The sequence below is a fragment of the Chrysemys picta genome, chromosome 5 (genome assembly GCF_011386835.1).
Source record: "Chrysemys picta bellii isolate R12L10 chromosome 5, ASM1138683v2, whole genome shotgun sequence".
NCBI lineage: Eukaryota > Metazoa > Chordata > Testudines > Emydidae > Chrysemys > Chrysemys picta.
The window spans coordinates 141,555,183-141,681,663 of record NC_088795.1 but is presented as its reverse complement, the minus strand read 5'-3'; the positions used below and the strand labels follow the sequence as shown (position 1 = coordinate 141,681,663).

At 53.6% G+C, this 126,481-nt stretch overlaps 4 protein-coding genes across 6 annotated transcripts; 2 read left to right on the top strand and 2 right to left on the bottom strand.

Moving 5' to 3' along the window:
• Nucleotides 1-6,717: 6,717 nt before the first annotated feature.
• LOC135983839 (C-type lectin domain family 4 member F-like) lies at nt 6,718-21,879 on the top strand. The gene is made up of 7 exons (XM_065597388.1): nt 6,718-6,839; nt 9,393-9,509; nt 15,756-15,863; nt 16,998-17,132; nt 17,925-18,076; nt 19,810-19,928; nt 21,425-21,879. Exons 1-7 carry the CDS (start codon nt 6,779-6,781, stop codon nt 21,585-21,587), a joined length of 855 nt encoding a protein of 284 aa, XP_065453460.1. The 5' UTR covers nt 6,718-6,778; the 3' UTR covers nt 21,588-21,879.
• A 5,743-nt stretch (nt 21,880-27,622) lies between these two features.
• On the bottom strand, nt 27,623-31,184 carry AP5S1 (adaptor related protein complex 5 subunit sigma 1). Of its 3 annotated transcripts, none has more exons than XM_065597389.1 (3): nt 31,046-31,184; nt 30,175-30,370; nt 27,623-28,649 (listed from the first exon to the last, which is right to left on the bottom strand). In XM_065597389.1, the coding sequence occupies exons 2-3, from the start codon at nt 30,357-30,359 to the stop codon at nt 27,989-27,991; spliced, it is 846 nt and encodes a 281-aa protein (XP_065453461.1). In that variant the 5' UTR covers nt 30,360-30,370; nt 31,046-31,184; the 3' UTR covers nt 27,623-27,988. The 3 variants fall into 3 exon arrangements, with proteins under 3 accessions (XP_065453461.1, XP_065453462.1, XP_065453463.1); XM_065597390.1 differs by having other exon boundaries at nt 27,623-28,415; XM_065597391.1 differs by lacking the exon at nt 31,046-31,184 and adding an exon at nt 30,710-30,849 and having other exon boundaries at nt 27,623-28,415.
• Nucleotides 31,185-41,790: 10,606 nt separating this feature from the next.
• CDC25B (cell division cycle 25B) lies at nt 41,791-67,259 on the bottom strand. Its single transcript, XM_005291448.4, has 16 exons — nt 66,580-67,259; nt 62,944-63,071; nt 61,120-61,171; nt 56,241-56,282; nt 55,362-55,398; nt 54,576-54,686; nt 53,880-53,999; nt 53,121-53,258; nt 52,494-52,568; nt 51,142-51,318; nt 49,786-49,881; nt 49,084-49,146; nt 48,473-48,571; nt 47,816-47,949; nt 46,904-47,015; nt 41,791-46,010 (listed from the first exon to the last, which is right to left on the bottom strand). Exons 1-16 carry the CDS (start codon nt 66,762-66,764, stop codon nt 45,870-45,872), a joined length of 1,710 nt encoding a protein of 569 aa, XP_005291505.3. The 5' UTR covers nt 66,765-67,259; the 3' UTR covers nt 41,791-45,869.
• Nucleotides 67,260-108,203: 40,944 nt separating this feature from the next.
• On the top strand, nt 108,204-120,993 carry SPEF1 (sperm flagellar 1). The gene is made up of 7 exons (XM_065597387.1): nt 108,204-108,440; nt 110,383-110,494; nt 111,703-111,859; nt 114,776-114,824; nt 116,084-116,150; nt 118,099-118,210; nt 120,308-120,993. The coding sequence occupies exons 1-7, from the start codon at nt 108,209-108,211 to the stop codon at nt 120,413-120,415; spliced, it is 837 nt and encodes a 278-aa protein (XP_065453459.1). The 5' UTR covers nt 108,204-108,208; the 3' UTR covers nt 120,416-120,993.
• The last annotated feature ends 5,488 nt before the right edge of the window (nt 120,994-126,481 follow it).

Below are 126,481 nucleotides of genomic sequence, written 5' to 3'. Positions count from 1 at the left end.
CCCCACACCCAATTCTCTGGGATGATCACTTCACCCCTCCCCCCACCACGTGGCTAACAGCGGGGAACATTTCTGTTCAACAGAGCAGGAACGGGCACCTCTGAACGTCCCCTTAATAAAATCGCCCCATTTCAACCAGGTGACCGTGAATGATATCACTCTCCTGAGGATAACAAAGAGCGATAAGGAATGGATGTTGTCTGCATGCCAGCAAACACCAGGACCATAGGCTACAATGCTTTGTTATGCAATGATTCCAGACTACATGCTACTGGCCTGGCGTGGTAAAGTGTCCTACCATGGCGGACGGGATAAGACAGCCCTCCCCAGAAACCTTTTGCAAAGGCTTTGGGAGTACATGAAGGAGAGCTTTCTGGAAATGTCCCTGGAGGATTTCCGCTCCATCCCCATACACGTTAACAAACTTTTCCAGTAGCTGTACTGGCCGCAATTGCCAAGGCAAATTAATCATTAATCATTAAACACGCTTGCTTTTAAACCATGTGTAATATTTACAAAGGTACACTCACCAGAGGTCCCCTGTGTGCCCTCAGGGTCTTGGATGACTTCAGGGGTTACTGGTTCCAGGTCCAGGGTGACAAACTTATCCTGGCTGTTGGGGAAACCGGTTTCTCCGCTTCCTTGCTGCTGTGAGCTATCTACATTACCTCCATCCTCATCTTCCTCGTTCCCCGAACCCTCTTCCCTGTGTGTTTCTCCAGTGAGGGAGTCATAGTACACGGTTGGGGTAGTGGTGGCTGCACCCCCTAGAATGGCATGCAGCTCCGCATAGAAGCGGCAAGTTTGGGGCTCTGCCCCGGACCTTCCATTTGCTTCTCTGGCTTTGTGGTAGGCTTGCTGTAGCTCCTTAATTTTCACGCGGCACTGCTGTGCGTCCCTGTTATGGCCTCTGTCCTTCATGGCCTTGGAGACCTTTTCTAATACTTTGCCATTTCTTTTACTGCTACGGAGTTCAGCTAGCACTAATTCATCTCCCCATATGGCGAGCAGATCCCGTACCTCCTGTTCGGTCCATGCTGGAGCTCTTTTGCGATCCTGGGACTCCATCACGGTTACCTGTGCTGATGACCTCTGCGTGGTCACCAGTGCTCTCCACGCTGGGCAAACAGGAAATGAAATTCAAACGTTCGCAGGGCTTTTCCTGTCTACCTGGTCAGTGCATCTGAGTTGAGAGTGCTGTCCAGAGCGGTCACAATGAAGCACTGTGGGATACCTCCCGGAGGCCAATAACATCGAATTCCGTCCACACTACCCCAATTCCGACCCGCAAAGGCCGATTTTATCGCTAATCCCCTCATCGGAGGTGGTGTAAAGAAACCAGTTTAAAGGGCCCTTTAAGTCGAAAGAAAGGGCTTCGTCGTGTGAACGTGTCCAGGCTTAATTCGATTTAACTCTGCTAAAGTCGACCTAAACTCGTAGTGTAGACCAGGCCTAAGATATAGTCTCCTAACACCCCCTCCATTAGTCTATGGAACGTAGCAGGTGCATTACACAAGCCGAATGGCATACGTGTCCATTCAAACAGCCCAAATGGAGTCGTCACTGCTGGCTTTTCCCAGTCTCATTCTTCCACTGCAACCTGGAAATAACCAGAAGTTAAATCGAGGGTTGAAAACACTCTTGCACTTCCTAATGCATCCAGTGACTCTTCCACCCGGGGTAGCGGGTAGGCATCCTTGTGCGTTACCTCATTCAGTTTCCTGTAGTCACAGCAAAATCGCACCCCACCATCTTTTTTTATTACAATCACTGCGGGTGATGCCCACGGACTGTGGCTTTCTTTAAGGACACCTTGAGTCACTAGGTCCAGAATGTGTTTTTTTACCTCCTGGAACACTCGTGGTGAGATCCGCCGGTGTCTCTGTTTTATCGGGACAGCATCTCCAGTGGCTATTTGGTGTGTCACTGTGGTGGTGTAACCAAAGTCCCGCTCATCCCTGGAAAAGACCTCTTGATGTTTCTCCAGTAGTGCCCGCAAACGGCCAACCTGTGTAGGGGTTAGCTGTTGCAGGTCCACTTGGACTGGAATGGGTAGCTCTCCATCATGTGCCGCTTGCGATGTGATAACCTGTGTGCCTTTTTTTACTTCTTCACCCGCAGCTCATCCCCATTTTCTTCCAAGGCCACCCCCACTGGGGGCACCACTCCTTCAGGACGGTGTACCTCTGCCACCCTGGTTCGGGGGCACCACTTTATGGCCTTCTTACTTGAGTTTAACAGCCTGACTGGCACTTTTCCTTTGCTGGCATTAGCAAGTACATTTGCAACCAGGAGCCCATTAGGTAGACTGGCCCCAGGTGTTGGCTCGACAAGCACTCTGTATCCGTCAAAGTAGCTTGGCACCCGGCAGCGTCCATCAATAATCTTCTCACTCCAGGGAGGTATAACCACCTTCTGTCTCCCTGCCACCTTAACATAGCCAATTTGTCCCGTTGGACCCAGGAAACGTCCATGTCTCTCCACTTGGGCTAGTACCCACTTCAGTGTAGCGTCCTTCCTAGGCTGCTCATGACGGTTCATCTCCTGGGTTCCTTCTCCTACCACCAGTAATTCTTTCAGTTCTCTTATAATATTCATCCTGAGAATTCCCAGTACTCTGTTCTCTATTAAAGTCTTTCCTGAAGCTGTGTCCTTTAGGATAAAGATGCATTTCCCAGGGATTGTTCGACCCATGTACCCTACATCAGCTTCAAGACACCCCACCACAGGGATGGCAAGTCCATTAGCTGCCGTTAGCTGTACAAATCGGGTATTATGCATGGTCAGATCTCTCTCTTTTAAGTAGTTTCGGAAATATGATTCAGAAATAGTGGTGACTTCTGAGCCAGTGTCTATCAAACAGCGGGTTCTCACCCCTGCTATGGTTATATCCACTGTCAAGCAGTCCCCGAAAGCTCGGCCACAGAAGTCGTTGAATACACTAACATCATCAGGGTCCTTTTCCTCGCTGCTGACACGCTGCCCTTTTCCTAGGGACAGCCGTAGAAACCCTTCAGTCCCCACTTGGCCTTCTGATGGTTGGCTGCTGGCTCCTGGTGCCTCCTGAATTTCAGGCGCCTGGGACTCCAGTCTCCTTCTCAGTGTACAATCTCAGCTAGTATGTCCCGGCCTTTCGCAAGTGTAACAAATGTATCTTCCCAGCTCATCCTTCAGTGGAGATCTTCGGGATCCTGGGGCCCTTGGATATCTTGGCATATTAGTGGGGGGGTTTCCTTTCATTACCTCAGTCATCACTTTCAGCATCTCCCCCTGCTGGACCACCAGTTTTTGGACAGCTTCACTTAAGCTTTCCAATGTTAGCTGTGTTTGGGGCAGGGCTTTTTCCCCAGCAGCTGCATTCACAAGGCTGCCACTTCGTGTACTGGGGTTAGTCTTGGCCGTCTCTGCCACAGGAACTTCCTCTTCTTCTGACCACATAATAGCAGCCTGCATGAGTTCATGGAACTTCTTACTGGGCTCTTCCTTAAACCTCCTTTTCATTTCACGGCAGAGGGAGTCGTCGCGGAGCCCCAGCACCAACTGTTCTTTCAGAACCGTATCTGGGTCTGGAACTCGTTGAGAATCTCGCCGCTCCACTCTGCTCATTTTCTCCTGGAGGTCATATGCATATGCCCGGATAGTTTCACCGGGCTCCTGCTTTCTCTCAAAGAACTCCTTTAGTCGGGTTCCAATAGGTACCTTGTCTCCATACACTTCCAGGAGGAGTTCAAATAACTTTAGCACATCTTTCTTGTCTGCCACTGCCATGAACTTTACTGTGGCCTTGGCCTGGCCCTTGAGGTGCTCCTCTATGAAGTCTACATGATCTTCTTCAGGTACTCTTAGCACACGCAGAGCTGCCTTCACAGACTTGACCCACTCCTCTACTGTAATGTCTCCTGGTCTTGTCAGGAAGCCACCAAACTCTGTGACCTTCCGCTCCTGTGGGACATAAATAGTAGGGGGGTTCTTAGCTTCTGCTCCCTGTTGGTCTATCACTGCCTTAGCCAGTGATAAGGCTTCTCTCTGTTCTGTTCTAGCTTGCTGTAATGCCTCAGCTTGGTTTGATAATCTGCGCTGAAGTTCAGCAAACTGGGCCGTAGTTCTTCAATTCCAGCCATGGTAGGATGCTCAACCAGCCCCGGACAGTGCAACTAGAATTCAACCAGTAAACCAATGGGGTGGACCCTGTGGATAGGATCCTGTTCGTGACGCCAATTATGTAAGCGGGGGAATAGTCCCGCTATTGTGGGGAACTTTCCTGGCTTCTGCACTACCCCAGTGAAGTGGGCTAGCAAAACTATCTGAGTCCTCGCTCCCACTCCCTGTACCCAGAGGCCTCCCTGCCCTTGCGGGCTCCCCTTCCACTCTCCTGTCTGGCAGAGTCCTCGTAACCCCAACAAGGCTGGGCCCAGGATTCCTGGGGGGCTCAACCCCAACCCTGCTGTGGTCACCTAGGACAGGGGCTAGGGTGTCCCCACTCCGGGGTACTCTCTCTGACCCACTGATTATTCCATACAATTTAAAGCAAATACAAGTTGTTTAATTAACAATTAATCTAAAGAAAAAAACACGGGAAAATGGGAGAGGTTAAAGGAAAACCCATCACCCGGCTCTGTGGCCGGGAACATCACAAACAGTGTCTCTGGAACGTCAGGGCACTTCGCTGTCTGTTCCTTATAGGTCCCAGGCTCCTTCTCAGGCCCTGGCTGTGCTGGAGGGATGCTGTGGGTTGGACACTTGCAATGGTGGTGATCGCACACCTCCGGGCTTTGAGTGGTGGGACCCTTCGTCCCAGCGTTACCCCCCGTCAGGTTACGGTCCGTCCCCCCAGTCTGGCCTGCAAGGGCCCTTGTCTGGGGGTGTCTTTCTGTGCTGGGCCCTTTGCCCAGGGTCCCCCCTTGGCTGGCCCCACTTGCTCACCACACCTGGCTCTGTGGCTGCAGCTCTGCTCCCAGCACCAGATCTGCTCTCCCTGGGCCGCGTCTCTGGCTCTGTGGCTGCAGCTCTGGCCCCTTTGGATCTGGCCCGGTTCTGCTCTCCAGCTCAGCTTGGGCCCCTGCTCTCTCCTTAGCTCGGCCCCACTCAGTCTGACCCAGGCCATTCCAGCTCACACGGAGAACGGGACCCACCCTGGCCTCCTGTCTCACTGATTAGCTGCTCGCCCTGTCAATCAGGCTGACCTGGAGCATTGGCCTCTCGCCATTGTTCCTGGGGACTGTCAGTCTCAGGGTCCTGATTTGCCCTCGACCCCTCCCCTTTTAGTGCTGGGAGCTAGCAACACCCTCACTGAGTGTTAGTACGGGGGCAACAGTCCCCTTACATACAGCACCGCAGATTGAGATTAAATCTCAGGACAAACTTCCTCACTGTAAGAGCAGTAGGACAATGGAACAGATGCCTAGGGGGGTCGTGGAAGCTCCTTCACTGGAGGGTTTCAAAGGCTAGCCGACTGTCTGGGATGGTTTAGAGACAGCAAACCTGGCATCTTGGTACGGCTTAGACTAGATAACCTGTGCGGCTCCTTCTAACTCGATGGTTCTATGATTCTATGAGTTAACGTCCCTCTTCTGCACTGACGACAAGGCCTTAAGGGTTGGCTCCTGGCCCTCACAGCAGGTAGCTCCAGCCAGGCCTTTCCCTCTGGCTGGGATGGGGGAAGGTGCTCCCTGACGCTTCCCTGACGCTGGATCCCCACAGCACTTGGTCCCACATGGATCAGTCACCAAGCCCCTGGACTGTCTCTAGCTCCCATGTTTGTAACCTTTCCCCCTGAGCTCTGACCGGCTCAGCTCTCGGTGAGTGTGTGGAACCTGCAGGGCTGCTTGTCCTGCCTGGAAACTTCCTGTATAGCCCCAGAGATGGCTACTGAGGCCGTGTCTCCGCTACAACGTTATGTCGGCGTTCAGCCACCAACGTTTGTGTATCGCTGGACATGTGTCCACTTGGCTGCTTGTACCAGTGCTGCTCATACTCACCAGGAGTGCTTGTGTAACACACTAACTTTTGATTCCACACGTGCCCCCTCTCGTCCCATGTTACCGCCGGAGCAGTGAGCAGGTTCTGTCTCTTTGGACAGCAGATCTCCCCCTGGCTGGTCACACACAGGAAAAGATGCGGATTTGGACAGTCGTGGATGCCCATAGGATAGGGCCGGCCTTCGGGGCGGGCGATGTGGCGGAGGCGGGGAGAGGGCACAGGCTTCCCCAGGCCCAGCCCCTCCACTGCATGACCTCCAAAACCCAACCGCACACGCATTTACGCTTTCGCCAGAACCCCACCCACAAGAGGGGGCCATAAAAGGCTGGGCACAGGGGGCTGCAACAATGTGAATAGTGGGGTGCTGAGAGCCACTGAACCGAACTGTAACCCTGCATGGGATGGAAACCGCTTCCAGCCAGGGGGAGTGGCAGCCCCCCTAGATCCAGCACCTATGGCCATGCGCTGCTGACAGAGCGCTGTCTTCCTCTTCCTCCCCCACCTCCTTCCCCCATCGAACTGTCTCTCCCCTTCACTCCTCCCCCTCTATCCTCATCCAACCATCTCTGCCCTCCCCCTTCTTCCCCATCCAACCACCTCTCCCTTCCCCTCCACTCCCTCCCCCTTGCCCTACTTCCTCCATCCAACCGTCTCTGCCCTCCCCTCCACCCCATCCTTCCTCCCTGACCTCCCTGCCCCTCCCCCAGAGATGCTGTCAGACAGAGGCTGTAACCAGCAGGCTGCTGAAAGGACCCACAGGCTAGTGATCAGGGGCTCGGCTCAGCGCGAAGGCAGGAGAATGGCGAGGGACAATATCTATGAGAACATGCCGATGACGGAAGCTGCTCCCCAGCCCAAAGGTAAGCATAAGATGCTGCACCAGACCCTGGACTCCCGCTGGTCTCTCCTTGGCTTTGCGGTCTCTGCAGAGCGTTCTGGGCAGCGATCGCTTGATCCACTGACCACGTCCCCAGAGCTCAGCCTGGTGCTGTCTAGACAGCCCCACGGGCAGTGGGCGAGGGTGCTCGGTCAGTGCTCCCCAGTGCAATCTCTCTCCTGCCAGTCCCCAACGGGAGAAGGTCACAGGGGGGAGAGATGGGAGTCCCTGCACAGCATCCCAGCCTCCTGCTGGCCAGCGCAGTGCCATGGGCTGGCCATAAAAGCCATCCAGGGTCCCCCTCCCCAGCTCACTGCCACCATCAGCCTCTCCCAGGAGGAGATCACCAGGGTCTAATCCTCACAGCCCCCATCTCTGGGGACCAGTTCCCTCTCATCCCCCCATTTCACAGTGACACCGCCTTTCCTTACCCTCTGCCCCTTCCCGGCCCGAGCAAATGCTTCTAACCATGAGCAGGGGTAGGGAGATGCTAGCTTGGGGTGCGGGGGAGGGAACCTGTTCCTCCAAGGATAAGGAGCAAATGGAGCTGGAAATGCTGAGATAAGGACCAGGCTGTTTTCCTAAAGCTCCCAGCACAAGGGGCCCCTGTCAATGCTTTGGCTGGGTGACCGGGCAACAAAATGGCAGATGAAATTCAATGTTGATAAATGCAAAGTAATGCACATTGGAAAACATAATCCCAAGTATACCTATAACATGATGGTATCTGAATTAGCTGTTTCCACTCAAGAGAGGGATCTTGGAGTCATTGTGGAGAGTTCTCTGAAAACATCCACTCAATGTGCAGCGGCGTCAAAAAGGTGAAGAGAATGTTGGGAATCATTAAGAAAGGGACAGATAGTAAGACAGAAAATATCATATTCCCTCTATATAAATCCATGGTACACCCACACCTTGAATACTGCGTGCAGATGTGGTCGCCCCATCTCAAAAACGATATATTGGAATTGGAAAAGGTTCAGAAAAGGGCAACAAAAATGATTAGGGGTATGGAACGGCTGCCATATGAGGAGAGATTAATAAGACTGGGACTTTTCAGCTTGGAAAAGAGACAAGTAAGGGGGGATATGACTGAGGTGTATAAAATCATGACTGGTGTGGAGAACGTAAATAAGGAGGTGTTATTTACTCCTTCTCATAACACAAGAACTAGGGGTCACCAAGTGAAATTAATAGGCAGCAGGTTTAAAACAAACAAAAGGAAGTATTTCTTCACACAAAGCACAGTCTGTCTGTAGAACTCCTTGTCAGAGGATGTTGTGAAGGCCAAGACTATAACAGAGTTCAAAAAAGACTCAGATAAGTTCAGGCCAATAGGTCCATCAATGGCTATTAGCCAGGATGGACAGGGATGGTGTCCCTAGCTTCTTTGCCAGAAGCTGGGAATGGGCGACAGAGGATGGATCACTTGATGATTCCCTGTTCTCTTCATTCCCTCTGGAGCACTCATTGGCCACTGTTGGTAGACAGGATAGTGGACTGGATGGACCATTGGTCTGACCAACTCTGGCCGTTCTTATGTTAGGTTGGGCAGGTGTCAACTGAACAAAGGCCTTCTCCGGGGGTTTGTTTATCCCCTTTGGTTTCAGTGCAATCCAGATGCTGTGTGCCAGCTGTTCTGGTTTCAAACACATGAAAGATGCCCAGGAAGGGTCAGGAGACAGGCAGGGAGACGGGGCTGATGAATGTGGAGGGTGCGGGTGAGGATGTGAGGTTCAGTAGGCAGCTGCAGCTATGCACCGAGCTCAGCTAGACTCTCTGCAGCGACAAAGGAAAACACAAGGAAATGTAGCCGCCGTGGGTGACAGAGAAGCTCCTCCCAGAATCTGTTTCAGTAAAGGCTGAGAACTGTAAACTCAGTACATTAGAGACAGGCAGCTTCACCCTTTGGTTAGCGTGAGAGAAACCACTTCTGCAATATAAGGGGATTATCTGTGCATCTGAATGTTGTCTGCTGGTTCCAGGAAACACACCCCATGGGTGAGCTGCGCTAGCTAATGGCTGAGGCCCAGATCAGACAGGGAGGGGGTGCTTATGGGTATGGGTTATTAGACAGGGATGCTGTAGAAAGGCCCTTCTGAGCACACTGCTGCTGTCAGCCCCACTTTTCTCTTGCAAAGAATCATTTTCCCCTCATTTCACTGCCTCATTGTTTTGATATTTCATAAGTTGGTTCAGGTTCCTTTTCTCATTTAAAAATACTCCTTTGGGCATGAACTTCACAAGCCCTAAACTTCCCTCTCAAGAAATGCTGAGGCAGGGGAAAGTCCTGCTCCCAGATCTCTCTCACAGGACGCCTGCCTGGCACTAGAGTCACTCCTGATTTAGGGAGGGTCACTTTCCACGTTGGAGTTCAGGTCGGTTCTGACCTTATTTGGCCTGTTCTGCTGTTGCTGTTAACCACAGTCAGGGAATAGGAGGCTGAGCAGGTATTGGATTTGGGGGATGGAGTTTCCTCGGTCAGTGGCATTTGAGCTGTAACTTTCCATGGATACGTTTCTTCTTCTCCTTCAAGGAAATCCTCCCAAGACATCGGTCCCTTGGCGGCCCAGGGCGGGGGGCATCGTCACTGCTGTCCTTCTCCTCCTGAGTCTGGCCCTGGCCACGTCCCTCCTGGCTGTGACACTTCTATGTAAGTTCAACTGCAGCTCCAAGCCCAACGTTTGCCAACTTCCATACAGGCCAGCTGGGTTGAATGGGGGGGGGGGGGTACCCCCACATTTCAACAGAATATCGACCGTGTTTCCAGTCTGTCCCTCCAAATAAATCTCCTACTCCAGGGAGTTCGAATGGAGTTGTAAGATCTTGCCCTGCTGGTTTGATACTAGCACAAACTTTCTAAGTCTAACGATGGTCCAGCACTGGCACAGGTCACCTAGGGAGGCTGTGGAATCCCCATCACGGGAGGTTTTTAAGGACAGGTTAGACACCCACCTGTCAGGGATGGTCTGGGTGAACTTCATCCTGCCTGAGCATCACCTCAGTGACTTCAGATCACACGTGGCAGCCCCACGTGCTCAACCTGCGCTCTGAGGGTCACGCTGGGTCCTTTCCTGACCACCTATCACCAGCGTGAGCCTCAGCCCCAGGTGTGCTCATGGCACAATGGAAATGCCCTACGGAGAGACCGGACGGCCCAGTGGTTCGGGCGCTTGTCTGGGGGCTCAGACTGCTGGGTTTAATTCCCTGCTCTGCCAAAGAGTCCCTGCCCTGGAGCCAGCAAACAGAGCTGAAAACAGGGAGTTGGAGTGGAGAGCTCTTGGAGGAGAGGGGAGACAAGCCCCTGTTCCTTAGGGGCAGTGAGTGGCACAGACGACTGATGCCTCCCCATGCTGGGGGGCCACAATCTAAAGGGGAGGACACATGACCGCCCCACGTGTCTCCTCTGCCCAGCAACCCCTGCGCCGAGCCCAGGGCCACCATGCAGTCCCCGCCCCACCAGAGTTACCTGCAGGGGGCTCTGTCCTTCTCCCGCTGCACCTCCCCTGTCCCCCAGCACATTCGGCCGCTCTCCCTGGCAGCCGGGCCGGGGCGAGGAGCAGGAGGGAGCCACGTCTCATGCAGCTGAAGCCGGTCGCTCCAGGTCACTGCTCTGTGCAGGGCAGCAGCTGCCTGAGAGAGTCTGGCTGGGGGCGCGGCGCTGGGTCACCCCCACCAGGGCCTGGCTGCTGGGGACAGGGGCCGAGCGAGCCGGAAACGTGCCGGGGGGAGATGGGACTCCAGCTTACTCGACCCCTGTCCCTGGTAGCCTGGCCTGGACGGGGTAGCCCCCGCCACCTCCCCAACCAGGCTCTCTCAGGCAGCCGCTGCGCTGCACAGAGCAGAGACCCTGAGCGGCCGACATGAGAAGTGGCTGGTCCTGTCCCTTCCAATTCCTGCCCGGGCCCGGCTGCCAGGGACGCGGCCAATCATGCCGGGGGTCAGCCACAGTGGGAGAAGGACAGAGCCCCTCTTCCTCTGCCCCCCTCCCGGCCCGACATGCCAAGCAGAAATCTGGGGGGGGGCACTTCACCCTGCAACACACCCCCTATGCGTCGCCTCTGGCGAGTGGGTTCTTGAGAGTTTGCTTGCTGGTTTGTTGTGTTCAGTTTGCAGAGGCTGGTATGGGCAGGGCGCTGAGACATGCAGAGCCTGTGATCACATCAGATCAGGGGCGGGGCTTCCCTGGTTAGGGGGCCTATAAAGGCAACCGGCCAGTGGCAAAGAAGCCAGCAAACAACTGGAATAAGGGGACTTAGCGTGCGCCATTGTAAGGAGAGTTTGGGGGAGGGGCGTTGGCGTTCTGTTTTTGTGTTGTGTGGAGTTTTCTTTCTCCTTGACAGGCGCTTAGGTGGGAAGGGTGTGACAGACACAGAGGCAGCAGTGGTAGTGACACAAGCAATGGAAGAGACAGTGAAGATGACCAGATGTGGAAGCTGCGGGATGATCCTGGAGCAGGTACCTGAAAAAAGCTTGTTTGTATAAAGTGCCGCCTGAGAGAGCTGATGGAAGAGAAGAGCCGAGGTTTGGAGATGCAGATGGAAACTATGGTTGAGTTTTGAAGGGGATTCGAGCAGATGATGGAGGGAAGACGAGAGGAGGCTGAAGGGAAAACTCAAGACTGGCAGATCCAAGCTGGACTGGAGAACATGGAGGGGAGACTGCTGGGTGAATAAAGTGGCCAGTGAAAACATTATTATGAGAACCGGGCAGAGGAAAAGACCAGTTAGTGAAGGAGAAGTATAGTTCAGGAATAGGTTTGCTGAGTTGGAAAGTGAAGAATGCTTGCAGCAGGGAGTAGCCGAAGGTGGGAGGGCCAGGAAGAAGAGAAGAGCAGTTAGTCCTACAAGAAGAGGGGAAGAGTCAATGTACATACCCAGAGTTCGGAGCCCCAGGAGGACAGAGGAGGACTTGCAGTAGATAGCAAGGGAGAACAAAAGACAAGAGGACTTGCATGCAGAAGGAACAGGAGGAAGGCTGGAGAATGGCACCAACACCAGGAAGAGGCAGGTCTACGTGATTGGTGACTCCTTATTAATGTAACCCTTCTGCCAGGCTGAGTTGATAGCAGCAAGGGCCGGGTTCAGTACCTAGGGGTCCTCTCCCAACAACATAAGACAAAACCAGCTCAAGCCCCCCACCCAGTGACCTGGGAAAATTCTTACACACACCCCTGGGCGCCTCAAATAGGAAATACTTCCCCTCTCGCAAGCACAGTCCCGGTGTAGCAGAAAATGTTTAATAACATTAGGTAAACAACATCAGCATTAAATTGGGGAAACAGCACAACTAGGGTTCATAAACCAAACCATGAGCAAAGACCCACCCCAGCAAATTGGGCCGTGTCCTTTCCCTTTGGTTCTTGAGTCCAGCAACCCAAAAATCACCCAAAGTCCCAAAAGTCCAACAACCCAAAAGTCTCTGTCGCTGGTCAGTGCAGCCCCAAAGTTCAAAAGTTTATCTGCAGAGTTTTACCTCCCAGCCTGGGTGGAAATGGAGGGGTGGGGAAAGGGGGGGCGTGGAGTGTTAAGGGGCACCTTACATGGTCCGAGGCCGACTGCCCCGCCTCTCCGTGGGGTTCTGCTGCAGCCTTCACCACAAGCCGCTCCGCTCCTCCAGCCGTCCCATAAGCCGCTCCAGCCATCCCCGCAAACTGCTCAGCTCCACTCCGCCCCGCTCGCCATTCCATGGGCCGCTCCAACCGTCCCACAAACTGCTCTGCTCTGCCAGCCGCTCCGCTCCACCGGCCATCCCACAAACTCCTCCACTCTACCAGCCACTTAACAATATAGCTTCAGACTCCCCCAGTAGTTAACTCAGCAGTCAGTGATCTCAGCTCTTAGTAACTTTAATTCTTCAGTGATTTCAACTTGTAGTAGGGGAGCCCCAGTGCTGGTGCACCACTGGCCCAAAGTGAATTCAGCTTAGCAGCCTGCAACCAGACTCCTAATGGAATCAGAATTAGCTCTGACACCCAACAGTAAAGAGAGAGAAGGAAATACAACTGGTGTTTCAAACTTGCAAAAGGATCCACACCACCAGGTGCAAATACCTGCCCCCCACCTCACTCACTTCACTGGGTTTTGGAATCCATGTCCCTTGTCTAGCAAGTGCTACATAGTTGATGGTGAGACCCTCTGTCATAAAACAGTTTCATTGTCCTTGGTTCACATAATCAGGGTAACAACACTTTATTCTTCCTGCCCAGGAATGGACTGGGTTGAAGAACTCAAGGATCTGAAAGTGGGGGAGGCTTGGAATTACTTTAAGTCAAAGTTGCAGAAGCTCCCTGAAGCCTGCATCCCAAGCAAGGGGAAAAACTTCCTAGGGACGGCTTGCGGACCAGGCTGGATAAACGAGCGTCTCACACAGGTGATTAAGAGAAAGCAGAAATCCTACAAGGAATGGAAGATGGGAGGGATCAGCAAGGAAAGCTACCTCTTGGAGATCAGAAAGTGCAGGGAAAAGTGACAACTGCCAAGAGCCAAGCAGAGCTGGACCTTGCAAAGGGAATTAAAATGAACAGTAAATGGTTCTATAGCCATATAAACAAAAAGGGACTGCCAAAGATGGAGGATGTGTTGGAGACTGAAGATAATCTAGGCATGGGCAAATGACTAAGCAAATACTTTGCCTCCATTTTTAATAAATGGAATGAGGAGTTTAGGGGTAGTGGCAGGCTGGCTAATGGGAACGAGGATAGAATGAGGTGGAAGTCAAACTCGAACAGCTTAATAGAACCAAACTGGGGGGTCTCGATAACCTCCATCCAAGAATATTAAAGGAACTGGCACGTGAAATGGAAAGCCCACCAGCAAGAACTTTTTAGTGAATCCATAAACTCAGGGGTCAGACCCAGTGACTGGAGAATTGCTAATGGAGTTCCTATTTTTTAGAAACAGGAACAAAGTGATCCGGAAAACTACAGACCTTTTAGTTTGACCTCAATTGTATGTTAAGTCTTTGAACTAATTAGGAAGGAGAAAGTAGTTAGGGGCATAGATGTTAACGGTAAATGGGATAAAATACAACACAGTTTTACAAAAGATCGATCATGCCAGACCAACCTTCTCTTTCTTTGAGAAGATAACTGATTTTTTAGACAAAGGAAATGCAGTAGATCTCATCTATCTGGATTTCAGGGCATTTGATACAGTTCCACATGGGAAATTATTAGTCAACTTGGAGAAGATGGGGATTAATATTGCTGTTAATCCCTACGTGCATGACCATGACATTTGCACTACTGAATTTCATCCCATTTCTACTACTCCAGGTTTCAAGGTCATCCAGCTCTACTCGTATGATATTCCGGTCCTCCTCTATGCTGGCAATACCTCCCAACTCTGTGTCATCTGCAGATTTCATTAGTGCACTCCCCCTTTTTGTGCCAAGGTCGTTAATGAAAATGTTAAATAAGATTTATCCCAAGGCCGATCCCTGAGGAACTCCACTAGTAACTTCCCTCCAGCCTGACAGTTCACCTTTGAGCATGACCCGTTGTAGTCTCCCATTTAACTTGGTCTTGATCAACCTTTCAATGGGGTCGGGAAGGAATTTTCCCCAAAATCAGACTGGCAGAGACCCTGGGGTTTTTTTACCATCCTCTGACAGCCCGGGGCACGGGTCACTTGCAGATTTCAACTAGTGTCAATGCTGGATTCTCTGTAACTTGAAGTATTTAGATCATGATTTGAGGACTTCAGTAACTCAGCCAGAGGTTATGGGCCTATTACAGAAGTGGGTGGGTGAGGTTCTGTGGCCTGCAGGAGGTCAGATTATGATCATGATGGGCCCTTCTGGCTGTAAGGTCTATGAGACCTGTCTCTGCCTCAGTTCTCCACCTGTAAAACGGGGAGAGGAGATTTCCCTACTTCACAGGGGTGTCGTGCGACATTAAATAATATATTAAAGCCTGTGAGGTGCTCAGATACTGCAGTGAAAGGAGCCAGAGACGTACGGTGGATCGCGGGAAAGGTTCCGCAGACACCACTTAGATCAAGTCTGTTGATGATGCACAAGCTGGAAGAGAAGCTGCTCCCTGGGGCATCGTGTTGGCCCTGCAGCACTAAGGGGAGTGAAGGCTGATTTTTAGGGACAGATGCTCTGCATGTGTCAATCGAAGTAGCTCCTCTGAAGTCTGATTGACACCATCTGAGCAGCTGGCCAGTAGTCCTGCAAGCCCAGATCCTCAGGGCATTTGGGCTCCTGGTTTCCATTGGAATCACTGGGAGTTTGGGGCCTGAACACCTCTAAGGGTCTGGACCTACAGTTAGGGACAGGCCCCTGAGACACACCAGGAGCAGAGCTGTCAGGATGGTTAATAAGCACTTGGATGGCCACAGGGCCCAGAAGCTGCACCCAGGTCCTGCTTTCCATAGTGCTAGGGGCTGCACAAACACTCAGGAAAATGAGGTCATAGAATCACAGAACCATCGGGTGAGAAGGGACCGCAAGGGAATCCAGTCTAACCCCTGCCAAGATGCAGGATTTGGTGTGTCTGACCCATCCCAGACCGACGGCTCCAGCCTCCTTTTGAAAACCTCCAGTGAAGGAGCTTCCACAACCCCCCGAGGCGTCTGGTCCATCGTCCTGCTGGTCTCACAGGAAGGAAGCTTTTCCTGAGATTTAATCTCAATCTGCTCTGCTGGAGTTTGTAGCTCCCTGCTCCAAAGAGCTGACACCCTATGTTAAGACGGTGTAACATACACCAGGAGAGAACCCCAAATGGGGCCCTGGCTTTGCCTGTGTCTCTCCTCGGGAGGGAAGGTTTCCAAGATTAAAATAAAAGAAGTCATAGAGAATTGGTTCGCACTCGGAGCATATTCCTTCTCCGGGCCTGGCTGGTCTCCAGCCGCAGTTCAGTTCAGTCGCTGACCTGCAGACATGTGATTTCTAGATCTCCGGGCACAGAGCAAGCTGCAAGCGATTGAAGAAGCGGTGCAGAAGCTCCAAGTCTCTCTGCAGCCTGACAACCCCTCGGACGCCTCAGCAAAGGGATCGGACAGTAAGTCACAGGACGAGGGTCTTAGGCATCAGGGTCGGCTCCCCTCCCTTGGCCTAGAAGCTGAGCACTCTCCGGCCTATAGGGATGGTGGGTGCCTGGCATCCTCCTACTCCCCTCCATAGACGTCCCTGCCAGGTGGTCCCGGCCCCCATCTAATGAGCTGCTGCTCTGCCCATTCCTCTGCCAACGGAGGCTCTGTTCCCAGGGACGGGCGGCTGCTCCAGCTTCCCTCCTAGCTCCCTTCCTGGCAGTGGCAGGCTGGCTGCATCCGCCCCACGCTCCTAAGCAGGGTGACTAGTGGTCACATCTTCTGTCCTTTCCCTGTTGCTCCCTTCGCTCCAGAGTTTTCACCATGGCCCTGTATTGTCAGGATTGCATTCGCGGGACAGACGGATGCAGCTCATTAGACATACGGGGGCGAGTTCAGACCCTGGTGTAAGCAGGACGTCAGTGGAGCTGCACTCGTGGGTCTCAATTCCCCCCAGGCCCTGAGCCCCTCCTATGCTGCTCCAATAATTTGGGTAACAGCCACAGTCCCATTGCTGGAGGCAGAGCGCCCCCTTGTGGCCACGTCTCACAACGCTCTGTCTGTCTGGCACCTGGCTGCACATACAAACTGGTCCATGGATCAGGCTATTAAGCGTCCAATCAGAAGATGGGCCTGAACTAAACCCCGGCACGGAACACGCCGGAAAGCTGTGCTGTTCAAAATCCCAGCCTGGAGCCCAGGGCCATGGCTCGGGTCTAGGGATGTTCTTGCAGCCCCAGCTCTGCCCCATGCTGCAGGTGACCCACTCACAGCTCACAAGGTGGGAGCGATTGGGAAGAGGAGGCTGGGGAGATTGGGGGGACAGGGTTAGAATTCAGGAGAGCTGGGGTCACTTCCCAGCTCCGCTGCAAACTTCCTGTGTGATGTTGGGCACATCTCCCTGCACCTCAGTTCCCCAGCAGAAAAATCATCCTTTATTTCTCCCACCTAGAGTCGATTTTGACTGTGAGCTGTTGAGAGCAGGGACTGTCCCCTCCTGTCCGTACAGCGCCTGGCACAGAGGGGTCTGCAGGTGCTGCTCTACCACACGTGCTGATAATCAAGTGTTCTGCATCTCCACTGAAGTCGCTGTGACTTTCTTCTAGGTCTGCAGCTATTGGATGAAGCACAGGCAGGAGTCCGGATGCTGAAAGCCCAGCTGGGTAATGTCAGTGCAATGTGTGGAGAAATCCAGATTCGTTTGGACGGTGCAGCGCGAGCAGCAGTGCAAGGTCGCTGCTGTAAGTACTAGAAGCAGTGCTGGCTGGTGTCGTTTCTCCTGGTGCTGAGGATAAACGGAGGATTTCAGGCTCCAAGGCTGACAGCGCAGCGCCTTTCACCAGCACCGAGTTCTCTTACATTAAACATCACCGGTGGCTGCACCTGGGCCCACACCGTGGTGATCAGTGTGGAGTTAAATTACACCCTGGGCCTCGTTAGCCTAATGGGAGCACCCAGCTACCAGCTCTTCTTAGATGCTCCAAACCCGTCAGCTCCCAGGCAAAAAGTGATACTGGCATTTCAGCGTATGGGGCGTTACTTTCAGAACCATCACTGAGCCAGCGCCCCCGGCAGGGTGTTGGGGGAGGTGCCAAAGTGGAAAACACCCGAGACCTTCACCACTTAAGATCACTGAAAATTGTTGATACAGAACCAGGGGCTGTTCCACCTTGGGCAGCTACATTCCCCCTCCTGAATTCCCCCTGCCAGCTCAGCTGAACAGTGAGTCTCCCCTTTCCCATTACAGCCGTGCTGCTCTGTACTGGGACCAGGGCCCATGCTCCAGCCCCGATGCAGCTGCATTTCAGTGCTGGGGGAGTGACGCCGTGGTGTCTGCTTTCTGCAGCGCTCTTTGGGATCCATCATATAGCCACAGAAGTTACTTATTGTGATGCTGAAGAATCAGGATTCAGAAGTTCCCTAAGCTTGGGGCAGCTGAAGGGCAGGGGAAATGCAGCACTAGAAACCCTGATCTCCCTGCGTGTGTCCCTGTGACTTTAGCCCGGGCGTCTCACCTCAGTCTCTGCTCCTAGGTGACGTGCTGACAGTATTCCCAGGGAGCTGGAGGTTTTACGGTGGGAACCTCTATTACTTTTCAAAAAGAAAACAGTCGTGGGACGAGGCCGAGAAGTTCTGTGTGTCTTGGAACTTACACCTGACCTCTGTCTCCTCCCAGGCAGAACAGGTGAGTGCAGGAACCTCCTAGGGGCTTGGACAATGGGTCAGTGCCTTGTGTCATACCAGAAGGAGGTGGAAGGGGGCAGCTGAGGTTCCAATTCTGCGATGTGCCTTGTGGCAAACTATCGGAAAGGATGTGAAGCCTTAGTACCAGACTCAGGGGATTCACCCATCAGTTTAAAAGCAGAGATGGGCAGAGGAACAGTGCCAGGATCTGGGGTGCCGGGGGAGGGGGATTTGGGGTCAGGCTCATTTCTGATTTTCCCTACTTCCAATGTAGCATTTCCTGCAAACCCAATGACCGTTCCCAGGGAGGACCCGCTTTGATCCCTCTGTCACGGACGCACAGGCTGTGCCCACTCTTGGCCCCGTGCGGTCCGTGGGGGGTGCCCCTTTCAGTGACACAGCCCTTCTCGGGGGTCCACTCTCTCTCGGGGTCAGGCCCCTCCACCTCCTGGAGCCACACCTCTCTGAGCCTTAGCACGTCTATCTCGGCTGTGGAACCCCTCAGGGAGTCCCCTCGCTCTGGACCCCCCGACCTCCACCCCCGAATGGGTTGATGCAACCCTGTTCTCTAGCCCTGAGCGACTCTCAGCCAGCGTAAAACAGGAGGGTTTGTTGAGCATTAAACTCAGCACAGGAAACTCCCAGGGCCTCAGGCCTGGCCTCCCTCAGCCCAGCACATCCCAGTCTCTCTGCACCCAGGTGGGCTCTGCCTGCTCCCCCTCTCCAGCCCAGAGCCCCCCTGCTTCCAGCTGGGCATCTGAGATCACCGGCCCCAAGCCCTGCCTCTGTCCATTGTCTTCTCTCCAGGTAAACAGGGTCGTAAACTAGGGCCTCCTCTCCTCGCTTCAGTCCTCTGGCTGGAACCGGCTGGTTAAGTCACTGGGTCCTCACTCTGCAGCCCATTGTCTGCCCACTGGCCAGAACCGGCTGCAACTCCTGAGCTGGGTCTCCGGGTCGGGGTCTCAGGTCACCGGTCTCTGGGGTATCCATCTTCCAGGCCATTGGCCGGGGTCCCAAGTTCCCTCTCCGATCCTCTGTAACAACAAACTCCCTCTCCCCTCACCTCGTTAAACCAGTAACACCCAGGGAAACTGAGTCCCACCCCCTCCGCATGCAAACCACTGGAACCCCACCGAAAACAAGAAAAAAAACAAGAAAATCCCCCACTCTGTCACACCCTCTCCCCAGGCCTGAGCTCCTGCTGGACAATCTAGAAGCCTGTATCTGGAGGGCTTGTGTGCGAGGGGCCATGCATCTCTCAGAGAATCCTCTCTCCCCACATGCCCACTGTAGCCCTCACCCCGGCCTCTGGGGCACTATCGGAGGAGGAAAATCCCACCCTCTGGCAGGGCTAGACTTTGCACCCAGTTCTCTGCTCCGAGCTTTGTCTCCTCCAAGGGCAGGGCGCTGGTGTGAACTCTGAGGTGCCGTCAGTCACTGCCGCAGCCCAGCTCTGAGGGGCTGTGGGGGAAGTGTTCTGAGACAGGTCGCTGCTGGTAGCCCCAGGCAGATACAGATGCAGACACAGAGATGCTCCAGGACTCCCTCAGGGTCCCCCAGCTAGTCACTGTCAGTGTTGGGGGCAGGACACAATGTCTCCCGCTGCCCAGTGCCCAGCTCCCACCACCAGACGCCCTTTCCTCTCCCCCCAAATCTGTTCAACCCAGGCAGCTGCGGCTGCATCCTGCAGCCTCTCTTGGGTGACCTGGACATGCTGCAAACTGTGTTGTGCAGGAGTTTCTCTCCAACGAGACCAAGGGAGAAGATCACTGGATTGGACTCACCGACCTGGGGACAGAAGGCCGATGGCGCTGGGTGGATGGCACAGAATACAGAGCAGACACAAGTAGCGGGTGAGTAAAGCTTGAGAGAAGTGATTATTTATTACACGTTCGGTCACAAGCTCTTTCAGGCAGTGTCTGTACGGCCCCTTGTGTCTATGCAGCACCCGGCACAGCGGGCCCGATCCTGAGGGAGGCCCCTGGGCGCTGCCACAACAGCAATGAATCCTCTCAGGAATTTCTGCTAATGCCCCTTTGCTCAGAGCAGGAGCCTAAACACGGAGCGTGTGTTCAGTGCCACTGAGACCAAGGGCCAGAGCCTCCCCTGGGGTAACTCAGCATTGACTTGAATGAACCACAGGGATTTACACCAGCTGAGGATCTGGCCCCAAGTCAACTCAGTACAGCCAGGTGAGTCTGGAGTGAGCGGCAGGTTCACGCTCTCCTTGGGATTGCACTGCGCTCTCCCCTCTGTCAGGCTGGGGAAGGGGAGGCTGTGGGGCTGGGGGCATGGCTGGAGCCAGCTGCAGTCGGTGCAGTGACCTCAGTGGGCTGTGGACGGAGCCCATAAGCAGGGCCATGAGAAGTTAATGACTGACCCCCGCTGCCCTCTCTTCCCGTTCCTGCGTTCCCATCTCGGGGGTGCCTGGGACGTGCTGTGCCACGTGCTTTGGTTCTGGGCACTGAGATCGGAGTTGCTGCTGTCAGCATTTGGAGCCAAAGACTGACTTGGGCTCTTTGCTGGCCTGTCAGGCGCAGGGCAGTTGCTACCCCCAGCCGTCAGAAGCCCTTCGTTACCATGGCCACAAGAGCTGTAGAGAACTCTGAGGGGTGGCTGGGGGGTGGATCGATTCACCGCGTCATTGCTGGGTGTCTTGGTCCCCTGCCAACCACAGAGTCCACAGAGCAGAAATACAAGGGAGGGAGAGGAATTATTCCAGCTTAGTACTAATGTGGACACGAGAACGAATGGATATAAACTGGCCGTGGGGAAGTTTAGGCTTGAAATTAGACGAAGGTTTCTGACCTTCAGAGGGGTGAAATATTGGAACAGCCTTCCGAGGGAAACAGTGGGGGCGAAGGACTTGTCTGGTTTTAAGATTAAGTTAGATAAGTTTATGGAGGGAATGGTTTAATGGAAAAACATGATTTTAGCCAAGGAATACTGAGGCATGGCAGGTAAATAGTATAATGGTTAACAAGGGTAAGGCTGGAGACTCTTGCCCGCATGCTCGGGGTTCTACTGATCGCCATATTTGGGGTCAGGAAGGAATTTTCCTCCAGGGTAGATTGGCAGAGGCCCTGGAGGTTTTTCGCCTTCCTCCGCAGCATGGGGCAGGGATCGCCAGCAGGAGGGTTCTCTGCCAATTGAAGTCACTAAGCCACAGGATTTGGGGACTTCAACAGCAGAGCCAAGGGAAAGGGTTGGGACGGCTTTGTGGCCTGCAGCATGCAGGGGGTCAGACCAGATGATCATAATGGTCCCTTCTGACCTTAAAGTCTATGAGTCTATGAGCTCAGGAATTGGCTGTGGTTCTCCCCTGAGACATTAACACTCTGATCCGTAGGTTCTGGGAGGAGAATCAGCCAGACAACTGGCATCAGGGGACAGGAGGCAGAGAAGACTGTGTTCAGATCCGCCCAAGGAAGCTGAATACGTGGAATGATGCCAACTGCACTCAGCTTTCTAGGTGGATTTGTAAGCAGGCCCATGGACCGGCTGGGCTGTGATATGCAGGTCCCAGCACCTCAGAAAGTGGCTTAATTTCCAAGCTATGGAGCATGTTTCCCAGACACCTGCCGATGAGGAGCCCTGTGCACTGGAGGGGGCCGCATGGGATGTGCATTGCAGGAACACTTTGTCTTGGTGTGATATTTCTGGCTGTAGCAGAGAGAGCTGCCCTTACGCTGCTCAGCCTGGCTGGCTTTGTAATTTGTTTGTTTCCAGGTCTGTCACTGAATAAAGTCCTTGTTTAATGGAGTTATTGTTTCATAATCACCCAATAAATAATGATTTGCTTGACTTGAATTTCTAATTTTTGCACCTTTGGATCAGATGTTATGATGATGTCAGAACCATCTATATATACATTACAAAGTCCAATTGTATCTGGTAAGCAAGGAATGTCACAAAATATGTTTGGGCCACAGAGGAGGGGCCACAGGCTCAACTGGGAGACAGCTGTTTGAATTCTCCTATCTCTGTGCCGCTGTGCCACGTATCAAAACGTGTCTGTCCCTTCCAACCCAACAGGAGCAGTCCCTCCCCAATCTGGTGTTTTTCTGCATCTCAGGCTGCTCTTCCTTCAAAGACATGTAATATTTATTCCCAAGGGCATTTAGTACTGGGAGAAAGATGACAGCCCTGAGGATTGATGTCTACAGCAGGTAGCTCTGCCGATGGACCTCTACCAACATCCCCCCTCCTCACTGGAGATGGGGCAGTTCCATCTCTGTGACCCATCCAGTTCTTAACCAATAAGCTACCAATAATGGTGGTTTGGGGGCACCTCTCTACCGGGACCACAAGATTCTTTCCACAGAAGATGATGAACAGCAACCAGCTGGCAGCAACCTTCAGCCATTACCTGCTGGAGTGGATTTAAATTGTTGACCTAACTGCAGGGCCGGTGCATCCACTAGGCAAACTAGGCAGTCGCCTAGGGCACCAAGATTTGAGGGCACCAAAAAGCGGTGCCCAAAATGTCTGAGATGCTCACCCAGCACCGGCTCAATGTGTAACCCTCTTTGATCTGCTCCGGCCGGCCGGGAAGTGATGTAATTCCTCCTCCAACCACCGGGGGCGCTGCGCTGGCTGTTCCCCAGGGCCCCGCCCCTGCTCAGCCCCACACTCACTCCCCTGAGCTCTGCAGCAGGGCCGGGGCTGCACTCACCCGCGGGGGAAAGTGCAGAGACCCAGCCCCAGCCGCGCTGCCGGGGAGTGCTGGGGGGCAGTTCTCCCCTGCCCCCCAAGCCAGCTCCGACCCCCTGGAGGCCTGCCCCCCCCCAAAAGCCGTCCCCCCCACAGAGACCTGGGGCACACCCCCCTCATGGGGGGGCTGCCTAGGGCCCCAGAATATCTAGGGACGGCCCTGGTACCCGCCACCTTGCCCGCAGCCAGCCCCGCACCCCTACCTCCAGCCAGCCCCTGTAACACCCCCTCCCCGAAGCCAGCCAGCCCCACACCCCCTGTCTCCAGCCAACCCCACACCCCATCTCCAACCAGCTCCACATCCCCCATGCCCTGCCCAAAGCCAGCCAGCCCCACACACCCGTCTCCAGCCAGCCCCTGCCGCACCCCCATGCCCGAAGCCAGCCAGCCCCACACCCCGTCTCCAGCCAACCTCACACCCCATCTCCAACCAGCTCTGCATCCCCCGTGCCCTGCCCGAAGCCAGCCAGCCCCACACACCCCTGTCTCCAGCCAACCCCTGCTGCACCCCCCTGCCCCAAGGCAGCCAGCCCCACACCCTGTCAGGTTATTCATTTATTGTCATTAAATATGTAGTCTAAATAATGAAATTAATAAATTATCAAGCCGAATATGTATTAAATATAATGAACAATGCAGTATTATGCAGTATTCATTTTTTAAAGTTTATAATAAGTGATGCTCTGGGGTCGGGGGGGGGGGGAGGCGCAAGGTGGAAGTTTCGCCTAGGGCGCAAAATATTCTTGCACCGGCCCTGCCTAGATGTGAAATGCTCTAGGCAGTTACCACTTGCCCAAGGCAACCTGGCCCTGGGTGAGTCGCCCTGTTATTGGTAATGCGTGTTACATAGATTCCAAGGCTAGAAGGGACCATTGTGATCATCTAGTCTGTCCTCCTGTATAACAACAGCCAGAGACTGTCACCCAGTGACCCATCCATAGAGCCCATAGCTTGTGGTTGAGCTACAGGACGGATTCTAAAGAGCCATCCAATCTTGATTTAAAGATGTCAAGAGATGGAGAATCCACCACATTGCTCAGTAAGTTGTTCCAATGGTTAATTGTTTCTCCATATTCAGCATTAACTAAGCTCTGAGATGACAGACAGGGGGTCAGAGTCTTTAAAATACTCACATATTTTTGCTATTGTGTCCATATGAAAGTAAAACAGAACAGCGAGTGAAGTAGACAGCACAGGTACCAAAAACTGCCCAATAAACAAAGAATTGCCCATTTCAGACACCTTTGAAAGGAAAAAAAGTTATTCTAAATTGGGCTGACCCTCATCCCAGCTATGCCCAACCAGCCCAGAACCTGCCCCAATAGCCAGAAGGCCATTAAAAGCATCCCCACGATTTTTGGAAGGGACAATGTCATGACACACTCCTTAAGGCTGCAACCCTCAGGCCAGGCTGCAATTAGATGGGGAAAGAATCCTGAGCTGGGTTTATACGCTGGGGGTCGGATTCTGGTCTCTCAGACACAGGAGTAACTCAAGACAATAGAATGAGACTGGTGTGAGAATAGAACCCGGCCCTTGCTTTTCAAAGTAATAGCCCAGTGCCAAAGCCAGCACGACTGTGTCTTGACAGCAGAGTGAGTGTTCAGCAACCCTTGGAAATTCTTCTTCCTTGAGGATGTGCTGAGAGCTGCAGCGGTAACTGCTTTCCTTTGGGACATGGGAGGGGCTAGTTTCCTTAAAGGGCCAGGAATTAGATTGGAAATTGGTTGTATTTGGAGTCAGGTGACCATATTTCCCGGATAAAAGAATGTTATTGTCTCAGTGGAGAATCAAAGCCACTTTCTGAGCTGGGTTCTGCTGCGCAGACTCTGTTGTGAGCAGGGGACCAAGATCCGCAGAAACAATGTGGCAAAACCTTCTGCCCCTTTATCTGCCCATTGCAGAGCTCGCTGGGATGAAATTCAATAGTGCACATGCAAGGTGCACTTAGGGACTAACAACAACATTAATCCCCATCTTCTCCAATTTGACTCATAATTCCCCAAGTGGAACTGTATCAAATGCCACTGAAATCCAGATAGATGAGATCTGCTGCATTGACTTTATCTAAAAAATCAGTTATCGTCTCAAAGAAAGAGATCAGGTTGGTCTGGCACGATCTACCTTTTGTAAAACCGTGTTGTATTTTATCCCAATCACTGTTTACCTCTATGTGCCTAACTACTTTCCCTTTCCAAATTTGTTCTAAAACTATGCATCCAATTGAGGTCAGACTAACAGGCCTGTAGTTTCCTGGGTCACTTTTTCCCCTTTCTTAAAAAAGGTAGGATGTTAACAATTCTCCAGTCACAGGACACAACCCCTGCATTTATGGATTCATTAAAAATCCTTGCTATTGGGCTTGCAGTTGGAAGTTCCTCTAATAGTCTTGGATGGGGATTATTTGGACCCACTGATTAGGACCCACTGATTAGGTCCCATTAAGCTGTTTGAGTTTGACTTCCACCTCAAAGGTGGTAATTTCTACTTCCATATCCCCATTTCCATTAGCCACCCTGCCACTACCCCGAAACTCATTTCCCTTATTAAAATCTGAAGCAAAGTATTAGTTTAGGAGTTGGGCCATGCCTAGATTATCTTTAATGTCCACCTCATCCTCCGTGTTTGGCAGTCCCACTGCTTCCTTCCTTGTTTCCTTTTTGTTTATGTGGCTATAGAACCATTTACTGTTGCTTTTAATTCCGTTTCCAAGGTCCAACTGTGCTTGGCTATTGACAGTTCACTTTATCCCTGCACTTTCTGATCTCCAACAGGTAGCTTTCCTTGGTGATCCATCCCATCTTTCATTCCTTGTAGGATTTCTGCTTTCTCTTAATCACCTATGTGAGACGCTTGTTCATCCAGCCTGGTCTGCAACCCTTCTCTAGGAAGTTTTTCCCCTTGCTTGGGGTGCAGGCTTCAGGGAGCTTCTGCAACTTTGACTGAAAAGTAATTCCAAGCCTCCCCCACTTTCAGATCCTTGAGTTCTTCAGCCCAGTCCATTCCCCTCGTTCATTGCCTTAATATTTTAAAGTTTCCCATTTTGAAATCAAGGCCCCTAGTTGCAGACCTACTTTTGTTTATCCTTCCATTTAGTTGAAAATGAATTAGCTCATGATCATGCAAACCAATGTTGTCCCCTACAACCAGTTCTTCTCCGGAGGTCCTCCCTACTCACCAACACTCAGTCTAAAATGGCATCACCTCTTGTTGATTTGGTGACTATTTGGTAAAGAAATCTGTCAGCTCTCACAGCCAGGAAAGTGTGGGCCCTACCTATTGCATCACCTTTACTTTTATTTCTGTCTTTCCTGAACAGCAGTTATCCTTCAGTACTTGTACTCCAGTCCTGCCTACTATTCCACCATGTTCCTGTTATCCCTGTAACATCTGGTTTCACTTCCTGCACCAGTAGATCTAGTTCCTCCATTTTGTTCCCCAGACTTCTTACATTGGTGTACAGACATCTTAATTGTTTCTGCTCGGCTTCGCCCAGATTCCTCACCCGATTAGGTACAGTCACTTTATCACTTTATCGCCCCCGTGACTGTTAGTGTCGTTGCTATGGGCACATTCTTTCCTCTTGTTGGTCCTTCTCCTACCTTCTGCTGTTCCTTTCTCCACTGCTGTATCCGCTCTTACTTGATTTTCCTCCCACTCAATGTTAAAGTCAGGGCTGGAGATTACATAAGCATCTCCCATCTCCCCTGAATTCCTTCTTTAAAGCTCTTTTAATCGGTTGTGCCACCCTCCATCCCAGAATCTATTTCCTTCCCTACCCAGCCGGAGTCCGTCCCATGAGAACAGACCTCTGTCCATGAACGCCTCCCAGTGATCGAACATCCCAGAGATCCTTATAGCTCCACGGCCTGAGCCGTGCATTGATCATCATCGTCTTGTCCCACCGTCGCTCTCCCCCTCTGGGGACAGGTGTGTTGTCAGGGCAGAGAAGACAGAGGCACCAGCTCTTCACCTGCTGTAAATTGGTGCAGCAGCTTTGCTCCAGTGGAGGATTTGGCCCACTTTAAAATGGTGTAAAGCAGCGTGTCTCATAAAAACGACAGATCCCTGGCTGACAGGCCTCTCCAGCCCATTGTAGTCAATGGGTCAACGTCTGTGGGGATCATTCCTTCCTAGCCATGAGTGACCGGTGCACAGCGGCTGGTACGCGGTGGGTCCTGGCCAGAGGAGAGGAGGACCACACAGCTCGGAGCCTCCCACATCAGGAGTGGATTTCGAAGCCATGACTGAACCTCTCCAAGAACTGGTTTAAAGCTGTGGGAATGGATACAATGGTGACAGGTTCACCAATTCCTCCGCCACCCGCCCCTGGTGATGAGAGGGAGACCCCGTTGCCCATCTGCAATGGCCCAGTGGCCCATTTCCTGCCTTCTACCCCGCCCACCCCCCTCCCCCAGATCTGCAGCTCCACTAAGGCCAGAGGCCTCCGCAGCCACCTTAGTGCTGGCCAAGATGGCCGCCGATCTGCCCAGGCGGGAGGAAATGGATGAGGAGGTGCTCAGGGATCATGAGGCCTTTTTCTGAGTCCCAGTCTGCCCTGAGCACCTCTGGGCAGCATCCACTGCTCCCTCCCCATCCTCTCAGAGCAGTGAGCGTTGTTTGGGGTGCTCTGTCAGGCGTCCTACCTTGGCTGACCTCACTCCTAGCCCCGCTCTACATTTGCCCCAAGACATCCCCCACTGCCCTTTGGAGGAGGTGGCTATTGATCCCGAGGGTGGAGCTCCACCCATCCGCCAAAGATCCAAGAGGCCGGCTCCTCGCCCCAGCCCTCAACTCACACTGAGGAGGAAACAGGGCACCCTTGAGCAGTGGATGGCGCAGGCGGGTTTCTCCCAGCCAAGCGAAGTTTATTGAGAATAGGAACTGACCAATCGTTTCAAGCGGGTGACAAGTGCTGATTCCCCAACCGCACACACATCTCCCCCTTCCTCTAACGGCGGCCACCGCCTCCGCTGTGGGACAGGAGATTTCGGTGGGAGTAGGCAGCCAGAGGGACGTGCTGCATGGCCAGAACGATGAGAATAAAACCTAGTAGGGCCACAACTACCAACCTTGATGTGTCTCCTTTAAACGACAGTGCACCCCCCGCCCCCCCCCAACGTTCATGCTGCCTGCCGACTGACCCAGGCAGAGGGTTTGCCCAGCAGATGCACAGATGGCACACTCCACTAAGAGCCTTCTACTTGGCCAGACAGGCACCCAGCTCCTTTTCTAGTCCCTGGACAAACTGATCATTCAGGAAGAGCAACTGCCCATGGGGCAGAAACTTGCTCAAGATGATCTCGGTCTTGTCTGCCTTGAGGACCACGTCGCTGCCCTGGTTCAGCAACTTCAGATGCTCCAGGAGATACTTTACCACCAGCCGCAGGGTGTTCTCGGCCAGCGTCAGGTTCTCCTGGGGGTCGCACACCAGAGCGAAGCCCAGAGACAGGACCCCCAGCCAGAGCACCGTCTTGTTCTCACAGAAGGGATCCCCGGGAGGGAGGCGGAACACCCCGGATGGGGCATCCTGGAGGGAAATGGGCTCGTCGGGCAGCTGGATAGGGAAGTCAGAGGCAGGGCGCCCTGACGCCTGGTGCAGCAGTTTACATGCTGAATCCACCTGCCTGGGAAAGGCCAGAAACAGAGGGAGAGACAGAATTACAGTCATTTTATAAACGGATGCGATTAAGAAAAGGAAACAGGACCTGAACATCTCTGGAAGGTCTGCCTGACAGCAAGATGACGCAGGCTGCAGATCAGGGGTAGGCAACCTATGGCATGCGTGCCGCCTTCGGCACGCGAGCTGATTTTCAGTGGCACTCACACTGCCCGGGTCCTGGCCACCAGTCCGGGGGGCTCTGCATTTTAATTTAATTTGAAATGAAGCTTCTTAAACATTTTTAAAACCTTATTTACTTTACCTACAACAATAGTTTAGTTATATATTATAAACTTATAGAAAGAGACCTTCTAAAAATGTTAACAAGTATTACTGGCACACGAAACCTTAAATTAGAGTGAATAAATGAAAACTCGGTACACCATTTCTGAAAGGTTACCGACCTCTGCTGCAGATTCATCCCCCAAGGGGAACATGTGAGAGCCCCATTGCTTGGGAAGTTTAAAACCAGACAAAACAAAGCCCTGCAGAACAAGCCTGCTCTGGGGCACGGTGGGCTGGAAGGGACGTACCAAGCCTTTCCCTCTGGGATGAAGCCCAGAGAACAGCTGGGGTATTTTACTTTATAAAGAGCTCCCTGGGACGTTCACATTCGCTCCTCTCCCCAGTGGGGGATAAGGGACCCAAAGCGTGCCCTGTTCTAGACTCTAAGGGTACGTCTACCCTACCAAAAAAGCCCCCGGGCAGCAAGTCTCAGAAGCCGGGTGAGCTGACTCAGGCTCACGGGGCTCACGCTACGAGGCTATAAACAGTAGCTCAGACATTCGGGCTGGGCTGGAGCCAGGGCTCTAAGACATAAGAATGGCCAGACTGGGTCAGACCAAAGGTCCATCCAGCCCCGGATCCTGGCTGCCGACAGTGGCCAAAGCCAGGTGCCCCAGAGGGAATGAATAGAACAGGGCAATTAGTGAGTGATCCATCCCCTGTCACCCAGTCCCAGCCTCTGGCAAACAGAGGCTAGGGACACGCAGAGCATGGGGTTGCATCCCTGATAATCTTGGCTAATAGCCATTGGTGGACCCATCCTCCATGAACTTTTGAACCCAGTTATACTTTTGGCCTTCACATCATCCCCTGGCACGGGTGACTGTGCGTTGTGTGAAGAAATACTTCCTTTGGTTTGTTTTAAATCTACTGCCTAGTAATTTCATTGGCTGACCCCTGATTCTTGTGTTATGAGGAATAACACTTCCTTATTCACTTTCTCCACACCAGTCATGATTGTATAGACCTCAGTCATATCCCCCCCAATTAGTCATCTCTTTCCAAGCTGAACAGTCCCAGTGTTTTTCACTTCTCCTCATACAGAAGCCGTTCCATGCCCCTAATAATTTTTGTTGCCCTTTCCTGTACCTTTTCCAATTCTAATACATCTATTTTGAGATGGGACGACCAGAACTGCACACAGTATTCAAGGCATGGGCATACCATGGATTTATATAGAGGCATATGATATTTTGTCTTATTCTCTATCCCTTTCCTAATGGTTCCTAACTTTCCTCTCTGCTCACCCGAAGGTCTCCACTGCTATTTTCAGCCTGGTAGCATGAGCCCAATTCAACTGTCCTGGGCTCGGAGTCTTGCTGCCGCAGTTCCTTTCTCTCTGCAGTGTAGATGTACCCTTAGATTCTAAAACACTAACTCCACCCCCCTGTGCTGGGCCCTGCAGCACAGTCACATTCAGATGGGGGTGAATCTTTTACCTGGCCACAGCCAAAATCTGCTCCTTCCTGCCCAGTCTCTCCTTCTCGAGATCATGCGGCCCGGGCTGCTCCGGGGACTGGTCCGGCCTCTCAGAGCCAAAGACCCTGGAATACAGCACCCGGCAGAGCCCGGCCTCTTCCCCGGGCCGAGGGTGCAGCGTATGGATGAGGAACGCGTGAACCATGGTGCTGCATCCTAAGGAAGGACACGCAAGCGGTGAGCGATCATCACAGGGTATCGGAGCGTGCGGCTCAGGGGTGCCAGGGCCCCTCTGCGCCCAGCTGGGCGGGGGGTTCCCCTCTTCCCAAAGCTTTGGAAGAGCAGGAAGAGGGGGGGAAAGGAGAGGCACCATCCACCCCACGCCCGGCTCTCCCCGCTGCCCAGAGGCTGAGACAGCCTCGCCTCTCGCTCCCCACCCCCCCCAGAGCAGGGCACTTGGGGTGGCGTCCGCGCCCCATCCCCGGGAGGGGCAGTTGAGGCTGGGAAGGAAGATGTGGCACGACAGCCCCCTGCGGCCACGCGTGACAGGCTCACGTGGGACGGGGACGGCGTGGGGTCGCCAGAGACGCACGTGGTGGCGACCCGACTGCCCTGCAGGACGTGGTGGGAGCACGACATGGCCCAGCGGGGCCAGGGTGGACCCAGGCCCGGGGCGCGTGGAGCACGGGGGGGAGAGGGGAGGGCTGAGAGTCAGGGGCGGGGGGAGACCCCGGGACCCGGGCGGCTCCGCGGGGCACCGCAGACTCGAGGACCCAGGAGCGCGCGGGCCGCACGGGCGCGCGACGACGTGAGTCCGGGCCCGCCCTGGTGCCTGCTGGGAAATGGAGTCCGGTGGCGGCGCGGGGCCCGGAGCCCCCCGCCCGCACTCACCACCGCTCTCCTTGCGCACGGCGCAGGCCCCGCCGGGGCAGGAACCTAGAGCCGCTGAGCGGGGCGGGGCCTGGGGAAACCAGACGGGAGAGCCCTCCGGGGATTGGCTACCGCCGGCAAAGGGGCGAGCAGAGCTCTGCGGGGATTGGCTATCACTGGGAGGGGCGGGGAAGAGCTCTGCGGGGATTGGCTACCGCCGGCAAAGCGGGGGCAGAGCCCTGTGGTGATTGCCTATCGCGGTCAGGGGGCAGGACAGAGCTCTGCGATGATTGGCTATCGCTGGGAGGGCCGGGGGAAAAGCCCTCCGGGAATTGGCTACCGCCTGCAAAGGGGCGGGCCAGAGCTCTGCGGGGATTGGATATCACGAGGAGGGGCGGGGAAGAGCCCTGCGGTAATTGGCTATCGGGGGGGCGGGGCCAGCTGACAGCACAGCCCGTGGCTGGATGCCTTGGGGGCGGGGCGAGGGGCGGGGACTGAGCTGCCCGAGGGCAGTGCGGGGTTGGTGGAGCCGAAGGGGCTGGTCTCAGGTGGGGGCACCGGGCTCCGCAGCCGGGGGTGTCGCTGCAGGTCCCGCGCGCCCGCTTCGGCTCCGGTTTCACCCCGGCTGGCTCCGGTTAATCCGGAGTGAAACCGGATTAAGCCCCTCCCCCCGAGAAGCGCGCGGGGTCTGGCGCCGCTTTGAACTCGGGGTCCCCGGCGGGCCACGGGTGTCTGTGTCCCTCCACGCGTGCGCGTGACCGAGAGCCCCACCCGCTCGCCAGGTGTGACTCCCCCCCGTCACCCAGCGCCGCCCCTGCCGGGCTCACGCCGTGTGGACAGGACCGCCCGACAGCGCCTGCTGCTCCCGACGGGTGGCCCGTCCCTGGACACGCCCGGAGATGGGCCTGAACAAGGGCCTGGGAATAGGCCCCATGGTCACAGAGCACCCCACCGGCCAGCTGCCTCCGGCGGGTACCGGGGGGTGGCCCTGTTGGTCGGCGCCAGGAGTGGAGCGTGCCGGGGAAGAGGTGCCCTGACTTCGTGGGGCCGTGGCTGGGGGGTGCCTCAATCGGGAGCTGTGGGGAGAAACGCAGCCAGAGTACGCGGTTGTGAAGGAGCCGGAAAGGGGGGACAGCCCCCTGACGCACCCTAACAGAGGTGTGCCAGGGTTCCCCTCGCCCCGCAAAAGCCACCGTTTGGGAACCGTGCCAGGTACACCACCGGACTCAGGCCTCCGGGAGCAGCTGCCAATGGATGTACCCGGCGGGCCGTGGAAGCAGAGTGGAGTACCCGCCGTCCTGCTTGTTTCCGTATACGCCCGATTTGGTGTCACGCACGTGCTGTGGGGCTGGAACAAGGTGTAAATTACAGCAACTCGCCTCCGAATTCAGCCCCAGGTTTCCAGTTTCCACACTGACCACAGTATGGCTGTCAACCTACCCTGGCCAGGTGGCCTTAGCTCAGGGGTGAGCAAACTACAGCCCGTGGGCCAGATCCGGCCCCTCAGGGCTTTGGATCCAGCCCGCGGGATTGCCACCCCAATGGTGCTGCGGGCCCCGCACAGCTCCCGGAAGTGCCCGGCACCGTGGCCCCTGGGGAGAGGTGGGGGGGCAGAGAGTTCCACGCGCTGCCCTCGCCTGCAGGCACCGCCCCCCGCAGTTCCCATTGGCCGGGAATAGGGAACTACAGCCAATGGGAGCTTTGGGGGAGGTATCCGCAGGTGAGGGCAGCGTGCGGAGCCCTCTGCCCCCTCTCCCCCCAGGGGCCGCAGGGATCTGGTGCCGGAGCGGCACGGGGCCAGGGCAGGCAGGGAGCCGGCCTTAGCCCCACTGCGCGCCGCTGCCATCCTGGAGCCACTCCAAGTAAGCGGCCCCGGGCCGGAGCCTGCACCCGGAATCCCTCCTGCACCCCAACCCCCTTCCCTAAGCCCCCTCGTACACCTCACACCCTTCCTCCACCCTAACCCCTTGCCCTGAGCCCCTTCCTGCACACCGCACCCCCTCCCACACCCCAACCCCCTGCTCCAGCCCTACATTCATGACCTGGATGCAATTTCCCCACGCAGATGTTGCCCTCGGGCCCAAAAGTTTGCCCACCCCTGCCTTAGCTGAACCCAGGCATGCTTCCTGCCTGAGAGCTCTTCTAGTCAGCCAGCAGAGGGAGCTCCAATGTAAAGTTTGAATGTAAAGATATTGCTGCTGAGTGATGATGGGGGAATCTTAAGACAACTGGGAGAAGTGGCCAGAAAGTCCTGGGGTCTGTCTGAAGCTCCCCGCCTTTGAGGAGATGGGGCTTTCTGACCAGATTCCCAAGGTCTCTTGCTTTCTGCTGCGTTGGAGAAACCAGGCCTTTCTCTCTGTATTTCAGTCTGTATTGTTTTGCAAGGTTTCAGCCGAGGATCTCCAAACACTTCATAGTCATCCAGGAATTAAGCCTCCTGTTCCCCTCAGAGCCTTTTTATCCTCGTGTTGCAGATAGGAAAAGTGAGGCACACAGGGAGAGCCTTGCCAAAGATTGCACAGAGCCAGGGATAAAACCAGGCATTCCTGACTCCCAGCCCTCTGCGTTAACCACTAGAGAGTGTGTGTCCACAGAAACCCTGCTCAGTGATCCTGGCTACATCTCTGCACTCATCCCGCCAGCCCTGGGAACTAGATAACAAGCTGTTACTGACCCAAGCTAACAGAATTCCTCCTTTAGCTCTTGGGTACATTCTGTGCAGTGCAAAGAACACGTGTCCTGCCTGTACCTTAATGAGGGTCAATAAAACCAGTCAATACCCAATATACTAATTAATTCTTTTGCTCCCAGAGGAGACAGGGTGATGTAACAGAAGACTCAGGATGTCCCTTCCCGTCCTATATCCCCACAAGAGGAGAAAGGTCAGGAGGAAGTGCAAATTACCAAAACATCCCCAGTTTGTAAAATTTGGCACAACTTTGTGGCTCGGTGTGAGAGTTTGTGTCAGTTTTTCCCTTATTGAACGCAGTTTGCTAGTCCTACAGAAACACGCCGAGAGCAGGGCTGTTCCTGGTGTAACACTGATATCAGGGGGCTTGTACCAGAGAGTCGTTTAACCCAGCCCCATGCCATAGGCACAGGACTGATTCCCCCAGCTGCCCCCACATCAGTAGCCTGGTCATATCCCTGAAATGCACTATGTCTGGGTGTGATCAGAAATAGACACCAAACACAACACAGCACAGTGGGCCTGAACAATCCACCCACACAATCACCGCAGTATTTGAATTTCGAGACTCTCCCTAGCCAGTGCTACTGGGTGGCCCATTCCAGCCCAGCAGCCAAGGCCCGCCCTTCCGCAGCCCCAAGGCAGGGATGGGGTTTTAACTCCTTTGTTCCTTGGCTAGTGCTGCCTTTGGCTGAGGGTGTTGGGCCGCAGAGCCTGTCGCCTCTGGAATGCAGCCTGGATTGGCGGCAGCTGATCCCCTCTCTTGACTGGTTGGTGGCCTGCCTGACATGAGTTGGGTGGGTCTCAGCCTAGTCCCTTAGCTGGCGGGGGTTTGCATCCAAAAAAACCCCCCAGCAGCATAGCAAGGGCCACTCTATTGGCAGCCTCAGTAGAGGGCAAGGCCAGAATGCGCCCTGGAAACTGAGCCGAGCTGCCCTCCAGCTTAAGGCTGGGTCACTGTGCGCTTGGCTTGCCCTGCTGCTGCCTGTTGTGTGGGAAATCTGAGGACTTCAGTTTCCAGGGCTGCTAGCTGGCACTTTTCACCAGCACTAAATACATTCACTTTAAAACTCCCTAGTGAACTAGGCTTGTGTTGGGAATTAGTGGAGATGGATCAAAACCATCATAGGGGCTGGCTACCCTCCGGGGACTTGACCGGTGCAGCTACGGCGCCCTCGCTACGCCGGCATAACCCCGAAGCGTAGACACAGCTGGTTTCCCGATGGAAAGCGACACTGCTGCCCCAGGCAAGGTAGCTGGCGCCACGGAAGCATTCTTCTGTTGACCTAGCTGTGTCTCCACTTGGGGGTTGTCTGCACAGCCATGTTTTCCGAAGATAATGAAGCTGCCCCTCTCGGCCAGTGGGCTTGTCTGCTCTTGAATGCTAATTCCGGTGAAGGCAGGGTGTGAATGTAAAGCAGAATAGCTATTCCAGAGTAACTCTGTGTAGACAGGGTTCAGAGCAGTAGCCGTGTTAGTCTGTATCCGCAAAAAGAACAGGAGTACTTGTGGCACCTTAGAGACTAATGAATTTATTGTAGCATAAGCTTTCGTGGGCTACAGCCCACTTCATCGGATGCATGTAGTGGAAAATACTGAAGGAAGATGTGTATATACACAGGGAACATGAAACAATGGGTGTTACCACACATTATAAGGAGAATGATCAGTTAAGTGAGCTGTTGTCAGCAGGAGAGAAAAATAACTGTTTGTGGTGGTAATGAAAATGGCCCATTTCCAACACTTGACAAGGAAATATAAGGAACTGTAGGGGGGGAAAGATAAGCATGGGGAAAAGTTTTACTTTGTGTAATGGCCCGTCCACTCCCAGTCTTTATTCAAACCTAATTTAATGGTGTCCAATTTGCAAATTAATTCCAATTCAGCAGTATCTCGTTGGAGTCTATTTTTGAAGGGGTTTTTTTGGTGTGTTGTGACTTTTAGGTCTGTAATCGAGTGGCCAGGGAGGTTGAAGTGTTCTCTGACTGGTTTTTGAATGTTATAATTCTTGACGTCTCATTTGTGTCCATTTATTCTTTTACGTAGAGACTCTCCGGTTTGTCTGTGTAGACAAGCCCTAGGAGCCTGGCTGTACTGGGGTCTTTGGCACCAGGATAGCTGCATCAGTGCAACCCCCCAGTGCATTCGCATTGCAGTGCAGCTGGCAACTGCATCCAGGTCATTACACCACTACACATTTCCTAGTCTACATAAAGCCTTAATTCTTCCTTCCTCCGGGCTCGCCCCTTGTATCCTCCTTCTCATGGCTAGCCTGTAAGCGCTCCTGGGCACAGATCTCCTCATTTTTGTGGCTTGCGCAGCACTTTGCGCAATACTAATAGTGATAACAGCAATTCCACAGTGGAAAGCAAACCCCTCAATAGTAAATGTAGCCTGCCTTGTCAGCCTTAATGGTTCCTGTCCTGAATGCCCAAAGGAAGCATTTGCAGTCAATACCATGGTGGATAAATCGTTTGTCACAGGCATCAGGGAGGGGCGGGGGAATCAGACACGCAGCATAAAGTCTGCAGAAGTGAGATTTTGGGTGACATGGGAGGGTAGAACCCCAACAGTCTGGACCCTCCATGGTCACCTCCTTCCCCAAAAGTGATTTGTGTGTGTGTGTATTATTCTAAACTGTGTAGTGTTGCTGTGGGCTGTTAAACAGCTGTTGCATTTCACCCCAGAGGAGGCTGCATTTCAGTAACGGTTGATGTGATTAAGGTACCTTAAGAGGCTGGCCCGGCTACAGCTTCTGTACTGAGTGTTCGTGAGATTTTCCAAATGGTAAAGCGTGGGATACAACCAGCTGACAGCTGTGACAGACGTATACAATACCTGAGCCTAATACTGGAGTTCTTACTCCTTGAAACACTGGGGAAAATCCAGCAGATTTGAAGGAAGCTTATGTTGTGCCAGTATTTAAAGATTACACAGGATGTCTGGGGTAATTATAGGCCTGTTAGTCTGACATGGATCCTGGGCAAGCTAATGGAGCGGCTGCTATGGGATTCGATTAATAAAGCACATCATTAGAAGGTGTTATAATAAGCCACAGTAATGGACACTTTAACAATCGATCCACCATTCACTGAAACAGCTATTAATCCTTTGTTAGCCCTTTGGATAAGGCGAGATCAATAAAAAGCAACATGAATATTTTTGAAAAATCGGGGTGTTTTTATACGCCATCAAGAAGGGCACAGCCCCACTGGAGCCCTCCGTTCAGCCATTGTCTTTAAGGTGACGTTACAAAGAATAGTAGGATTTGAGCTACGTTCATCAGCATGTTCCGGCTGCTTTGGGCCGGGCCAGCAAAACAGCTGGAGCAGCCCAGTGAATCTAGCCCAAGTTCTTCTTGCAAAATTAAATCTTCCCCCCCAGCTTCCCATCGCCCTCCATAAATTCTAGAGCTTGGGTTTTAAAAAGCAATCCACGCCCTGAGAAAAGCCTGTGCCGTTTTGGTCATTCTTTGCCTTTGCATCCGCTCCGGCATGGGACGCGTGCATAGCCGGACAGTGCAAACACGTGCAGGAGAACTCAAGGTGGGTGGGGGATGGGCTTGTCGTGGAATGTGATTCGTAATTTTAAACAGCACACAGCTCCGGCTGCCCAGAGGAAACCCGGAGGGGGCGTGGCTGGGAGCAAAGGGGGCGGAGCAGTCACGGGGCCCGGCCATGTGAAATCGACATTCCCTTCTCTGGGCCAAGTGGGATAATAGAATTCAGCAACACGGTGACTCACACTCAGAAATAGTTGGCAGCCAGTCGGTTCCACGACTCCTGCGGTGCCATGGGAGAGACAGAGCACGCGGCCTCCTGCCTTGGCAGCGTTCGCATGGAGAGGGGCCGCGCACATGGGAGGCCCCAGTGACCAAGCTGGATGGCCACGCTCTGTCCGTGCCCGGAGGGGAAGGGCTGCTGCTTTTTGAATGTCAACAGCTGCCTCTGTGACATCCCCAAAAGAAATGCCCTCGGCTGAGACCTTCATGGGGGGTGGGGAGCAGATTATCCCCTACCTAATAATAAAATATGGAGATATACCTATCTCATAGAGCTGGAAGGGACCTTGAAAGGTCATCAAGTCCAGCCCCCGCCTTCACTAGCAGGACCAAGTACTGATTTTGCCCCAGATCCCTAAGTGCCCCCCCCCTCAAAGATTGAACTCCCAACCCTGGGTTTAGCAGGCCAATGCTCAAACCACTGAGCTATCCTTCCCCAAGAGCAGGGTCCCTGCTCCTTCCTCTGCAGAATCTGGTGCAGGCCCCCGTCAGAGACAGGATGCGAGATTGGACGGACCACGGGGCTGGTCCAGCCTGGCACTGCCTATGTTGCTAGGTGAGCACAGTCCATGGTAATACCCTCCCCTCCCAGGGGTGGGGGCGGACTCAGGGGCTGGGGGTCTCTAAGTAGCTGATGGATGCGCTGGGTGAGGGGCTGCACCTGAGAAGCGGCAAAGATGGTTACGGCCTGCAAGCCCGTACGGGTGAGAGTCAATGAGGTCACCTCGGAACTAAAGGGATGCTACCTTAGCGTCTCCCTGGGCAGCTCCTGGAGACCTAGCTCGCCCTCTCAGACCCACCAACAGTGCTTTACCCATAGGAGGAAGAGGTGCAGGATCAGACCCAGCAAGCGCTAGGCTCACCAGAAAATCCTGAGGTAGGTGGGTGGGTGGATAAAGCACGACACAGTCCCATCCCTGCGCTGCATAAAGTCAGACGCCCGCCCGCCTGCCATCTCACTTCCATTGAAATCAATGGCCAAACGCCCACTGGGGCAGGCCTGGCCGCTCAGTACCACAGACGGGCCAGGCCAGAGACCCAACTTCCTGAGTCTCATCTCAAAGCACTGCCTGGTAGTTAAAACATCAGCTCCCTTGTTCCCTGGGGCAGGAATGTTCCCTGGGACACACATCCGCCTGTGGAATGTGTGAGGAGAGGGAGGGTGTGTGTACACAACTATCACACCTCGCAGCACTTCACAAACATCAAAGAGGGAGCCAACCTGGCCCAGCAGGGCTAACGGGGACAGACCCCGGCCTTCCCCCGGAGCCAGGCTGGACCTGCCGGGCTAACAGGGATAGACCCTGGCTCCCTCCCCAAAGCTAGGCTGGCCATGCAGGGGGACCATGAGCAAAAAGTGGGGCTCATTCCTTTCAGGCTGAGCGCACAGGTGAGTCGATTATGTTAAGAGCAGAATCTGTGAGGTAGAAAATAATTTTACCCCCATTTTATGGATGGGAAACTGAGGCACAGAACGAGTAAGTGACGTGCCCAGGGTCACGCACAGGGAGGCTGTCGCCGAGCCGGGAACTGACAGCAGATCTCCTGCGTTCCAGGCCTGTGTGTAATCACAGCCAGTCTTCCTTTAGCAGAAGGGTGACGTGGGATGGCAGGAAGCCAAGGTGGAGGGAGGAGACAAAGGGCGGTTAGGAAGTACTGGCATGGCAGGCAATGACCCGGGGCTGTTAGGCCAGGGAACACACTCTGGACAGTTAGAAACCCAGCTCAGGTGGCACTAAGACCCGTGCTAGCTCTGGGGCTGACAGAGGTGTTTGCATGTTAAAGACAAACTTGCCGAAATCCACTTGTGGCTCATGGTTGCCGCGTGCGGATTCCACGTCACGCTGCGACCTGCTGCAAGGAGGCCCAGAGTCCAGGCTGGGTGGGCGGCGGAGGAGAAATCGCAGTGGGGCAGGTTTACATGATCCCTGCAGCATGGGCCAACGTGGTGCCCTGGGTTCTGTTCCTGGCTCTGCCGGGTGCCCTTGGGTAGGTCACGTCCCCTCGCTCCTCTAGAATGGGGGCTAGTGACATTCCCCACCCTGGCGAAGGACTTGCAGATCTGCGATGGAGCGCTAAGCTGTGTTATCTAGAACACACACACACACACACACACGCGACACTCTCATCGGCCCTATTACAACCAACACCAGTGAGAGGTGCCTGTTAGCACAACAGCCACGCTGGGTGTGAGTCCATCTGCCCTGCTGCCTTTTCGTCCCAGTGGAAAATCCCCAGAGAACGACGCCCTCCTGAGCTCCACTGCCCAGAACGCTCGGCGGAAGGAGGCCAGGCCAAACCCATGGCAGAGGTATAGCCAGGGCACCCATCTCAATGGCATTGTCCTGAACCAATCACAGAAATGGGCCAGCTCTGCACGAACTGCTGAGCAGGTACAGCGGGGACAGCTCTCAAAGCCCTCTTTGAGAACAGGATTAAGGGGGGCAGCCACTGAACTGTTTAACGGGGTTTGCCACTGCGTGCCTCAGTTTCCCCATCTCAGCGCTGCGGGGGGAAGGGAGCGCTCGGCGATGGTTTGCAAAAGCGATCCAAGATGCTCAGGAGAGCGCTGTAGACGGACCCAGGGTTCCAATCTTTCCCGTTATAGGTGTGAACGTTTACTCCAACCCGGTGCTGCAATGCAGCCACCTCTGGGGCAAAGCACAGCCGTCCCGCTAGCAGCCACGCAGCCGCATTGAGAATTGGCGAACAGGAAACCCAGCATGTTTTCTCATCCCCATTTCTGAGCCTCCCGCCTTGCCGAGCCCCGGCCGGAAACGCCACACACCAGAAGCGCTGACCTACATGGGGCTCTGCCAGGGCTATTTTAACCTCGGCTGCCACGTGAGCAGCCTGCGAAGTGCTTGCCAGGCCAGCCCCTCCCATGCATGTGCCGGCGCGCTCAAGTGGGCAGCAGGGTGGAGCTTTCCCAGACATTAGCACGTTGCTTCCAAAATGGGCCCAGGGGAGTGGAGAGAGTGTTTCGTTTTTCTCACCACTCTGAGGAAGCCAAAACCATACACGTGATGGGTGGGGCTGGTTCATCGAGCCACGTGAAATCTTGGCTCATCTGGCTACGGACGTAAGAGACACAAGCCGAGATGCAAGGGGGCCAGGGAATTTACAAGTAGTTGGCTTGGTGCTGTGATTTAAAACTTTTCAAAAAGATTACTCGAGAGCTGGGATTTAACGTCGCTGCCTCCACATTAGAGCTAGGCAGGAATTCCCCCCGCCCCCTTATATCCTTTAAACATTACAGACCAGGAATCCAAGCGTCTCGGAGTCTGTATGAAGACAGGGAGAGTCACTAAGTCAGGGTGGATGCGAATCAGGCCTTAAATAGCCCGGACGTTTGAGATCACACCTGTGCTTTTAGTTCCATCTGCACTGGATGCCGAGGCCCTTACAGCAGCAGGTTTCAGATTTCCCGCATCCCCCCTCACCCCACACTGAGGCCCAGCTCAAAGCCCAGGCACTATCTCAACACCTTGCGGTGGCCCTGGCACTACGATGAATCTGCACCCAGCTGTACAAATGTCATTACCTGGGGGAGACCTTCCTACTGCCTCTTGGGCCCGCTGAGCTCAGATGGGTTTGCACCTGCCGCCTGGGCCATTGCATGTACAAAGGGAGCGGAGTTACAACCCCAGCTTGCAATCCATGCAGGTGCACCTAGCCGCATCCTTTGCAAATTCCCCTTAAAGGAATGGCCCAGGGCCCCACTATCCTTGCCCAGAATTCCCTTCCTTGGGGGCCCTGCCCATCCCAGAAATTGTAGTGGGGAAGTGCTGGGTGGAGCTTGGAAAGTATGTTGGAACCTTTTACGGTCTCTGTCTGCCTCCCTGCAGAGTTGCAGGATTGCCAGGAATTCACTTGACACTGCAGGAGAGGCTGCTACACCTCCCTAGACCATAAAGCGCCCTGGAGCACTGCAGAAATAAAGGGCAGCCTGAAGGTTCATGCAATTGTTTGCACTGGGTGTGGGAAAGTGGATGTGAAGTGCTACCAGTTCAGAACAGCAGGGCCTTACCCAAGGCTAGTCTGTGCCCATGCAGCAGGGCTCTATTGTAAGGTTGCTCTGGGTGTGGCTACATCAGTGCAGGTTTGCACCTGTGCAGATGATTTCACAAGAGTTCGTACATGTGGAGCCAGATTCTCCTGGTATAAAGCCAGCAAAGTCAATGGACTTACATGGATTGAAGAACAAACTCAGGGAACCTGACCCGCTAAGCCTCTTCCCTGGGTAGTGGATACAGTTAAAGCTCAAAGATGCTGGAGACACTGACCCCCGAGGAGTACCTTTGACCCAGACGTTTATTTTTCTCTTGGTTACACATCACTGCATTGGAAACGGGAGATATCTCCTCTCCCCGGGCATAGAAAAATAAGTCATGAAGGGGTGTCAATCTTTTAACACAAATGTACAGACAAAGAAAACAAAAGCAATCACACAGCTCACAATACACAACATCCTGCAATCACCTTCAGTCCAATGAGTCTCCTGTACAACACGGGTAGCATGCACCTGATCGGTCGGGGCAGAGCACCCCTCTGTTAAAGGCAGGACATCTCCACTGGAGGGTAGATTAGGAAACACCAAGCTGCCTTGCACCTCATGGTGTCATTCACACCAGTGTAAATGCAGATCGGGTAGCGTTTCCATAGTGCGGGCCAGATCGGTTTCAAGCTCGAGTCAATGGCATTGCTTCATACTTGCACTGGAAGATGCGGGATCCGAATCCAGCCCACTGGGTCATTTAAGCCTCCATAGGGGGTTTTATTCTTGTTGCAGCCACGAGAGACTGATTTGATCATTTGTACAAATCGACACTGGAAATTTTAGGGTCATAAATATACATGAAAGATAACCCTGGAAACCCTCCCCGCACACTACATAAAAAAATCGCTTAACATATTTGGAAATAGCATTATTAAAATACAAAATCTGTTAAATAATTAAAAACAAACAACACACACACCCCTGGCGTCAGATGCAATCGAAGAGTTAATGTTCCCAATGATTCAGAACTCGGAGCGGTGCAGGAGGCACGGCCTGATCTCGCCTCACCTTTCCCAGGACACCATCCTCCCTCTGACTCCAAGGCAGTCACTGCCGATTTACGCCGGAGCACGCAGAGCATTGGGCCCTTACGCAGGCACAGAGCTGCAGCTGGTCTTGCTCTTTGGGGGCAAATTCGGTTTAAGTGCTTTTCCCACGATGCTGCAGACTGAGCCACGGTGTGGGCATCCCAGTGCTTCTAGTTTCTTGCTCTTAAGTTAGATTCAATACTGAGGACGCGCCAGAGGGACCAACCCAGCCCTAGCTGCCCCAGGATGATCACAACACGGGATTGAAGAGTTTCTCCCAGGTGGTTTTAGTTCATGGCTATTCGGAGAGGCTGTAAGATTCTCCATTTCACAGCCTGTTTTTCATTGGGCCAATTCACACTAGTTATTACTGGTATCAGAGGGGTAGCCGTGTTAGTCTGAATCTGTAAAAAGCAACAGAGGGTCCTGTGGCACCTTTGAGACTAACAGAAGTATTGGGAGCATAAGCTTTCGTGGGTAAGAACCTCACTTCTTCCGACTTGCATCTGAAGAAGTGAGGCTCTTACCCACGAAAGCTTATGCTCCCAATACTTCTGTTAGTCTCAAAGGTGCCACAGGACCCTCTGTTGCTAGTTATTACTGATTAGATACACCCGTGGGATAGCCCCGATGTCAGGTTCCTACTGGTTCAATGCAATTACACTCACGGAGCATCGCAATGGTGAATCTGGCCCCACACTTCCACTGGTCACAGAGAACACAAGCCCACAAAAGATACATTTGCACGACAAGCTCCCTGGACAGTGTTTTTACCCCTCGCCCACTGATGCAAAGATGGGTCAGTATTTGTGGAAGGCGGTCAGATACTACAGTGATGGGCAGCAGTGTCAAATCCTACAACACAGAGATGGGGAAACTGAGGCAGCAAGAGGTTAAAGCCCTAATTTAGATCTAAATTTACCCTGATGCAAATGTGGATTGACCCCACTGGAGTCAATGGAGCTAAACTGGGTTTTTATACCTGTAATTAAAAGGAGACTCAGGCCCAGAGCCTAACCCAGGAACAAAACCAAGGTGGCCCTGGCTTCCCCAGGCTTGGCTCTAACCACCAGACTCCGCTGCCTCCCTGAACTCAGCAGTGTGATGTAGAGGGAGGCTGTAGAGCATCCCCACCTGCCCTATGGGGAAGATAAGGTGGCGGGTTTAGGCTAACCAAGGCCCTCTGAAGCGAGCAATTTTGCAGCCTAGCAGGACCGCCGCTGTCCAGAGGTTTGATGCTTCGCTACCCTCTGATCTAGGCACCTCATGGGATTTGCTTTCAGTCAGGTCACAAATCCTGCACAGCAGCATTGCCTCAGGCAGAAGTTGGTGTTTCCACCTTGTGCCACAAACAGGCTCTCTAGGTGTGACCTTGCAGGAGTTAAGGGAACTGTTTCTGACCTCAAGAGCAGATAAAATACGAGCTGGCTCCAGCTGAGTCCAAGCCATTCTGCCCACCCCCAACTGGTTTTATCCGTTTCCTAAATCCTCCACTCTGAATAGGACGAGAGGAATCGAACGCTCTTCTGGTCACCATCCCAGGGCCAGGGCTTGGAAAGGCACCGTGAGCATCTGGTGCCGATCTCTACTTTTTTCAGTCTTGCAAAGTCAGATAATTCACCTTCCAAGTCACATCGCTCTGATTACCATCTTGCTTCTCCATTTTCGAGCCCTGCCTCTGTCTCCCCCCCAACACCCCCATATTAGTCACTTCACAAAACAAGTTACTGCCCAGAAGAGGGGGGGGGGGGCTTTTAAATGAGGGTCACGAACAGACTGGATGTCAGGGTGCAGTGGGGTAGCCATGACAGAGTGGCTATATTAAGATCACTCCACGAGGCCCGTGCACATCTTAATGCGCTGGTTTGTTTTGCTGGGGGGGAGCCTCCACCCACTTAGCCTGTTCCTGTCATCGTGAGGTCTGAGCCACTCCCAGCAAGGTCGCTAGCCCCCGTCCGTCGCGCTCCACTTAAATGGATGCCAAGGACGTTAACAGCCAGGCTTATTCACGGCTAGAGTCAGAGGCGAATGCTTTAGGGGACGCCAGGGCTCTATAGTGCTGGGTTGTCGCTGTAGCTGTTGGAGACGGTGGCTGCTGACATGGGGGCAGGGGGGAGTGAGCTGGCAATCGGCAGGGGACAGTTCTAAGATCTGCCAGTGGCAGAGCCAAGGGGATCTGGAAGATTTGTCACTGGGAGCTGGAAATTCCCCACCCGCCTCCCCTCCAAGCCCAAGCGCGTGTGGAGCCGGCTTGAGAGGGAGCTGGATATGGGCCTTTGGTTCCGGCCCTGACGACTAGAAGAGATGGGATTTGAAAAGGTACTGGGGCTCCTCTGTCTAGCAGAGCTTTTTTCAGCACTGAATGTGGCAAATCCTGGAGCTTTTCCCCAGTCCCTGAGGCCTGTCTTTTTAGCCTCCTCACCCTGCTCCCGGAGCATTCCCGCTCTTGGCCATGATTTCAATAACGCATGTAAGATTAAAAGGACAAACAACATCCCTTGCTAAGACAGCAATCCACGCTGCACCCAAGGGCCAGGAGGCCCTAGAAGGCTGAACTGGGCAGAAATGAAGATCTCAGTCAAGCACGGCCTTCCCCCGAGTCAGCTTCAGATTGCATTTGATTTGTTTAACCTTTCAAGAGACTGAAGGCACAACAGCTTGTGGACACACATCCACACCCAGAACAGCTTGCAGGGGGGCATGATGCAACACTCACACCTCTTGCAGCAATTGGTGGATGCTCGATGGTGTCCTGGTTTTCACCTCCTCAAGGCAATGCAGATGCCACTGCAGACGCTGAAAGATGATCCCACCAATCAGGTCAGAGAACAGCCGCCATTTGAAACACGCAGACTTGGACAGCTTCAACCCGACCCTTCCATGGTACCTGAAATATCCAGCCTCGCTTCCATGTCCAGTGCAACCACCCATTCATGGAGGATCTGGGTCAACCTCAGAGCTACAAATCCTACCCCCGGCAGGAGTTTCACAGCATGGAGACGGCAACGAGCCCAGGGGATTCGGAAGCCCTTGAGCGCCACCCAGTTCTGTTGTTACGGGAGGTATGTGCGGTTACGGGAGGTATGTGCGTGTGTTACTCTGTCCCAGGGCTTCCTGGCCAAGGAGTAGATGGATCTCCAACCGTGTCCAAAGAACTGGCTCAGCAGAACGGTTCTCACCTCGGGAACCAGCCCCAGCCTTGCGTCAAGGTGGGTCAAGTCTCTCTTCAATGCATGTGGCAGTTGCCCTGTGGCCCCCCCACCCCGCCCCAGCGTCCCCAGGCCCCTTTAGAAGTTCTTGAGGCGGCTGTATAGCTCCCGCTTGCTCTTCTCTCCTGCCCACGTGCGGCTCTTCTGGCGGAACTTCCGCAGGTCCTCCTTGAAGTCCTCGTGATGCATGGGACGATAGTCCCGGGGTTCGCAATGTGCCTGGGGACAGATGCACAGGGCTCGTGTTAACAGACTGGCCAACCACCCGCAGGGTGACCCCAAGCAGGGGCTGAGCCCCTTCCCACCCACAACTCCGCTACAGTCAAGAGTCCCTTGGAACAGTTTACCTGCTAAGGAGCAGGCAGACGTACGGCAGTGTTTAAAACCGGTGACGATGCCAGGAGGCCAGATATCTCCCCAAGCCCCTTTCTCGATTGCCAGGGGGCCCAAGCTACTGCAGCCAGACTGCTCTTGGCCCTGTCCTCACTCCCCTTCACAGGCTAATCAACTACCCTCAGAAACGCGGGTTCCTTTGCTGGCTTCCTGCAGCCACCTGGAAATCACCCTCTTTGGTTTTTAAACTTGCCCTGGACTCGGTCACCACCTGCCCCGCTCACAAGGCCTCTTCTTCAACCACCACCTCACACCCCGTAATGCCCCAGTTCCTGGGGAGGGGAAATGCGGCAGCTCTCGTGTCTCCAGCTCCCCCAGTCTCTGTACAAGGAGTCACTTGCCTTCTCCAAGTCTCACTTTAAGACCCGTCCCGCTCTCCAGGTCCCCTTATTCCGCGGCACTCAGCCGCAGGCTCTGCACTGGCTCAAAGTCTGGAGGTTTTAAACAGACCCTGGAACCTCTTGCTTCCCGGATACCGGCTGTCCCCATTCCAGAGGGTGAATGTGCCAGGGCAGGGAAGGTATTTTGGTGCACGCTATCGCCACCTGGCATCTGCCAACCTCGGAGAAGGTAGCACAAGCCCTAGTCTCTCACACACACACACACACAGAGCTATGCTTTCCGTAGCACCAGTGGGTGCCCCCAGCAGACGAGGGCAGTGCTTCTGGGATGGACAGACACACACACTTCACTGACGGGAAGACTCCGCCATGACTTACTTGGTACTGCGGAAAGAAGTCTTTGTATCCTCCTTTCAAGATGTACAGTTCGGGATAGTGCAGGTTGGGGTACTCATTGCGTGCCCGATCTTTTTCCCTGACAAACCGGCACCTTCAAGACACAGATGCATGAGGTTAAAGATCATCTGACCCGGTTTAATTTTGCGCACACAAGGGTATGTGCTGAATACCACTGGGCCATGGAATGACTGGGCCAGATCCTTGGGGGGAGGGATAGCTCAGTGGTTTGAGCATTGGTCTGTTAAATCCAGGGTTGTGAGTTCAATCCTTGAGGGGGCTACTTAAGGATCTGGGGCAAAATCAGTATTTGGTCCTGCTAGTGAAGGCAGGGGGCTGGACTCGATGACCTTTCAAGGTCCCTTCCAGTTCTAGGAGATAATCTTAGAGTTGGGATTCCCCCAAGCCATGACTGGTCAAGAGCTCAGATTCTTTCAGTTCTCTCCCAACAAGACAGGCTAGTCCATTCAGACAGCAAGCGCTTACGGGACCACAAACCAGACAGAGCGAACCAGACAGAGCGAGCCAATGGACAACCAAGTCCTCCAGAAGCCTAGATCCAGGAGGCAATTCTCTATCATTTAGTCTTGTAGGTCGATCTGTCAACACACAAGTTTCTTGGGGCCCCAACGGCTCAGGGATGGATGAGCCGCTTTGTACCCATCCCAACATCTTGGGATCTGTAATTTGGTGGGATGGCATCACTATGCCAGGGATTGTTCAGACAAGTCCTGACTGGTACAGTCAAACTGGGTCCTTAAACAACCCCCTGCAGCCACATCGTTTCAAGCTCTTTTAAGTACACCAGTGTCTAAACAGAGCCCCGCTCCCGTGGCCGGTAGACACGGGGGTTGGGAGGACATGTAGCACCCATGCAGCTTGTGGCCCACTTACATTCTGGGACCCCTCTCCGAAGAAAATTCACAGTGGAATATCACGATCACCCTCTTCTGCACGTCCAACGGAACGATGGGGTTCCTCAGCAGGAAGTCCTCGATGTCCTGCTCCAGCGGCAGGTTCACAGCCCCCTAGAGGAAAAGGGCATTTCCCGGTCAGAGGCGGCAGGAAAGACCCTCCCCTTTCCCACTGACCCAGAGAAGAAGCAGGAGGTGTAAAACCCTACAGGACCACTGAGGTCTAAGAAATCGCGAGGGCTGAAGGGCCCAATTCCCCACGCCACTGCTCATCACTCAGCCTGTGCAATGGGTGAACAATGCTGCACAACCGGCACTTCCCCTCCCCCACCCTTTGCCAAGGGCAGTGTTCACATCCACCATTGTTATCTGCCCCTGGCATCGCTGTCCAGTGCCCACAAACCACCTGTACCCCCAGTCCAGTGAAGGGAATTCGCAGGAGCTCAGCATCGTGAAGAGAATCAGCCCATTGTTTGGGTGCCTAGAGTTTGGCACCCGTGTTTCAGCGATTTTGCTTGAAGGACTGACCCCGGGTCACGGAGGAGAGCGGAACTCCCCAGCACTGGCTCCTGGGCTCACCACTAGGCCATGCTGCCTCTCAAGGTTAAACAGAGAGAAACAAGCCGGCGGTTCTGACCTTGATGTGACCCCCTTCATATTCGTAGGGATACCGGCAGTCCACGATCACACAGTTCTCAATGAGGCTGTTGAAGTGGCCGTTCAGCACGGCCACCATCTGCAGCGGAGAGAAGAAACGGGCGCGGTCACTTGACGCGGGACTGTGCCGTTCCACTAGCACACACGAGCCCCTGCTCCCCCGGGGCCTGGCCCTACTGCCACCGCTTGGGCTAAACAGCTGAGCTGCAGAATCAGGCCCAAGCCCACGGTGGTCACAGTGAGGGCTGCAGAGTGTCACGGCGAAGTCACAGAGCAAATTTAGTAGAAGTCATGGGTATAATGGCTGCTCGTTGCAAATGAGGGGGCACCAGCCAGCCCCGGCGCCAGTACCCTAATCCCAGCCTGTTGAGGAGGGGAGGGAGGGCCGGAAAGCAGGACACAGTGGAGCAGGGCTTGTCGCCCATCTGTCCCACGCCCCAGGGGCTCCCCTCCACACTGGGGAGGGGACCCACTCCGAGCCTTCCTGCAGGAAGTAAGTCAGCCAAAACAAGAACTCGCAGTGTCTGGAACTTTTTACGGCACTGTGATAAACCCGCAGCCCTAGTCACGATCAATCAGTCACCTCCTTACCATTTCTGGGGAGATGTATTTCAAGTCCTGATGTCTCCCTTCCACAGTCTGTAGAAGATAAGCCTACAACAAAGGGGCAGTTAGCGACCCAAGTTAAGCTCTTTCCTCCTGGGATTTAGCCAGAGCTGGGGTGATGGTTTTTAGAGCATTTCCCAGCATTATTAACTATAAAGTTCTGATCTAAGGTATTAAGGGGCACTATCAATTCAAGTTTCCATTTTTAGAAGAGTTTTATTAAAACTCATTAAGACCAAAAGAAATCATTCCTTTACCACGCCGAGGCAGACAGCTGTTTCAAACCAAAGGTTCATCTGTGGGTTTGAAATCCCAAAATGGGACCAATTCTGCCCTCTCTCCTGTTGCAATTGTACAATTGGGGTGGAGCTGGCACCATTTTGATCTGGTAGCTTTTATAACGTTGGCATGGGTGTAAAGGAAGGGGCAAGACGGGAGAATCCACCGCCCTTGTCTTGTCTGTAAAACGCCAGGCACGACTCACAAACAGGCATTTCTTTCCATTTGGACAATGACGACATTTCACGTCAGCATCTAGTCTGTCTCATGGCCCATGCAAGGGCAGGCGGCTACTGGGTTTCCGACACAGCCTAGGTAGGGAAGGTTTCAATAACTTTTGGGAGTGGGGGAGGGAGGTTCATTTTGGTCGATTTAGTACAAAGGGATTTTCCTTCTTTCTCCCAATACCTTTGAGAAGTCCCCGATGAGTTCTCGGTGATCGTTATCCAAGATGTTCTCGATCTCATCATGGCAGAAGGACCTGGAGCGCAACAGCCTTGATTTCTAGGAGGAAACCGAGACTGGGTGTCAAATCAACATGGAGAGCCTTCTACAAGAACTCAGCCAGCAGTTCTGGGCGGAGGAACCCCGGGGTGGAGGGCCTGGCCTGGGCTAGGCAGGAGGTCAGACAAGACAATCAGAATACTCCCGCAGGTTGCAAGGCCAGAAGGGACCATTGTGACCATCTAGTCTGACCTCCTGCCTAGCCCAGGCCAGAGACCTGCCCCACTGTAATCCCTAGAGCCGAGCTTTTAGACAAACAGCCCATCTTGATTCAAAAATTGTCAGGGATGGAAAATCCACCACAACCCTGGGTAAATTGTTCCATGTGGCCCTAAAGACTGGGAAATCAGGTTGAAGAGATACAACGGTCACAGACGTTTATGCTCCCAACACAGATACATGGATCACCACCAATCCTTGCCAGATTTTGCAGCTATATGGTTAATTCAGTTTGGTCTATCCTGGTTTTAATCACATGGGGGTGCCAGAATCTAAAGAAGCAAGAAGCCTGCAGCCTTCAACTCATGTGATCAGCCCCATAGAAGTCAGTGGGTCTGGATCGCTCCCTTCCAGTGCCTTGAATATTGTGTAGTTCCTTCGACTCATGCACCACGAGCGAGACACAGGGACGGCAGCAGGAGCACAGGGTTCTGATACAGGAGCATCTCACAGCCGCTTCGCGGGGGTGCCAGGGAGGACACCCGGCAGCCAGGTATTGACAGCCACTCGTCTCGGCTGTAGCTCTTAGAGTCACCCGCTCTGTTTTCCTAGCTGCTCCTTGTTGCTGTCTGCGGGCGACAGGCCGGCGCGCACGCAGGCTATGCGGAGGTTGGAGATTTCAGCTGGGTTACAGCAGAGAATCGCTTGCTCCTCCCAGGACGGCAGGAGGAGGGAAAAATGAAGAAAAACCAATTTGGGAGGAGCAGGACATGGGAAAACACCCCCCATTTAAGGGGGCAGCACCCCTCGATTTCTGAAGCGCTGGGGCCCATGCTCCAGTGCTGGGGGAGAAGGACGTACGACATGGCGGGGCTAGCCAAGAGGCTTCCCCCTACCACCCACTGATTTCCAGATGGCTGGCTGGGCCATTCCAGATGCCTACAGTACAGCCCTAGCTGCTGAAGGCTTTGTGGGGAAGGGAGGTCTCGAAGCATACCCCAGTATGTCTAGTAGACAGCCCTCCCTGGGCTGGGAGGTTCTGGAGCCAGGGAATGGAGAGGGAGATCTCCCTGGCCCCAAGTCCTTCTCTGTATCACCTACCGGCTCCTCCGCCTTCTCCTCGATCGGGGTGCCAGCTACGCTCTTCCGCCTCTTGGTTTTGACCGGAGTGTCTTTGTCCTGCGGCCTGTCCAGCCGCTTCAGGATGGGCCGGATCACGCTGCTGGGCATGGAGGGGGACCTGAAGAGCTGGCGACATTTGCTGTGTCTCACCGACCTCTGCACGGACGAGAGCGAGCCGTGGTTACAGCCTCATTCTGGCCCCTTGCTCGCCCATGGGCACGGAGCAGCCGTTTGCCATGGCCTGGGAGGGGCAGGTCTTGTCTGCCCCATTTCACATTCATGGGGGTGGCAGTTTGACCCAAACACGCCGATTTTGGCTTCATGCACGGTTTAGGAGACGCCAAAAGGCCACCGGCCCAATTCTGCTCCCAGCCATACCCATGCAGGGGAGAGACTCTGATTTGGTGTCAGTGGGGCTCAGGCAGGAGACTGAGGTGCAGAACCCGGCCCCCCACCACTTGGCCCTGTGCTCCATGCACACCAATCGCCTTTACAGAGCGGCCTCCCACCGGGTCGGGGGTGTGTGTGAGGGGTGGGGGCTCCTAACCTAGCTCTCAGCACAGATACCCCCCGCCCTCTCCGCAAACACAACAGTAGCCTGAGAGATCTCAGTCCAGGGGTGGCCAACCTGAGCCTGAGAAGGAGCCAGAATTTACCAATCAACATTGCCAAAGAGCCACAGTAATACATCAGCAGCCCCCCCTCCCCCCCATCAGTTCACCCTCCCTCTCCGCACCTCCCGATCAGCTGTTTCGTGGCGTGCAGGAGGCTCTGGGGGGGGGGAGGGGGAGGAGCAAGGGTACAGCAGGCTCAGGGAAGGGGGCGGGAAGGGGTGGAGTGGAGGCAGGGCCTGTGGCAGAGACAGGGGTTGAGCAGTGAGCTCCCCCCGGCACAGTGGAAAGTTGGCGCCTGTAGCTCCAGCCCCGGAGTCGGTGCCTAGACAAGGAGCCGCATGTTAACCTCTGAAGAGCCGCGTGTGGCTCCGGAGCCACAGATTGGCCACCCCTGCCTTAGACTCCAACATGTCACTATGGTCAGTGTCTCGCACGCACACACACCCTCCTGGTCACCATTCCCATCTGGCCAGGCTAGTAGTGACCTCAGGTCACGCCATCCGGTGGCCATGGGGGAGAGGAAGGTGCCAGGAGTCACAATCCTGTTGCCTGTGGTGAGGCGTCCTCAGACTGACCCCAGCACGTCAGCAGAGCGCACCCGGGGGCCCCTTCAGAACGAGGGGAGCACAGTCTCCAGGCTGGCTCGCCTGGCACCTTTCACCCCCTGCCAGCTCTTTGGAAGGAGAGGCCCCAACCCTGTGCCAGGCTCCCACATACCAGATCAGCGCCTTCCTTTTTCACCAGTGGGGCAGTCAGCAGGTTCTCCATCCCCGGCGGCACGTCCGCGTCGTTCTGAGGAGGAGGCAGCGGGATCACAGAGAGAGAAAGCGAGCGCATGAGGCAATGGATTCCCACCAGCCCCATCCCATCCTCCCCTCTTGGCAGGGAGCACGAGACAGGAGCTGGCAAATGACAAGCTACTGAGGGGTTGCAGGAGCCAGACAGACCCTGGGGTTCTCTCTGGCTCTCAGCAGGGGCCGGAGGGTTTCCCGAAAACCTGCTCTCCGCAGATCGTTAGCTATATCTGCCCCATTAACATTCCTTTGCGATTCTAGAGTTAGAGACCACCCAGCTATAGGGGAGGGACTGGCAGGTCATCCAGATGGAGTGTGGTGGATCTTCAGACAGCCCCTGCCCAAGGGAGGCCAGGCAGGAGCGAGGGGCTGGGTGGTACGAGTGAGCCAGGGGGATGGGGCTGTGCTCCATTTTGGAGCAGGATGGGACCACAGGCTGAGGCTTAGCTCCCGAAGCCAGAGCTCCCCAAGGTACGATCCAGCGGCCCGCGGGAGCAGCCGGGGCGCAGGATGTTAGGGGGCCGTGAGGGATGATCCGCGCACGCTGTACCTTCAGCTCCTCCTCGTCCAGGATCTCCATAAACCCATCGTCCTCTTCGTCGGTCACGAAGGAGGTGAGGGAGGAGCGGCGTAGGAACACTGGGCTCTCGGCTTCCACCCCCATGTTCTCCTTCTCGGGGGTGCCACACTGGGGAGCACACAGCGAAGGGGGAGGGGTTAGCGCGCGCCTGGGGGCCGCAGACTGAGCGGGAGCCGTCTGGCCGTGGGACCTGCCGTGACGCTGGGCTCGGAGGGAGGCCTCCTCTGACAAAGGAGGCGTGCGACTGGGGGACCAGCCACCAGGAAGTGCAAAGCCAAAGCGTGAGACGTGGACCCAAAGTCTCGGCCACCTGCAGCAATTGGGGATCCCAAAGCATGAAGCTAGCTTGCTGTCCGCTGGAGCAAGGGACGGATCCTGGCCTGGTACCTCCTTCACCTCCCGTCCCAGACGGTCACTATTAGACATGGACTGTACCCTGCCCCAGAAGCAGCTGCATTTCAGCCAGGGGTAGTTCCTGTATTTACACATCTCCACCCCGGTCCATACGGCAGCACGGGTGTTATGGAGATGATGGGGATTAATCCGAAGAGGGACCCTGCATCAGCTTCACAGGTGCAGGCAACACCACATTAACAGCAGGTGTTAGTGCAGCTGGTATCACTGGAGGTGATGCCTCCCTTTGCTATGCTCCAGGCCTCCCCATTACGGCCAGGCACACCCCCACCCGCCCTATCCCGCCCCCATCCCCCACCCCAGGCCTGCGCTCACCAGGAGGTCCGGGGCGGAGTTTGGTCTCTGTGCAAAAGGGTCCTTCTCGCTGCTCCCATCGAAGGGGTGAAGTCGGCTGTGATTGGTGGGCCTCAACGGGATCTTAAATACAAACCCTGCCTGCAAAGGCAAAAGGCCTGAACGTTACCCGACCGGGGACGCACTCCACGGGCATTTCGCCAGCCCTTCTGGGCCACCCGCTCTCGGAGTGCTCGCCAATCACGCGCCATCCGAGCAGGACACAGCCCTGGCTTGAGTGGGCATGACTCAGTCGCCAACGCTGAAGGGCTTGTGCCACGGACACTGACTCTCCCCGGGTGATGGTTCGCCGAGCACAGAGGCTATACGAGCCCAGGGCTAAGTCCCACCTGCCTGAGACCAGCCCTTTTCTGGGCTCACGAGATGGGAGGGTCAGGCTGATCAGAAAGGGGCTGCCGCTGGAGGGCTGAAGGGGGTGGAGCTAAGAGGCTTGGGATGAAACTGAGCAGAGAATTCAGGCTGAGTATCTGGGACCATCTCCAGAAGGCGAGACCCCTTCATACTTCAGCCGGAACTAGATGGGACGTGGCCCCAAGGAACGGGCTGTAAGGGACAAGCCCACCCTGCTCCTTCCTTCAGTGGCGGGGCTGGGACAGCGCTTGGAATCTGCTCCCCCATCACATCCCCTGCCTGTCCCTTCTCTGCCTCCCGACTCACATTCTCCTTGTTCTCTTTCCGGCGCGAGGGCCGTTCGCGTGTCTCCAGGCTGCTGAACTCCTGGGCGTTGGAAATGTTTTTCAGGGCAGGACTGGTGCCCAGGAGCCTCTCCTGGAAGGGAGGAGGGAGAGATCATCAAACCTTCTGCCACACAGGCTCCCGGCACCACTCAGGCCACAGGGCCCGACCCCAGAAGCTGAGACTGGCCGACAGGGGATGGATCACTCGGTAATTGCCTTGTTCTGTTCATTCCCTCTGGGGCACCTGGCATTGGCCACTGTCAAAAGCCAGAATACTGGGCTTGATGGACCATTGCTTTGCCCCAGTCTGGCCATTCTTATGGTCTCTCCAGGGGCCCTAGTTCTGACACAGGTTTGCCGTCAGTGGGTCACCTATTTCCCCACCTCAACACAGCCCCTGGGGGCTCTTTCTACCCCCACCCAAGCACGTGACTGGGGACTGACCCATTGTGTGTGCTAGATGCTGCTCCCTTCAGAGCCCATCACGGCCGCTTCTAGCCCAGAGACAGGAAAAGGGGGGTAGGGGAAGTAGCAATGCGCTCACCCCCTAAGGGATGAGCTGCACCCCCCAAACCCTGAATCCCTCCCCTCTGTCATGGGCCAGCAGCCGTGGGCTCCTCCCAGGTCAGATCTCCTTGGCCAGCACGGCAGCCAGACAGCACCAGTCACCCTGGGCAGCAGGTCAGAAGCTGTCGCCCTTGGGTTTCCCCGAAGCCGGCGCTTCCGGCCGTGCAGTCAGATCCGCAGAGGGGAGACGGGGACTCACCGGCAGGGAGTGGATCCTCCGGACAGGGAATCTTTTGCTAAAAAGAAAAAAGCAGGAAAAGGTGTTGGGTGGTGGTCAGCGAGGTGGCGGAGCAGACCTTCTGCAGACCTCTGCCAGAGGCTGTGTCCTGAACCCGCCCAGGCCCCAAAAGCCACCAAGAGACCCTGCAAGAGCTGACCGGTGCAGGCAACCCCCCAGCTAACCAGCTCTCACAAGTGACCCTCCCATAACTCACAAGTGAGGGCAGGGGAAGCAAATTTCTGTGGCAGGAGGGGCAGCGGTCGGGAGAAATATACATAGATGGTTTGATCCTCTGATGCACGAATGAAGGCTGCTTGACACCAATCCAGCAGCGTAAGGGCTCTCAGAACAGAACGGGATTCCCGTCACACTCAGTTTTTCCCGTGAGGGGCGTGGTGGAAAGTGGCCTTAGCATCAATGAGAACCAGACTCCGTCCTGACGGCACTGCCTTTGTGCGCGCAGCTCCGCTCCCCTGCCCACTCAGCGGTCTGGACACGGCATTAAGGCCTTTCCCTTTAGCGATCAACGCTCTGAACACGGCAAGCTGGGAGAAAAGCTCCCGAGCGGGCAAACAGCCGCTGCCTTCTGCCACGCAGGCAGGACAGCAATGGATGTGGGCTGGACGTCGGCGGCTGGATGCTGCCAGAGGTTTGTTAGGGACCCGATCAACCCTGCCGCAAGCGGGAAATCAAATCCGAACGGCCTGATCCGCACGGAGGAGCTGGGCTCGTCCCTTCCCCTGGGCTCAACATGCACGTAGGGGTGCAGCACAGCGAGGAGAGATTGCGGAGGATAAACATCAGGCTTTACACATTTTTACCATGAGGAGGGGGGAAAAGAAAGGTCAGTGCACTTACCCTTTGACAACTCTTCCCGATTCCAGAATTGCTTTCTCGAAGCTGCAGGAAGAGAGGGAGGAGAGCCAGGTGTTATGTTCATGGTCAGGCAAGGAAAGGGCCTGCGTCTGAGCCAAATTACAGTGCTCCTGACTGCCCAGGGAGAGGTTAAGGAGGGGTTTTAACTCCCGGGCCCAATTCCGCCACCCTTCCTCACACTGCGCCGCTCACGCCACAAGCAGGAGCCCGGGGAACAGTGCCGTACTCCACGCGCCCCGTGACTAAGCCATCTGGCCCAACAGGGCTTCCCAGCTGGTGAAAGGAGAGGGGACGGTGCGGCTCCGGTCATGCCGGACAGCTCCAAAAAGCAACCGAGAAGCGATCTGGTCCATGGGTCAGAACTCCCTGCTTCCCTTCATCCCCTCTAACGCCTCCTGCCCCACAATCCAGCCAGGGAAGCTGCGTAACAGAAGGATGGTGACGGGTTTAGAGTACGGCACAGGCCGGATGCCTGGGTTCCAGTCCCAGCGCTGCTCGAGGTCATAACAGCCCAGGTTGTTGAATGGCTATTGATTTCGGGCGTCTCTGAATCTGGGCCTGCGGGGTGCTGTGCACCCACTGACTTCAGACGGAGTTGGGGGGGGGGAAATCAGGCATCCCAAAGACTGTTTTTTTCCCCATATAAATATGCAAAAATTCAGGCCTAAGCGGTCACAAGTTGCACATCCTAAAAACAGAAGCCCGCAGAATTTGAGGCCACTTTCCGCATTGTGCCTGTCAGCCTGCAAGATTGTAAAGCCCCAGCAGACAGACGAGGGCCCTGGCCACATGTGGGGTTAAGCCATGTTTGAATACAGCTGATGTCAGCCAGGTTTCAACCCTTGTGGGGGCAGGTCCTTAAAGGGACGCTGGCTCCCTGCGTGCACGAGCCGTGTCGGGCCACTTGAGTTAAGGAGCCCGGATTAATGAAACGCCCTCTGAACAACCGGGTGGGCTTGGAAAAAAACAATCCAAGAAGCCGCCGTGGCGGCTGCTGACCTAGTTCGGATTCACATGAAGTTAAATCAAAGCTGGGCTGGGTGGGGCGCAGGCGGGGGGGGGCTCTCTGAAGCCAGCCGGGGACAAAGCTCTCCCAGAAAGGAAGCCAATAAAAGCGCCTTTTGTGAGCCGGGTAGCTCCGGATAGCGGGGGCATTTCTATAGCAACGGGCCTGAAGCGGCTGCTTTCCACCTGTATGTAAATGGGCGCCATGGTGGGAGGGGAGCGTCTGTCAGATCAAGGCCCCAGGCCTGACCTGAGCAGCTGCTCGGGAGGGGTGAAGTGTGGCGGCACAATGGGAGAGGGCTGCCACTCAGCATGTGGGGGAGGGGGGCCCCCCCATGCCAATGTGCCCAGCCCCAATTCATTCAGGACAGGAGGAGGGGGTCTGCAACCTTTGGACTCTCTCCCTTGTGGAATTCAATCCTCCAGCCTGCCTAGCAACCCCTGGATCACCTGGTAACCCAGGGGGCTCCCGCTGGAAAGGAACTCGTTAGCCAGCTTAGGGAGTGCAGGCATGTGGGCAGAGCCGGCCCACAAACCATCTGTTCACCTCCACCCCAAGTTACACATTCTCCAGCACATCTGTCAGGGCGGGGGGGGGGGGGCGGGGGGGGACTCCTCCCAAACCGTCAGAGCAGGTGTGAGGGGGAAAGGGTAAGTGAGGGATCGCGGGAGGAGAGCCAGATGCAGCCGCCTTTTTTTAAAATGTCAGATGTCAATCAAAATAGACAATAGAGCTTCCAAGGGCCCGGGAGGGTCCCCAATCACCCGGCTCGGCTCTGCCTGACTCGCCCGGGTCCTGCAGCGTGTGCAGCTGTTGACGCCAGTGTGAAGCAGTTTCAGAGTGAAACACTTGGAGTAAACCCCCCATCCCCAGATCTAACATCTGCACGCAGCATCTCGCGCTCACTGCCGGATCTCCAGTTGTTGGACCATGGGTACTGTGCTAGCTCATTGGTTATGGTGTGGCTATATATAGTGTAGGTTTTATAGTAAAAATTAAGGTATTAAAATAAATAAATAGAATAGTAAATACTAGTATTAGCCATTTGGATCTAGACTGTTCTCAGTGGTAGCAGATGACAGAACAAGGAGTAATGGTCTCAAGTTGCAGTGGGGGAGGTTTAGGTTGGATATTAGGAAACACTATTTCACTGGGAGGGTGGTGAAGCACTGGAATGGGTTCCCTAGGGAGGTGGTGGAATCTCCTTCCTTAGAGGTTTTTAAGGCCTGGCTTCACAAAGCCCTGGCTGGGATGATTTAGTTGGGGTTGTTCCTGCTTTGAGCAGGGGGTTGGACTAGATACCTCCTGAGGTCCCTTCTAACCCTGATATTCTATAACTATGATTTTCTTTTTATGCCTTGTAAGTAACAAACAGGATTTTGTCTGTGTCTATGTTAATTAAATTAGAAAAATTTCAGAGGCCCAGACTCCAATGTGGGAAAGGACAGTTACAAAATTTAGTAAGGTCTAATTTATGATGCCTTTTTTGTTTAACATAAAACACTGCTATGTGTTACGTTTTGAAGGTCTTTGCAAAGAACTGTTTGTGTGAATGAGGAATGTATCCATCAGGGAAAAATAAGGTGTAAAGGCCATTTTTGAAGCCAGATGGGCAAAAAAAATTAAAATAAAAAAAGTAAAAAAAACTGAAAAGACTCAAAAACACCAATGCACATCCATGGCTGAGGAGGGGCAGACTGATGACCCCAAGATAAAAAACTAGCACCCTTAAAACATAAAATTACTAATTAAATCAAAACCAAACAAAATAATCCTCTCAAAAATATTTTAAGCCATCAAAAAACAACACCAATTAAAAAATAACCAATCAAACTAACACAGCAAAATCCATAAACTTAAAAAAAACACACTATAAAAACAAAATGCTTTGCCATAAAACTTTGGCTTTATCTTGCCACTACTCCAAAAGCATCAAATCGCAACCAACAAAGCCCGGCTCCCCTCTGCAACCAATCTGGCTGGCCACGAAATTAATCCAAACTTCAAACTAATCACTATAAACATCATCTAGCAAAACTATGTGCATAATGTATGTGTATATACATAGAACTAAAAAGCATATGCTAATTGCTATATTCTCAATACATGCGGCATGTTGCCTTTTCCCTTGTGTGCTCTGTTTACGCCTAACGCAGTGGCCCCGTTCAGAACGGCCTCCATCCACAACAGGAATCCTGAGCCATTCAAGAGGAGGGACTTTCAAGAGCAAATGCAGAACTACCCGAATCTTCTGCGGCTCCCCACCCCCAAGACAATTGTTAACAGGAACTCAGGCAGCCACACGCAGCAGCAAACTGCAGTGTGTGAGAAAGGGCAGACCACAGTGACCACCATACCTCCTTGATCTGGCTGGAGTGACGGGTTTAAGATCCCCTCCCACTTTTACTGCCTTCACACCTGAAGGTAACTGGGGAGGAATTTTGGAGATGCGGTCCAGGACTCTGGATGTCACCAAGGAGAGCAGTTACTCCACATTTACACCCGTGTAACCAGAATCTGGCCCAGCGACGGTACCATAAAACACCTACGTGAGTGCTCTCTTCGATTTCCTGTGTGCAATCGATTCCGCCTCCGAGTTCTGTTTGAAGCAGAGCCCGACTCAGACTGTTGGGGGAGTTGCACAAGGGATGAACTTGGCCCGTGATCTTTCTACAGCTAGCTAGTTTCTGAACTCCAAGAAAGATTTCAGACTCCGACAGCCACAGCCCAGAGGGCCTAATTGCTCAATACCTTAATCCCAGTATTAAACTGATGCAACTCCAGTGAAGTAACAGAAGACAATCCAGCACAGAGATCTTTAAACTCAACTTGAAAACAAAAGCTTATGTCCAGAACGGAATAACTAACACCGATTTCCAGGCTCAAATCTCAAAGGGACTAGAAAGAACCCTCTGCCCACATACATCTATTGAAAGCCCGAGCTCCAGGTTCATAAGTGCCCGGGAGCCCCTGGGGTCCGCTCTATACTACAGACCAATATCGGTATATCTATATCACTCAGGGATGTGAAAAATCCACCCCCCTGAGCAATGTAGTTACACCGACCTAACCCCCCCTTGTAGACAGCGCTATGTGGATCGGAGAGCTTCTCCCACCAACACAGTTACCGCCTCTCGAGGAGGTGGGTTAACTACGCTCTCCCATCGGCGTAGAGTGTCTTCATTACAGTGCTACAACAGCCCAGCTGTGCCAATGCAGCGTTTTAAACCGCAGGTGCCAGATGGCTTTGGAGAGATGCCAGTCGTCCCCTTACGGACTTGCCGCGGCCTCGTCTGTGCATGGATACCCTGGCCACCAGCTATCAGCACCAAGAGAGTTTGCAGCAAGGCCTGGGAATGCAGCATCAGAAGTGAAGACAACACCAGTTCTGTCTGCGGGTATGTCTACACTAGGAACACTAACAGTGGTGCAGCTGCACTGCGGTCGCACAGACACTTTCTTCAGCACCAGGAGGGTTCTTCCATCGCTGTGGTTAATCCACCTCTCGGAGAGGCAGTAGCTAGGTTGATGTCCATTCCTTCCTCCTCCCCCCCCCCAAAAAATGGATTACGCTGACATGTGAACAATCGTTGGAAAAGTAGATCCAATTACAACTTCACTTTATACTGGATGACAGGAGTCCCCCACTACTGAAATGCAGCCATCTCTGGGGTGGAGCACAGAAGCTGTTGAACAGCACTCAGCAACACTTCACACTACAGTTGGGACAGGAATTGATAGAGGGGGGGAATACAGGGAGGCAGAATGGAATGACTTCAAAACAGGGTTTGCAAAGAGTGCTCTGACTTGGGATCCAACAGGCCAAGTGATGAGGAAAAGGAGACATTAACTTACACTTCTTCAAAGGGTTCTGGGTCCAGCTGTCCAGGGGAATCCAGCCCAACTCCTGTGCAAATGAAACACCCATGGGTAAGTCCCTAGGGAAGCAGAGGTGGGGGCCCAGCAGCAGCGAAACCTCGGCTTCCTTCACATACATTTCATCTCTTGGGGAGAGGTGAATGACAGCAGGGTGAAGGCAGATGCTACCAAGTCTGCCGACTTCTCCACCAAGCTGCCCGCAAGCCAAGCCGAGATGGATTTAAAGTTCATTGCAATTAGGGGAAACAAGAGCACTAGCCCTTGCCATTCTTTCAAAGGCTTAATTAAGCCTCCCCCCGGTTAATTAGTCAACTGTCATCTCCATTTTATAGACAGGGGAAGCGACCTGCCCACAGCCACACAGCAAGTCAGTGGCAAGCTGAGAACAGAACTCCGGAGTCCTATCTCCCAGTCCCCATGGCTGCAGCCACAAGACCCACTCCCTCCCAGAAACACCAATTGAACCCCGGAGTCCTGATGCCCTGTGCTCTGTAGCAGTCAGGGAATAAGAGTCTTGTTCCATACGGCTGCTTCTCTCTCTCGCTTTTCCCAGTGTACAGAACGAAGGCTTCCTAGATTCCAACCTCTGCCCGCCCCAAACTCCCCCGCGGGCCAAGGGGGCTGGACTGCAGCTCCGCCCAGAGCCCACAGTGCAGGAGGTGCCAGGAGCTGCTGCCTTCTCCCAGAGGGATTGATTTAATCACACACCCCTCCACCACATCAATGGGTTCCCTTATCTGGAGATGGCCAATAACTTAAAGGCAAGTCAGCCTCATTTCTCCCCGCCACACCGCTCCAGCGGCAAGCAGCATTCCAGATAGATGGCTTAAACGCAGCTGGGACCTTAGAGCAGATTTCAACCCAGGGGGCAGGTCACTCAACCCAGATCATTTTTAGTGATAATAGTGTAAACAAAACCCAGCCCAGGGGGCCATTAACTGTCCATCCGTATTCCATGCATTGGAATTCAATCAGGCAAGGATTGGATTCCTAGCACCCTTTCCCCTCCACTCAGAGCATCCCTGGCTTCCCGCGCTGGCTGGGGACCTGGGACCCTAGCAATGCTCTGGACCTTAGGAAGCGTTACCTAGGGCAGTGGTGGAATCACCTTCCTTAGACGTTTTTAAGGTCAGGCTTGACAAAGCCCTGGCTGGGATGATTTAGTTGGGGGTTGGTCCTGCTTTGAGCCGGGGGGGTTGGACTAGATGACCTCCTGAGGTCCCTTCCATCCCTGATAGTCTATGATTCTATGACGCTACCGACGGGAAATGAAGGCTCTCCCCATAGGGGGACGAGAGGGCCAAATGGAAGAGTGTCTCTTTAGCGAAGTTCCCCCCACGACGGGGACAGCAAAGGCCGAGCCCAGACACAGCCGGGATCTGTTTAAACGGGAGGGAATTTAGTTCACGTGGAAGTGAGCGGCAGACAGCACAGACCAGAGGCAGGCAATGTGTATGCATGCTTCAACCCGGACCCGCAGCCCCCTGCGGTGCCAGTCCTGGGCCTCCCCCACACACAGCTGGGCCCAGGCCCCTCGGTTCCAGTTGCTATTCCACTCCTGGAACAGTTAAGGCTCCTCACACCGGTTCTGCCGCACGGTACCCCGCTCCACGCTATTCCAGGCCTTGACATGCAGCACTGCAAACTGCATGGTGGGTAAGTGGTACAAAGACATGGGAGACCTCCCCCTACACTCTCCAAACGAGAATTGCACTTGGAGACCTGGCCCTGCCCCAGCGTCCAGGGACTAAAGCCAAAGGAGCGGCCCCACCCCCATCCCCGCTCCACGGCAGCACTGACCTGAATCCAAAGACTCGGACCACCCGGAGTCCTGCGACGACTCAGACGAGACCGAGTCCTGCGACAGCGAAGACCATTCGCTCTTGAAGCCGATCTGCAGCTTCTTCCTCTTTGGGGTGTCATATGGACTGGAAGGGGGGGGCAGAGAACAATTACTCAGAAGCCAGCAGGCAAGCCAAGCAAGAGGCATGGTGACCCACCTAGGCGGAGGCGGGGGGACAGCGGTTCGGCAAGGCACCAAGGTTCAGGACTCCTGGGTTTCTCTTATGCTAACCCCGCCACAGACCCACTGGATCTTCGGCGAGTCTCTCGTGCCTACGTTTTCTTAGGTGTTCACTGATTTTGGGTGCCCAACGTGAGACACTCAGTGCTTGGTTTTCAGGAGGTGCCCAACCCGAGACAGATTTAAGGCACCCAAAGTCAGTGGCGACTTTTGAAAATTTTGGACCCCAGCCCCACTCATTGGTAAAATGGGCATAACGCTATCACCAGCCGTCCTGGGATCCGAGAAGGCTGGGTCCCTTACATCTGCGGAGCCCTGAGATCCGCAGAGGGAGGCGGTGGAGGAGGGGGAGCTAGCTAGCTTGAAAGAATCCTTAGCTATGAGCCAGAGATAATGGTGTTTAGCTCCGTTCCTCCAGGGACCTCCCAGTGTTTTACAATCCCGGGGCAGGCTCCTTATCGCCACTTACAGATATGGGAAGCCGAGGGGGCAGAGAGGAAGTGATTTGCTCAAAGTCAGAGATGGACTCTGGGGCAGCGCGTCCATCTCCAGAGGATTAAAACAACAAGGCATAGCCTCAGTTGCATAAACTGGATGTCAAAGACGTCCATGGAGCTGGACGCTGCTTTATACCCCCCGAAGGGTCTAGTCCAAAATTTTTCCAGCACCTGTCACCTGGAAATGCCTGACCTGGACCTGACCAGTTATCCAGAAGCCCATAAGCAATACTGCCAGCGGCTTCAACAGGGCCAGGATCTCATCCCTTCATTCCCCAAACATTCCCCACCCCCTGGGAGGGAAAAAAATTCTGCTACATGGAGCAGGATCCCCGACACCCGCCCGCCCGCTCTATGGAGAAGGGCCAAAGGTTGCTCTCGGTTATGTGGCTGTACGTCCCTACCCGCTGCACACATGGAACCCAGCACAGAGAATTCAGGTCACTCATCGATTTGGGGACGGAGCTTGCACGGTCTGCCAGTGAAACCACGGGGAACTTTGCACCGATGCCTTTGGGGAGAGCAGGATCGGGCCCCTTAGCATTGCCCTGTGCAGTCAAGACTGCAGCTGATGGTAACAGAATACTCTCCGTCCCCCCATGAGCCCTCTTGGAAGGGAAGCAAACAGGAAAAATGAAACTAGGCCAGGCACAGCTCACAGAAAGCCTGCCACTTCCTGCCCAGAGTCATTCTGAACTGGCTGTTCCTACCCAGAGCCCACATGAGCAGCTATTCTGCAGCAAGGAACATAAGCAGCTCTGTTCCCCCCGCACTTGGGCCTTGAACTAAGGCATGGAAATAACATTCATCACCCCGCATGTAACTTCCCCGGCTCTGGCTTCAAAGCCAGCTTGGAAAAAAATCTGTTCCCTGAGGCCCAAATCCTGAAAGGTATTGCCTCAGTACAGGGTGCAAGGGAGATTTCACACTGCCCCTGAGCTCAGAAAAAGCAGGGCCTAGGGTGCGTCACCGCAGGGCTGCGATGGTTGGTTATTTATGCCGGGCTCTTAAAATAGTTCTCCGCAGCGAGAGAACTGGGACACTGAGCAAGAGAAGAGAAGATTGGCTGTTTTTCTAAATCAGGGGTTCTCAAACTGGGGGTCAGGACCCCTCAAGGGGTTGCAAGGTTATTACATGGGGGGCCGCGAGCTGTCAGCCTCCACCCCAAACCCTGCTTTGCCTCCAGCATTTATAATGGTGTTAAATATATAAAAAAAGTGTTTTTAATGTATAAGGGGGGTTGCACTCAGAGACTTGCTGTGTGAAAGGGGTGACCAGTACAAAAGTCTGAGAACCCCTGTTCTAAATGGTTTGCTCTGGGAATTATCGCCGGCCTGGGGAATGCAGAGGGTCAGACTAGATAGTCACAATGCTCCCTTATGAATCGGGACATCACTAATGGGGCTCGATTGTGAGTGCACCCTGGTGTAAGTCCAGACCTGTGCGTGCACTGGCACAGCTGGGCACTGCCATCCCCGGCTCGGCCCTCAGACACACCAGGGCAGCTTCACTTCTTCAGGAGCAGGGTCAGAATCAGGCCTGCTTAGTTAACTTCCCAGCCACGCTCTTCCCAGCTGAGCCGCATGGCGATTTGCCCTTCCCCCAGGGCAGGTAGGGCTGACAGCCCAGCCGTGCACTCTGTTCTGGAACCCTCTCTTTGGGGGTGGGGAAGGGGAACACATGCACCAACTAAGCCCTGGGGCCTGCCCCGCTGGGGACCAGGGCCAGTGGCTGCTCTTGGGGTGGAGGGAATATTTTGCAGTTTGGGGTTTTGATCCTGCACCCTCTGCATGGGTTATATGAAATACAGGAGGCAACCCCAGCCCCGCACTCCCCAATACGTTATAGACCCCCCCCCCCCCAATGCCACAGATCCAGCAGCCAGGTCATCTTCCTTCTCACACCAACATAGTCTGCATGTGATACACACACACCGTACATGGAATGCACTCATATCATACACACACTGACAAAGAGTACATGCAATCCACCCCTTCCCCCCACACCACATACAATGCACCCCATCACCCACGCAGAATGAATGCAACGCACCCCACACACACAGTACATGCAATCCACCCCTTCCCCCCCACTGCACACAATGCACCCACATCACCCACGCAGAATGAATGCAATGCACCCCCCCCACACACACACAGTACATGCAATCCACCCCTTCCCCCCCACTGCACACAATGCACCCACACCGAATGAATGCAACGCACCCCCCCACACACAGTATATGCAATCTACCCCTTCCCCCCACACCGCATACAATGCACCCACATCACCCACGCAGAATGAATGCAACGCACCCCCCCCACACACACAGTACATGCAATCCACCCCTTCCCCCACCACTGCACACAATGCACCCACATCATCCACACCGAATGAATGCAACGCACCCCCCCCACACACACACACAGTACATACAATCTACCCCTTCCCCCCCCACTGCACACAATGCACCCACACACATAGCGCATGCCATGCACCGGTACACACACACACACACTGCATGCAACACACACACAGAATGAATGCAACGCAGCGCCCCCCAGTACATGCAATCCTCTCCTTCCCCTCCTCCGCACACAATGCACCCACCTCACCCCCACACACCGGGCAGGCAGTGCCCCGACACACACACACACCCCGCATGGCAGGCAGTGCCCCGACACACACACACACACACCCCGCATGGCAGGCAGTGCCCCGACACACACACACACACACACCCCGCATGGCAGGCAGTGCCCCGACACACACACACACACACACACCCCGCATGGCAGGCAGTGCCCCGACACACACACACACACACACACCCCGCATGGCAGGCAGTGCCCCGACACACACACACACACACCCCGCATGGCAGGCAGTGCCCCGACACGCCGCAGCGACACTCACCTTCCCAGCCCGGCCAGGTTGTTCAGATTGAGGGCCAGGTTGGTGACCGGAGACAGGACCCCGGGCGCCGGCGGCAAGAGGCCGCTGCCCCCCCGGGGGAAGGCGCAGGGGAGCCGGGACGGTCGCACCGCCGCGCTCCGGCTCCGGGCAGGGCTGGAGCCGCCCGGCATGTCCTGACCGTCCATGCGGAGCGGAGCGGGGCTGTTACGGGGACCCGGGAGAGCGGCTCGGCTCAGCGCTGCGGGACGGGGCGTGCGGGGCCGGGCGCTGCGGGACGGGGCGTGCGGGGCCGGGCGCTGCGGGACGGGGCAGGACTCGGGGCGCTGAGCCGGGCCCCCCGCGTGTCGCTCTCTCCGGCTCCGCCTGGCCCGAGTCAGCGCGCCCCAGCGCCGGGCCCCGTATTTATATTCGAAAAATAACACGGGCGGGCGGCGAGCGGCCAGCCAATAGCACGGGCCGCCCGGCAGAGCCAGCCCCGCCAGCCGGGGGGGGACCGCCAGCCCCAGCCGGGGAGGGGTCAGGCTGCGGCGGTGCCGGGAAAGCGGCTCGCTGGAGCAGGAGGGGTTGCAGCCCGCGGAGCTGGGGGGCGCCACCTCGCCTCATCCCAGGGGTCCCCCCATCTTTGCTCCCCCAATCCGAGCCCTCTCCTACCGCCGGCGGCGGGGATCGAACCAGCAAAAGACCCGATCCCCCCCCAGCTCCTTTATCCTAAGTACGAAGCCCCCTGCCGCTCCGGCCCCAGCGAGGTGAATTTCCGCAGGCAGAGACACCGAGCCAGCCCCCCCGTCCGGGGGTTGACAAGGACTCGTGTGGACAGACATGGTCGCAGGGCGTTTTATTTAAATGGTGCAATCCCAGGGGAGGCTGCTTGGCATTAAACCCTCTCTGTCCACACACACCCCTTCCCGCAAGGTTTGCAGCTTCATCCTAAGGCGCTCGGAGGTGGGGGGGAGCGGGGCAGTTTCTTGGGGTGCGTGGGCCCCACCGGGGCTGGGAGAAGCTGACAGTGAAACTGGCTCCGAGCAAAAGTGAAAGCGGCAGGGCCTGTTTTCATTGCAAAGGCTGAGACATGTTGGGAAGCTTCCTGTGGGGACCGGTTTCATGGTGCGAGGGATGGGGCCTGAGGGGACGTCTTAGCCCCTGATCCTGCCAGCAGGTCCAGGCTGCCGGAGCCCCCACCGCCTGCAGGGAGCAGCTGACAGGCTCTGGGCCTGAAATGTTACCGTTCACCCCATTGCTAACGTAGCAGCCTCAATCCCCCTCCTCCATCCTGCCCCCACCCCTCCCCATTTGCAGGGTGACGGGGTTGGGTGGCTGCTAATCTGTGGCCCAACTTTGCAGCTCCCGGCGCCGGCCTACTTGGGCTTGCCAAGGAGAGCATCTGCTGGGCCCAGGCCCCCTCTTTCCCGCCCTCCCCAAAGCCACATCTCAGGGCTTGTGGGACGCAGAGGGTCTTGCCTGGGGCCTGCACACCAGGGTGAATTTAGCACAAGGGCACCATTCCGAGCCACCCAGCCAACACTCCACGGAGCCAGGCTCCTGGCTGGATCCGAGGAGGCCAGTTGGGTCAGGCAGGTCAAGGGAAAATTAGGGGAGTGTCCATGGGCTCCGTGACCGTGCAGAGTCGGCGGCCAGACCCCCGCGCGGTGGCTGAGAAAGCCGGTTATTTATTTTCTCGAGCAAAAAATGAACCAGGAAGTTGTGCAGTGGAGGCCTAGCCCTGCCCCCATTGAAATCAATGGGGGTTTTGCTGTGGATACCCGCCAGGATTAAGAACTCATACGCCAGCGCACCGTCCGTTAACTCTTTGGAGACTGCAGCCCCTCAGTGCAGAATGAGCCCCTAAGTATTCGGGGACAGACTACGGCTAGAAGAGCTATTCTGAAGGTAACAGCAGATGCAAACAGCTAAAGGAAGCAAGGTTAAAGGTGACATTTCAAAGCATGAGGCCTTCCCAGGGTTCCTACATGCGCAGAGAAAGGGGAATTCTGCTCCTTGGTTGTATTCTGGTTTTCTTCCTTTTTTTCTTCTGTTCAATCCAAAGCTCACAAAGGTCCCAACGTTTTCTTTATCTTTTTGTCTCCACGCATAAAACCTAACTATTAAACCACTGCAATTTTCAGACTCAGACCTGCTAAGGTGAATTTCCACACAGCCATAAACAAAGCCAGGATATATTCTAGCATAGTTTGAAGGATTTATTCCATAGATTCCCTGGGGAAACGGTGAGATCCCTCCCCCTCCCCACCCACCCAAAGGCAATTCCCTTGTAATGCATCTGAAAACACTTATAAATGGCATACAGACATTATTTGTGACTTTCCTTAGTCGTTTGTTTAAAAACTGCTTTTTTATTTCACCCAGTCTTGTTAAAAAGCAAAACTCCCTCACACCACATCCCTGAGAATGATCTCCCCCCTAAAAAAAGAACAGGAGTACTTGTGGCTAGACTTAGAGACTAACAAATTTATTAGAGCATAAGCTTTCGTGGACTACAGCCCACTTCTTCGGATGCGTGGAATAAATATTGAGGAGATATATATACACACATACAGAGAGCGTACTTCTCAGGCTCCTAGTTTAAGGAGATTAGATAGATAGATAGATAGATAGATAGATAGATAGATAGATAGATAGATGGGGTGTACGGGGATAGATAGATAGATAGATAGATAGATAGATAGATAGATGAGGTGTATGGGGATAGATAGATAGATAGATAGATAGATAGATAGATAGATAGAGGGGGTTTATGGGGATAGATAGATAGTTGGGGTGTACAGGGATAGATAGATAGATAGATAGATAGAGGGGGTATATGTAGATAGATTAGATTAGATAGATACAGGGGTGTATGGAAATAGATGAGATAGATAGATACAGGGGGTGTACGGGGATAGATCGATTAGATTAGCTATTTGTATGATGTAGCACATAGGAGCCCCAGTCATGGATTAGGATTGTGCTAGGTGCTGTACAAACCCAGAACAAATTATTACAGATTGGAAGCTCCTCAAGGCAGGGACCATTTTTTGTCCTAGGTTTGTACAGCAGCTAGCGCCATGGGTGGGGCTCCTCCCACACTGCTGCACCAGTAATCCTATTAGAAGTCAAGAGAATATTTGCATTGTTCAGAGTTGTTCTTTTCGCCTTGTGGAATGGTCTATCCAGCCCCTGCTGGGTTAGCACTTCACATTAGGTGGATGTTTCCGCTGAGACCAATTAGCAGTGAGGGAGTTAACAAGGCTGACACTGAAATGGTCATTTTTGCCCCAACACCCCATTGAACTGAATGGGTCGGTTCACACCTTCTCCCTAGAGATATTGTGTTGGGCTTTCTCCCCACCTGCACTCACCGGCTGGCCTTACCTTCACAAGCAGACAGGGCTGCCCTTTGGTTCTGTGTTTGTCCGGTGGGGTCCTGGTTCCTCGGCACTGTGGTAATACAAATAATAAATCCTAACAACATCTGTGTGTGTTTTTACCGTGACAGCGTGGATTGTGGGAAACACTAGATAGCCAGGACTGCTGTGGACACCCTGAAGCCACATTCTCATGTGGAAGTTCCAGGAATCCCCATTCATCTTCCTGTGTTACGCTCCTGCAGTTCCAGCCCTTCCTCATCTGACCCGCCCCCAGGATCCCCCCAATCCAGCCTCCCCCGTCTGTGTCCTAGCCGTCTCCCCTGCCTGTAACACCCAGCTCCTTCACACTCGGATTAGCCTCAAAGCAGCCATGTTGGGGGGCTCCCGTGATGATGGCACGCTAAGAACATGGCTGTGCCATGCTCTGGACACAGGCCCAGTTCGAGAACGTGGTTAAGGTTGTAGCACGTTGTGGCTGGACCTTTGGACATGGGTCCTTTCGTAGTCAAGGACGTTGAGGCCAGCAGGGACTGTTACAAGCATCCAGTCTGACCGCCTACGTAGCACAGGGCAGAGACCCATGCCCAGAGATTCCAGCGTCCAGCCCCATCACCTGTGTTGGAGCGAGAGAGTGTGGAGACTCCGCCACACCCCGGGCAATCTCCAGTAAAGTTACCCTCCTTGGTTAAAATTGCCTCTCGTTTCTAGTTTGCATTGTAATCTGGCACGTCCGCTCCGGCCCGGAACGAGCGATGGGTTCAACCCTCCACAACCTCAGAGCGTCCCAGATCATGCCAGGGCCATCTCCACCCTGCCTCCCAGGTCCCTAGGGGCTCTCCCCACAGCCCCATCCCACGCAAACTCCCCGAGCAGTTGGACAGGCGCAGCCTGGCATCGCTGCAGGCTTGGGGGGTGCAGGGGATCGTGCGGTGGAAGGCAATGGGCCCCACCCACAGGATCAGGAGTTATCAGGGAGCAGGCCTGCGAGTGGGCATTTGCCCCCCTTTCACTCACCCCCAGCCTGGGCCGGCTGAATTTTGCACCCAGAGGGCCTTGCCCGTCCCAGGGTTATCCATTCAGCTGTGCATAGCACAGCAGAGAAGGCAATGGTGGAGGGCAGGAGGCCGATTGTGGCCTAGGATGAGTTACTTACAGCTGAAAAACACCTCTAATTTAAACTGAGCGTTCTGGGCCAAATTCACCCCGGCGTAAGGGCCGTTGTATTCTGGGGAGTTGCACCAGCCACAGACTGAGGTCGCAGGGGCCTAAATTGTTTCATAAGTCTGTTTCACGGTGGTTTCTTAAACAGGAAATCTACAAATCTACTCTGTGTTATTTCAGGAAGGGCTCTAGGGAGGAAGTGTACTTTTGTGGCTAGGGCAGAGAGGGGCTGGGAGTCAGGACTCCTGGGTTCTAATGCCAGTTCTGGGGGTGGGGTCTAGTGGCCACAGAGGGGGGGGAGGGCTAGGAATCAGGACTCCTGGGTTCTAATCCCAGTTCTGGAAGGGGAGTGGGGTCTAGTGGATTAGTGTAGCGGGGATTCAACACGGATTGGGAGTCCGGAGACTTGGAGTCTATTCCTGGCTCTGCCACTGATCTGCTGAGTCACTTCCTCTCTCTGTACCTCAGTTTCCCCTTCTGGGACTGATGATGTTGATTCACTTCACAGAACAAATTCATGGATGTGCGAGAAGTGCTTTGAGAGCCTCAGCTGGAGCGGGGAGGGGCGGAGTACTACGCTGGGTCATATCCTCCCCTGGTGCGACGACTCCATCCACTTCGGCAGAGTCCCAGCAAGTGTGCGCTTCACCCAGGAGCTACTGCTGCCAACTGCCAGGGCCCAGACGTGCCAGGCTGCCCTTTAAACCCCATCAGCTCTCCCATTTATCCCATGCTAAGCAAGGAGGGCTGGTCCGCTTTGGTGATTGTTAGTGGAGAGCTTTGTCTACACAAGGCTTTTTTGCCAGAATCCCAATCTTGGCTACCCTTGAACACCAATGGTGGGAGTGCTAGTGTAGACAGATCTCTGGCACCCACTGGAGTTGTAGGACAGAGTCTATAGGTCTGATTCTCCTTTTAGTTATGCCAATTTTATAGCATTGCAATTCCAGTGGAGTTACTTCTGATTGACATTAGGGTCAATCAATTAGGGGACCATCAGTCCCAGAGAATCTAAGGGAAGTGTGATCTACCCCCCCCCCTTCACATCAGTTGGGGCGTTGACTCTGAAACATAATGATGACCATTTGAATGTCAACATGTACTTTTTCGCCAGTGACGACTTTGGCAGAAACATCCAGCTAATGGTCGTAGATTCTAAAGCTAGAACGGAGCACTGCGGTTGTCTAGTCCAACCTGCATCACACAGGCCAGAGAATCCTTCCCGGAGCTGGATTAAAGCCTATCTGTTAGAAAGATATCCAATCTCGTTTTAAAGACCCCAAAGCAATGGTGAGTGCACCAACGCCCCTGATAAGCTGTTCCAGTGTTTAATCGCCCCTCGCTGCTAGGAAATTGCATCTTATTTCAAGGCTGAATTTGTTTAACTTTAGCTTCCAGCCATTGGATCTTGTTAGGCCTTTGTCAACACGATTGCAAAGCCCCTCCGCTATCAGATCTCTTGTCCACGTGCAAGTCCATATACCCAGGGATCAAATCACCTCTCAACCGCTCTTCCGTAAACCGAATAGGTGGAGTCCCTCCACCACTGCATGGCTTCTTTTCCAGCCCCGTGATCATTTCTACAGCTCTCCTTTTGAACTCTCTCCCCATCCTTCTTCAAGTCTGAACACCAGGACTGGACGCTGTATTCTAGTAGTGGTCTTACCAGCGCAGTGTACAGAGACAAGGTCTCTTCCCTACTTTCTACTTACTATACGTTTGAGGATCACGTTAGCTCTTTTAGCCAGAGCAAGCATCACACTGAAATCACTCGTGCCGAGCTCAGGTACTGCGCTATACCCCAGAGCGTTTGGATTCCTTTGAAAGGAGACGCCACAGCGGGGCAGGGGAGAAAGGAGGCTGCACATTTTAAATGCAGTTAATGTAATGTTCTCTCCAATGCCTGATTTCAGTTATTTGTTTGTCCTCCTCAAAACAGGAATCTTGGGAGAGGGTGTGGGGGAAGGTAATCTTGATTAGGGAAAGCATGGTGAAGGCAAATTCTAGTCTTCAAAAGACAAAACTAGGGTGAAAACACCCCTCATCATTCAAAGTTAGTAGCAATATGCTCAAGTGGTTGTTAGCGTTCTCAGCTGAATTTGCTTTAAAACATGTGTGAATTTGCTTTAAAACATGTCAGATTTTTAAAAGAAAGCCCCATTGAACAATTTACTGTGGGTAGTCTGGGTGCGTGTGACAAAGTGGGAGTGTGTGTGGATGTAATATGGTGCACACGGCCACAACACTGCTGGTATTTTTCCAGTGCTTCCGCTCCTTTGGGATTCAGCTCTAGCCAGAGTTTGTCTCATCGGCAGCTCTCGGGATTTCGTCGTGACTCCCATGATATCTGGATGTTTTTTCTGAATCATTTTCCAAAGGCTTGTCCTGGTTTTCTTAAATCCCCAGCTCCTGGAGTCATGGGGTTAACCAAGTCTCAGCTTTTACTTTTTAAAATGTAACTTTCTGGAGTCATGGCTGCAAATAAAAGCTCGAAAACACGACCAGTCCCACCCCGACCCCAAAGGCTCAAAAACCCGCAGGCAAATAAAATGATCCAATATTTATTTTTGTAAAAAATCTGATTTTGTGGGGTCCTTGCTCATGATTTTTGAGCCTTTGACACTGGCAATACTGTATATATTGTATATGACAGTAATGCCTAGGGGCTTTGTCCGTACTGAGCCCCAGCGTGCTGGGTGCTGTATAAACATATAGGACATGAAGTGCTTATAGTCTAAAAGAAGATAAACAGTAGTCTGCAATTGTGCCTGATTTGTTGTTTCACGCCACTTCCCCTTTGATGGGTGGGTTTATCTGTTCCAGCTGCTGGGGGAACTCAGGCACCTCGCACTCTGCCTCAGTTTCCCCAGCTGTAAAATGGGGAACATGCTGCTGACCCATCCCCCAGGGCGAATCTGGGGACTGATTAATTAACATGTGTGAAGTGCTTTGATGGCAAGTGCTATAGAAAGGCTGAAGATTATTTTTCTAATGAAGGAGCTCAGAAGACAGATGGCCTTTCTACATGGTTTGTCCAACTGGAAAGTTTTCACACCATCCCCCTGAATTTATCTTTGCTCAAATGCGCCTGCAGATTGAATCTGGAGGGATAATAGCTGCATTTTGCAACCAGTTTTCAGGAAGTTCCTCATAAACTGGAGGCAGTTGCCCAGTGAATGAACACTTAAGAAATGTCAAAAGAACAGGAGTACTTGTGGCACCTTAGAGACTAACAAATTTATTAGAGCATAAGCTTTCATGGACTACAGCCCACTTCTTCGGATGCATACAGACTAAGAAATGTCATTATCACAAATCAAGGGCTGCCCAGTTGTGACTTGAAGAGAATTGGGCTGATCCCTGGTCCAAGGCTCCCAGGGCAGAGTGATCTAATTATGACTGTTATGCAGAGCTGGGGTGTTTGCAGTGTCCAGACAGAGAACTAGATCAACTGCCTACTGAAATCAATTGAAAGCCTCCCATTGACTTCCGGGAGGTTTGGATGGGGCGCAGAGGGCATGTCTGTGCTGCAGCTCGCAGGGGTGATTCCCAGCATGGGTAGACAGACTGACACTAGCTCAGCTAGCGTTAGTGTGCTAACAACAGTGTGGACACTGTGGCCTGGGCCGCGGTTCGGGCTAGCCACCAGAGTCCAAGTCTGCCTGACCCCCGGACATTTCTATAACCTCTGACAAGGCTCAGCAACCTATGCACCCTGACTTAGGCCTTGTCTACACGGGGTTACGCCGATTTCAGCTATCAGTGTAGACAGGGAAAGCCACTATTGGCACTGATGGTGCTTAGTCCTTCTTGAAATGGGGGTAACCTGTCCTGCAGGTGTGCAAATAGCGGCTTTGCCTGTCTGCATTGATAACTGATATCTGGGCAATGTAGGACAAGGTCCTACAAACTAGGAGTGAGTCCTCATTCCATTTTTACCCAGTCCTTATCAGACAAAACTCCAGGCCATTCCTGCACTTGGAGAGCTTCGCTGGAATATCCCCCGATTGCTACCACCAGTTCAACTCCACCCATGGCAGCAACAGCGATGGGAGTGCCAGGATAGACGGTGGCTGCTGGTGTTTGAACCACTGTATCGCATAGACCTAGTCCGAGTGGGGTTAAACGGCATGGTGCTTGAAACAGCGGTGGCCACCCGGAGACCTGTCTACACGAGGGCTCACACAATTGCAGTCACCAATGGAGCTGAACTTGGTGGTAGCCGTGGTTGGACTTTGGGGGTCAAAAAGCCTAGTGTAGACACCTCTCCTCCCCATAGGGTCAGAGCCTGTAGTACACAGGCAAACTCTCTTATAGGCAGTATAGCCTAGTGGATAGGGCACTGAACCTAGGCCACAGGAGACTATGCTTTCAGGGCCTATTCTCACCATCCCTATCATCCCTCATTCGCTGTCAAGCTGTGTATCCTCACCTCTGATCGGCCTCCATCACCCACTTGTAAAATGTCCAGACAAGCCCCTTCATGCTTCCTCACACATGCCCCATGGTGCTTGGGAGGAGCTCCCGGTAAACATCCCCAACACTAATCGTCCCCCTCCAAATCCCTCCTTACAACTCTCCTTTGCCGCCACGCCAGCGAAAACACTGGCCCCGGTTAGGCTGCGGCTGTGCTGAGATCCCAGCTGATCGTGCTGAGTTGTATTGTCTCCCGGTTTCCTCGCACTCCCCTGTCTGCCTGTCTCCATCTGTCGCCTCTTGTCTTGTACTTAGCTTGTCAGCTGCTGGGGGGCAGCGCGGTGGGACACGCCCCCGTGCCTGACAGCCAGCTGCCCAAGGAGCATCCTCGCACTCCAGCCGTGGCAATTTGGCGCCCCCGCAGAGCGTGCTGTGTCTGGAGAAGGGGAGCTTGAGACGGTGCAGCTGGCCACAGAGTTGGAGAGAAGTTTGCGCAGGAAGAGAGGCTGCCAGAGAGCCCAGCCCAGCCCACTCGCCTTCCCTCCCTTGCGTAGGGCAGACGTACACCGCAGCCCTGAGCGGGGCTCGGGACCTCGGCTCGGTCAGTGCCCTGCAACTGGACTTGAGGTGTGGCCCCAGGGGCTGGAGGTAACTAGACTGGGAAAAGACCGGGGTGAACCCAGCTCTCTCAGGGAACATTGAGTGTGCCCAGGACTGGGGTTTCCAGAGGGGATCCAGGGGCAAGGGACATAAAGAGATGAGAGCCAGGTGACCCCAGGCAGGGACTGTCTTTTTATTCTGTTTGTACAGCGCCTAGCACAATGGGGCCTGGGCCATGACCAAGGCTCATAGGTGCTACTGTAATACAAATACATTATAGCAATTAACAATAACAATAAATTATAACTGGCTCACTGGGTGGCCTTGTGCAAGTCGCTTCCCCTCCCAGTGCCTCAGTTTTCTCATCTGTAAAATGGGGCTAATGATACTGACCCACCCCCGTAAGGTACGTTGAGATCTACTGATGGAAATCGCTATATAAGAGCTAGGTGTTATTAATTATTATTGTATTGAATGAGTAAGGACTGAGCTAAAAACGGAGTCTGTATCCATCCATCCACACCCCGCTATCTATCTCTACCGTGTCCGCTGCCGTGGCGTCTGAGCTGGGATGTATCACTGTCCAGTCCCGAGGGTGCTGGGTGATCTGTGTGTGGCTACGCCCGCATCCAGGGCCTGATCCAAAACCCACCAAGGTCAATGGCAAGGCTCCCATTAGCATCAGTGCGCGTGGGATCGGGCCCGAATGAGGAAGCCTACAGGGACGCTGCATGACGTGGCTGGCTGTGACACTCACCCTTCCGCTGCTCAGTTGTGGATGGCGGCATTCACCACAGCAAACTGGGAAATCAGGGGAGTTAGGCGCCCAGCGGCTTTTAAAAATCCCACCAAACTGCCTCTTCAGGCACCAAAATACTGGTACAAATCTGGCCCCAACATGGGCGACTGCCCCAGTGCATCGTGGGGTTCCTGCAGCAGCTATCCCACAATGCCGGGCACTAATGCCAAGAGCAGATCATGCATGCTTGAGAAGCCGTCTCAACCAACTGGGATCCGTCCTGACTCTCCCCACCAACCACCAACCACCAGCCTGCCTGCGCTCCCAGAGCTCCGCACCCCACTCCTCAGGGAGTTCTGCGGGTGCTAAAGGAGGCCTGGCCCAAGACTTGCGCCTCCCACGCACGCCCTGCCTGGCTGGTGAAAAAGAGTCACGTAACGACTCGTGCCGGTCCTGACCAGGACAGCCAAGGAGCCATTCCTCCCTTCCTTCTTCAAACACACAACCGTCCAAATACCACTGGAGAAACCCACCCTGGACACTTCAGTCCTAGGCCACTGCCACCCTGTGTCTAATCTCGTGGAGAAGCCAGAAAGGCCAACTCCAAACACTTCCAACATCTAGCCACATCTAGCCACAGCACAATCGGGAGTCAGGCCAGGACACGGAACCGAAACGGCTTCCATGGCACTGAGGGATGCTCTCCTGCTCTCAATGGACAGGGCAGACATCCATTCCTGCCCCGCTGGATATCTCTGCAGCACTGGACGCTGCTGACCTGCCTGAGGGAGGTGGCCGGGGTCTAGGGTCATGCGTTAAAATAGGTTGAGTCCTTCTTGCAGGGACACACCCAAAGAAAAGTGATGAGAAACTGCACCTCCACCACTGGACCCCTTTCCCTTGTGGAGTCCCGCACGGATTCTTTCTCTCTACAGTCCTATTCATCATCTACACGGAACCACTAGGTGAACTACTTAGAGGACACAGACTAACGTGCCAGCTATATGCAGATGATGCGCACCACATCCGACCACGCCACTGCCACCAAGATAGCCTGGTGCTTGCATGAGACCAGCTCTTGGCTGAAGAACAGTTGGCCGAAGCGGAACCTGACCAAGACAGAGGCGATGCTGATGGGCAGAGGGAAGTATTTTGAAGAGCTTGCTGAAGATACACCCCCTGAATTGATCAGTTCAGTCCACCGTCTAGGCGTACTCTTGGATTCCTCGCTGACGCTGAGTTTGCGCACAGCAGCATCCACGAATTACGCTTTACAACATCTCCGGTTGCTAGGAGACTCCATCCCACCCTGGCGGACAATGACCTGGCCTCAGTTACTCACACCTTCATCACCTCGCAGCTGGGCTCCAGCAACGTCATATACCTGGGCATGAAACCCACAGTGCTTAGGAAACTCCAAGCTAGAACAGAACACTGCCGCTTGTCTCCTCAGCAACATGGGCTACCGTGGGCACATCAGACCTGTCCTCTGCTCAAATTCAAGATCTCGGCCCTTATCTCCAAGGTGCTCCGTGGCCTGGGCCCAGGATACCTACAAGTTCTTCTAAAGGTCTGGGATGAAGACCGTAGTTGACAGCTCTGCTCTTCTGGCTCAGTGGAACTTTCCCATGAGGGCAAAGCTCGTCCGTGCAGGAGACAGAACCTTCTCCGGGGTGGTCTGAGATTGTGGCATGAACTCCCCCAGGAACGAAGGGCTATCACGAACCACATCTCCTCCCGCTCCAAGTGCAAGTCACCTTTCTTTGACCTCCCCTCTCTACTATCAACAGGTAGCAACAGGTATATTTATATTTTAAAAAATTGCCAAGAGACACACACTACCAAAACAAGACACTCCGCGGCATACGCATCCTCTCTCTGGAGAGGATGAGAGAACAAACAGCACGCAACCGATGTGTGGTCATGTGGCTGAACACGATTGCAAGGTTCATCCTGTGGCGCTGAGCATGGTACGAAAACCTGCCTAGGCTAGAATAGAAAGCACTGTGCCATGGAGTGGAGCGGGGCGGCCTGGCCCTGCTGACCTGGTCCCGCACCCGCTCTTCTGCATCCAGACCCCACAAAAGGGGAGCTGTTGCAGATGACACCAGTTGAGTGGGGCCTGAGCTAACGATCCCATTGCAGGCCAAGGAGTGCAATCAGCATAGAACGGAGCAACTCGTGCATCAGATCAGGCCACCAGCCAGTCCCAGCCGCTTCAGAGGAAGGTGCAAGAAACCCATTTGTGGCCCATTATAGGCTTGAAAGAGGACAATAACCGCAAATTTCTTCCTCGCCCCCCATCGATAAGTTCCCATCTATCCAGGGTGTTTTCACACGAGTGTAGCTGCACCGACATGGTGGTGCTAGTGATATATTGGTGCAAACCCCTAATCTAGATATGTTGTTAACACTGAGCTTTCCCAGTGCAGCTCTGACACCAGAGTGGGACGCATCTCTGCAAGCTCTGCTTTCCACTAGCTGCAGCACATTTTACACGAGGGGTTCGCACCGGGGGAACTACGCGGGTGCAAAAACCCCTTTATCGATGGGCCCCTAGTGGGTAGCTTCAGCCCCAGAGTAGGAGAGTTTGTAACCCCATCTAGCGTGACTCTGGCTGTTTCCACTATCCAACCTTTTTTGGACACCTGCAAAGCTCTTGTCTCAGGAATATCTTGTGGCGATGGGTTCCACAGGACAATTATTGTTAATTAATGTTATCTGTGTCTCAGTCATTGTGCTAGGTGCTGGACAAACACAGAGTGAGAGACAATCCCTGCCTGGAAGAGCTTACAGTCTAATGGCTGGTGCATGTAATGCAGTGTTTCCTTTTGTCAGTTCTGTGGCCCAGATCGATCTTGCAGGTGAACCCATTCAGGAGGACCCCGGGCCTGTGTAGAGCCCCATGGCAGGGGTCTAACCACAGGGATCCGAATTCAGGATCAGGGCCTGAGTTTGTTGCCCTTCACTTTCAGTGGACACCCCTTTACGCCATCCATATGACTGGCAATCCCGTGTCCAAATGCCTCTGATGCTCTCTGCGTGAGGACAGACCCAGGCCTCCTGCAAGCCGAAGACCTTCCAAGCAGCGGGGTTAGGCCGGGGCTATACTAAAAAGTTAGGTCAAGCCAGCTATGGCGCTCAGGGGTGTGAAAACCCCCTACCCCTGAGCGACAGAGTGAAGCCAACCTAAACCCCGGTGCAGCCAGCGCCAGGCTGACGGAAGAATTCTTGCAGCGCTGCCGCTGTTGCGGTTTAATTGAAGACGCAGCCTTATCTTTTGCAAAGCTTTTGGGTTTAGTGTGGATGGGCCCCACCTGTCAACGCCAGCCAGAGCCTGTGTGACTTGGGAGGTTTCCAGGGCTGAGTGGTGTGGAACTTTCTCATGCAAAGCAGCTGTTATCAGCATTCCACTCCCCTGACCCCGGCTCTCCGAGGGCTCCCCCGGGCTGGGGGTGGCGTTCCTGTCAAGCCAGTGTCAGCGAGGGCTTCATTCTTTCTTTTCGGGGGGAGGGGGGACTGAAAGGGGGGACAGAGGGGCGGGATCTGTTTTGCCTTTGCCCAGGAGCTCTGAGCCTTGCTTTGTGCCGGGGCCGGGAGTGGGGAGTGGAGGATGGGAACCGCAGGCTGGGTTGACAGACCATAGGGGAACCTCTTGGCTCACCAAGCTGAGCGGGGGGAGGTTGGAAGGAGACAGAGAGTTCAGTGAGATCACTTGCTCCGTGCGGAATAGACAGCAGGCCAGATTCGATGAGGGACACGGGGTAAAGGCCAGATTCTGCTCTCAAGTCATGGACTTGGATAGGGCCAGGGATCGGCCCTAAATCCAGAGAAACTCAAGTCCAGGGGGACACTTTGGATTGACCCCAGCGTCACTGAAGTCTGGCCCAGTTTCTTTATTACTCCTGGGAGCAGGGCTGGAGCCAGACAGACTCTGTGTGCCAGGACACGAGGACGGCACCTCGCGTACCTAATACATGGACCTAGGTTTGGATATTAAAATTCAGTAATACGCCAACACCTTCCCCATTCCCAGAACGAGTCAGGCTGTCACTGATGCCCTCCGCCCTCCCCTCCCCAGCACCCCTGGTTCCTCCTGCTCTTGTCCTCTCCCGGCTTCCTGCCCCATCCGTGCACCAGTGGAGTCGGTGGAGGCTACGTCGTATAATCCAAGGCTGCTCTGCACAGGTGGCAGGTGCTCGGCTGGTGGGAGCCGGAGCAGCCCTGGCGAGGGAGGAACATAAGTACCGTAGTCCCCCACCGTGGGCCATCTCCCGGGCAGTGGCGATGTGGCTCATCGCTCCTGATAGCAGCAAGACCGGAGGGGAACTGACTTACCGACTGGTCGGGGGCCCCTCGGACACTGGGGCGCACGGCCCTCGTTTAGCACAAGGCCAGGCACGCTTGGGCACTTAGCAGGATGTGATGAATTATGCTGCCCAGCCCCCCCCATCTGCCCTTCCCGATCGCCCCCCCCCCCCTGTAACCCAGCCAGCCAGAAAGCCCAGGGGGCCAGACCCTCCGCTGGCGCCAATGAGTGCCGCTCCAGTCAAGCTGACGCCGCTTGGTGCCAGCGGAGGATCTGGCCCAGAGAAGCGAGAGGAGGCAGCACCAGTGGGCTTTGCACCATACTTTCCAATGCAACAAGCCTCCGCTGCGTTCCCAAGCAGCACTGGCCACCAGAGGTGACTCTGAGCCACCTTGGATTGGTGGGGGGGGGGGGGGGGGGCCTTCCGTGGCCAAAGCACAGAGCCAAGCAGACAGAGCTCTCTCCCCGGCGCACGGCCTGGCCCCGTCCAGCAGGGCTGTCGTGCCAGGGCTAAGGCCTCCCAGGGGCCTGAAAACTCGCCGGAGCCAGCTAGCTGCAGTCTCGTTCTGCTGGCGAGGGGTTTAATTGCTTCCAGTTTAATAAACAAAAGCTTGATGGGGGGATGGGATGAGAGAAGGCGCCTTCGCCCGGAGGCCACCGCTTCCACTTCCAGTGCTGCTCGGGAGGGACCAAAAGCCGCCCCGGCCCAGCCGCGATTCCGCCGCCTCCAGCTGAGATGGGGGAGGTCTCGGTCCAGTCCGCTCCCTGGTGTCCATACACCACCACAAAACGAGGGGACCTTCCCCTCCTGGCGTCCCGGGGATGTGCTCCCGGAGAGCAGTCGCTGCCAGGCTGCTGCCCGTCCGGCTGCTCCGTGGCGGTGTCACACATTGCGATGTTCGCGTCCAAAGAACGCAAACCCGGCCCGGTCAGGGAGCGAGGCTGGTCCGGCGATTTGGGTGCTAGCCCGCGGCTGGCGAGAGCAAGGCTCAGGTCCTAGTTCTGCCCCAGATGCCCTGTGTGACCTGGGGCAAATCATGTAACCTCTCTGGGGCGCAGTCCCCCATCTGTAAATCAGGGCGAACAGCACGGCCATCCCTGCCTCCCGAGGATAAATACGCTAACGCCTGCGAGCTGTTCAGATACTGTGACACTGACTTGGGGCCAGATGAGGACCTAGAGCAAAGGACTGATTTATAGATAACTCAGCTGGGGATGGGTGTGATCAGGATTGATCCGAGCAAAGCCAGGGGCCTCCGGAAAGGCCTGCACCCTTGCACCAGGTCAGCCCCAGGGTGTGCATAGGGGACAGACCCTGTGTGTGTCCAGAACTCGGCTGTGCAGCTGAGAAAGGACTGGATGGAGGAGCTTCAGTGAGAGGAGGAGGAGACTGGGCCATGCCCCGGGCAAGACAGAGATACGAGGGAGACATGCCTGGGAGGCCTCCAGTTCTCAGCCCCACAGAGCTCTCTCAGCCAGCACGAAGCAGCTTGCAGCCCGGCTCAGACACTCACTGGGCCATGAACCAGGATCAGCCAACAAGCCCTGGGTAGGGTTTGAAGTTATTTTCTGGAGCACTCGCCCAGCCCTCGCTGAAATGGGGCTGGGGGCAGAGTGGGCCGCCGAGGGTGTGCGGTGGATCCCCACGCAGCAACCCTGAGCTTCCCACTACATCCCTCCAGGCGCCCAGAACCCTCCCTTGCCCTCCTTGGGGAATGCAGCCCAGGAGGGCGGCCAGCTGTGTGGGAAGGGAGGGGGCTCGGTCCAGAGGGAGCTGGTCTCACTTTAATGGCTATGCTGGGAGAGCTGCCGTAACAATTATTTGCTGCCTTCCAGCCCAGCACCTGGCTGGAGAGACTCGGGCAAGGTTCGTCCCGCCGCATTCCCAAACGGGGTGGCTCAGTCGTCGAACTGCCAGGTAAGGAACCCACATGGATTGAAATCCTGGCAGTGCCAGCCCAGCTGGGCCTTCCTTCATGCTGGGGTAATGGATCACCAGGCACGTGCTGTGGGTGGGTCTTTCAGATCAAACCCAGATCCTCTCCACTGTGAGCACGTGGATCTTAACAAAACCAACATGGCCACTCGGCAAAGGCTCCCTCAGCACCTGCTGGTTGCCCTCCGCCCCAGAGAGCTAATGGAAACCTAGGCAAACAGGCCCTGAGGTGGAGAAATGGAGAGAAAGACAGACAGACAGTGACCCTTTGTATGAACACAGCCATGCTGAACAGCATATCCACTAACAACAACAAGAACGCCTCCCTCTTATAGACCATGGGTCATCAGCAGATCTCAAAGCACTTCACAAAGCAGGTCAGTAGCATTATCTCCATTTCACAGATGGGGAAACTGAGGCACACGGTGGTGAAGTGACTTGCTCAAGGTCACCCAGCAGGACAGTGGCTGAGACTGTTGGAGCAAAAATCCTGTATTTTCTCCTAGTAAATGTCCTTGTTTGCAGAGCCGAACAAGTACTGTAAAAAGGATCTGCGAACTAATAAAGGCCACAGATTTGCTATTGCGATCCCCGGTCATTCACTTTCCAGGAACGTTGGTACAAGCAAACATTTGTTTCAAGGAAAGGGAAGGTGCGTGCGGCGGATACTTGTGCAAATGCATTTCACCCATCAATGCTTGTGCAAACCTGTATTCTCATGAGTGTTCACGTGGGAAGTCTTCAGGCAGCCAGTTTGAAGACTCCTTGTAGGTTTGGGGGTCATCCAACCAGAGAATGGAAACGATGCCGGGTGACTGAGGTGGGCCATGTGAATAGTGCATTACTGACTGCGACAATTCAGAGCAATAGTCCTGCTAAATTGTTTGCGAGCGACCCAGGAGGCTGAAATCACTTTACTTCCTCCATGGGTGAACATTTAAATCTGTTACTGGATGATCCACAAATGGGAAAAGCGGCTGAATGTGCCGAACGGTTCCTTGCCAACAGCTGTCCCTGCTCGAGTTACAGAGAATATCTTGCATTAGTGCAGCTCCCATCATTGGGAAAATCCCCATTTCTTTTATAAGCACAGGGGCCGTTTGTTTGCTGGGCGCCCTTTGCTAGCTAGACTGGTCAGCTTCACTTTTGTTTGTAGTCAGTTTCACTTTCCAGTTCCCATGTAGACCAGGGGCCTGTCTACATTTGAAACTGCGCACAGCCACTGCAGTGCTTCAGCGTAGACATGACCCACTGAAACAGGCAGGGTTCTCCCATCGCCGTAGCTAATCCACCTCCCTGCGAGCGGTAGCTAGGTCGAAGGAAGAATTTTAGGGCTGTCTCCACTGGGGGTTAGGTTGTCTTACCTACATCCCTCAGGGATGTGGATTTTCCACACCCCTGAGCAACGTAGCTGGGTCAATCTAATTTTCTACTGTGGACCAGCCCTAGGAGAGCAAATTCTCATGTATGCTGGACTTTCTCTTCCAATGCCCATGCAATGATCACACCCAACAGACACACTCTTGGCAGGATATTGAATAAGTAGCACTTACAGAGCATTGTACCTTCCATCTTCAAAGCACTCTACAGACATTAACTAATTAATCCATCTACACTCACGTCACTCCAGAATCGTGAGCTGGGTGATGAATATGTGTTCTGAGCGCCCTCTACTGGATGGAACTGGAGCTGCTCAACCATGAGTCATAGGCCCTATACTACTGAGTGCTAATAATGATTCTCCTGTAGCTCAAGGTTACAAGCTCTTGTGGGCAGGGCCCTTCAGATACAGACAGCACCTAGCACATTGTGGGTGCAACTGGAACACAAATAATAATATTGACAAGTGGGATGTAGTATTGTTACCATTTTACATAGGCGGAAGCCGGGAGGAGACTCCATAAGGAGGATCCAAGGAGTTAGGCCTCGTTATTTCAGGCTCTAGGACCTAGTGTGTTATCTGCGTTCTGATTGCATCACAATTTCTCCCCTTCTATCTTAGTTGGGTCAGACTGTGGAGAATGCTTTCCCGCTGTTTGCTCCATGGGCCATACAAGCCCGCCACTCCCCCAAAGTAAAGTCTGCCCTGTGTCAGCTGCCAGTGTCCCTGGAGCTCCGCACATCACACTGAAAACAGACCCCCCGATTTGGAAAGACCCTGTTGCTTTCAGTCTGTTATGTGAGTGTGTGTGAGAGTGTTTTGGGGGGACACGGATGTGTCATCGTTTTGTGGCACTGTGGCAAGGCCGTCGCACTGCAGGGAGTGTGGTCAGAGGCTTTCCCACACACTGGCTTCCTGATGTGAATTTCAAGCAGCCTCGGGCTTCTTTGAAATGGGCTGAGGGGAAGTGTGTGTGTGTGGGGGGGGCCTAGACATCACAGTGGCAGATGGCTGGACGGGGCGGAGCTCCTGGGCTAAGCAGGGGCAAATGCAATGGGGTTGTTTTGTCTGGTGAATGTGTGACTGGCAGACCAGGTCTCTTTCCTTTGAACTGACTCATTCAAGCTCTTTTAAAGGAAAACTGCAGGGCTAGTTATAAAACTATAGGCAGTTAGATATTTACTAAGGCCATGTCTACATTATTTGTCTTTATAGAGCTATACTAGAGACATAGTAGGGATATATTAGTTCTTTTGCTGGTATACCTTAAACCAGTTCCCTGCATGGAGTAAACCGGGGGTCGGCAACCTTTCAGAAGTGCTGGGCCGAGTCTTCATTTATTCACTCTAATTTAAGGTTTCGCGTGCCAGTCATACATTTTAACGTTCTTAGAAGGTCTCTTTCTATAAGTCTATAACATATAACTAAACTATTGTTGTATGTATAGTAAATAAGGTTTTTAAAATATTTAAGAAGCTTCATTTAAAATTAAATTAAAACGCAGAGCCCCTCCCCCCCCCAACCGGTGGCCAAGACCCTGGGCAGTGTGAGTGCAACTGAAAATCAGCTCGCATGCCGCCTTCAGCGCACGTGCCATAGGTTGCCTACCCCTGGAGTAAACTGTACCAGCAAAAGGATCTTTTGTTGCTATAACTGTGTCTACACTACCGGCTTTGTTGGTTTAGCCATGTTGGACAGGGGTGGGGTAAAAAAGCACACCCCTGACTGATGTAGCCACCTGAGCAAGTCTTGTGTCTGACGAAGTGGGTATTCACCCACGAAAGCTTATGCTCCAATACATCTGTTAGTCTATAAGGTGCCACAGGACCCTTTGTTGCTTTTTACAGATCCAGACTAACAGGGCTACCCCTCTGATACTTGAGTCTTGTAAATGTCGACCAAGCCTAAGAACAGATACTTCAACAGATCCTAGGTGTTCATGGCTGTGCTGCACCCTTGGAACTTCACAGAAAGAGCAACAATAGAATTCAGATCCTGCATTACTGCTGGAGCTAAAAGAGACTCTCCCTTAGCTACTAGCAGTATAGGACCTATGAAACACAGCTGATCCATTCTTAGTCCATCCCGCAGAGGGCAGTGCCGATACACACTATGAAAAGTCATTTTTTAGCAGTTTTTCTTTTCAGAACACCTGTCTGTTTCTCGCCACAAGTGCCCGTGGCGCTGGGGGTTTCTCTCTGCAACAGCTGCCATTTTACTGTGCTTCCCAGCAGGAACCCTAGTCGAATGTAAAAGGGCTGATTTCCAGGAAAGGCAGCTGGTTGGTGCAGGCATAACAAAGGCCTTTCAGAGCTGGTGGAAGTGGAGTTTTTGTTTATTCAAATCAGTTTTTACAAAACCGAAAACCACTAGAAGGATTTCCATGATTTTTTTTTTTTAAAAGATTAAGTTGCAATGGATGAAGTTGTTAATATAAACACACAACCATTCCCCTGTGCCTTCTGCAACCCAGCCGTGGAGCTGGTGCACCAAAAAACAAAACAAAACACCAAGAAACCCTCACCGTGAAACTGATTAGGGGCTCTCAGGGATTGTCTGCCCAAACTTGCAACCATTTAGCTCTAGGAGTATTTTGCCAAGAATCGAGTGAAGCATCAGCAGGTGAGTGAAAGCCAGGGCCGGCTCCAGGCACCAGCTTAACAAGCAGGTGCTTGGGGCGGCCAAGGGAGAGGGGCGGTACCTGCGGCAATTCGGGGGCGGCAGGTCCCTCACTCCCTCTAGGAGCGAAGGACCTGCTGCTGAACTGCCGTCGATCGCGGCTTTTTTTTGTTGTTGTTGTTGTTGCTTGGGGCGGCAGAAATACTGGAGCCGGCCCTGGTGAAAGCCCTGCGGATTTGTGTGCGGAATTCCGATGGCAGTTTCAAAGTGCTTTGTAGCAATTTGGCTTAAGTTGTTTCCTTATCAGTTTAAGCTAAACTGCACTAAGCCACGTTTAAAACTAAAACTCAGAGCATGTACAGAGGGGTGTGCACTGGTTTAACTAAATCCCTTGAAAAAACGATTTCAATTTAAACCAGTGGGACTCTGAATATACCCAGGGTCTGCCTACGTGGAGCTGATGGCAGGATTGTGGTCCAAGGCTCTCTCTTTAGGCAGCTCTTCACAATTCTTGTAAAACATGTTGCATCCATTCCACCCACAAAAGAGCAGCCCCCAGTTTACAGGCCTGTTCAGAGCTGGCTGGCGTCGATCCTGTCGACAGGGTTGAGAACCGGCTCAGTCTGAGCGGGTTAAGTGCCAGACATAGACAAGCAGAAACGGTTAAACTCGTCCACCCGCTACTCTTCCACAGTGCACCGGTGTGGCTTTCTGAAATCTCCCAGAATGCCCTGCTTCCAGGAGCTGTGCCGAGAACGCTGGGATCGGTGAGCAGAGGGCATTGCAACTGACACGGTTCAGGACAGCGCTGATGTGGATATGGGGCAAAAGTGCCAGGGTTCCCAAACGGATTCAGCAAGGCCTGGTGTGAACAGGCTGAACGGTTTGTGCCGACCCCTGGTCTGTCTGGACACTTTGTCTAGCGCAGAGCTGGAGGTAGGGCGTCTGGCGCTGCGCCACAGAAAGCAGAACTTAGCGCCCCCTATGGGTTCAGAGACAAGAGAGAAAATTTTAGGGAGCTTTGCCAAGGAGACAAAGAAGTGTATGTACCTAAGGTACTTATCTACCCCCTGTTCCCGCAGTACCTGTGCCTGTCGCAATCATTAATGTATTTAGCCTCATCACCACCACCCCTGGGAGGCAGGCCGCTGCTGTTATCCCCATTGCACAGATGGGGAAACTGAGGCACAGAGCAACTAAGTGACCTTCTCAGCTCAAACAGGGAGTCTGTGGCAGAGCAGGGAATTGAACCCTGCTTTTTTCCACCCCCACTTAGCACCCTAAGTTGTGGACTAGCCTTCCCTGCAGGGACCTGGACCTCCCCCTCGTCGTCACACCCTCCCCCCCGGCAGTGTGAGCTTGTCACTGGAGCAGGAAGTAGTGATAAGCAGCACCAGCTGTGTCAGTCCCCTTGGGGAGAGCAGAGCCCTCCCTGAGGACACCACCCGGTGCCAGCTCAGGAAACCAGAGGCCTCTTTGCGGTTTAGAAGCATCAGCAGGTGAGGAGGGCGTCAGTAGGCAGCGGATGTTTGTCAGGAGCAGAGGCAGAGCGGAACAGAGACACCCCCGACGAGGAAGTGCTCACCCTGCTCAGAGGAGCATTGCACAGACAGACACAAGGCAGGACGCACTAGTAGCTGCCCGGACCTCTCCGGCCCACAGAGGGTGTGGCTGGGGTGAGCGCCCCCTGCTGTCTCTGCATGGAAAGCCACCAGCAGCCCAGCAAACATGCACCCGCAGAGTCCTGGCAGTTCTCATGTAGCCCCTGCCGAGCTCATAAAGTCTGGGACGAATCTGCAGGCTCCTGGGCAAATATATGGCTGGGACCGGCTGTAGGCAAGGGGGGCATGTGTGGGCATCAGCAGCAGAGCCAATGGCCTCCCAGCAGCCCTCCACTCGCCCCCAGAGCCTTCCCTGGGCATGTCCAGCTGTGGCTGCCAGTCTCTGCTCCGTGGGCAAATCAGGGTGGCCTCTTTCCCGGGCCCGATCCTGAGGCGTGCTGAGCTTCCTTTGCCTCCAGGATGGGAGCCCAGCATCCCCACGCCCCAGCTGTCCACATTCTTGAATGCGCAACCCCCCAGCTGCAGTGAAGCCAGTAGGGAGAGTGGTTTGCAGAGCAGACCCCAGGGCCCAGGACAATGGCCTCTCTCCCTAGGCGGCCCTTTGTAGGCTAGATTGGGTGATAATCTGGCCCTCCTTTCGGAAGGCACGTGGAGGGATTGTAGGGCTGGTGCAGGCCGCCTGTTCCTCTGGGGTGGGGGAAACACGTGAGTTGCAGAGGAATCTTCTTCTTAAACAGGGCTTCCTTTGGCTTCAGGCTTGTGTATTCAGCCCCATTGCCCCCTTCTGCTGGAAAACCACATGGGAGACGAGCTCTGCCCCCAGGGCCTCTCTAAAGGGGCAAGCAAGCCTCACTCACCAGGGGCGGGAACAGTGTAGCCTCAGGCTGAGTTATAGTGGCAGCCCCAATCAGATCAGGGCCCCGTGTGCTAAGCGCAGCACATGCAGAGAACAGGCCCTGCCCTCAGATCTTACCCTCTAACCCAATGGTTCTCAACCAGGGGGTACGTGTACCCCTGGGGGCAGGCAGAGCTCTTCCGGGGGGACATCAGCTCATCTAGAGATTTGCCTAGTTTTACAACAGGCTACATCAGAAGCACTCGTGAAGTTAGTATAAACAAAAATTTCATACAGACACTGACTTGCTCTATGATACACTGATATGTAAGTACAAGATTTATATTCCAATTGATTTATTTTATAATTATATGGTAAAAATGAGAGTCAGCAATTTTTCAGTACGGGTGTGGCTATGACACTTTGGTATTTTTACCTCTGATTTTGTAAAGTTGTTTTTTAAGTGAGGTGAAATTTGGGGTACACAAGTGAAATCAGCCTCCTGAAAGGGGGACAGACAGTGGTCTGGAAAGGTCAAGAGCCACTGATCTAACAGACAAAGGAAGGATCGTGATCTCCATTGTACATAGAGTAAGTGATGTGCCCAAGGTCACACAGAGTGTCTGTGGCAGAGCCAAGAGTAGAAACCAGGTCTCCCGGGTGCTAGCCAGCTCCCTGGCCACATGACCAGCCTGCCTTTCCCTTAGCCTCATTTCTCTGCTCTGATTTCATCTCAGGTGGGTGTGTGGCAATGGGTATCCACCCCGCACCCCTGCTTCTCCCAAACCTCTCCAGTTCATCTCTTAATCCTACACAGATCCTTGGATCGTGAAATGCTGCTGGGGAGTCTGGGGTAACAGAGGGGGTTTACTGCCACGGAGGAAGCTGAGCCCCCCCCCCTCTTTTAACATGCCATGGTGCAAACGCTGAATCGCCCGGGTCAGAAAGGACTGGTGAGATGGACAGACTGCTGGAAAACAGGCAGAGAGAAAGGGATAGGTGGGGATAGAGAGACTGGAACTGGTTAGATTAAACAGAGAATTCCTCACCCACGTTACTAATAACCTTACTCTGTAAGAGTCTTAACACGGATTCCCAGTTTGAGAGAGGCATGGGTTTAATTTATGGGGGTGGCTGGCAGCACATTATGCTACGAGATGGAGACAGGACTCCTGGGTTCTGTCCCCACCCACTGTACTGACTCACAGGGCTGCCTTCGGCGAGCCACAGCAGTCCTTTGTGCCTCAGTTTCCCCACCTGTAAATTGGGGCTGGTGACCTGATCTTGCATTCTTTGGCTGTAGAGGGGTGATCTGGACTTGGCCTCTTGGCTGAATATCCTCTCTCCCCACTGAAAGCAGGAGGTGCTCCGCTCTGCCAAATGGGGTCAGAGCCTCGAAGGGCGCTGCGTGGGATTGGGCTCTGCGAGGACATGGTTAGGATGGCCTGGGGCGCAGGGTATTAATATAAGGGGGTGAGGAAGGCAGAGGGGAAAAAACCAATTGATTTGCTGCCAGTTTAAAGAAAATGCAGTGAAAATTGCTTCCTGGAGCAGATCACAGAGACCGGGAACCATGACAGATGCCTACTTCAGAGCTATTGTCAGCAGCAAATGCTCTTTCCCCCTCTGGCCCGAGTGCCAGCTGTCCCAACGGGTGTGTTGTATTAATTTGGAAGGCATCAGAGCTGTTAACGTCACCACGTCACTGTCCAGAGTTAAACAAGTACACAGAGACCTCAGCTCCCTTAATACCATGGGAGACACATTAGGAAACGTCCTTTTAACCTTCTATTAAAGAAGAAAGGCAAAGCGGTCAGAGCGTTTGCAATGGGAAGCGTTAAGCAAGTATTCCATTGCAACACCATCCCTTGCTCCCTGTCCCTTTAGCTGGAGAGAGTTTTTAGAAGGAAAAAGCCCCTTGTCTGACTGTGTTAGAGGGTATCAGAGATGAGGTAACTGGGCTTTTGGGGACTAGAGAAGGAGTTCGCCGAGACCGGCTGGAGCTGGCATTGTTGCTGCTTTTGTTAAAGTCTGATCCTAAGGAGACAAAACAAGGCAAACCCCCGCCAAAGGGAAGAGAAAAGAACAGCAAAGGGAGAAAATGCAGCATCTGTCTCGAGTGCTGCTTATCACTGCTGCTGAAAAACCCAGGCCGGTCTGCTGGGCCACGCCGAGACCTGCAAACTCGCACCAGCATCGGGCTGTTCATGCAGGGCAAGGCTTTTAGCTGCCTCTTCCTGGTCACAGGCTCACAGCGTGTGGCAAAATGTGAGCGAGTAAAACCCGACTCTTCCTAGATCGAAGGCAAAAGGGGAAAGAGATGAAATAAGGGGGGAAGGGGAAGAGAGAGAAAGGGACACATGGGGGAGGGGGAGGTGTGTGTCACAGGCCTGGTCTACACTACAAAATTAGGTTGGTTTAACTACGTCGGTCAGGGGTGTGGAAAATTCACTCCCGAGTGGCGTTGTTAAGCCGACCTAAGTCCCTGTGTAGACAGCACTAGGTGGATGGAAGAATTAGTCCACTGACCTAGCCCCTGCCTCTCAGGGAGGTGGACTAGCTTCCCCGACAGGAGACACCTCCCCCCCCACGGCATAGGTGGTGTTTACACTGACGTGCTACAGCAGCAAGCCCCCAGTCTCACATCCCAGGTGGTGGTCGGGACTCAGCCAGAGCTGGTGGAGGTGACAGTCATCTCGTTCCGTCTCCCGGCCTGGTCAGGTCAGGACATCTCTCACTGTCTTCCAGAGCTGTTCCAAGCTGCAGCGGGGGGGACAAGGAAGGCAGCGGGAGAATGTGGAGGTTCGGATAATAGGGTTTCTGATGAACGGGAGGATACTGTATATGGAAGATCCTGGAGGGGAAAGGTGGAACTCGCCCCAAGTCTTGTCAGATTTATACTGATTCCTATTTGCATTAGCATAGAAGCTCGAGGCCCCAGCCAAGGTCAGGGTGAGAGACGGTCCCTGCCCTAATCCTGCAGGGGGGATGTGCACGGACAACCCCTGCACCTGCGGGCAGCTCATTGCAAGATTGGGGCCTAAACAGACAAGGGGTTGTGGGGAGGAAAGAAAGTCATCCTGGTGCTGCTGGATGACTGAGACCCAGAGGGAGTAAGGGCCTGAAAAAAGCCCATGAGAAAATCTGGCATTGATCTCTTCATCTCCCTTGCACCATTTTTAATTTCTAGGGCCCGTTAAACAAACCAAACCAAACCTGTTTACTGACCCCTGGAGTATTACAGATTGCCAAACTATGGGCTGATTGTGAGGAAGGTCTGTCTACACTAATCTAATCTATGCTGATACTGTGCCCATTACCACAGCGTCAGGGCATCTGACACTGCCACAGCATCCTCAGAGAATGTGGAATGGACCAGAATGCGCAGGTCCCGAGATGGCTTGTTTCACCAGGAGGCAGATGTTACCCTTGGCGAGGTTGGACTAGAGGTTAAATGGATGGTGGCGTCTCTCCAGTCTCTCGGGGCTTCCCCCAAGAGCTGTCAGAAGACAAACACCAGCTGGCTCAAAGTGGTTGTTAACTTGGATTTACTTATCTATGGGTGTTTTTCCTTAGCTTTATCTTTGCCATTTAATACACACACACAGGGATCACCTTACCTGGCACTGAAATGCAACCATCTCCAGGGCGGAGCTCAGTGCCATTTAACAGCCATCAACAACACAACTATAATAAAAGTTAGTTTAGGGCGGGAAGTTGCAGAACACCACAGCCAGCTGTACCTACGGGAGGAATTTATGGAGATGGAGTGTAGATACCCAATCAGGAATTCAGCCAGGATACACCCAATCCTTGCAAAAAGTGCTAAAAGACCTTCACGCACAACAAACAGTCAAGAACTCCAGCTGGACAGGCACATACATTGTAACAAATAACTGGTTTGATCCCTTTGCCTCTTTCTGTGAGCCAATTGTCCACGAATAGACCAGGGTCAATGCAAGTGTATTTGCAGCTAGAAATTATTTGCGGACTAATTGTCATGTACGATTCTTGGTCTGTGCCTTGTTCGCTGTGAGCATTCGGAAATTCAGAATTCAAGCGGTTTTGATTGGACACTCAGCTCACACGCTGTCGTTTCTGTTCTCTTACTGGATGAGCGTACGGCCAGATCGACCTGCATTTTTAAATCAAGACTGGAGGTTCTTCTGAATTATTCTGGAGAAGTCCTATGGTCTGTGACACACAGGAGGTCAGACTAGATGATCACAATGGTCCCGTCTAGCCTTGGAATTTATGATATAGTTTCTATTATTGTCATGAAATTGATGTAATGACACCAATTGGGTGAGTCCACACGGCTGTGCGTGCACTGGTTTAAACGCCATCATTCGGAAGCAAGGTGTCCACCCAGTGCTGCGCTGCATTGAAATGCATTTCACGCTGGGTAGGTATCTCGGGAGACTAAGCACTGCTTCTCTAAACTGTGCATTCTGGGTAATTTTCACAGGGGATTGTAGAATCCCAGCTGGATCCCAGAGGTTCCTGCCAATATCCTGCCGCATTCAGTGACTTAAAAGTTTGCTGCCTTGGCAAAGGATCGTCCCCACTGGCAATCTCACTCTAGCATATTTGCGGGAAGTGAGCATGAAAGAGGCACAGACAGAGGCAAAGCAGGTTTGGTTTAAAAATTCGAACCAATTCTCCGGATTCATTTATTTGCAGTGTTTATCCAGATCTCAGGTTCCCAGCTCCCCTGACAACCTGCCCAGCACAGCTCCGGCTAGCACTGACTCCGCATCCCCGAGCACCATGACAGAGCACGGACAGAGGGAAGGGTGCCACTTATCTACTTGTTCCTGCACCACCTAGTTTTTCCTTGGCAGTTCCCCAGCTGAGCGCTCGCTAAGCCGGACCCTGTTTCGTTGTCCCCGCCCAAGCTGTGATGGCTTCGTGTTTAGAGGATGGTGTTTTTTCCCCAGTCAGTCCCAATTTCCGTGCATGTGTCCTGTAAACCTGGCAGGGGCACGGCTACGGTTTCAGGTTTAATTCAGCTGCCAAAAGCCCCTTGTTTTGTGTCAGCTGTGATCTCATGCTGTCACGCAGGGCTGGCCTTATCAGGAGGTGAACTGAGGCGGCCGCCTCAGGTGCCAGCCTGGTGGGGAGGGGGGCACTAGGACCCAGAGTGTAGAAAATAGTGTCTGCTGCTGGTGCATATGTATTCTCTCTGCTCTAGACGCACAGAGATGGTGGAGTGCTGGGCTGGAGGAAGGAGGGCACAAGAGACAGAACAGACAGGCAGGAGAAAAGGGGAGAGGGAATAACAGAAAGCAGCAGGAGCTGCAGGGAGAGAGAGGAGGAGGAGCCTCTTATGTACCTCTCCAGCACCCCCAGGAGCCTGGACTGATTCACACCAGCTTCTCAGGGAGCTTCCTGGTTCCTGCTGCTTCCCTGAAGCCACTTGAGGAGAACAGGCAGTCAACTGAAGTAGTCGGAGCTACTTAGGCTCTTAAGACGCTGATATCTTCCCTCACTCAGGCCCTGCTACCAGCCTGCTTATTTGTCCCCTTCAATTGAGTGTTGAGAGCCACTCTAGCTGGCACAGAACAGCAGTCCTGAGTGAAAGAAGAAAACGCCCCTCTGGGGCAGCATTCAGAAAAAGAAAGAAAGCAAAGGAAGCTTTTCTATCTAAGCAGGAAGGAGCTCTCCCGAGATACATAGACACAAAGGGACCGGCTCTGTTCAATATCTTCATCAACGACTTAGATATTGGCATAGAAAGTACGCTTATTAAGTTTGGTATCATCCGCAAACTGGGAGGGATTGCAACTGCTTTGGAGGACAGGGTCATAATTCAAAATGATCTGGACAAATTGGAGAAATGGTCTGAGTTAAACTTCATCCTGTTTAACAAAGACAAATGCAAAGTGCTCCACTTAGGAAGAAAAAAATCAGTTTCACACATACAGAATGGGAAGAGACTGTCTAGGAAGGAGTACGGCAGAAAGGGATCTAGGGGTTATAGTGGACCACAAGCTAAATATGAGTCAACAGTGTGATGCTGTTGCAAAAAATGCAAGAAAACATGATTCTGGGATGTAGTAACAGGTGTGTTGTGAGCAAGACACAAGAAGTCATTCTTCCGCTCTACTCTGCTCTGGTTAGGCCTCAGCTGGAGTATTGTGTCCAGTTCTGGGCACCACATTTCAAGAAAGATGTGGAGAAATTGGAGAGGGTCCAGAGAAGAGCAACAAGAATGATTAAAGGTCTAGAGAACATGACCTATGAAGGAAGGCTGAAAGAATTGGGTTTGTTTAGTTTGGAAAAGAGAAGACTGAGAGGGGACATGATAGCAGTTTTCAGGTATTTAAAAGGGTGTCATAAGGAGGAGGGAGAAAACTTGTTCACCTTAGCCTCTAAGGATAGAACAAGAAGCAATGGGTTTAAACTGCAGCAAGGAAGGTCTAGGTTGGACATTAGGAAAAAGTTCCTAACTGTCAGGGTGGTTAAACACTGGAATAAATTGCCTAGGGAGGTTGTGGAATCTCCGTCTCTGGAGATATTTAAGAGTAGGTTAGATAAATGTCTATCAGGGATGGTCTAGACAGTATTTGGTCCTGCCATGCGGGCAGGGGACTGGACTCGATGACCTCTCGACGTCCCTTCCAGTCCTAGAATCTATGAAATGTTCACGGTGAGCCCTCTGGCCCCAGTGAGGATGTGAGTGGTGAGGAGATGCCTGATCTTCCAGTTAGAGTGCAGGTGACCTGGCAGCTTCTGCAGCATCCGTATCTCCATCTCAAATGCACATTCCTGAAGAAGTGTAGATCAGAGAAGAGTGTGGTGGAGGCGCAAGAAACAGCTGCTGCTGAGTTTAGTTCCTTAAGTCTAGATGATCCAGGACTGTGGACCCACTTGAGCAGTAGCCTGAGGGACTTGCTTGTACCGCATGGGCCACAGCAAGTGAAAAACTTCATGTTCTCCAAGGACAATGAAAATAGAAGTTTCCATCCAACACATTACTGGCGTGAAATCCCCAATGGTGACAAACTGGAGAGGCCATGGCTTATGTATTCAAAAACCCAGAATGCTGCATACTGTTTTTGTTGCAAACTCTTCCAGTCTAATGTTCCAGCCACATTGGGTTCTACAGGAACAAAGGACTGGAAAAATCTGGCATGCCACAAGAAGGCAGCAAATCACCAGAGAGCATTCCATAAGTGGAAAGAGCTTGAGATGAGACTAAGGTTAAAGGCCACCATAGATGATCAGCATCAAGAGAAGATTGCATCAGAGTCTCTTTACTGGCAAAATGTTCTGAAAAGGCTCATTGCCATTGTGAGAATGCTTGCTATCCAACACCTAGCACTGCCTGGCACTTCAGATCAGCTGTATGTGCCAAACAATGGAAACTTGCTTAAAATTGTGGAGCTGATGGCTGAGTTTGATGCTGTACTCCAGGAGCATCTAAGAAGAGTCACCACCCAAGAAATGTACACACACCACTACCTTGGAAAAACAATTCAAAATGAGATCATACAGTTACTGGCAACAAAAGTCAAACAGAAGATTGTGGCATATCTGAAGTGAGCAAGATATTACTCTGTTATTCTGGACTGCACACCTGATATCAGCCATATGGAACAAATGACTTTAATGGTGCGTTTTGTAACAGCAACAGAACCTAGTGAAAACGTCCCTGCAATGGTGATTGTCAGAGAGCATTTTCTAGAATGTATTGACATTGATACTACAGGAGCTGGTATGACAAATGTGCTTCTTAAAAAGCTGGAAGGTATGAGAATTGCAATAGCTGACATGAATCATAGAATATCAGAGTTGGAAGGGACCTCAAGAGGTCAACTAGTCCAACCCCCTGCTCAAAGCAGGACCAATTCCCAGCTAAAGAGGTCAGGGCTACGATAATGGTGCCAACATGAGAGGAAAGAACAGAGGAGTGCAGACACGGATCCGAGCGTTAAACCCTCAAGCTTTTTTTGTCCCATGCAGTTCTCATTCATTGAACTGGGTGGTCAGTGATGTGGAATTAGCTTCTAGTGAGGCTGCTGAATTTTTTAATGTAATTCAAAGCATCTATGTATTTCTCTCTGCATCAACTCATCGATGGCAAATTTTGAGGCAACCTCTGGGAACATCCTCTCTGACACTGAACCCACTGAGTGCCACATGATGGGAAAGTCGAGTGGAGGCGATAAAGCCTATCAAACACCAAATTGGGAAGATAGATGATGCCATAGTTGCCAGTATGGAGGATAATGCTGTGACAGGAACTGTTCATGGGAGAAGAGTGGTAGAGGGAAATGGAATCACCAGAAACATACCTAACTTCAAATTTCTGTGTGGCTTAGTGTTGTGGCATGACATACTGTTTGAAATAAATGTTGTAAGCAAGAGACTCCAAGGCGTTGACCTTGATATACCTGGAGCAATGAAACAACTGGACAAAGCAAAGTCCTACCTACAGTCTTACTGTTCAGATGAGAGATTTCAAAACCTTCTGAAGAGTGCACAGAAGTTGGCAGAGGAACTTTGCACTGAAGCTATTTTCCCACCCATTCAAGAATACAAGAGTCACCGAAGAAGAAGACATTTTGATTACAAGGCACGGGATAATCCCATAAGAGATCCCAAACAATTCAAAGTTGAATTCTTTAACCAGGTGTTAGATTGTGCAATACAGTTAATTGAAGAACATTTCATGCAGCTCAAGGAACACAGCAGTGTATTTGGGATGGATGTTGTAGGATATTCCAAAACTCCTCACTATACCTGAAGACCTACACCAGCAATGCAGGGCACTAGAGACAGTGCTGACACATGATGACATGGGTGATATTGATGCGAGTGATTTAGGTGATGAACTGAAAGCCCTTTCAAGATACATTTCAGCAGGATCAACTCCAAAGGCTGTTCTGGAATATATGTGCACAAATAAGATGACCACCTTCTTTCCAAATGCTTTTGTTGCTCTGCGCATACTTCTAACACTTCCTGTAACAGTTGACAGTGGAGAACGCAGCTTGTCGAAGCTGAAGTTAATAAAAACCACATCTACGCTTCACAATGACACAGGAGAGGCTGGTCGGCCTTGCAACCATCTCAACAGAGCATGAGCTGGCCCAGACTGTGGACCTTCAGGAAGCAGTTCAAATCTTTGCAACCAAGAAGGCACAGAAAGTACCACTTTGATTATTCAAACAGATACAAATGCCAGTGTTTACTATGCAGACAAGAAAAGTTATTGCTGTTCAGGCGTTTGAAAGTTAAGCATTACTTAAAATATCTTGTTCAAAAATTTTAAGTTGTTAGTTCTCCTTTATTGGGGTGGGTAGCAGAGCAGGACCATGAGAGGAGTAGGATAGGAAGAAGGCAGAATTGAGACCTTTCAAAGTTTTGGCCCAAGTGAGGGGACATGGGAGCATCATTTGAGCTCCCCTCCTCAGGTGCCAAAATGTTGTGGGCCAGCCCTGCTGTCACGCTGCAGCATGACATAACGATAACTGCCTCGTAAACTCAGACCTCCAAGAGTTACTTCCTGACTGCAGGTGTCAGATTAGGCTGGGTTAGGTGCCCCACCTTCTCTTTGCCTTGTATGCACCATCCATACCTGTCGTCCAGGAGGTTTAGTGCTTTGAGAAGGAATCATGATGCTGCCACTGACTCACTGTTTGGCCATGGATAAGTCACGTCCCCTTTCTCTGCCTCAGTTTCCCCATCTGTAAAACAAAGATAGTACTGACCTACTTCAAATTGCTTTTGCCATCCTTATGACAGGGGATATTTGGCAGCATCTGTCAAAGCCAGGAAAGCAGGTCTAAGCTCCATCTTCCAGAGAGGGTTGTTTAAAACCTCACTAGCTGCTTTAGAGCTCATTGTTGGCAGAGCTGCCCGTTTAACTGAAGGCATAATTTTAAACCGACTTAGTTATACCAGGGCAAAAGGACATGTGGACATGCCTATTTCAGTTTAAATATGGGTTACTTCAGTTTATCTTAGCTAGATTGGGAACACGTTGAAACTAGACCGAAATGAGCTACTCAAAGCAAAATAAGGGCATGCACTCAGGGATTTGCACCAATTTAACTAAACTGGAGCAATCCTTCTGTTTAGACAAGCCCTTAGTCTGTTTTCCAGCCTGAGACTGGGAGCGTTTCTAGCATCTCTGTAAAGCTCTTGTGAGAGGCAGAAGCTGGGAGTGCAGACTTTAAGGCCAAAAAGCAGAGTTTGGGAGGAGAGGAATGGGGGGGGGGGGGGGGGGGGAGGGGAGATCTTTTTTGCTGCTTTATTATGTATTAGGAAGGAAGGAAAGAAACATGGTTTTTCTGCTCACTTTTAAAATTCAAATTTCACGCTTTCTGCACCCCTGGATGGATGACTGGAGAACCAACAGATTTATGAGCTCACACACAAGGAAGTGAAGCCTGGTTAATTGAGAGTGGGAGGGGTTTTTAACTCAGACACTATTTACTTGGGTCATACTAACACAAACGTATAACAAACAGCTGGGAGAAAAGCTCTCTTTGTTAAAAATCAGGCATTCGTATCACTTGTATTAAAGGCGAAGAAAGGTCCCAAGCCATATTTCTGAGTCATCTAAACAACTAACACCACAAACGGAAGACAAGGCTTATTATTCCTGATATTTTTACAGTAAAAAAAACAAATAGGGGAAAAATCAACCCTTCCAGGCCTTTGTTAGCCATTCCAAGGAAGCAAAAGAGGGCAGAAGCTCCAATTGATTTCCCCTTGTAAATCACTTTGAACAGAAGGATGAGAAGTTAGTTTGCTGCCGATGGGATGTGAATGCAGGTGGCTTCTCTTATGGGCGCTGTCATGCACTATGCTGCTTATAAAGCAAGGAATTCCCATCTTCATCCTCTAATGATAAAGCAACCGCCTCTTTCCCCGCCGTCTCCGCTCTCTCTCGAGCACCCGGCTCATTCTCAGGGTGCCCCCCCAGCTGCTTTTCTCGCCTGACAGTGACTCCTCAAGGAGGGCAGATGGGAGCATTGCTACCGGTTGGCTCGGTGGTGCCTCTGGGGACGGGAGAGCTTTGGCAGAGCGTGGGGAGTTGTCTGGGAGACAACGGCAAGAGTGGGTCAGATGGCTGGGAGGATCTGGCCAGGCAGGCGTTGAAGGGTAGACTTGAAGATTTGCATTTGAAATTCGTTAACCCACGTGGGGGCTTCCCAGCCTAAGGAAGCGCATGCCACAGGGGCAGCTGGTCCTCGCCGGTTACAAATACTGCTCTATTGTAGCTCTTTCGAGACTGTAGCGTCGGGCTTGGTAGAGGAGAGACAGGCCTGGGCTGGGCTGAGTATAAAGGGGGATTCTTTCTTGAGGCTGCAGGACACAGACCGACACGGTGGTTTTCTTGCTCCCAGCTGGACTAACACAGGCTTTGCTGTCTGGTGCCTCTGCACAGGGGGGGGGGGGGGGGGGCAGGCGGCGGGAGAGCAGTCCGGTGACTATACTGCAATAATCCCTCGCTCAGCTAGACTTCCCATGTGTGACTTGGGTACATCCCTTAGGGTAAAGTCTTCAAAAGTATCCGAGGGCTTATCCCACTAGGCGGCTATAACCCCGCCGTGTAGATGCAGATTACAGCTATTGACGGGAACGCTATTTCCCCAGCCAATGGTAGCTGGATGGACAGAAGAATTCTTCCCTCAGCCTAGCTGCCTCTGCCCTGGGTATTAGTGCAGCGTAGCTAAATCGCCGTATGGATTTTGCACACTCCTGAAAGCTGGAACTGCGTCAACCTAAGTTTCCAGTGTAGACCAGGCCTGACTGACTAGGATCCTAAGGCTCATTTTCAGAGGTGAGGTAGACACTTAGGGCCCAGATCCACAAAGGTAGTTAGGCACCTACATACCACCAAGGATCTGGGCCCTAGAAGCCGGAGTCTCATGGCTGAATTGCTTTTGAAAATGTAAACTAGGCTCCTCCATCACTATTGAAATTTTACTCTTACTCTCTCTGCCCAATATTCTCCAAGTACTTTGCAAAGGGCAGGGCAATGTCATTATGCCTATTTTACAGATGGGGAAACGGAGGCACTGAGTGATCTGTTCAAGCAGGTCAGTGGCGGAGTTGGGACTAGAACTCAGATCATAACATTACTATGTTTTTGACATACAAGCAGAGACATTATCTAAAACCATCAGTATTCTTACTGGAAGGTTGCAACATAACAGGACTGTATTCTTTAGAATTCAGAACAGTAACACACCAGAACCAAAAACAGAGGGAGAAAAAGCAGGCTGCTCTCCAAACAGAGAGGCACAACTCACCTCACCTTATTGTTGGCTGACTGCCTGCCTGCAGAACTGAGTGCTGCTAGGCCCAGATCCCACACTTCTCTAGAGAGTCCCTTAGCCTGCACAAGCTGGACCAGGAAATCCCTCTGAAATGTATAGTGACAGACTCATTTTAACCCAGTTTTTAACACCCCACCACACATGACCTCAAGAATGATCATACACAGAACTTTTCATTGGTGGGTCTCAAAGCATTCATCATCCCCCCTTTTTCTAAATTGGGGGAACAAAGGTACAGTGAAGTAGAGACACTAACAGCCTGCCTGCTGTATGTGAAATTTGATTAGATCAAAGCCACTTAAACTCCTGCCAAAAATTCTCTATTTATTCCAGATGATGTAGCTGATTAACAATCAATCACCCTTCGGTATTATAGGACTATTCCAACTGGATCAGGAGCAGAGAAGAGCTAGCAGGATGATCAGGGGAATGGAGAGCGGATTTTAGGAGAGGAGCTTGGTTTAGTTAGTCTGGCAAAAAGGCAGAGTGAGCGGAGATCTATAGAGACATGGGGCTGGGGGAGTAAACACCAGCGAGGATGAACAGCTATTGAAGCTAAAGGACAATGTTGGCCCAAGAACCAGTGAGGGTAAACTGGCCGGGCATACATTTAGACTGGGAATGAGAAGAAGGTTTCTAACCCAATAGACAAACAACCTAACTAGTCTGAAGATGGCGCATGATAAGCTTCTGAACAGGAGGGGGTTACCTGCGATGGCAGGGCGTAGCGATGTGGGACTCACCCGCGCAGCGTCTCCTGCTGGATGTCTCTGGGAATCAGCTCATCCAGCCATTGGAGCGCCCTCTGCAGGCCAATGTCCCACTGCCGCTTGGCCTGTGTCCCTGCCAGACCCAGTGCCCCATTATCTGGGGTGCAGCCCCCTGGCCTTACACCCCTCAGTCTCAGGGTGTCCCATCCCTGGGGAACCCCCACCCACTATCCCCACCTTGCCTGAGTCTGGGCTACTGCCAGTCCTCATCTAGCCCGCACTCCCTGGGGCAGACTGAAGTGTAAAAGCCACTCATCATAGGCAAGGTTGGGTTTGGACCGGCTGCCTTTGCCCACCCCTGGGCTGCCTCCTGCAACCCCCAGTACCTGTTGGCCTTCTGCTAGGCCGCAGCCTGGGGCTTTCCAGGCTGGAGCCTCCCCTGCTCCTCTACCTTTCCCCAGCCATGCTCCACTCAGGTACTCTGCTCAGATCCCTCCCTCTCAGAAACTAGAGGGAGTCTATCTGTGCTTCTGGCTCAAAGCCTTTTTATAGGGGCTGGCTGTGGTCTGTTTGGGGCGTGGCTCCCAGCTGCGCCTACTTCCCCAATCAGCCTAGCTTTTCCCTTGCCCCAGCCCTCTGCCAGGGCTGTTTTAAGCCCTTCCGGGCAGGAGCGGGGAACCACCCTGCTACACGGGCTGAACTCAAAGACCTGGGAGGTTCCTTCCCGTCCTGTGTTCCTAGGTAGCGTGCATTCTGCCGGGCCCCACAAACACGATGGTGCTCGGGAGTCTTCCACACTTGCCCACATCTGTGGGTTAACATTTGAACTCCTGCTCTTATAGCAATATAAAATCTACGACGGGACTAAATCCAATAGCAAAAATAGCATCTACAGAGCACGCTATAGGGTCAGACTCCGGGACCAAGCGAGATGGAAATGCAAATCCTAAATGGCTTACGGACGCTTCCGAATGCATCTCTGGGATGAAGTGTCAACTTGCCAGCATTAGGGGCTTGATCCATTGCCCATAGGGGAGGAGGCAAGACTGGGATGGAAAGTGGGTCCGGGAATTAACTACACTGATAAGGGTCACGCTAACAACCTTCCATTACAGCGTGAAGGGGGGTCTGAGCACAGGACCGGGAGCCGGGGACAAGCGTGGAGCCTGGCCCTGCAGCTGGTTTCATGCTAGCTCTGAGCAGGCCGGGGTTCTCTGTAACACCTCCAATGGGGATCTGGCCTGTGAAAACAGGACACACACAAAACCTTCCTGACCTTTGTGCTGGAGTCACTATCCCTGCTGCCCGGTCACGATACTGCAGGGCGTTTTGCGGCCCAAGGGGGCGGATGGGGATGGAGCAGCCGGAAATCAGAAAGGCTGCAGCCTCAGATAAATCCCAGCGCAAAGAGAGGGAGCTGGGGAGGATTCACGTCAGCTGCTGACCCCATTCCCGGTGCTCCTAAGGAGCTGAGCAGTCTAAGGGGATTCGCTCCAATCCGTTGCTCCCCTGGCAGTATAGTCACTTGATCATGCTATCCACCTGACACCCTGCATATCTAGCCCATCTACTGCCCCAATCCTGCAACATGGAGCGTGCTGGCCTGGCGAAGTCAATGGGTCTTGCCCTGGACACAGCCGCCAGCATGCCAGAGGCAGGATCAGGGCCTCTCCCGCTCTCTGCTGGGGCAGCCTGACTGTTCCATTTGCACTCTGTGGCAGCCGGGCGTCAGTTGCTTGCTGTTTGGTGTGAAATTTCTGTTTTCCTGAGCTCCGCAAAAGCCAGCCAGGTTTTTCACCCTCTGCCTCAGTCCTTTGCAAAGCAAAAACCTGGGTGTGTATTACCAGGCAGCAGCGGATTCCAGCAGAATTATTACTTTCCCTGGGAGAGGCAATGGAGGGATCTTGTATTACCCTCTAGTGGTGCTCTGAAAGATTTCCAGATACTTTATTTAATAGCAAGGTAACTACAAAAGCACCAAAGTATGTTAGTACCTGCCTGCCCTGCTGTGTTTTTGCATATGCAAGCCCTGATTCTGCAAAGACTTAGGGACCTGATTAACTGTACTCATGTGAGTCATTGGGGTTACTTGCGTAAGTAAAATTAAGCACATAAGTGATTGCAGCATTGGGGCTTTGAGGTAGGGTTGCCAACTGTCTAATCACACAAACCCAAACACCCATGCCCCGCCCCTTTCTTGAGACCCCGCCCCTTATCCGAGGCCCTGCCCCACTCACTCCATCCCCCTCCCTCTGTCACTCAGTCTCTCCCACCCTCACTCACTTTCACCAGGCTGAAGCAGGGGCTTGGGGCTGAGGGGTTCGGAGTGTGGGAGAGAGCTCCAGGCTGAGCCTGGGGCAGGGGGTTGGGGTGCAGGAGGCGGGGCAGGGTGCAAGGTCTGTGAGGGAGTTTGGGTGCTGGAGGGGGCTCAGGGCTGGGGCAGAGATTGGGGTGTGGGAGGGGGTGAGGGGTGTGGGCTATGGGAGGGAGTTTGAGTGCAGGAGGGGGCTCCGGGCTGGGGCAGGGGGTTGGGATATGGGAGGGGCTTTGGGCTGCTGGATCTGGGAGGGGGCTCAGGGCTGGGGCAGAGATTGGGGTGTGGGAGGGGGTGAGGGGTGTGGGCTATGGGAGGGAGTTTGAGTGCAGGAGGGGGCTCCGGGCTGGGGCAGGGGGTTGGGATATGGGAGGGGCTTTGGGATGCTGGATCTGGGAGGGGGCTCAGGGCTGGGGCAGGGGGTTGGGTTGCAGGAGTGGGTGAGGGGTGTGGCCTTTGGCCAGGGGGCACTTCCGGGAGTGGCGCGGGGTCAGAGCAAGCAGGGAGCCTGCCTTAGCCCCGCTGAGCCGCCGGACTTTTAGTGACCTAAAATCTCCCGGTTTGGCTTCAGTAGCCTCTGGGAGAGAGCCCAATTCCGGGAGACTCTGGGCGAAACCGGGAGGGTTGGCAACCCTACTTTGAGGTGAATTTCCAGGCTAATACCGGCATTTTAAACATTAAATGGCCTTACCTGTGTTATTATTTATTTTATTAAAATCAAATTGTATTTTAAAAAAATCAAATATGCCTTTAAGCATCGTTTAGGTTATAAACTGCAAGGACTGTGTGACTACTTCTTGAATTTGTGCTCTGCAAAATTGGCACTGAAATTAAAAGTATTAAAGAAATGAATAGCAGCACCGACTTTTGTGCTGTTTGTTTCTTGTAAAATCCTCTCTGATTGGGGAAAGGAAGAGAAACTCCAGTTAGTTTCACTTTGTTTCTGGTCAGTTTGGGATCAGCGTCCCTGTTCCTGGATCAGCCCAAGGTTAATCTGATAGTTCAGAAACAAAACTGGGAATCAGAAAAACTGTTCTCTCTGGCTTTGCCATGGACTCCTTAGATCACTCTGGGAAAGGCCACCTGATCTCTCTGAGCGTGAGCTTCTGTAAAATGGAGATAATGCTGGTTCTCTACTTCACAGTGGTGGTGCAGAGATAAATGCATTCATATTTGTGAGGAGTTCAGACATGACAGTGATAACTTGCATAGACATACCTATAAATAGCTCTTTGGGTTGCAAACACTTTAGGGGGAATGTGTCAATCCAAACAAAACACTTATTCTCAAGGACTTTGAGAGAAAGGGCAGCATTTCTATTTATACTGGGCTTGGAGAAAAAGCCCTTTTTTCAATAGCAAAACCCAGTTAACTTTACATTTGGATTGTAACAAGTCAAGATGGATTATAACTTTACAGACCCAAACCTCATTTGGGGGCACAAGCTACCTTTATTATTACATATATTGCAGTAACAAACAGAGTCTGCAGGCATATATGGGGACGGGAGCCTAAGAGGGAAATTGAGGTAGCAGACAGATGACCAGCAGGTTAAATGGACTGTAATCCAGTCTCTGTAGAATTGCAGGTACTTCCTGCTTCTGCATGACCCCAGAAATAGTAAGAGAAGATCATTTATATTAGCTACCTTGCTCCCATTCTCAGCCAGAACAACAGAGGGGCATATCAGTGGGGGAAGGAGGGAATGACCAGCTAACCAAACATTTGACTATTCATTTAAAACCTCCTGTTTTTGAGTCTGCTTCTTCACACACTCTCAGCAGCCAAGCTGACAATGAACAGCACTTCAGAGGGTCAGCCACATACATCAGAGCCTGGTAACTAGGGGCTTTGCAATCAGGGATGGCGGTAGCACCTTGTAGCTAGAAATAATAATCAGACTGTAAATTCTTCAGGACAGGGGCTGTCTCTCACTAGGTGTACGTCCAGTGCCCAGCACAAGGGGCCCTGATCAGCCAGAGACTAGAGCTGCAGTATTGCTAACCCTAAGTGCTCACAAATCATGAGATATTACAAATAATACGTGTGGGGCCTTTTAATTTGCCGTATGTTTGGAGACTTTAGGGCTCACATTGTAAAGTGTTTGTCCACAACCAACAGGGCTAGATACAGGGTGGGATTCACAAACGTACTTAGGCACCTAAACCCTGGCCTGAGGCACCTAAGTCCCGGTTTTGGCTCCACTGTGATCCACAAAACTCTTGTCAAACCGGGTGCCCAAATTCACTCGGTGCCTAGGTTTTCAGAGTTCTCACCACCCTTGTTTCTGACTTCGGGCATGAGTTCTGCTGCCTCCCACCAGGCATTGGGTGGGTCCTCTATCTCCCACGGGAGCTCCAGAGCGACCTAGGAATCAGAGAAAGGTAGACATTCGGGTGTCCAGGTCAGTCACATGCAGACCTGGTCCGTGCTCAGAGGCAGCAAGTCCCATTCAAATCTGGCCAGAGGAGGAGATGGGGGAGGTACCCACCTTATACCTTTTAGTAAGGTGACCAGATAGCAACTGTGAAAAAAACAGGACAGGGGGTGGGGGGTAATAGGCACCCATGTAAGAAAAAGTCCCCAAAATCGGGACTGTCCTTATAAAAATGAGACATCTGGTCACCCTACCTTTTAGCCCAGCAGTTAGAGCACGCACCTGGGATGCAGGAGACCCAGGTTCAATTTCCCCTCTCTCGGCCAGCCGGGAGAAAGGGTTTGAAGAGGGGTCCCCCGCCTCTCAGGACAGTGCTCCAACCACTGAGCTATTCTGATGTGGGGCTCATCCAATCTCTCCCGGTGAAGCTGTTCCGCGGTGGATCGCTAATGAAAGAGCAACTGGGGCTGGGGGACCAGGACCAGGGTCGTGAGGCTGCAGTGTCTCCCCCCCCTCAGCGACGCTGTGCATTCATCACACTGGAATAGCCACCGGCCCAGAGGGACAAGGCTAGTGTGGCCCTTTGTGGATCGCAGCGTTGTCCCTGGGAGTTTCCAGGCCCTGAACCGCTAGGCCCTGGCCCGTCGCACACCCCAGCCCAGCCTCTTTGTTCAAGGACCGTGGCCATTCTTGGCTCATGCTGGAGCTGGGGCTCCAAGCAGAACCCCTGATCGTGGGCGGCTGGCGGTAGCAATTGGCAGTGCTGCCGGGGTGCAAATAATAATATTAATTCATCCCCCAGGCCCGTGCACCGGTTATCGGCTGCACCATTTCAGTGCTGCTCGCATGCTGCGCCCCTTTAAGACGCCTTCCAGGCTCGCTGCTGTGTTGCTAGGCGAGCTCGTTGCCTGGCAACAGTTGTCCCCCAGTCTCTTCAGGATGCAGAGGACTACACCTCCCAGAATCCCTTGAGTGTCCCTTTCTAGCCGGCCGTTGCCATGGTTCTATGAAAACAATATGGCTGCCTCCAGCCCTGCAGGCAGGCAGAGCCAGGGGCGAGCTTGGCTGTGCCCCGCAGGCGTGGGGGTGTAGAGGCCTGGCCTGGATCCGGCTGGCGGCCGAGCAGATGGCGAACGGGGAGCTGGACGAGGAGAGCCTGCAGGAGCTCTACAGCTGGGTGGATGCCGTCCCCCTGTCCCGCCCCAAGAAGAACATCACCCGGGACTTCAGCGACGGAGGTTGGGGGAACCAGATCCCAAACTCCTGGAGCTGGCCGCAGTCCGGCCGGGATCCAGCCTCCACAGCTTGAGGCCTAGGAGTGACCCAGGAATGGATCCCGATCAAATTCCCTGAGCTCAAGGAGAGTCCAGACCCAGATCCAGACTGGATTGCTTGAGCGCTGAATGCAGTGGGACCGACCTGGGATCCTGGATCGAAATACCCTGAGCTCTGGCGGAGTCCAGACCTGGATCCAGACTCTGCTGTAATGGGACCGACCTGGGCTCCTGAATCCAAATAGCCAGTGCTCTGGGGGAGTCTAGACACAATTCTGATCTTGACAGCTGACCCCTCTTTCTATAACTGGCCACATCCACCCTTGGGATGCAGTGAACTTTGGGAGAGTTTGGATCCAGCTCTGAACACCACAGACAGGGCTGCTCTATCGTTTGCAGATAGATGGGGTTGGGGGGAATGCGGGGGGAGTGCGTAAGGTTTGCACTGGTTGGTAAATGTCAGTTTCACCCTCTGGTTAAAAAACAAGTTTCTGTTTATTTTTTTAAAAAAATCAAGCAATATTCACAGAGAGGAAAACGAAATTAAAATAACATGGCTCTAGGGTTACTAAGAAAGAGGTGCGTGAGTGAGAGACTGCAGACAAATTCCTAGTCTCTGTGTCCAAACGGCGCACAACACAACTCAGGATTATTTGCAAAGGTGGATTTAAGTCTCCTCTGTGCCCCCCAATCCTGGAGCCCTCTGGCCAAACCCTTGAGATAAGGGACAGCAGGCTCAATGTATGCGAGCTGCCCACAACGCCTAAAGAGAGGGGCTGCCCAGGTGTTACTACAGGTCAATTTTGGCCAGCAGAGCCAGGTGGTGTCACCAACTTTTGCACACTTATTGCAACCCTCATATTTCATGTTTTCCTTAAAGCCCCAGTGGCTGAAGTCAGCTGACTATGTGAGAACTTCAGCTTCCATTTCAAAAATAGGAAAGTAGGTCTCTAGCTCTCTTGGTTACAGAAAAAAGCTTGAAAACATGAGTTCTAAAGGTTTGAAAAAACAAAAACAAAACCCAAGGCAAATAAAGAGCCAACATTGATTAATTTTTAAAATCTTGTGATTTTTTTAAAGCCAATCTCACCATTTTTTCTGGGTCTGGCTTATGATTTTTGACTGTGTGGGGTTGGTAACGCTGTTTACTGCTGCAGATGATGCATGAAAGGGAAATAACCTGGATGCCTCTTTGATCCCAGGGCAAGTTTGCAGGGTTGCTGGTTAGAAGAGATGAATTCTTCTTTGTGTATTTGTCCAAGTGGCTGTCACTTCTGAAGTGCATGAGTCCCACGTGTGCACTCAGAGAAAGATTAAGGTTTCCTAGGGCCCTGGGCCAGATCAAGTGAGTGGCCCCTCCCCAGCCCTTCCGCTTGCAGTCCTGCTCCCGTTTTGCCCCTTCCACCTGCAGCCCCGCCCACGGCCCTACCCTATTCTGCCTCTTCCTCCCCACAGCCCCACCCCTGTCCCGCCCCATTCCCCCCCCCCCCCCCAGGGCAGCCCACAACCCGTTTGCTCCTTTCTGCCCTCACAAAAATCTGGCAGCAGATTTTTTCCAGCGCCTCCCTATAGACTGGGGCCCCTGGGCACAGGCCCCGTTGGCCCAGTGGCTAATCTACCACTGTGTGCACTGCCTGCATGGGGCTGGTCGTACAAGTACTTGACGTAGAATCCCAGTTGCTATGAGGTAAGGAACCCTTCTTTTTCACTTGTGAATCGATCCTCTTAGCTCTGGAATCTCTGCGAGACAATAACTAGTCTTGGCCGTGGTTTATACTGTATCTTTCCAGAGCATCCGTATATATAACGACGTCTCATTGTTTTCATTATGCAGATCACGGCGCGATGCTCAGGCTGACCTCTCCGAGCACGGCATTGTCACTGATTCCTCTTCTTTCCTATGCAGTTCTAGCAGCAGAAGTGGTGAAATTTTACTTTCCCAAAATGGTGGAAATGCACAATTATGTCCCAGCGAATTCAACGCAACAGAAACTCTCCAACTGGGGCCATCTCAACAGGTAAACCTGTGCCCAGCGCCCCTCACGTAGCACGGTGCTGGGGATATGGGGCCATGGAGCTGGGGGTTCATAGGGAAAACAGTGATTCAGTTTCCTTGTTATTTTCCCACTCCTCTGCATCTTTCTGACCTCATACACACCTACCAATACCATGCAGCTTCTCCGCTCTCACACTCTCTGCCAACGCCAAACAGTGGCTTGGACTTCATACCTCTCTGACCTCCCCCCAGGTCCTGTGCAGCCTTCCTCTGCATGCTGAGCATGGTCCTCCGCGCCGCTGGGGTAAATCTCCCTGGTCATTCTATTACAGATTTAAACGTCACTATCATTGAACAAAAAAACTTCAGAAACAGACTTCAAAGAGAAACAGCAGAACTAAAATTCATTTGCAAATTTAACACCATTAATCTGGGCTTGACTAGGGACTGGGAGTGGCTGGCTCATTACAGAAGCAGCTTTTCCTCTCCTGGAATTGACACCTCCTCATCTATTATTGGGAGTGGACTACATCCACCCTGATTGAATTGGCCCTGTCAACACTGGTTCTCCACTTGCGAAGTAGCTCCCTGCTCTCCATGGGTCAGTATATAATGCCTGCATCTGGAACTTTCACTCCATGCATCCGAAGAAGTGAGGTTTTTACCCACGAAAGCTTATGCCCAAATAAATCTGTTAGGCTTGGTCTACACTACCCCCCCTAATTCGAACTAAGGTACGCAACTTCAGCTACGTGAATAACGTAGCTGAAGTTCGAAGTACCTTATTTCGAATTAGTTCAAACTTACCTTGGTCCACACTCGGCAGGCAGGCTCCCCCGTCGACTCCGCGGTACTCCTCTCGGCGAGCTGGAGTACCGCAGTCGACGGCGAGCACTTCCGGGTTCGACTTATCGCGTCCAGACTAGACGCGATAAGTCGAACCCAGAAGTTCGATTTCCAGCCGTCGAACTTGCCGGTAAGTGTAGCCAAGGCCTTAGTCTTTAAGGTGCCACCAGACTCCTTGTTGTTTTTGTTGAGGTAAATCAGTGTCACTACATTGCCTTTGAGGGAGCTACACCCACATACCCCAGGTGAGGATCAGGCCCCCTTAGTCCAGGAGCGATGTTTCCACACGAGACTATTATAGGAACTCCAGCCAGTTCTGCAGAGCGGGTGCCCATACTCTGGTTTGACCATTCCCCCCCCATGGGGCGGTTTGTGCCCTTGCAGGAAGGTGCTGAACAAGCTGAATTTCTCCATCCCGGAAGATCTGATCCGGAAGATCGTACAGTGCACGCCTGGCGTGGTGGAGCTGGTGCTGCTCCCACTGCGGCAGAAAATCGAGGAGAAGCAGAAGCAGAGCAAGGTGGCATCTGGCACATATCAGGTCAGCGGTGCTCGAGGGACAGCGGGCGGCTCAGATGGTCAAACGTTGTGTAGGATCCTGTTGTGTATATGGGCCATGTGCTCAGGTCCTTGCTCAGGCAAACTCCCTTGGGAGCAAATGCTGGGTGAACACTGTGGAGCTCGGCCTACGGCTGTGGCAAGTAGGTGTAATTTACAAACCCAGAGCCATTAAACTGCATTCAGAAGGAGCATGGGTAAAGTGCAGGAAGTGTAAGAGTCATCACAGGGACTGGGAGGCATGAGTTCTCTTCCTGACGCTCACAGAGGTGCTGTGTGCCTCAGTTTCCCCATTTTCAAAATGGGCCGGCTAGACTCTCCCAGCGAGTGCGTGGGGGTTGATTCATTTATTTATTGCAGGATAGTGACTCACCAGTCAGCACGCTCCCTTGCGGCTGTTCATGGCATTGCAAGACCTTCCCCTTCATCCGATGGCCACTCAGGCCCTGGGGTGGTCTGGTTCTAGTCACTCAGCCCGCCAGCCCGGTCACATACGCTGATGTACAGGGCTACCTCCCCATCGCAGGGCCCACCACAGGACTCCACTGCTACAGCTTCCTCCTGGCTCCTTTCCCAGGCAGCAGGGACCCCAGACCCCTTTGCTCCTGGGTCTCTCACTCCCACGTCTCCCCCTTTCTGGCTCTTTTCTTCTACTCTGAGCTCCTTCCCTGAGGCAATCAGCTGGGTTTTAGAGGTTTTTAGGGCCTGGCTTGACAAAGCCCTGGCTGGGATGATTTAGTTGGGGTTGGTCCTGCTTTGAGCAGGGGGTCGGACTAGATACCTCCTGAGGTCCCTTCCAACCCTGATAGTCCATGATTATGATTATGAATTATGCCGAACCCCCTCTCCCCCAGGTGAGAGCTAACTGGGCCCACCAGCTCCCGTTAACCCTTTGTCTACCTGTGTGTGGTTTATACACCCCATCCCGTGTACGTCCAGGGCTTTGAGATCCTCAGCTAGAAGGCATTAAACAAGTGCACAGTTGTAATTATTCTGAGCCGCTCACAGGGCATGGCAGCAAATAGAACCGCTACGGCTGCCACCAGAAATGTGCTATTGGCAAGCGAGTGATGGAAATCAAATAGAAATAACCATCGATCGCAAGCTGAACGCAAGCAGCACTCAGGCAGTGTGGTAATCGGACTCGGACCACTAGGGTGGAGAGAAAGCCCAGCTGCCAGTGCGGAGAGTTCAGGGCTAGGAACAGAGCGCCCCAGCCGACCCTACCGGACTGGGGATAGGGTGAGAGGCAGGGCTTGTCAATATACCTGTTATCCTTCCGAGAGTCAGCAGAGGGCACCGGTGTTATGCTATGGAGCTGACAATTTAGCTGATACATCTGATGTTGAGATAGATACACAGGAAGGAGGAAACGGAGTGGCAAAGGCTAATGAAGGGGCACTGGAGAGAGATGGATCTTACTCATGGGCCTTAGGGCAGACACCAGTATAGAGTGGGCCAGACTCTCTTCTCCGGCACACATAGCCGGAGCTGTGAGATGTGCTTCATGTGCATGGCTAATACACCAGTCATTATGCGATTGCCCTGCCTTGGCAGCTCCACTCACTGGTGTTTCAGAGGTGACAACTCTATCTCACTGCTAACTATCTCTCTCTCTCACCGCTTGTCCGGACTGCAGAATCTCTGTGGCCGCTCCCTCCCTCAGCACACAGCCACGCTCTGCAATCAGGCACATAGACTTAGTGTCTTATGATCACAGCAACTGGGGTTCGTCCCCTCTTCAGTGCGAGCTTGACAGCCCCAGTGAGTGAGCGCCGCTGGCTACAGCTCAGGCGCTAGAGGGGCAAGTTGTGCTGGAGGGACCCACCCCCGGGCTGGGGACAGTGCTATCTCCAGGGCCCGTTCAGTCCATCTCCTCTCTGCTGAGACTGGCAGCGAGCTGGCCCATTTGTGCCAGTGGGGGTGGCGGTTTGGAAGTGTGGACACCGATGTCCTAGCAACCAGACTGAGACTAGACCAGACATATTTTTATTAGACTTAAAAAAAAAGGGGGGGGGCGGATTTCAATTGATGACCAGATTTCTCTGACCAATAGCTCTAGTTAACTGTACAAAACCCTGCAAGGCCTTCCTGGGGAAGCGGTTTCTGATCGCATAGGGCTCTCAACTAGCAGAATGAGACCCCGTGGTTGGCAGCTGAAGCTAGACAAATGCCGGCTAGACATGAGGTGTACAGTTTGTAAATGAGGAGGCTAACTAACTTGGGGGCCTTAAATCCCGGCGGGATGTCTTTCTTCACGTTGTGCTAGAGCTCCAGCAGGGGGGCTGGGCTTGATGCAGAAATCACTGGGTGCGGACCTTTCCCCTGGCTCAGACTCGAGAGTCATGATGGCCCCGTCTGACCTGTGAAACCCCACGTGGCTCTGTTTATAGGAACCCCCATCCTCAGTGTCTTTCCTAAAGGACTCGTTCGTTCTTTCCACTGATGGGGCAGTGCAAGGCTTTCAGCCTAAGGCCCCCAAAGTGTTCCAGTTAGGGTGACCAGACAGCAAGTGTGAAAAATCAGGACAGGGTGTGGGAGGTAATAGGAGCCTATATAAGAAAAAGACCCAAAAATCGGTACTGTCCCTATAAAATCGGGACATCTGGTCACCCTAGTTCCAGTCCCACCTGTTATCGGATATTGTACAATAGAACTGGCTGGGGAGGGGGCGCCACTGCCCTCTACTGGATGGGATCAGAGCTGCTCCGCCCATGTCATTTCCTGGGGGCCACCTTGGCTTCTGCCTTCCCTCAGACCCACTCATCTCTGCAACATCCTGATCACTGCCATCTCGCCGCCTATGGAAGCCTTGCCAGGCCTCTCTCAGGAGGAGGCTGACGGTGGATTGTAAGGCATTTTCACTTGAACCCTGTGTTCTCTCTGATTCTCTGTGCAGGAGCTGGGCACACGCTATGCACTCCATGAGAACGGCCAGACGGAAACAGGTAGGGGTGACAGGAGTCTCTCTGAGCAGTAGGTGTGTTCTGGGGGAGCTGGCTTCCAGCCCTGACACACGGCTCTGTGACCCTGGGCAAGTCACTCAGTCTCCCCGTGCCTCAGTTTCCCACCTGTACAATGGGGATGCACTGTCCTGCATTGCAGGGGTGTCAGGAAGATACATGATTTGCATTACAGTAGCACCTAGGGGGCTGATGGCGTTTGAGGCCCCACTGTGCTGGGTGCTGTACAGACACAGTGTCGACTCAAAGACACAGCAGCCAAGGAGAATGGGAAGATTATCTCCTGTAAGCTGATGCACAGAGAGGGACTCCTAACGTCTACTGAAATTAATGGGTGTCAGGAGCCTAAATACCTTGGAGGATCTGGGCGTGAGTGACTTACCCAAGTGACAGAGCCAAGAATTGACCTGGATCTCCCGAGTCCCAGCCCAGTGCCTTAACCGCAAGCCCAGCTCAATTCATTACCGCTGCTGAAGAGTCCAGACATTACGATGCTGCAGCTCTATCAATACCTGCAGAGATTTCATAGGTCAAGTGGCTTCTTCACCAGCTGCTCGGCCTCTAGGAATCCGCAGTCTGTAAGTCCTCGGAGCGTTTTCTAAGGGGACCAGGAGAGGGAAGGACGGTCTTGGGTTAAAGAACAAAGCTGTAAACCAGGAGATCTGGGGTCAGACCCAGCTCTGCCAGTCACTTCCCCGCGCCACGTGCTTGGTGAGGCAGGGATAACGGCAATGCCGACCGACAGCACTGGGCGTACATGAGCTTTTCAGATGGACGGTGCTAGCAAGGTGCCGTCTCCCGCAGTGGGCTCGAGCGTGAGACCCTTCCTGTTAGCCCCACTGGAATTCAGAGCAGCCCCTCTGAAGCCTTACGACTCCCAGCCCATACCTGTGAGCTCCTAGAACCCAACGTGAGACTGGCACACAAGGAAAGTACCCCAGCGTCTGTGTGCGTCACCTTCTCTCTGCTGCTCCCTGGGGGAGTCACTGGGACTTGCGACAGGGCCAGTTCCTTGCTCCAGACAGTAGTTCTCTCCTGACCCTGCTCCCAGAGGCCAGAACTCACTGGCCACGCCCAGCCAATCGGCCAGTGTCTTAGCTGCCCAGGGTTCCAAGGCCTCACTTTCCCAGTATTCAGCTAAGACTCAGTTCTGCCCTTGCTGAGGCTCCGGGGTACCGGAGGGCAGAGTTGGGCCCTTGCCGCTTGGTGTGCGGCTGTAATGTGACATGGTTTGCATTACCCAGGCTATTCGTCGAAGCCAAAGACCAGTGCCGCAGGGATCTACGTGCAGCAGTCCCCACGAGCGGAAAGGTAAAGTCTGCCCTGGGATCACCCCACAAACTGACCACAAGCCCCGCGTGACCCTTTAGAACTACAGACCCTTCCTGGTTACTTGGCTGGGAGCCTTCCCAAGGAATTCTCCATGACGGGGGTGGGTAGCTGGCCCTTCTGCCCTCTGGGTGTACTGCTCTATGGGAAAATGGAGGCCCCCGCTCTGCAGGGCTGTCAATCCAACACTCCCCAAAGGGGAGTGAAATGCAGACCCTTCCTGGCTGGGGCAGCTTTGCCCCTGAGGTTTATGGCTGGGAAAGGCCCACCTGAGCAAGAGAGGAAATCACCATGATACGTTTGTCACATATTTGCACACGGGCCCAGACCCTCAGCGGGGGTAAGTCAGCAAAGTTCCACTACCATCCCCAGAGCGAGGCTGAATTACCCCGGCTGAGGATCGGGCCCTTAGCGTGTGCCAGGACCCCCCGGCACTGCTCAGCGCCCCTGCACCCCTTCTGCCTCTTGCTGCCGCCGGGGCTCGTCTCAGCTGAGCCGCTCTGTGTCCTCACAATGAAGGGCGCAGGGGAATCGGGCACCTGCTTGGGCTAACCCCCGTTCTGCAGAGGCTTGGCACTGCCACCGCTTCACGCCACTGTGTGTAGCCCTCTCTGCTGCCAGCCCAGATCCCAGTGGGCAGCAGGGACCGTTCCTAAAGCAAAACATCCAAGGACCATCCTGCCACTCGCTGAAATGGTTAAACTCTGACGTCCCGATGAAGGCAGAGGGAACATGATGTCTGCCTTGGCCTCCCTTACGTCTCCCAGTGGGCCAGGGTGGCTGATGTAAGTAAGAGAGGCAAAGCCTGAATCTCCCCTCACCTGATGCAACCCTGTGGATGGCTTTGGAGTTCCTCCTGATTACATCAGTGCACGGGAGGGGAGAATCAGGCTCCTCAATTCACTCAGCCCCGGTGCTTTCGGGCCAGTGGGAGATGGGCGCTCTGATGCCAAGGCTGAATGTGACCCGCGGAAGGAGAGATGGGGCCCGTTGTTTCTTCCAGTTTGAAATGCCCAGACGATGGCACAGCCACGGCTTCCCTTTAGAGACTGCTGCCCATCTAGTCCAGCGGGCAGCTGAGGGAGGGCAGTCCTGTCACCAGCGCTGCGGCCAGCCTCGTTCTAAATGCCCCCATGTTGGGGCTCCCACCCCTGCCATAGGGGACCCTCCCCCACCTGACGGAGCTCAGTGTGGGCAAATCATTTCTCCTCCTAGGTTCATATCTCTGTGTAGCGGGTAGTCACCCTGCTCCGGCCCTGAAGGGGTTAAAGCAGCCCGGGATGGGGGGCGGGGGCTGTGACTGGGAAAAGCTGGGCTGATGGGGAAAGCAGCCACCGCTGTGGCCAGCTTAATCGGGGCCCAGCTGGCCCTTATAAGAGGGCTGTGGGCCAGAAGCCAGAAAACACCCTCTCTAGCTCCTAGAGAGAGAAGGACCTGGCTGCCTGGGAGCTGAGGAGGGTACCTAGGGTGGAGCAGTGCTGGGGAAGGGCAGAGGGAGCTGGGGAGCTCCAGCCTAGCAAAGCCCCAGGCTGCAAGCCGAGTTAAGGGCCCACAAAGGGTACCAGGGCTGCAGGGGGCAGCCCAGAGGCAGCTGGTCCAACCCCCCTTGCCGATGATGAGGGGTTTACAGACGGCGTCTGCCCCAGGGAGCGGGGGCTAGATGGTGACTGGCAGTAGCCACTGAGGCAAGGTGGGGATAGAGGGTTGGGGGTTCCCCTGGGTGGGGAGACCCAGATTGTGGGTTACTGCTGGGGGCAGAACCCTGAGGTAGAAGGGCACCGGGGTCCGGGAGGGACACGGAGGCCAGCGGCAGGCGAGACACCGGCCTGCAGAGGGCTCTCCGGGCTGGAAGAGCTAATCCCTTGGCCAACCAGCAGAAGGCGCCGTGCTCGTCACCCTGCCACACTCTGGCTTTTACTTCTTTCCCCAGGATGAACAAGGGCCAGCAAGGCTATGCCCAGGCACTGCCAGGAGACACCAGCTTTCGCATTCAGTTAGCGGAGAGGGACCAGGCTCTGCTGGCTTGTCAAGAGACGGTCCAGGTGAGGACAATTCCCCTGCTGTCTGTGGAACGGCAGGGCATCTTCAGAAAGTATGCCAGGCTTTGCCCACAGCCACCTCCACGGCTCATCCCACCCCCTCTCTGGGCAGGGAATACCCACTTCTCATCCACGCCCCTCCTGCAGACCCACTTCTCCCATGATGCCCACGGGACGGGAGTCCTCAGCAAGCCAGGAGGTGACTGCACAAGCCTGGCTTTCCTGAACTGACCCACCTTCACTGCCTCCAACTCCGCTCCTCCACTAGTCGCAATGGTGGGACCGCTCGTGTAGACCAGCCGTCAGCATCTCAAACAGCTCCACGCAAGCGTAGATGACCCAGGGTGCCAGGAACCGGGGTGTGGGCGGCCAGGTCCAGCGGTTGGAGCCGTAGGCGGTCAGGCTTGAGGGGTCGACCCAGAGTTGGTAGCTGGGGTCTGGAGCCAAGGGTCAAGCCAGAATCAATAGCCATGAACCAGAGGTCAGGGTGAGGAGACAGACCCAGCCTTGCTCCTATCTCAGCTGCAAGTCAGACCTCCTTGTTGCACAGACAACTTCCTTCTACTCCCTCCAGGCTTAAATAGTAGGTCTGGGCAAATGAGAGCTCCCGGGAGGAGCTGCCAGTCATTTCTACCATGGGCAGCACTTCCTGCAGTGACTGGTCTCCCAGGATGTAGGCAGAGCCATGGTCCATGCACCCAAGGCTGCCTGGTGATGCCGCCTGCCCAGGGCCCCATAGGTCTGGGTTCAAGAACCATTAATCCTCACCCAGGGTATGTCCACACTTCACTCAGATGTGTGACTGCAGCCCATGTAGTTCGGGTACCACCAGCAGTGAAACCAGGGCAGGAGTTGGGAACGGGCACCAGGGGATGGATCACTTGATGATCACCTGTTCTGTTCATTCCCTCTGGGGCATCTGGCAGTGGCCACTGTTGGAAGACAGAATACTGGGCTAGATGGACCTTTGGTCTGACCCAGTCTGGCTGTTCTTATGGTCTTATGGCAGCGTGGGCTTCGGTGCAGGCTAGCCACTTGACACCCGTGCTTCTGGGGCTTGGCTGCTGTTGGTATGTGAGTGAGCTAGAGCAAAGCTGGTGGATTGCAGTGGAGACAGACCCACTGTGGTTAAAACACTGGGCCCTGTGGAGTGCTGTGCTGGGGCTTGCAATGGTGGGAAATGGTAGGACAAGAAGTCTAGTGTAGGCAAGGCCAAGATTTCAGTAAGCCGTAGCCCATCATGACTCACGTGCAGGGCTCCCTGCGCATCCACATGGCCTGCTGGTCAGCCTGGCTCTGTACTCACAAATGAAATGCAGCCGCAGCTCCAAGAAGCCTGCAGTCAGGTTCAGACCCAGACAAAACAGCTCAGACAAGCATAAGCCCCCAGGTGATGGCACAGGCCCAAGGGGGTGAAGACACTGAAGTCCTGCCTGGGTCATTCTTGCAAAGCTCTGCAGAAGAAGGTGCATTTTATGGCGGTCTTTGAAGGTGGTGAGAACGAGTGTTATGACCGTATCCGATACCCGAGAGCTGGGTGATCCAACTGATCTTGTGTCACTTACTGGGGACTCGTGGAAATGAGGGTCTGGCTGCATGTTTGATGGAAGAAGGACACAGTCGTTACTGCCAGTGCCAGCCCCAAAGGACACGGTTGTTACTGCCAGCCCCAAAGATCCTGTTGAGCTCAAGAGCTAGCCATTGGCTTAAAAAGCTCGAGATATACATAAAATGTTGCGTTCTTTTTCATGACAAACAGTGTAGCCTAGTGGGTAGAGCGCAGGACTCCGGCACCCTGGGTTCTAGTCCTGGTTTTGCCACTGGCCTGCTGGGTGACCTTGAGCTAATCTCTGCCCCGATCATGATACTGACCTCCTCTGCAAAGTGCTTTGAGGTTTACTGATGAAAAGTCCTCGATAAGAGCTAGGTAGGAGAAAGAGGACACGTGTGGAAATGGGCAGAGATGGGCACAAGCTGCAGAATTCAGAACTGGCTCCAGCCTGCAAGGCCCAGGGGGCTGGAACGAAGGGCTTGGTTCAGGCCCCTCTCTTTAAAAAAAAGGCCGATCACCACAGCCAGCATGTGCTTCCTTTTGCCCAGATCCTGCAGATGAAGGTGCGGCGGCTGGAACACCTGCTCCACCTGAAGAACGTTCGGATTGACGACCTCACGAGGCGCCTACAGCAAGTGGAGCAGAAACAGAAATGAGGCGGCGCTCGGTTTCCCTCCCACGCCCTTCCCTGCGACTCTCACACCCTCAGAACCTCTCACAGGCACATTTGTAAGAGCCGGCGTTCCTGTGCCTCTCCCACTGCTAATCGCTCCTCCTGGGCTCGGAGAGACCAAGTTGTCCCAGGCAGGACTGGTAGAGTCTGAATTTGAAAAATGACACAGGGCTCCCAGTTACTTACAATCCAAGGGCAAGACTGAGGGGGAAAAAATAAGGCCTAGAGTCCAAGAGTGAAAAATGCACATGCACAAGCACAGGTGGTAAATGCACATCTAGAAGTTCACCTGGAATTGTGCCTGAGGGTGTTGTAATTGTCTAAGTGCACCGGTGCTTGTGCATGCATTTGTTAGTCACGTTTATGCATCTGCAATCAGTCGGCTTTGCATTCATTGCAATTATGGACATGGACCTGCAGTTGTGCATGCACTTATACAATTGCAAGAAATGCGAGTGCAAATGTGCACTCACAAATGTGCCGGAAGGTGATCGGGCTGAGGCAGTATTTCGAGCGCCGGGTTTTCTATCTATAACCAAATCCAGCGACTTTCACTCCGAATATCGACTCCTTTGCTTTCCAGTAGGGTTACCATATTTCCACAAACAAAAAAGAGGACCTTGGGGGGGGGGGGGGGAAGCCCCGCCCTAGCCCCGCCCCATCCACTCCCTCCCACTTCCCACCCCCTGACTGCTCCCCTCAGAACCCCAACCCCCCCTGCTTCTTGTCCCCTGACTGTCCCCTGCTGAGAACCCCCTACCCTAACTGCCCCCCCCCAGGACCCTACCTGTTCCCTGACTGCCCTGACCCTTATCCACTCGCATGGGTGGCAGGGTTGTAGAAATTTTGGTGGTGCCCAGAACCCCCCACCCCACCTGCCTAAGGCTCTGGGAGGGGGTTTGGGTGGGGGGAGGAGGTCTGGGGTGCAGGTCCTGGGCTGGGGATTAGGGTGCAGGAGGGGTGCAGGTGCTGGGATAGAGTTTGGGTGCTGGGTGCAGGCTCCGGGCTGGGGCAGGGGGTGGGTGTGCAGGAGGGGGTGAGGGGTGCAGGCTCTGGGATGGAGTTTGGGGGTGAGAGGCGGTGCAAAGGGAGGGGGTGCAGGCTTTAGGAGGAAGTTTGAGGGCAGGAGGGGGTGTGTGGGAAGAGGGAGGGGGATTGGGAGGGAGTTTGGGGATAGGAGGGGATGCAGGGGTGAGGGCTGTGGGTCTGGGGATGAGGGGTTCATGATGCAGGAGGGGGCTCAGGGATGGAGCAGAGGATTAGGGTGTGTGGGGATGAAGGCTGGGGGGTTTGGGGTGTTGGAGAGGCTCAGGGCTAGGGTGGAAGGGCAGGGTAAGGGCAGCCTGTCTTCCCATTAGTGGATGGGGGCACTAGGACCCAGGGGCAGCAGACAGCAGTTGTCTGCATGTACTGCCGAGCCAGCAGGCAGACAGGAATGGGGGACCCACCGAGGGGGGGATGCACGGAGGGGGGGTGGCAGGTGGAGGCTGGGGACCCATCCAACACTCCCCCACTCCCTAACTGCACCCCCCCACTCCCCTTACCATTCTGGCTCCACGTGGGTCTGTTTGTGTGTTACAGAGGACTACAGAGAGAGGGAGGGGGGAGCAGGGGAGGGCTCTGGCTGCTGGAGGCCAATGGGAGTGGGTCAATCGGCCTAGCCGCCCAATCAGCAGCCACACTCTGCATGGAAGGGAGGGAGGGAGGCGAGGGAGAAAAAAACCCGGACATTTTAACCTTGTTACCAATTCCTCCCGGACGGCTATTTAGAGACGCAAAAGCCGGACATGTCCAGGGAAATACGGACGGATGGTAACCCTACAGTTTCCAGGCTTTAGTTCCAGGCCACCCCTTTGCTTGTTAATTGTTTTAAAGAGCCCCAAACCACCCCCTTTTCTTCCAGCTGGTGGCTCCTGGGTGACCGCTGATGCCTGGGGAAGGAATGGATCATTCCCAGGATGCTTTTCTACAGGCGCGATCCTGGAGCCCTCACGCAGGGACAACTCCCACTGCAGGCTGAGGGTCTGTCCGCGCTGCACAAGCAGGGCACAGGGCAGCCTACCTGAGCCAGCGCGAATCCAGCGAGCGCAGGTCACGTCGCCATGAAGCCAACGCAGCACAGGCTACTGAGCAGAATGCGTGGCCAGGCTCTGGGCCGAGCTGCACTACCCAGGCTGACGCCCCTCCTGCTCTGTCTTCACTGCTGTTACCCACGCTAGCCAGCTCGGGTAGGCTAGCCCACGCCAGCTGGTGCTGTGTAGACACACCCTGAGTAAGGCCCTCTGGGATCAGGCCCTGGGGAGATCAGTCGCCGCCACCCATTGATCAGTTTACTCTGGGCTCTATTTGGATACAAGCATGAAAAGACGCTTCGCTCCTGGCTCTCTGCTCCGAACAGTTTGGGGTTCTGCAGCCCGTGGGTGGGTTCAAAGGCTGTCTGAGTAGAAAGGGGCCATCTCTGCCATGGTCCAAGGGCTGACAATAGCAACAGGAGCAGGGCTGACCAAGCACAGCCACAGAGAAGCCTCCTCCTGGCCCGGGGCTGCTCTCAGACACGAAAGCTACAAACTCAGGGCCAGCCCCTCACCTGCTGTAAACAGGAGTAGCTGTCCTGGGGTCAATGGGCCAGGTCCCGGCTGGTGAAAATGGGAGTAGCTGTCCTGGGGTCAATGGGCCAGGTCCCGGCTGGTGAAAATGGGAGTAGCTGTCCTGGGGTCAATGGGCCAGGTCCCGGCTGCTGTAAACAGGAGTAGCTGTACTGAAGTCAGTGAAGCGATGCTGACTTGCATCAGTGGGAATCTGGCCCATCAATGCTCTTCTAGCCGGGGATGGGACCGAGCTGCCGTAGCTGGCCCTGCATTCTGAACGCGTCAGAGCTGGAGGGTGTTTGGATAAGGAGCTGCGCCTTGGCCCAAAGGGAGCCCGCATGTGGGTTCAGACTGACACCTCCTGAAATTCTGAGGGGTGTGGGTCAGAGGCTGGGTTCAGGCCCCGCTCTGCTACCTTCTCTACAGTCAGTGACGTAGCTGCACTATCGCTTGGCACAACACACTTGCCTTCAGCTTCCTGCGGTCCCGGAGAGCTGCCAAATTCCCACACCAGCCCCAGTGACTCCCCTGGGAGGGAGAATGCCCCACTGATCTCTGGGGAGTTAGTCCTGGTTTGCAGCAGGGTCAGGGAGAGCAGAGTCTGGCCCCGTGTTTCTCCGAGGCAGCAGGAGCAGCATAAAGATGCCATTAAGAAGCAGCTGATGGGAACGCTCAGGTTAGGAACCATCCTGCTCACTGGTAGGGCCTGGAAGTGGCTCCCATCTGATGAGCGCCCAGTGCCAGCAGGCCCTGAGCCAGCACCCACTGGTGTCATTGGGACTATTCCCACTGACCTCAACGGCCCCTCAGGATCCCACTCCAGTTCCGAATGGAGGGGGTCCGCCAGGGCAACCAGCATTAACTGGGCCCCTCCTTGGCAGCCTCAGAGAGACCACGGACTGATTGAGCCAAGAAGACTGAATTCCCCAGACATCCGTTCTGGCTGGGACAGTGCAGGGAAGTTTGCCCTGCCGTACCCTGAAGACCTGCTAGGGTCTTCAGCCCCCAGGGCTGTCAAGCCGACACTAAACTGAGCAAGGGAAGTAACTTTGCTGCTTTCCCGTATAATCCTGTGTGGCGAGGGGGGCGGTGTCCCTTTGTCTTTGTAACTCTGGATTCTGGATCAGGGTCCTTGCCTCTCCGGAGTCCGTCTGCTCCTCCTGCACCTTCTCCTTGCCTCACTGTTGCACAGGAGGATGGCTGGCAACAGGAGGTGGAGTAAAATCTCCTCTGATCTTTAATCTCTGCTCCATCTTGTGCACCCTGCCATGGCAGTCGATACGTCTGTGTCACGCAGGCTGAAAGAGCAGAATGCCAAGCAAAGCATGGGAGAGAAAATATAGGCCACAAATTATCCACTTTGCTGCTAGACCTGCTGGTCACCTCCACCAATATCCAGGTATCAGGTGCTTGGGGGGCACAACCCAGCTGGGTATGTACTTCATCATCTGCCAAGGGGACCCCCCACTTATCTACCATATGGACCTCCATATCTATCATATGGACCTCGTTATGTACCATATGGACTTCAGTAGCAATCATGTGTATACCGTATCATCTCATGATGTTCCATTGCTATTTCAATGGAGTGTAGCAGACCAGATGCTGGAGCCAAGGGGTTAGGTTGTCCTGGGTTGTAAAACATGGCACTCTCTGGTGGCTACACCTTCCTAGCTGAACAGCACCCATGTGCTAATTTTCCAGACTGGGGCTGGCACTTAATCAATTGTTGATGATGATTTTTTCATTGTTTTATTTACCAATCTCTGTTTAGATGATTGTGCTGCTGTTTGGTGTGGACTCGGCTGTTGCCATAACCCAGGGGGTTAATTGTATAAGGGTTGCCTGTATCGTTTTCAGTATAAAAGTGTTTATTTCCTTTCCTCCTGGTGTGTGTGTGTGTGTGTGTGTGTGAGAGAGAGAGAGAGAGAGAGAGAATTGATGCAGACATTTGAGAGTAAAACCTGATGCTTGTAAATGTCTCAGCAGCTGGGTCCCATGTGAAGTCAGCAATGCTCTGCTTGCTGGTCAGGATTTCTTGGCAAGTAGCGGGCGGTGTGAGCGATAAGCTTTGGAAACATCTGGCTTCCCCCATAGTCTCCCACATACCCAAACCCAGGCCAGGTGCTCTGCAGGGTCCCGCCCGGAAGATGGCAGCATGCAGGGGATAGAATCCCGGTAGTGATCAGCCATCTCCAGGCTATTCCCAGAAGCATCCCATGGTTCTCAGGCAGTGCTGTGACATTAATCCCACCGAGATGTGGGTGTCTCCGGCCCTATTCCCATATTAGACGGTACCCTAGCTTCCTGGGGGAGAGAGGAAGGTAAATAACACACAATCTCTCCTCTCTTTGAGAAGGTTGATTTTAACCCTAGTCCTGCGTTTGCAGCAGTGAGGGGGCGAATGTGGGACCCGGCCCTTTTCCCCATGTTCTGGTGCTGGTGTGTGAAGGGGGCAGTTCCTCCCCTCCTTATCTCAGGACTCATTGGGACACCCTGGCCTTTCCACAGCCCAGACTCCCAGCTTTCCGGATCTCCTTCAGTCTATCCAGCAGTCTCTCCACGGCCTGGCAACAGGGGCCAACCTGGCCTCTCCTCCTCACCTTGTAGGAGGGTAAGAAACATCGGTTTGCTACAGCCCAGCAGTCTTGCCCCCCACTCCCCAGGGCAGGCTTCTGGGTCCATTTCTTAAGTGGCTCCTTTCCAGGCTTCTGCTGAGGAACCTCCTTGAGATAGTCCCCAGTCTCTCCGGCAGCCGCCCCGCTCTGCCTGAGAACCGTATTTCCCAGCCCGGCAGCTACTTAGTCACATGTGGGGGAGTAATTACTCCAGCCGTTAACCCCTTCATGACTGCCACAGTGGGGAGTTTCTACACTCCACCCCCCCCCCCCCGGGTGACAGGAACGTCTGCAGCGCGAGGTGTTTTGGGCGTGTGCAGCAGGTTTGGGGGAGGGAGGCCATGTCTGGGCAAAGGGAGAATGAGCGAGATCTTATTTTAAAGGGCATTTTGTAAAACTGCCTCCACACGTGAAACAGCGCCACTGAGTGGAACGGCGTGGGCCAGCCTGCCCTCCCAACAGAGCACTTGCCGTGATGAATTCTGGGTGTTACAGGTGGGCCGAGCCAGCCAACAGAAAAGCTTAGTTTAGAATGGGCAGTTTTCTGCAGTTGCTGAGAAGCTGGATGTCCCTCTCGGCTGGATTGGTGGGGGCGGTGGGATTGCTCCATAATGCCGTCCTCAGGCACATGGTGTTCTACAGGTGCCCAATGCCCCGCTCAGCCTGGCTGCTCCATAGCAGGGGAGGGGGGAGACGTGATCAGCAGAGGTTTGCAGCACATATGCAGTACATGGCATTTGCACAGTTAATTGGCAGCTCATCTTGTCCCTTGCTCCCTGAGCAAACCTGGAAACAGGCCAGTTTTGTAGAATTAGATATGGGGCGGGCAAATTTTTTGGCCCG

Bases quoted from the DNA above. Each gene is read 5' to 3' on its own strand.
- LOC135983839 (XM_065597388.1), top strand. From the start codon at position 6,779: ATGGCGAGGGACAATATCTATGAGAACATGCCGATGACGGAAGCTGCT. The intron at 6,840-9,392 runs GTAAGCATAAGA...TTCTCCTTCAAG, and splicing joins AGCTGCTCCCCAGCCCAAAG to GAAATCCTCCCAAGACATCG. The intron at 9,510-15,755 runs GTAAGTTCAACT...TGTGATTTCTAG, and splicing joins CCTGGCTGTGACACTTCTAT to ATCTCCGGGCACAGAGCAAG.
- AP5S1 (XM_065597389.1), bottom strand. From the start codon at position 30,359: ATGGTTCACGCGTTCCTCATCCATACGCTGCACCCTCGGCCCGGGGAA. The intron at 28,650-30,174 runs GTAAAAGATTCA...ATTAAAATGCAG, and splicing joins CAGATTTTGGCTGTGGCCAG to AGCCCCCCGGACTGGTGGCC.
- CDC25B (XM_005291448.4), bottom strand. From the start codon at position 66,764: ATGGACGGTCAGGACATGCCGGGCGGCTCCAGCCCTGCCCGGAGCCGG. The intron at 61,172-62,943 runs GTCAGTGCTGCC...TCATTTGCACAG, and splicing joins GTCCGAGTCTTTGGATTCAG to GAGTTGGGCTGGATTCCCCT. The intron at 47,016-47,815 runs GTAAGTGGGCCA...TGTGTCTTGAAG, and splicing joins TCGGAGAGGGGTCCCAGAAT to GTGCCGGTTTGTCAGGGAAA.
- SPEF1 (XM_065597387.1), top strand. From the start codon at position 108,209: ATGAAAACAATATGGCTGCCTCCAGCCCTGCAGGCAGGCAGAGCCAGG. The intron at 108,441-110,382 runs GTTGGGGGAACC...TTTCCTATGCAG, and splicing joins CCGGGACTTCAGCGACGGAG to TTCTAGCAGCAGAAGTGGTG. The intron at 116,151-118,098 runs GTAAAGTCTGCC...TTCTTTCCCCAG, and splicing joins CAGTCCCCACGAGCGGAAAG to GATGAACAAGGGCCAGCAAG.